Genomic DNA, 121,896 nt, shown 5'->3' with positions numbered 1-121,896 from the left:
TTTAAACTGAGTTTGACTGAATTTGGATGAAAGTTCTAAAAATTCTCCTAAATAACCATTAAAATGATTGTTAAAAAAAAAAAAAAAGAAAAGAAAAAAAAGCAGTATTATAAAGGCTAATTAAATCGAATAAAAAAAAATTGTATACCTTTATTATAATATAATAAAATTAAATAATCTCAGAAATTTACACATCAAATTTAAAAATAAATAAATAAATAAATAAATAGTTTTGGAGAATTTTCAATTCTCAATTCTGTGGGATTTAATTTTAATTTAATATTTTAATTTCATATTTTATTGCACCCTAAACTAATGTCTGTACTTTGCGCATTAAATAAGCACTAAATGATGCTGGGCTTATTTTCTATTTTATAGCTCAGTTCAAAGGGTGTATCCTGAGCTACACTCTAGATAAGACCGTGACTTTGCTGCAGCCCTGCCAGTGCCTGTGAAAGATGTCTGGTTTGTGCATCTTAATTTTGGTTGGGATCTCTGCTGCCTGGGCTCAAACAGTCGAGGATGGGGCCCGAGATTTCTTGCAGAAATTCGACGAGGAAGCGTCCCGTCTCATGTACCAGTACAGTCTCGCATCTTGGGAATACAACACGAACATCACGGCAGAGAACTCGGATAAACTGGTGAGTAAAAGAACGAAGTGTCAATGGTTTTCTTTGGAATGGGACCTCTTTGTGAGAATGTAATTTCCACAGTTTTTAAAGGGACCACAAATTAAGTGTTGATAAAGTGCAAGTTAAAAATCTGTGTACTGACAAAAATGAGCTACAGTACGGTCCTGAATTTCTGTATAAACTTTGTTTATTTCGAATGTATATTGTACATATTTGCTCTTCTTCTTGGCATGTTATGAATTATGACAGTAATGATACTGAATCTGATCCTGGCCCTCTTTCTATAGGCAGTACAAGGGGCAATCTGGAGCAAATACTACTCTAATGTATCCGAGCAGTCCAATGCTTTTCCTATCGATCAGATTTCTGATCCAGAGATTAAACTCCAACTCCGATCGCTCCAAGACAAAGGCTCGGGGGCTCTGTCACCTGATAAAGCCAGCCATGTAAGTACGGTGACACTACGATCCATAATTGGCGGTATTTCTTCTATATATCTGTTTATATGACTTATCCATATTTATGACTGAAATGTAACCTAATCCAATGCTTGTACATTGTAATAATAAGTCCTCTGCATTGTCTCTTACAAACTCTCTGTTGGTACTGCAGCTTGGTAAAGTCATGAATGAGATGAGCACTATTTACGGCACAGGAACGGTGTGTAAATTCGATGACCCCTTCGACTGCGAGACTTTGGAACCAGGTATTGTAGCCGGAGAGATAACAGGCTCTATTGAGACAGTCATAAACCATAAAGTCATATAATGTCATGTTTTTTTTATCAAGTGTGATTGCTTAGAGTAATGAATTCCTATGTAGACTTATGGATAAGGCTTGGATAAAGAGTTCAGAATAGAGGACATGCTGTTACAGGAAAATAATCATATTTGGCTTATTAGAATTAACTTTTCTTAAAAGTGAGCATATTCCAGATTTCCATCCCTAACATTGCCACACTTGACTTGGCCAGGCCATTTGATTTGTTCTAATAACTATACGAATTGCTATACTCTGAATTAGTGTTGTACTCAATTTAAATCCGTTTTATATGTAGAGCACATTTAGCAGTGAACATTGTCACACAGGAGATTTGCATAAATAAATAGAGAGTGGCCAACCAAAAATCTCAGTACAATGATATGAGGAAGAAACCTTAAAGGAACTCAAAATGCAACCCAATCTTATCTTGTTAGTGGCAACTGTAGTTCAGTGTAAGCCACTGTAGCAGGAACCGTTTATGTTCATTGCTGTCCAAACTCATTTTCATCGTGTATTAGGGGTTCCATATACAGCAAGTGTATCTTCAATCTTTAAACTGTCCATGTGAAGGCCCATGTGGCATCTGGATGAGGCAGGTCTGGAGAGCACAAGGGTGCAGGATCACTGGTATTTCACAATCATGTGTAGATTGAGAAAGAGAGCTCTTAAAGGGGTGGTGGGTGTGGCTTAAGTCTAGACTAACAGTAATATAGAGTCACTGAACAAGTGCACTCTTTTAAAGGTCCCTTATAATCCAAGAGTAGACAATAAGGAAATACAAAGACTTAAGGGTTTAATCTTATCTTCCTGCTTGTTTAACTGGAAAATAAAGGATAAATGTCCATGTACACAAAAACATTTTACTGTCATACACCAGCTTTAAACATCCAACAACTTCAGGCTTATTCTTATTTTTGGTTTTGTTTCATCACTAATGAGAATAAAACACGTTGGAAAAGTTTCTGTACATGTTTTTTCGTCTTTATGGCCCTTCATTTCCTGCCACGTCTTTCCTTTTCCAGGCCTGGAAGCAATCATGGCTGACAGCAGGGATTACTACGAGCGGCTACACGTGTGGGAAGGCTGGAGGGTTCAGGTTGGCAAGAAGATGAGAACGCTCTATGAAGACTACGTGGACTTGAAAAACGAAGTCGCCCAGCTGAACAGTATGACGCATCGTGACTAACTCGGGCTCGATTCCATTTCACAGCAGTCCTCTCATAAATAGCAAAAGCAATTACTCGACACATCAGTTTAGTAATAGCATTGGAGAGGACATTGCTTTCAAATGGAGTGTTAAAGGGCATGAATTTAGATGTTGAGATGTGCTTATTCGCTGCTTTTTTTTAATATTAAAGATTATACCGATTATGGCGACTACTGGAGGGCTAATTATGAAACAATCGATGACCCAAAATACAGCTACAATCGGGACGAACTGATGACAGATGTTAGACGCATATATAACGAGGTAGGTCTGAGGTTACATAACACGCATTGGTTAACGAGTACCTAAAAAGTGAAATTAATTATTGACAAGTAATTCCTTGATAAGATTATTATCTATACGTTTATTTCTGAGACAGTGCAATTCAAAATAAAGATTTGTACTAATAACTGGAAATTGTTTTTCTATGTAGATTCTGCCTTTGTACAAAGAGCTTCATGCATATGTGAGAGCCAAGTTACAGAACACATATCCTGGCCACATCGCCACTAAAGGGGGTCTTCCAGCCCATTTGCTTGGTAAAGCAATTTTCCCAATCATTGTCCCAAAGCAGCATTTAAAGTTGGACGTTTTTTTTTATTTAGTGCCTTAAGTTTGTTCCCCAAAAAATGTATCTGTAATGATTGAGCTAGTAGTGAGAGTGGCAAGGAAAAACTCCCTGAGAAGGTATAAGAAAGAAACCTTAGAAAAGGGAAACCGTCTTCATTCAATTGGCATCAAATGTCGATATAAATTACAGTCCAAATCAATCTTCTTGAGTTGCTCAGTAACTTCATGGATCTTTACGCTGTTCATGTGGAAACATCCTCATGGTGCACAGAGTGGTCTCCAATTAAAGAGAACGTCATCCAGAAGTAGGGCATCAAGATGAATCAGGGAAATATAAAGTAGATGAAACTGGCAGGAACACTGGCCACTGGTAGCCATAAATGATACTATATAGCTCAGAATTGGCCATATCTAAAGCATATAGACCAGTGCTGATCCTGAGCAGGAGCTCATTCAGTTATGTTTTTTATTTTGACCTGCCCAATAGATTTTTTTAAACAAAATATAATGTACTATTGTAATTGAATTTAAACTGATCCTGATCAGGCAGATACTAAGGATGAATAAATGAGTGTTTTCTTTGTTCTTTGCTGAAAGCTTCATATTTTATATATTCATATCTTGCTTGCTTAATCCCAGGCTGCAGGATCCCAGTCCTTGTTTCCACATTAAATCAGACCCAGATGAATGGAATTCCCAATTAAAGGGAAAATTTAACGCTTCCATAGCCATCCTATACAATCATGTGCCTCTAACTTGGTGGTAACAGTCTAGGGAGGAACCACAGTATGGTGTGTGTTAAACGGCAATTAGGATTGAATGAGTAATGAGGATTTCAAATGACTAGTAAGATATCCCTGTTTTTGTTCTCCATGTTTTCCAGGTGATATGTGGGGGAGGTTTTGGACCAACCTTTACCCCCTCTGTGTCCCTTATCAAGACAAACCTGATATCGACGTGACCTCAGCGATGATGGGGCAGGTCTGGCTTAAAAAAAAAATAAAATTTATTAGCGCATACGTATTTAAGCAGCAGCTGATTCTTATCTCAGCCCAAAGGTCCATTCCAAATCAGATTGCAGATTGTTATCCGATTTCTGGCGCATGACTTCTTATCGATTTTATTAACCGTAAAATTTTGAGGAAATATTTTATTGCTGATTTCAGGGCTGGAACGAACTGCGGCTGTTCCAGGAAGCCGAAAAGTTCTTTGTGTCCGTGAACATGTCAGCCATGTTTCCTAACTTCTGGACAAAGTCGATGTTCACAAAACCTGACGATGGCAGGAAAGTGGTGTGTCATGCCACAGCGTGGGACATGGGCAACCGAGAGGACTACAGGTACTGAGGCAGGGGTCTGTCTGTCTGTCTGTCTGTCTATCCATCCGTCCATCCATCCATCCATTTCTTTATCTTCTGACAGTAGTTTACATTGTGGCACGTTAACTTATGTAAATAATTGAAATAGTTGTCTAATTCTAAATAATACATTACAAATTTAAATTAAGCTGAAATAATTGAAATTTGGGTTAAATACTCCTGAGAATGTAAATTTATTTTTTAAATAGTATGTATTTGATTTGATTTAGTATTTAATTTATTTAATAATATTATTTATTATGCAAATCATTTCCAGGATTATTTTGATCCATCAAAACAAACTAACAAACAAACAAAAAGAAACTTGGGACATTAGCAAGTCTTCAGTATGAGACATAAAGTAGGTTCCTCTACTGATCTGCTATTCATATACTCCAGAATCAAAATGTGCACTACGGTGACCATGGACCATTTTCTAACCGCACATCATGAGATGGGACATAATCAGTACCAGATGGCGTATCGACACCTACCGTACCTGCTCAGAGATGGAGCCAATGAGGGCTTTCACGAAGCTGTGGGGGAGATCATGAGCCTGTCAGCCGCAACCCCGTCTCACCTGCAGTCTCTGGGGCTCCTGCCGTCTGACTTTAAAGAAGATGCAGGTATGGACACTTCCCGTTTCACCAAAGTGGGGTCCATTTGTTTTGTTTGTTGTTTATTCTAAAACAGACAAATGATTCAATGATTTTAATTCTAGTCAACTCACAGAGTAGATTCCTGAATCTTGGAAAGAACTGAGTAGGAGTGTACATGCAGAACCATAATGGTCATGTGACAGGGAAAAATATACAAAAAAACACTCAAATCACTGCCACTCAAATCAGACACTACTTGAACACACCCCCTATAGTAGGAATATCCTTTCAGGTAATGGTCTTAAAGCACACTATGGTTTTTTTTAAGTAATTACAGCCAGACTATGGATGGGTAGATAGATGTATGAATATGTATAGGACATCTTTGGAGGCATTAGCATCACATTTTCCCTTTACTTGAACTAGCATCCCAAACCTGTTCTAGCATAAAAATGCCCCTGTGCACAAAGCCAGCTCCAAGAAGTTTGAACATGGTTTGGAGTGGAAGATCTTGAGTAGCCTGCTTCAGTGGTCTTAACATTATCCCTAATGAACAGCGTACATAAATACCTGCCTTTAGTAACACTCCAGCAGCTGTATGAGCACAAATCTGTCCACAAACACACTCCAAAATCTAGTGGAACATCTTTCAAGAAGTGGGAATATTACATCAGCAAATAGAGAGTAATTGTCAAATAGGATGTTCAGAAAGCACGAATGTATGTTTAGGGTATTTGTTTATGGCCTAGTGGCAGTGGTGGACAGAAACTAAATAAATGTAATTCAATACTGTACTTCAGTAGCTTTTTTTGCGTATCTTTATTTTTCTCATGTAGTTCCAATAGGGGAAACGTTTACTTTAACTTGACTACATTTTTGAATACAAGTCAGATATCTTACTTTTTACTCAACTCAACAAATGTCTTTATCCATTCACCTCCTCGATATTTGGAATTGTCAGGATGTTCTCCAAATTTCTGAAGCTGGTATAAAACACTAAATAATCCATATGCTAGCGTTAACTGCTAGCCACTTCCTGATTAATGGCTAACGTTAGCGCTATGGATTCTTTAGCATTTTCCTGCATGCGCAAAACAAATCCTATTTCTGGTACAAAATGAGAAGCGACAGTGTTAATTATTTTTTAATACCCCTGGCATTGTTGTGTATGTTTTTAAGTTTATTGTTAATAAAATAATGTGCTTAAAGTGCAACGCAGAGACTAAACAAACGTGTGGTCCGCCACTTAATACGTTCCTGAGGGGAAACTTTAACTATGTTTCGCAAGTAAAAAGCATGCGTACCAAACTGAAAGCCCTGTGTTTTCTATATTAACCTATATATGTATATAAAGACATTATAGCCATAGAACTATGGATACTTAAGTACATTTGAAGGCAAATACGTTTATAATTTTTCTCAGGTAAAAGTTTAAAGGGGGCACTTTACATCGAGTAATATTTTACCTACTGTATCACTACTTTTACTCAAGTACATGGTTTGTATATTTCCTCCACCATTGCCCAGTGTCTGTAATTCATCTTACCACCAAAAACTTTCTCAAAAAAAGTGCCTGTAGTTTACTGTAAAGCCTTGTATATAGGGGCAGTTTGTATTTTATATGTTTGTGTATGAATTATTTAAATAACTACATGGAAAATATATTTCTTTCTGTCAATTTTGCCCTGTTTAGCATTCCATTATACAAAAAAAAAAAATAAAAAATCAGGGCCCTTGAGGGGAAGCATCGATTCCAATCCAAAATAATTTACATTCACTGTGACTTTTTTTTTTACAGAGACGGATATTAACTTCCTGCTGAAGCAAGCCCTTACCATTGTGGCAACGTTGCCGTTCACCTACATGCTGGAGGAATGGAGATGGCAGGTGTTTAAGGAGGAGATTCCCAAAGAAAAGTGGATGCTCCGCTGGTGGGAGATGAAGTACGTGAAAGAACGGATTCAGTCTTATGAAGTCAGGAGAAATTCCTTTTTGATGCAATTTCTTTGTTACTTGTTTTTTTTTCCAGTGAAGTTAGGAACGCTAAAAATGTGTACAAGTCTAAGTGTTATATAAGTAACAATTAAATAGACAAACCTACTGGGACACTTGTCCCAGAAATGCTGCCACACATATGCATAGGATGTAGTAGCACAAAACCAGTTCCAGAAAGATACGCTTAGCATAGGTTGGAATGGAAGGCCTTGAGTGACCTGGTATTTGGCTCGAGTCTCAAACCTACTCAACACCTTCGGGATGAATGTGAATGCCGACAGCACCCCAGGCCTCCTCACCTCACCTACATCAGTATCTCCACTAATGAGGCTAAAGCACAAAGTGCACTCTAAAATCTAGTGAAACATCCTCCCAGAAGAGTGGAAGTTATTTTACCAGCGAATGGGGACTAAATGGGGATTGGGTTCCTCAAAAAAAGGGGTACAAATCTTATGATCTGGTGTCCACAACCTTTTGTAAATATAGTATATTTAAAAAGTATTTCTGTCTACACTGTAAAGAACCCAAAAGTAGACTGAATAGGCAATACAGAAAAATGTGATGTTTATTATACTAGTGCACTCACCTAAGAATTTTTCTTATCGTCTTCAGACGAGAGTTGGTCGGTGTGGTGGAGCCTTTACCTAGAGATGAGACCTACTGTGACCCACCTGCACTTTTCCATGTGTCTGGAGACTATTCATTTATCCGGTAATCCCTCATCACATAAAAAACGTTTGATAAATTCATTAATAGTCACGACCCTTCTGATAATGCAGACAACTATTTTTTTCATTTGACACAGATACTTTACGAGAACCATATACCAGTTCCAGTTTCAGGCCGCGCTTTGCCAGGAAGCTGGCCACATCGGCCCCCTGTACAAATGCGACATCACAAACTCGACCAAAGCTGGCAACAAACTGAGGTATACAGAACTTTCACAACTTCGCTACCGAAAAGCCGATTGCTCAGAAGCTGTTGCGTCATTTCGCTCAACCGCAAATCTGATGGGTGCCAGGAAAAAAAAAAAAACACAGGTTATATGTTGCGTTTGTAGTAACAGTAATGCACATCCTTATTTGGAATCAAAACGATGAATCATTTGGGTTCTGAGACACGTGTATATTTCTGGCATTTTTGGAAGAAGTCTCTAGTGTCAGCACTTTGTAACGGTCAAAGGTGTGACTTCTGTTTCCAGTAGGGGAATGTATATTTATCAATTTTTTTACAATTAAGTCTTGCAGTTTCTTAGTAAACTCTTTGTGGCCCATCGCTCCTAGAAAAACTAATACAGCAACAACTGACTTATCTGCTTTTAAACAGAATCATCGTAATTGATGGTAGATTTCTGAATAGTCAGTTGTTGGAAGATGTTCAAGATTGTGGTTGATTATTACAGCAGGCTCAGTCATATAACTTTATTAAATACAGCTCTGGATTACACAAGCTGTAATAAAAATCACTACAAACCCTGCACCTTCTTCAAAAATGTTAAAGATTCAGAATAATTTAAAAACCAAACGTAAGGAATGACGCTGAATTGTATCGTGTGTCTCCTAAAAGGCAAATGCTTGAGTTAGGACGATCAAAATCTTGGACACGGGCTTTGGAGGAGATCTCGGGTGACACTAGGATGGACTCCAAACCTTTGTTGAACTACTTTAGTACATTGCATGAGTGGCTTAAGGAGGAGAACCAGAAAAACAACAGAGAACCAGGCTGGGATGCGGCTCTCGATCCATGTGAGTGCTGAATGCCCAGGGAATAAAATTTCTCAACATTGTCAATTTGCTAACCAAAAGTACATTTTTGACAATGTGATTTTTATTGCTATTAATATAACTTGCTTGCTTACAGATTCTGAAAATGCTATTAAAGTGAGAATAAGTCTGAAAGCTGCTCTGGGAGATAATGCAGTAGGTTTTCTCCTTATCTTTTATATATTCTTCATATTTACCACAATTTTACCACAAATACTAATGAAATTGCAATTTTTTTTTTTTTAGTACCAGTGGAATGACAATGAGATGTACCTCTTTAAGGCCTCTATGGCCTTTGCAATGCGACAGTACTATTTAGAGACCAAAGAGGAAGTGGTCAACTTTATGTCAGTAACAAACAAAATTATTATTATATTTATTTTTGTTTGCTCATAATTAATGATTTACATACATACATATACATATCTACACACATACCTACACACACACACACACACACACACACACACACACACACACACACACACACACACATCTACACACATACACATACATATCTACACACATATCTACACACATACATACATACATACATACATATCTACACACATATCTACACACATACATATCTACACACATCTACACACATATCTACACACATACACACACATATCTACACACATACACACACATCTACACACACACACACACATACATATCTACACACATACACATACATATACATATCTACACACATACATATCTACACATACAGTATATACACATTTTTACACACATACACATATACACACGTATACTGTATATATACACACACACACACACACACACACACACACACACACACACACACACACACACACATACATATACACACACATATGGGCTGTCAAAATGTACGTATTACTGCAAATTAGGTAGGAGACCCAAACCCGATATGGTTTAAATATATGGTTTACATGGGTTGGAATGGAAGATCTTGAGTGGCCTGCTGTACAGCTCAGACCTCAACCACTGACTGCAACCCCAAGCCTCCTTATCTCCTACAGTACCTGACTTTACCAACACCCTTGTGTCTGAATGAGCACAAATCTCCATAACACACTCCAAAATCTAGTGGAACAACTTCCCAGAAGATAGAACGCTATTATAACAGCAATTGGGAACGGGGAACAGAATGTTAAAAAGCACATAAATGTTATGGTCAGGTGTCCACAAACTTTTGTCAATATATTGTTTGTATGTTTGTTTGTATTCCTATATAAATCAATTTAATTGATTTTGTTTTCAATGTCTCCAGGGCAGAGAATATCCACACCTACAAAGAAACATTAAGGATCTCATTTTACTTTGTGGTGACCAATCCGAATAACGTATCTAGGATTGTTCCCAAAGCGGACGTGGAAGCGGCAATCTGGTGAGAACACTGCTAACACGTGATCGGAATAAAACAGAGCTGTACTGTGGCTCAAACTGCTGAAGAAGTTGCTTTTAACGCTCGATGGGTCAGGACTGTTTTGGCAGCAAAAAGGGGGACCAACACAATATTAGGCAGGTGGTCAAAAAATGATGCGTGATCCGTGTATCGTACGACGTTTTTCTTTTATACCTCAACAATTTGCAATGTTCACTTTTAAAAATGTTCCGTTGTTCGTTGCAGTTACAGCTATAACTCTGAATGTCACAAAGAGCCAACACTGGAGTCTCAGTTATGAAAAATGCTAAATCATTAAAGTCTGGGTACTGAATTTGTCACCATTTCGTTTCGTAAATGCTTCACAGTCAGAATAATAAAAGATTTTTTTATTCTAAAACACACACACGGAATTGGGGGTTGTGAGAACGAAACAAAGAACTGAAAATATCTAAACAATAACAAAACTGTTCTTATAGAAATCCTTCTGACTAATAATAGTAGAAATGATTTCATCAGACGCTTTTGAAGCGGTTTGGCATTCTCGAAAGATAGTGCATGTGACCCGTAGCTGGATGTTACGCAAAACGTAGGTACTCTCCAACGACTTACTGACAAGTGCATCACGTTCTAGAAGATGTATGGTTATAAATAGTTAGAGTTACAAAGTGTTTAGAGTGTGTAAAATCCCCCTAACCAATCCTCCCCTCTTCCTTTGCCCCTCACACAGGCTTTCCAGAGGTCGCATTAATGGGGTTTTTCAGCTGACTGATGACACGTTGGAGTTTGAAGGCCTGCGTGCTACCCCGGCTCCTCTCTCAGAGCCACCTGTTCAAGTGTGGCTGATTGCGTTCGGAGTGGTCATGGCGGTGGTGGTTTGCATAGGCATTTACGTCGTGGTCATGGGGGCTGTATATAGGAAGAGGTAAGCGCGGTAGGGAGAGAAGAAAAAACCCTTAAGCATCAGGAAACGTGATGCATTGCATCATCCTGCCCAGCTGATTTCATCGCCATTTTCCAGATTGAATATTTATTTACGATTCATTGACCGCAGGCTGTACAAGCCGAATCCTGTATATTTAAACAAATCTTTTTTTGATTCATAGGAAAGCCAAAGAAGTGAACGAGCCTGAGAACCCATACGAGGAAAGTATAATTAACGGGACAATGAACAAAGCATACGAGACCGACAGCGAACAAACAGGGTTTTGATGATCTGATCGGCATACATGAGAAATCTCGAAGGAAAACGCGAAAGTTAAAAACGAAGAAGAAGTGATTATTCGCAATTAAAATGATCATCTGTGTGTGAGATCTATTCAATTGTACATATGAAGTAGATGGATCACATGCTCAAATAGCTTATTTATGTGTCAGTGTTGTAATGAATTACTGTGTATTGTATTATTGCAATTTTATATATTATAAAAATATTCTAAATAAAAAAAATATATGTAATTAAAAAGAAATTCTGAAATCTGCTTACCTAATGGATTAGTTTTATTTTGAAGGTTTGAGTTCAGTGAGACATTGTACAATAAGGAGCTTAATCTAAATTCACTGTACAATAGTTCAATTGTACTTCTTTCTGTACAGAGATTCAATGCCTAAGACAACTATTCAGTGGACTCTAATGAGCGACAAAGCTGGTGGGCTTGGCCCCCCACAAATGGCATTCACATGTAAATTTCTATTGAATTGTGATTCAACAGAAGCATTAAAAAAAAAACTAATGAAACTGGTCTGAACAAAAATGGTATTTTGTTGCACAACCTTTCGAGGCAATCACTGCAATCAAGCGATTTCTGTAACTTACAATGAGACTTCTGCACATGCCGACATGTACTTTGTCCCACTCCTCGTGAGCGATCTGCTCCAGCTGTCTCAGGATGAAAGGGTGCCTTCTCCAGACTGCATGTTTCAGCTCTTTCCACAGAAGTTCCACAGGATTTAGATCAGGGCTCACAGAAGGCCACCTCAGAGTAGACCAAAGTTTTGTAAATCTTGGAGGTTTTGGGTCATTATTTTGCTGGAGGACCCATGACCTGTGACTGAGACCAAGCTTTCTGACACTGGGCAGCACACTTCGTTCAAATATGCCTTGATAGTGTTGAGATTTCATTGTACTCTGCACAGATTTGACACCCTGTGCCAGATGCAGCAAAGCAGCCTCGGAACACAACTGAGCCCCCTCCATGTTTCCCCAGTAGATACCCTGTTCTTTTGTATGCTTCATTTTTGAATCTGTGAACATAGAGCTGATGTGACTTGCCAAATAAAGCACCAGTTTTGTCTCATGTGTCTAAAGGACATTCTCCTAAAAGTTTTGTGGCTTGTCAATATGCATTTTGTCAAATTCCAGTCTTGCTGTTTTGTGATTTGCCTTCAACAGTGGAGTCTTTCTTCGATCTGACCTCTACTTTCTTTGGAAGTTGTTTTGTGCTTTTTGGTTAACATTCATTTTATCTGCTGCTAAGTTTTTCATCAGTTTCATCAGGTTGGCTGGCTACAGTCCCGTGGATCTTCAACATCTGAATAAAAAGTGTAGTCACAGGAGCATCAAGCTGCTTGGAGATGGTCTTATTGCCTTTATCTTTAACATGCTTGTCTACCATTTTCTTTCTAATCTCCTAAGACAACTCTCGCCTTAGCTTTCTGTGGTCCGTGTTCAGTGTGGTGCAAACCATGATCCCAAACAGCACAGTGACGACTTATCAACCCTGAAATAGCCAGACTGACTGATTACAAGTTTGAAGACACCTGTGGGTAATTAAAGGGCACACTTTAGTTTAACATGTCTCTATGGTCAAATTATTTTCAGTTTTTTGTAGGAGTACCATAAATTTTGTCCAGGCTAGTTTCATTAGTTAGTTTTTGTTATATGCTTTTGTTGAATTAATAAGTTAATTTTCAGTCATTTTTTTTTATTTATTATTCATTTTGTCAGTTTCAAGTTAATTCAGGGACCATTCTGTGTAAATATATATGATATATACAATCTTTTAAGTTTGGAAACACCTAGTCTTTCATGGTTTTGAGGCACATGCATGTTTTTTGTTTATATCTAACAAACTAGGTAAAATAATTGCTTAAAAAACTAAAAGAGAGTTCTATGGACGAAGAGTCCAAATTCATTCATTCATTCATTCATTTATTTATAAAAGCACATTTAAAAACAACCCAGGGTTGACCAAAGTGCTGTACAAATTAGAATGAACAGGTACAGGTATACATTACAAACATTACAAAGGAAGCAATAAATGAATAGATTAAGAGCTTAGAAGATGTGTTTTAAGATTTGATTTGAAAGAAGAGAGTGATGATGCCGACCGGATCGATGCTGGAAGGTTATTCCAAAGTTTAGGGCCGACTATTGCAAAAGCTCGGTCTCCACGATGCTTTAATCTCGTTCTACGAATAAAGAGCATTCCGAGAGTGCCTGATCTGAGGTTCCTAGAGGGGTTATGATGGTATAAAATCTCAGAAAGGTATATAGGTGCTAAACCATGTAGTGCTTTAAAAACAAAAAATAGAATTTTAAATTCTATACGCAATTTTACAGGTAGCCAATGCAAAGAAGTTAAAATCGATTTATATGATCAAACTTTCGTTTTCCTCTTAAAAGTCTGGCTGCAGCGTTCTGTACTGTTTGAAGACGTCCGATCAGAGATTGATTTGCTCCATAATAGAGCGAATTACAATAATCGAGACGTGAAGTAATAAAAGCATGGATAAGTAGTTCAAAGTTCTCAAAAGATAGAGCAGGTTTGACTTTTGACAAACGTCGTAGGTGAAAAAAACATGATTTGACGACAGCATTAATCTGTTTATTAAACTTGAGCCCTGAGTCAAACAGAACACCAAGATTTTTTGCATATGGAGTAACATAAGAGCTTAAGATGCCGAGGTCTAAGTTGCTAAAATCATAAAAATCACTTGGACTAAACAGTAAGACTTCATTTTTGTTTTCGTTTAAGGATAAAAAATTATCGGAAAGCCAAGTTTTCACTTCATGAAAGCAAGACAACAGAACCTCTAAGGAGCTTGGATCACTGTGTTTAAAGGGGAGATACAGTTGGGTGTCGTCAGCGTATAAATGAAATGATACTCCATGTCTGGAAAAAATGGAACCCAATGGCAGCAAATATAGGGAGAACAGTGTTGGGGACAGGATGGATCCCTGAGGAACACCACAGGAAAGACATGCAGTAGAGGAGGTATGTTGGCCGATTCGGACAGAAAACAACCTATTAGTTAAAAAAGACTGAAACCACTTCAAAACGATACCCTGAAAGCCTAAAAGACTTTCCAGTCGAGAGAGAAGAATAGAGTGATCAACTATGTCAAAAGCAGAGCTGAGGTCTAAAAGGACCAGAGCTACAGCGCTTCCGTTATCTGTAGCCAACAAAATGTCATTGGTAACTTTCAGTAGAGCAGATTCAGTACTGTGCAATTTTCTAAAACCTGATTGAAATGAATCATAAAATTAGTTAGACTCAAGAAAAGAGTTTAGTTGGGTGAATACAGCCTTTTCTAAAATTTTAGAAATGAAAGGGAGATTAGAAATTGGCCTAAAATTAGCAAGGTCAGACACGTTAAGATTTGGTTTCTTCAAAAGTGGAGTTACAGAAGCATGTTTTAGGCAGTCAGGGACCGTGCCAGTACTCAAACACATATTAATAAAAAACACGAGTTCAGGGCCTACAGTGTCAGCAACTTGTTTAACAAAATGTGAAGGAATACTATCATATGGGCAGAAGGTAGGTTTCAGATGAGCAATAATATCTTTACAAATCTGAAGAGATATAGGACAAAACCTGTTCCAAGTAGAGGAGCACCCAGTAATTTCAGATAAATAATGCAAAGCAGGTGATGGTTGTGGCCTGGACTTGGTTATTTTCTCAGTAAAAAATGTTAAGAAGTTTTCACATAAAAAATCAAACACATCTGGAAAAGCATCAACAACTGGATTTAAAACAGCATCAACAGTTGAATATAACACTTTAGGTCTATGATGATTTTTGGAAATAGTCTCTGACAGAAATTAAAATTTTGCATACTTAATAGCTTTCTGAAATGTAGATAGGGAGTCCTTTAAAATTTCATAAGACACCTGCAGCCTGTCCTTGCGCCATTTGCGTTCTGCTCGTCTACAGATTCGTCTAAGTGCACGAATAGAGTCATTAAACCAAGGTGGTGATTTTTTGACAGAACGCTTAATCTTCAGAGGAGCAATGTTATTGACAATATTCAAACAGATGCTGTTAAAGAGATTCAGATAAAGATTAGCATCAAAGCTTTCAATAGGCCAATGTATGGTTGGCAATTCATTGGCTGCCTTATAGGCGATAGCAAAGTCTTTACAAGCTGTGGGAGAAAAATATCGAGACCAGCGAATCTGTGCAGGTGTAGTGTTGGATCGACGAGGAAGGGCAGGTGTGAAAGTCAAAGATTTGTGATCAGAAAAAGCTACGTCTTCGATCTCCATGTCAGTAATGTTAAAACCGAGGGAAAATACCAAATCCAAGGTGTGGCCATGAGTGTGCGTGGGGCTTTGCACCCATTGAGAAAAACCAAATGAGTCCATAAGATTGCAAAAGCCCTTAGATAGCGGCTTACCGGGACAGCAAATGTGAATATTAAAATCACCAAGCAATAAAATATGATCAAATGTAGTTACTACATTACCCATAAAATCAGCAAATTCACTCAAAAACGCATTATTAAAATGGGGTGGTCGATAAATAGTGACATAAAGAACTGATTTTTCCAAGTCAATTAGAGACATTTGAGCCTCAAAGGTTTTTTGAAAGTCTGACGGAATAATACGACAGTGAAAAGAGTTTTTAAAAACAACAGCCAGACCTCCCCCACGACCCGAGGATCGCGGGGAATTAAAAAATGAACAATTTTGAGGAACAAGTTCAGAGAACGGACTTAGGTCCCCCTCTTTTGTCCATGTTTCAGTCATAAAAAGAAAGTCTAAGCTCCGCGAGATAAAAAAAAATCATTCAAGATAAATGTCTTATTTACCAGAGACCTTACATTAAGTAAAGCCATCCGGGGAGGCAGTGGAATGCTCTCCGTTAGAGATCCTCTTTTTAGCGGGCGAATCCGCGGGAGCGGACACAACACAGATGTCTTAATATCAAGCAGCATCTGCCGGTCGTAGACGAATGTTGAAGACCAGGACTCAATTGCAGAAAAGCAGAAAAAGCTTAAAAGAAGCCAGATTAAAAGGAGCGAGAGACGGCTGGCCAAACACAACGGCGCCATCTTGGATGCCAAAATCTATATGCAAAATCTGTCAAATGTGACATTTTTGTCTCTAACGGATGAATTTAGAGGAAAACATAGTGGAAGCTTAAATGGTTTGGGGTTGTTTTGGAAAAAGGAAAGTTGAAGACTTATTCCAGGTGAAAGAAATCAACATGGCAACCATTCTATACTTCAACACCATCAATTCCTTCTGTATTGTGGTTCATTGCAACCTACTTCACCATACACCAAGACGGTGATCCGAAGCAAAGAGTTATTTAAAGAACAGTCTGCTGAAGTGTTATTTATCATAGAATAATCAGTCACTGAGCTCTAGGATGAACTGGATCACAAGCTCAGAAAGAAATCTCCTGAAGAACACCATAGGCTGTTTTTTTTTTTTTCCAAGAGGCATAGCAAAGTATTTCATCTGAATGTTTGAAGAAACGAACTGTCCGGAGCTAATAATGTGTTATTCATGCTAATTTTTCTAGGAAGATCTTTACATTTATACATTTGTTTGATCGAAATAAAGCTTCATACGATGAGATTTCCGAGATTGTTCCATAGAAACAAATTGTATTAGCACATATTATTAATTGGAAAAAAGACACATTATATATATATATTTTTTTTTTATGTTAAATATGTATAACAAAAAACACAACAAGTATAAATTGAACTGGGGAAAAAAAAAAAAAAGAATTTTTTTCCTAAAAACTGGAAGGAGTCTCCTTCCAAAGAAATGCTTCATAAACATTATATATGTTATACAAAATAAAGCATCTTGTGTGATCTTCAGCACAACTGTTGTTAAATCTGACGAATCACTGAGCAGCGAAGTATTCCATGTGTAGTATATAGACATAGTAACTAAAATGATTAAAGGGACTGAGGGCTTTAAGGTTGACGTTAACAGCTTGGTGGCAATGAATTTAATGTATTATAAAAAAAAAACAAAAGATCAGCACACAAGTGTCTGATTAGCAGCATCCACTGTATACAAAAATCACTAAATAAAGCCAAAAACATAATTTTGACCATTTTTCCAAAATAGTCAATGGAATAGAGTCCAAACCGAATTGAAACGTTTTTCATTTTGAGTGGATTTTCTTTTTTTTTTACAGTAGAAAAGCTTGTCACTAATTTATAAAAATATTTTTATAAAGATTATTTGACAGGGAAAAGAAATGCAAAGAAAAAAACAACAACATGAAAATAAACACATGTTCAATATATATATATATATATATATATATATATATATATATATATATATATATATATATATATATATATATATATATATGACAATATTTACAGCTGTGGGGAATATTTGACATTTTGAGAATGGCACTAAAGTCTGCTGCTTTAGTGTATGTACAGCTTTTTTTTCCGATGTTACTACGGTATATTGAAGTTTAATTAGAAATATTTCCTAAGTGTCAAAGGATTTTATTGACGATTACATTGAGTTTTTGCAAAGAGTCAATATTTTCAGTGTTGCCCCTTTTTTTGTCTGTCGGCAATTTGCCCTGGCGATCAACTTCTGGGCCAAATCCTGACTGATAGCAGCTCATTCTTGCATAATCAATGCTTGTCAGAATTTATGTTTTTCTGTTTGTTCTCCCGCGTTTTGAGGATTGACCACAATGGGATTAAGGTCTGGGGAGTTTCCTGGCAATGGACTCTAAATTTCCATATTTTGTTTTCGAGACAATTCACTTTTTCATTATGACAAGGCATTGTTCATCACCAAACTGTTCTTGGATGGTTTGGAGAAGTTGCTCTCAGAGAATGTTTTTGTACCATTCTATTTTCATGGCTGTATTCTTAAGCAAAATTGTCAGCCCACTCCCTTGGCTGAGAAGCAACCCCACACATGTATGGTCTCAGGAAGCTTTAAAATTGGCCTGACACATGGCTGATGGTAGCCCTCCCTTTTTCTCCTCCGGACGAGTTTTTTTTTTTTCCCGGAAGCCCCAAACAATACAGAAACAATACGGGATTGAGCCAAGAAAATGACTTCATCCCAATCCTCAGCAGTCCAATCCTTTTTGCAGAATATCAGTCTGTCCCTGATGTTTTTCCTGGAGAGATATGGCTTCTTTGCTGCCCTACTTGACACCAGACCAACCTTCAAAAGTTTTGGCCTGCTTGTAATCAAGCTCAACTCTGGTGGTGGTCCCACAGCTGGACCTTCTTGGGCACCCTACAGCCTTCTTCTCACCAATTAAACCTCTTTCCTTGAAGTTCTTGATGATGCTGATGATAAATGTTTGATCTATCTTACTTTCTGCATAATCCTTGCCTTCATTTTTTGTACAAAGCAATGACGACTGCACGTGTTTCCTTGCAGGTAACCATGGTTAACAGAGGAGGACCAATGATTTCAAGCACCACCCTGCCAGTCTGTTCTTCTCACTCAATCAAGTTTTCTTTGGAGGGGGATAAAGTTCATCTTCATGGCAAAGAGGGACTTTGCAACTTAATAATTTAGTAACTCAATAATCTGATTTCTCTCCATAACCTTCTGGAGTATATGCAAATAGCCATCATAAAAACTGAGGCAGCAGACTTTGTGAAAATTCATATTTGTGTCATTCTCTAAAATTTAGGCCACACCTGTATAATGAACATTAAATAAATTACGATATGATGCATATTACTTAAAACTGCAATGGCAGTTAAATACACACTATAAAAACAATAATAATAAAATAAAAGAGATAAGAAAAGTTTGTTGCAAAACAAACTTTGATGATGCTATAAGATAGATACAAATACTGGCAGACAGACAGACAGCTTTCTATAGTTCAAACAGCACTTTGATGATGCTATTAGATAGATAGATAAATAGATTCAGTAGATAGAAAGAAAAAAATGTTCACTTGGGCTTCGGGTGAACGTTGGGCAAATGGAAAATGAGGAAGGAAAAATTTTCAGGATCTTTATCTTTGTGTTCATCCATGCACACGAGGTTAGCTTCTGCGTGGATGAACCAGCCCTTGCATTCCACCGATTCAAAGTGACGAAGGTCATCCTTAGTGTGCGTAAGGTAGAAGATGAAAGGCCATGTGGTCGGATCGTTGCGATAAATAGCATCCAGGCTTTTTTCGCAGCACTGAAAAAAAAAAAATGAGAGTAAATATTAAGTATAAACAGGTGAGTTTTGCTTTTTGGTCTGCAGGCAAATATATTGACCTTCACCTACTGAATTAGGTTATATTAGGAAGCCATGTTGACTTGATTTATGTTGTAATGCACTTTAGGAAATACGAAAAACCTGCACAGCCAATTATGTGTCAGCGATTTGCATAAACTATTTGCAAATACGGACCAGCAGGTTTGGGAAATGTTCATCAGCCAATCAAATGAATGAATTATATATTGTTGGTTCTTCATACTAGACAAAAACACATCCAACCAACATACACTCCGATTTCATGAACTTATCTACGGCTAGCGTGGAAAAAAAAATAAATGAGATGATGCGTGTTTTGTGTATCAGGACTGCTGTCTTACGTCAAAACTCAGAACTGCTTCGCCGTTTTGAAATTCGCATTTCAGGAACTGATTCGAATTGCTGATGTTTAGTGCCACAGGAACACCTTTTCCCATATCTGCAGGGATAGATGACTTATAGTAGTAGATAGTGATGTCACCTAAAAAGACAGGAAATATGAGGACTTCTGAGTTCATTTAAAAAAAAGGAACAGGCATTTATTCGATGGAAAAAAAAAAAAATTTATAGTTATAGTTCAAATACTGACCTGAGGTGGAAGGTTTCATGCAAGCCGGATTTCTTTTTTTTGATTTGATATTTTCCGGGCAGATGTTGATTTGGTATAGACTCTGAATCAGCACTTCGGATTCATTATATTTAAGAAAGCATGCTGTGGAAAGTGGAAAAATGTATAGGTTTATAGGTTTACAGGGGTGCATATTTTCACCCAAAAGACCACAATATATATATATATATATATATATATATATATATATATATATATATATATATATATATATAAAAAAAAAAACATGGATATTGCAGTATGATTATAGTAAATGCCTCAAAAAATCATTCGCCTACTAAACAAAAAATTTAGAACATTTGTTCATGAACACTATATGGTCAAAAGATTTGACATCTGACTTTTGCCCCCATATGTAATTCTACCCCAAAGTTGGAGGCACACAATTGTATATAATATCAGAACCTATTTTTATATATGTACCTCTTTAATTGCCTTCAGGAGGTCAATTTCATGTCAGTATCAAACAATCTGAATATTAATGTACAAATAAATAGTAACAATAATATAAAAAAAAAAAAGCCTTCTACCACAAGGTTAAAGCCACACAATTGTATTGTATTGGACGTCTTTAGAGCTCTGACCTCGACCCTATTGAACATGAAATGGAACGCTGAATGTTCCCCAGGCCTTCTGATGTCACCTACATCAGAACCTGACTTTACTCAGACCCTTGTGGTAGCACATTTAAATCTATTGGTCATGGCGTCCACAAACCTTAGATATTTCCGTAATAATAATTATAATAATTATTAAGGTGGTAGTTCAGTGGTTAAAGGTTGGACTTTGGATCGGAAGGTCACAAGTTCAAATCCCAGCACTGCCAAGCTGCCACTGCTGGGCCCTTAAACAAGGCCCTTAACCCTCACCTGCTCTGTTCTAAGTGGCCCTGGATAAGGGCGTCTGCCAATTAGCATAAATGTATCATTATCATTAAGCTTTAGAGAACGTATAGACTTTACCGTTCATATGTGGCGGACCATTTCCATCGACGGCACATTCGTCTTCTGTAGTGTTGCTCTCCTGGTCGGACTCGTCCGACTCGCTCAGATTCTTTTCATAATCCAAATGTGGCATTGGAACCATTTTCAGATGTAAGCACCAGCGCATGCTCTCCATATTGTCATCAGTGTAAAGGGTCAGCTGTAAAAACAAAAAACAAGAAATGTATATTCATAAGGCTGAAATCAGTTCTATGCAGTGTCCATGTTTTCAAAGCAGCTATTTATTCCACCAAGTCAAGTCACCCTGTTAAAAAAACGATCCTCATGCTCATGGGATGCTCTCATGCCATATGGTGGACAGAGTAAAATGTCATACTTATTGCCAACCCAATACATAAAACAGCGATAAGTTCCAGACAAAATGCCACCACGAAAATGAACAAGGTTGCAATTTCATTTTTGACACAGTTACATATGCTGACAATGAATTTCCCAAAAAAAGGATCCACGTGAACACATATAGAAACAAAGCGAGATGTTTGGTGGAAATCCAATCATCTATTCTTTTTTTTTAAAAGGTGTGGTTTTACAAATTTATCTCTAAAATAAACCCTGCTAGCTTATGAGTCATGAGCCACACAACATCCTGCACACTCCGCAGGGATACAAACGTTCGGAAAGATCTTTCCGGTCAGCTGAGTTATTGCAACAGATGTTGTGTCAGGAGACCTGCATGTGCAAGAGGAAGAATCTGGATACTTGTCAAGTACGGGAGCATTTGCATTGAGCCAAATAGAGAAACCTGTGTGCAATAAGTAATAACAGGTTGCCATTTGACTCTAGTTTGTATATTTAAACTTAATAGACAAAAGCACTGGGACACCTGACTTTTCCAGCCATATGTGGGTCTTTCTCAAACTGTTACCACAAAGTGGCAGGCACACAATTTTCTCTTTGTGAGCTGACTTGAACTGAATTGGAACGCTGACTGCACCCCACGCCTCCTCACCTCACCTCACCTTCATCAATATTTGACTAACACCTAACACCTTTGCGGTTGAATTAACACCAATCCCCACCAGAATTAACACCAATTCCCCACCAGCACGGTCAAAAATCTAGTGGAGCATTTTCTTCCCAAAAGTTTGGAAGTTATGTGGAATGGGAAATCTACAAACCTTCACAAACCCTTTGTCAAAATAGTATATGTACTATTTTTTATCTATTGAGGAAACAATGACAAAGAAAAGTCCATTGGGTGAATAAAGGAACTACAATATGTTACTGGTTTACAAGGATGCTACGTAATCCATTATTTGTTACATATACCAAACATGGTTTAGGAGTCTGTATGATTTAAAGACGCTGTGAGGAAGCTGAGCTTAAAACTAGTTTGCGAACCAAAACTACATTCTTTACTATAGGATGAGCTCATGCCTTTGGACGGAAGATACAAGTTTAACAGGTATCAATTTTCCTCAATGATCTATTATAAGTCAAATTAGCGAACCCAAAGCGGATGTGTGTTTGTGTTTACACACTTTCCAGTTTATGCGGGTCTGGATGTACTTGCATGTAGTTTGGATGTATATATAGATCTATAATGTAATCGAATTAAATCTAGATAAAAAAGGAAAAAGAGTAAATTCATTTTTTTCTTAAAGCAGGTCATTCATTCGTTCATTCATTCATGTAGTTGGTCGGTCAGTCAGTCAATCTATAGGAACTATGATTAATTAAAAAATAAACACAACACTTATTTTCCAATATGGTAAGTACCTATATTTTCCTACAGAAATGTGCATTAAATGCAAAAAAAAAACTAAACAAAAAAAGATTTCAGTACGCGGATTTGTCAGATTTGAGTATACACAGTGAGCGTGGAAACTACCAGCTGCAGAAATTACCCAGCATTTTCTCAGAAATGACTCAAAGCACTTCGATTTGACTCTGTATATCCTTTATGAAATACAAGTATAACTATATTTTAATGTATGACACTCAGAAATGAGTTCAACCAAAGCTTTTTTAAGAGCACAGTCGATAAACCGCAGAATGTGTGATTATGTGTATGTGTGTGTGTGTGTGTGTGTAACCACATGGCTGTCTGCGTTCAGTGCATGAGAACCAAAGCCTACTACTAACTTCCAACTCTTCTGAATAAGTGTGTAAAACAAATATATGAGCGTGATTGCAAACCCCACACTGGTACAGAGCACAAAAAAAAGTTCTCCCGTTACATGATGTGACTACAAGACGTTCTATGCTTCCTATAGCGTTTTCTCCTAAAAACCCGATTTTACAAGGTGCAATCAAAAACATGTGCTATAAAACTTCTCAAAAATCCGAGGAAATCACGACATGCTGACTATCAACGACCTCAGCAGTTGTAAATAGCACATCCACATGCATGCACAGAGCCTGATATTATAATGCTAACATCTGGGTAGAAAGTAGGACTGTACCATACTGTACCTTTGCCATGTTGCTCTTGCTTTCTGTAGTTAGTTGTGAGTGAAGAAAAAGCATAGAAACTATTGGTTTTAAGCCTGTTTGCAAAGAGGGCTGGGCTTTTATCTACCTTCTCTGACCTCATTGTGATGTGATGTCATCACCAGCCATGGAGATCATTACAGGGGAAAAGAAGAAGTGACAAAAAAAGGGAAACAGCAGCCACGGAAACAACGCGGCCCATTCTTTTTGGAAGGGAAATCCCCCGGGGCTGAAAACCTAATTGAAGCCTACACTTAATATTTTATATGGTACAAATGATGGATAATACGCTTGGGAGCCTTTGGATAATGTGTAATCATTGTCAATTTAAAATTAGTAAGTGGTAATTATGTGCTTATACAGGATGCTCTCTGATTGCCATGGAACAGGTTGAACTTTGATTTGACAGGTGTATTACCAATTTCCTCCCTCATGGGCAGCCAAATACCATCTCTAAGTTGATACTTGGGGCGTATAGGTGTGACACCGTGGGCTTTGTATGTGCAAAAGTCCAAAGTATCTCTGTTTCATTTATTCTGCCTGCCCATTTAATTGTCAGAGATTCAATTTTTTTTGTAACCACTTCACTTCTATATAAAGCTTGCCCATCATCGAGCATAATAGGGCACCCCTGGAACACAGAGTGTTAAGGGCCTTGCTCAAGGGCCCAAGAGTAAAAGCTTGGCTATACTGGGGCTTGAACCCCTGACCAAACTACAGAATAGTAGCAAATCAATGAGGATGTCGATTACAATATGCAAACCGGTGGGCTCTTATTAGGTAATAGTGTTGTGTTGTGTTGTGTTGTGTTTGGCTGATTGCATACCAGGTTTGCATTCAGTCGCACCCAGAGGGATGATGAATTCCTCTAGACTCTTAGGTTTGCAGCATGACCTCTAAAAGACCTCTTTATATGTAAAGTAAAATAAATATCAGTGTTTAGACCGCACTGGAACGGTGCTTTTACAGGACCTGAGTAAATAGTCGACTGCTCTGCAGTTGAGTTGTTTCGGTACGAGTCGCAGCACATCTCTTTCTCCTTCAGGCCTGTGAGAGAAATAGTCTGTGGCGTATTTGTGCCATGTTTGTAGTGTTTGAAGTGTTTACTGTAAAGTTGACGCAATTGAGATTCATTGTTTTTTCAACTTCGCAATACATCTTGGCTAGCAACGTTTCTTTTCTTTTGTTTGATAGGATAATAATAAATTCCCACATCAGCGCTCGGACACAGGTGGAACTAATTAAGCATTGTGGCTCTTTTGCAGAAATGATTTCACCTTTGTTTATTATAGAACTGTTATGCAATGCTATTATTTATTGTAGATCTGTATTTATTTAGTACAGATGGTCCCCAAATACAGATGGTTCGGCCTACGATTTTTCGATCTTACGGTGACGATAGCGATACGAGAAAATTGTAAAAATATTTGAAATTTCGTGCAACAGGCAGCAGTGTACGATGTACGACAGCGGCCCCCCAAACTTTTTTGCACCACGGACAATATTTTCACGGACTGGCCTTAAATTGGATGGGTGAGTGGGGGTTGAAATACAACAAATTAGAATGATACGACCGGTATAAAAACTATAAAAAAAAATTATATTAAATTTTTTATAAAAAAAAAAAATTCTTAATATAATAATAAATGTGAATCCACTGTGTTGTTTTTTGTTCCTTTTGCTCATTGGGGGTTTGAATTTAGCAGTAATGTAATATATATTAGCGGCCGGAGCCCCTTGACCAGAGTCATAGACAGATGTGGCGGAGAGAATCCGGGAATTTTCCCAAAAAAACAAAAAACAAACCATAGTTCAAAATCAGATAATAAATAAAATGAAATGGGGCCCGGTACCAATTGACCCAGGGGTTGGCCCAATTGGCCCGGGGGTTGGGGACCACTGATGTATGATGCATTGGAAGCATGTCTTCCATGCCCAAGTATGCCTCCTGCTTGTAGGGAAAGAATAAAGAGGAAAGACTTAAGAACTACCTGTATTTAATATATTAATATTCTAATATGAACTGGGAAGTGGGTGCGATTTTGAGGACACTAACAATGTTACAAAAAAGCTGTTCTTAATGCTCGTTTAAGATTTATTTTTATTTTTTTAGGTTTTTTGTCTGTGGCTGCTAGTCAAAATGAGGTCGTTTAAGCATTTCATCATAAGAAATAGAAATGATAGAAAGCACAAAAGAATGCATTGATGTTCAAGTAAATAAATAAATATTTGAATTATTTAGCTAATTATTTTTGAGGACCCCAGAGGATAGCGGATTACTGAGGACCTCAGCGACAACAGAGAGCATGTGGTCTGTGTGGGCTGTATGACTTAATGGTATATATAAATGATCAAGCAATGATTATGCTGGAGTACTGGACCAAAATAGTAACCGTAAACAAAAAATATATGAGATAGTGCACTTATAAATTCTGGTTACACAGTTGCTAAACTCACACAAAGGAGAAGTGGAAGTGCAGACACTGGTTTAAAACCATTGTATGAAACAATTTCCGATCTGGTTTTTCGTGACAATAAATTTGACATTTTGACTTCCTGAAATTATGCCTCGACAGTTATGGAACAACCTTTTAATCAGTGTTCGGGACTCAGACACAGTCTCAGTGTTCAAGCGGAGGTTTAAAACATATTTATTTAGTCAAGCATTTAATCAGTAGATTTTTTCTTAGGTAAAGGCTCAGATCTGGAGGGATCATGGATATCGAGTGTTTGGTGAACTGGGATATTTGTATGCTGTCGTCCCATCATTCTCACACGTTCACACAGGTTTGTTGACGGTGGTGTGGTGGGTCGTCTCTTATCCCAGAGATCCCTTATGTTGGTGTTACCTTCTGGTTCTCTCTTTTAGTTATGCAGCCAGAGCGAGTCTTGCCGGAGTCCAAACTGCACAGTGACATTAACTTTCATACAACAATAAGGACACTTAATAATCCATATCCTTCTCTTCTTTCTTTCTTGGATTGGACTGTAGTTTATGTCAACAGTCTGCTACATCGACTCGGGACTACTTTTCGCTTCTGATCATCATCACTGCACCCCCGCAACATCGTATATCTGCTATAAATAGACATTCGGTGCAACCCAGATGAGGATGGGTTCCCTCTTGAGTCTGGTTCCTCTCAAGGTTTCTTCCTTATGCCATCTCGGGGAGTTTTTCCTTGCCACAGTCGCCACCGGCTTCCTCATCATGGACAAACTTACTCATAAAGAACATATTCACTTTTAATCACCACATTATCTATGTAAAGCTGCTTTGAGACAATGTTCATTGTTAAAAGCGCTATACAAATAAAAATGAATTGAATTAAACTTACCAACCATGTGCTGTGAAAAAGTATTTGTCTCTTTCCTAATTTGTCACACTTCAATGAATCAGATCATCAAGCAAATATTTTATATTTTTATATTACATAAATATACTTGGAGTAAATGCAAAATGATTTTTGAGCACAAAATGCCTGTTTAAAGTCATGGCACAGCATCTCAATCTTCGGATTTATGTCTTGACTTTGTAATCTTCTGATTAAGTCTTGACAAGTCTTGATCATTGTCCTGCTGCATAACCCAAGTGTTTTTCAGCTTGGGGTCATGAACTGATGGCTGGATAATCTCCTTCAGGATTTTCTCGTAGACAAGTCATCCAGCAAAGCAGCCTCAGACCATCACACTACCACCACCATGTTTGACAGTTGATGTGATGTTCTTTTTATGGAATGCTGTTTTAGGTTTACACCAGATGTAACGGGATACACACCTTCCAAAAATGTGAGAAGAGCCTTTTTTTTCTTTTTGGTCAGTAGTAGCTTTCGCCTTAGAGCTCTCCCATGGATACAACTTTTGCTCAGTTTCTTTCTTATTGCTGTGATCCATGAACACTGACCTTAACTGAGGACAGTGAATAGTTCCTTTTTGTTATTGGTTCTTTTATGAGCTTCTGGATGAGTCATTGTTGTGGTCTTGAAATAATTATGTTTCAAGTTTTCTCTATTTGTGGATAATGGCTCTTACAATGATTTAATGGAGTTCCAGTGTCTAGCCTTAGAAATTGCTTTGTAACCCTTTCCAGATGGATACATGGCAATTGCTTTGTTTCTCATCTGTTCCTGAATTTATTAAAATCATGTGTTGCTTTTTTAGATTTTTTTAGCCTGCTTCAGTTTGCCATACAGGTTCTGTTTAAGTGATTTCTTGATTTAACAGATTTGGCACTAATCAGGCCTGGGTGTGGCGAGTGAAATTTAATTCAACTTTCCAAAAAATGTGGGTAATAACAGTTAATTCAAGATTTTGCAAGGGGGAAACAGTAGTTTTACATAGGCCCAGCTACCTTTGGGCATTTTTTTTTTCCTCAATAAATGAAAACATTATTTAGTATTTTGTATTTACTCCGGTTATCTTTGTGTAATAGTTTTGGTAGAGCAGTGAGAAGGTTGATTTCAATAAGCAAACAGAGGCATTGTGTAGCCTGTAGACATGATGGCATGGCTTACCAGGTGTGCACGAGCTGGGAATGTGGATGGGGTGTTTGCATAGTCAGGTTTGCATTCAGTCGCCCCCAGAACACATATAGGAGGGATGATGAATCCCTTCAGACTCATAGCGAGGTCTGCAGTATGACTTCCAGAGACATCTTCATCTCTACATCCCAGCTCTATCAAAATATCAGAGTTTAGACTGCACTGAAACGTGGCTTTTAATCTCACAGGAAGATAAATAGTAATAGAGTAAATAGTCGACTGCTCTGCGGTTGCATTGTTTTGCTACGAGTCACAGCTCATGTTTCTTCGCCGGAGAACGAAGGTGTGGTCTGTGGCATATTTGTGCCAGGTTTTAAGTGTTTGCTGTAAAGTTGCTGAGACCTGACACACTTTAGCCTGCTTGCTTTTTAACAAAAGTAATTTTTTTTTTTATCTTTAGTTTTATTAGCCTAGACATATGCTGTTAATAAACAGGCAGAACTAATTAGTCATTGTGGCTCTTTTGGGAAATGTGGCTGCTAGTCAAAGTGAGAATGTTTAGGCATTTCATCATGATTAGACAGACAGACAGACAGACAGACAGACAGACAGACAGACAGACAGACAGACAGACAGACAGACAGATAGATAGATAGATAGATAGATAGATAGATAGATAGATAGATAGATAGATAGATAATTTATTCGAGGGCCCTAGTGACCACAAAGAACATGTGGTTTGTGTGGGCTATATGAAGTGACATCTATATTTATATCTCTTTTTTTTTTTTTTTTTTAACAAAAGCAAGTCCACTTTTCGTAAGCTTTAACAAACAAAGGGGAAGTGGAAATGCGGACACTGGTGTGAAACCATTGCATAAAACTATTGCTTACCTTATTTTTAGTTGATAAATAGTGCCTACTAAACCCCAAACTTTTAAATGCTACTCTCAGATGTTTTTGTGCGATTTAAAAAAATTATGACTTGACCTGCCAACCATGACTATAAGCTTTACAGTGATTTTATGTATAAAAAAAGAAAATGCATTGATATAAAAACCATCCCATGTGATTCTAGGTTTTAATGAACACCAAGGTCGAATATAAAGCTTCAAAACAGGCGAAAACTATATAAAAATGAGGCTTAAACAAGGCAAAGTCAACTTTTGACAGAAACCTGTGAAGAATTAGGTCAAAAATAACGACAGCTGGCTGCATCTGCCAAAGATAAAGCAGGTCATCTAACGTCAGGTTCATTCCATTAATATTTGTTATTTTAGCTTTCCACCACAGAATATCGACCAATCAGGCATAAGATGATGACGCTATAACCAAAGTGAATAACACTGATTATCTCTTTATCATGGCATCTGTTCATGGATGGGATACATTATACAGCGAGTAAGCATTTTGTCCTCAAAGTTGATGTGTTAAAAGCAGAAAAAATGGGCGAACATAAAGAGCAAACGAGTTTGATAGGATCCAAATTGTGACGTCTAGACGACTGGGTCAGAGCATCTCCAAAACTGCAGCTCTTGTGAGTTCTTCCAATCCAAGGAAAGAACAGTGGTGAACTGGCAAAAGGGTCCCGGGCGGCCGAGCCTCATTGATGCACGTGGGGAGCGAAGGGTGGTCCGTGTGGTCCGATCCAACAGACAAGCTCCTGTAGCTCAAACTGCTGAAGAAGTTCATGCTGTTAATGCTCGACGGATGACAATTGTTTTAGCAGCAAAAGGGGAAAAGTTATGTCGGGTTTAAAAATAGAGGGAAGGGCAAATCTGGGGAAATACAGGGGGTTTACAAAAAAAAAAAAAAATTCCTCACAATTCTGACTTTAATTTTTGTAAACATCCTATATTTCTGGTGCATCCACCGCTAACCATGTTGACGGCCTGAAGTTTGGAGCTGTTGGTGTATGAACGAGGCTCCTCTGCTTCATCCGTCTTGTTCCGTCTACTCCAGAGCTGATTGTTAGACAGAGTTCTCTCTAGGGATCGGAGGCTTAGTCTGATACCATGCAATTCTATTGATTGTAGCTGATTTAATTTTCTATGTCTAAAGCTTTCTGGCACTACAGAGGGGGTGACGCTGGTGGGAAAAAAAGTGGGGATTGTAAAAATAACCCTAACTCTAACCCTAACCCTAACCCTAACCCAAGTCATGATTGTGAGAATTAAAATCAGAATTGCAGTTAAAAAGCTCGGAATTGCGAGAAATAAAGTCGGAATTGCAAGAAAACACAATTGCATGGGAAAAAACAACCAGAAATAAATTCGGAATTGCGTCAGAACTTTTTTTTAATGTAGCGAAAACGGGATTCCGTATGAATCCTCTCCTCGCCCCTCGCTGTTTTCTCCCCGTTCCTCTAACTTTTCGTTCTGCAGTATTTTTAGTGTCCAGAGCGCTCCAGAGTTTAGCAAGTGGTGTGTCAGTAAAAATGGCCTGTGGGGAAACTGTGTTAAGTCGACTAAACATCAAGGCAAATTATTTGCCCTTAGTGATATTTTTTATATTCGAATTACTCAAGTTGCTTGAGGAATCATTTCAGTCCTAAATATAATAATTACATTATACTCAATATACTGTTTCATATTAAGAACTTGAACACAAATCGTACTTAGCATTTGCACCCCCCTAAAGTTATCCAATGAAAAACATATATGGGCATCAAAATGGGGAACTTGTCCTGGTGGAGCCCATCCATGTGAAGCCATCAGTAAAAGCAGTGAGTAATATTTAGGTGATGTCAACTCCAAACTGATAAAGGGCATCAGGATTTGCCGGCACCCCTCCCCCCCTCATGTTTTCCCTCTGTTCAGCCATCAGATGGCACTATTGTGTCCCTGTGACCCTCATTATTTACCTATTATTACCACCTGTTTAATCAGTCCCTGGTGGTCTACTGGTTAGGATGCGGCGCTCTCACCGCTGCGGCCCGGGTTCGAGCCCCGGTCAGGGAACCGACCCCAGCCACTCTTAGTGCCGGTCCCAAGCCCGGATAAATGGGGAGGGTTGCGTTAGGAAGGGCATCCAGCGTAAAAACATGTGCCAAATCAAACATGCGGATTATCCGCTGTGGCGACCCCTAATGGGAGAAGCCGAAAGAAAGTTATTACCACCTGTTTAATCACAGACTGTGTATTTGAAATACCCTGTGTGTCAGTTCTTGGCTTGGATCTTGATGTTTTGTAGTACGTGTCTCCAGTCCATTCTTGAGTAGTCCCAGTGTAACTAATTCTATTCTAGATGCTTATATCTCCACAAAATGTCTATCTTTTTAAGCATGGTTGTCAACTTGCCATTTGCAATTATCATTCTAAACAAAACAAATGTTGATATACACAATTTACACCTACACCACCATACTCAAGTGCTTCAAAATGCCAAAAATTTAAGATAGTTTAACTCAAAACCTGGCTTTTCTTTCTTTCTTTTTTTTTTTTTTGGAAGTACTTTTAAACATTTAAACTTTTTTTTTTTTTTTTACTTTTAAACATAAGTACCCTGAAAAACAGTTGTCTAGTTATTTTAAGCAAAACAAATTGATTAATCAAAATAATAATCGTCCGATTAATCGATCATCAAAATAATCGTTAGTTGCAGCCCCAATTTAAACTCTACACATCTATGATTACTGCCAAAAGAAGCAAAAAAGAGAGAAAAGATTAGATTTATATCCCAAATCTGTGTTTATAATTGATGCAGCAGGCAAATTAGGGCATTGTCAACCCCAAACAGATCAGTTCACAGTGGCACAAATACCACTAAGTGTGAAAACAATACATGCAATTAAATTAACTGGGGTTTTGGAGGAAAATCTGGTTCATCCAACATTTTAAACACTCTGCTCTGCACTGTACAGCCACGTCTCTCCCTGCTGGAAGTAATGTGGATAAGATCACACTTTACAGCGACTCTAAACCTTTAGTAAACAATGAAAATGTTTAACAATCCTTATTTATTTCTCCCAGTCACCCCTCTACGGTACATGCGAATACTGAGCGTCAAATGGCGTAAAATCTAATTCTCATTATTAGCTTTAGGTCAAATTCAATATCCTGGATATTCAAAGCAATTCCTTTTGGATACGAGTAAATCTTATACATATTTGACTAATATTTTGTCAAATCTAAAAAATGTATACAATAAAGCAGATGCTTGTTTTATGGATTATGCCTTACCTTAACAGTGAGAACTGTGAAAATTTGAAAAAAGCTAGCTAATTGCCTAGTGTTGAAAAATTTGTATACATTCTTTTGTTAAATTGTGGAATCCGGCATCCAATAAACAGAGCCTGCGAAAGCCAAAAACGGACCGTTACCAATCTACTTCTAAGCATTTATCTCAGCTTGCACTGCACCATGTTTCCAGCAATCATCAACCACTACTCAACTGGTCCCACCATCTCTTAAAATACAAGGAAGATCCAGATTCTGCTCTGTTCTCGAATCGAGGTGGTGGAACAAACTTCCGCTTAACGTCCGAACAGCTAAATCTATAGCGATCTTCAAATGCCGTCTCAATCGCTTTCAAATCAGCACTTTCTGCCTATTTTCCTAGAGTCTTAGACTGGTAATGCTCTTAGTCTGTGTCCTAGTGAGCCAGCATTAGAATTGTTGGAGATTCCAAAGCATTTTGGATCTTAAAACTGCCTTTTTACATGTGAATTTGCCCCATTTTACATCATCGATCCTAAAATGTATATGAACAAACCATAAAAAGTTTGTGTCATGTGGCAAAATTTTCATTTAAACAAGTAGGTCTTTATATATGTATTTTTTTTAAACAAAAATATGATTTAATTGTGCTTAAAATCACATACAATGTAGTACATTGTAAGTATGTTACAGTGAAAATGGTAATTCACTGGTTAAGAAGTCTGCTTAATAGGTCGCAAGGTCAAATTCCAGCAGCACCACTGATGGTGCCTCTGCTCTGGAAAGGAGTTTCTGAAACGGTGTACTCACCAGATTTTGGAATTGTTCATGCAAGCCTTTACTCTTGAGAAGAAAAAAATCAAGATGGATGATTGTGCATCCCAAACTCTGGATCAGCACCTTAGATCTTTCAGCTTTTTTAACGATAGATCCATAAACTGGTGGTGGGATGAGGGAAAAAAATTTTATTCAATGAAAATTCACTATGCATATACAGTATTCTCCAAATATTGAATTAAATAGAAGACATTCACGTTTCTTTAATAAAAAATACAAAGTTTTGTATTGCATTGTAAAAACATACAATACAATTATACATCAAGTACAACATTGGTCCTACAAGACCTAACTGAAGGGTATATGTATTGAAAATATATGATTTTTACAATTATTTTTATTATACAGCATATTTACAGAGACTAATTGAATGTTCATGGCTGATTTAGAAAAAACTGAACTAATACTGATCTGTTTCAGTTCCTTACTTTATTTGATCGGCAGCATGGAAAATCTAGGGGGATTTCTCTGTGGTCTTTCTTTTCCACAAAAGTAGCAAATGTCACACTTTTTTTATGAACAAAAGGGAGCCTATAAGAGCCTATAAAAGAATTCTGCTTCGTCAAATCTGTGCTATTCCTCATTCTTGTTTGTTATCCACTTCCTTAACTGCCTTTTACAGCGCCACATTTTATCTGTCGCCAGATTTCCATTCGAAGTGGTTCGAAGTGGAATATCTCCTGCATTAGAGCTTTGATCTAAACCCTATTGAACGCCACTATCTAGTGGAACATCTACTAAGAGGAGTGAAGGGAATTTTAAGAGCAAATTGGGACTAAATATAGAATGTGATGCTTAAAAAGTACATGATATTATGACTAGGTGACCCAATACTTAATTGAACTTGAAGCACTGTCTGTACTGTATCACATACAAAACAAAGCTTTTTTTGGATGCAAGTCATTGCTCAAGGCATCACCCGATGCAATCGCACGCTGTCTGGTGATGGTGCACGAAGTTATGCCATAGCTCTCAGCCTTAGACAGCACTTCCTTTACTGAGCACTCTCCTTTACTACTACATTCTGACACTTCTTGTTTTTGTAGATATTCTCTTTTTTCCAATGGATGCATGTCTCTGACCCTCGTCAGGAGGTGCAAGATGTTCTTCTTTTTTGCAGTCAGTCGCCAGGCTTTCCATTTTTTTTCTCAGGCATCTGCATAATTTTTTTACATAAAGAGGATATTAACAGAGTGAAATTTTTATATTTTTTTATTATGGTGACCAGAAATGATACTACGGTCTCGAAATGCATTGAAAAGGGAAGTGTGGGAAGTGAAAGTCAAAGGCAACATTGAGGTAAAAACATTTAAAATACGATGCATTGAGCTTTTATGATTTATGATTACTTATGTTTCGCCATTTCCCTTTTGTTTTACGAGCATTTGTAGAGTCGAATGTTATAAATAGCCATATGGGAATTTAACTAAATGCTGGAAAACATCATCCAATGAAGGAGGTAAGAAACGATAATCGCAATCCGGCAGCAATAAATACGTACATGTAGGAACGGATAAAGGATGAATACCGCAATCCTAAAAAAAAATTTATTTCGGCTTCTCCCATTAGGGGTCGTCACAGCGGACTATCTGCATGTTTGATTTGGCACATGTTTTTATGCTGGATGCCCTGCCTAACGAAACCCTCCCCATTTTTTCGGGCTTGGGACCGGCACTAAGGCTTGTGCAACCCTAATGGCTGGGGTTGGTTCCCTGACTGGGGATCGAACCCGGGCCGCAGCGGTGAGAGCGCCGCATACTAACCACTAGACCACCAGGGGACCTATAAGTACCTATATGTTTTCAATTGTGTGAAAGAATTAGCAAAATAAAATGATGGACTTTTGCCATTGTCCATCATTTTATGGACATTGTCTCAAAGCAGCTTTCTAAAGTGGTGCTAAAGGAATGTGTATGTTTGTTCCTTATTCTAAGTTTTTCTCTATTGAGCAAGCCGGGGGCGACTGCGGCAAGGATAAACACCCTGACATAGCATGAGGAAGAAACCTTGAGAGGAACCAGACTCAAACCCTAAGAATGGGCCCAATGGGTTGTAGGGTTTTGTACCCATTGGGCCAGTTGAGTATTAGTTGAGATTAGGGAGCGTGGTACAGTATGGAAGTTTTTCTATTCCGCAGTCGCCCCTGGCTTGCTGTGGCTTTCCTTGTGGGAAAAACGCCAAGCTGCCACTCTCAAGCCCTTGAGCAAGGCCCTGAACAGTCTGTGCTCCAGGGGTGCTGTAACATGACTGACCCTGCGCTCAGACCACAGCTTCCAAACTTCCAAAACTCCCAAATATCAGGCCACAATAATCAAAAGGGTCCTAATTCAGCCCTGAGCATACGCCCATTTCCAAATGTTTCCAAGTTAGACATAAATGCGTATCTCTACCATACATAGTATTTGGCTAACGCAGAACACATCGCTGATTTAGGATAACGGCCAGAGATACCTCAAGAGATTTGTAACTCGTCCGTCTTCCAAAGGGGGTCTTTATGAGGGGGGCTCATTACCTTATTTTACAAACCACATTATCAGAATATTGTTGTCAAATCCATTAGTCAACAAATTTTTCCACACATTTCTGTTTATTAACTTGAGTTTCAGCGTTCCAGAAAATTTAGCATGTTAAGCTATTCGACTAGCAACCACAGTTAAAGGAACGTGGGTGAGGAGTCGTTTATGTTAACGTATAAGAATCTGTTGTAGATTAGTGATGATCGAATCTTGAATAGATAATTCAATGCTTTCAAGTGGTTCAGAAAGCCTTCAAGTTCTACTGAAAATAAAGCTATATAGAACATTGCGTCTGATATTATGACATTATGCACACATCCCCCATCGTAATGAAACGGGAAACCATGGAAGCGAAAGTTAGAAGTGGGAAATTAAGGCATGCTCATTAGCAATGTTCTACACAAATAATGTTTTTTAGAAATTGATTTATTTACTATTACATGCATGTATGTAAAGGCATTAGCAAAGGAAGTTTACGTAACATGACATAAATGCAAATTTTACAAATATACAGTAAGTAAGCTAAATACTGGCAAACACTGCAATTTATCCAAAAGATATATTAAATATTGTAATATATTATAAACGTATAAAAAAATACATTATTTTCAATTCTTTTTCTGTACTGTGAACATTCCATAGTATTATAGAGAACTATACTAGCATTATACTGTGATATCAGTACAAACTGTAATAAAACACACAAAATATACTATTAATATCATACATTCAATACAAAATAAGAGCACACATAATTAAAAAATACAAATAAAAATAGGAACAAAAAATAAAATCAGTATATTGTAATATTTGATGCACATTTACTCAATACTGCAGTTAAAAGTTGCTCATCAGCACCGGAATCAGAAATGCAACATATTAAAGGGGGAAATTCATATAATTTTTTAAAAATTAGTATTATTATTACTTATCTTTTTTTTTTTAAAGATATATAGGCATGTAGAATCTGGTTTGACCAACAATTGGAACATGCCTTCTGGGGTGAACTGTACCTGCTGTTCTTATATAGTGCAAATATTTTGTTGCAAAGGTCTTGTGAGAACTTGTTGCCTCTACCCATCATGAGACGTTTGTATACTTGGATTCAGAAATGGATAAGTGTGTTTTTTTTTCTAATCTTTCAACATGCACTAACTTAGCTGTTTGTAATTTGCGCTAGTATTAGGATTAAACAGCCCAATGAAAGTAGTTGGTGGACTGCTTTTTCTTTCGGGCTTCAATACGCTTTTTCACTTTGTTAAAAATTGTTTGTGGATTGTAAAATTTGGATTTTTTTTTAAACTGTGCAGATTTCTTCAATCGATTTGAATGTCAGGTCAAAATCTCATGTGAATTGCTGGACTGGAACGGTGTTGAATAAAAAATAAATAAAAGTGTTATTCCCCACTCTGTATATCCAATACTTTAATTAGAGAACTACAACTAGTTCTAGTGTAACTAATAACATTTAAAATCATATTCGGATGGATTATTTATGCTGATGATAAATTCATACCGTTAATAGATTCCAAATATCTTGTTGCTGTAACCCCAACAACCCAAGTATATGGGTTCAAATGTTTATGAAATGTTTTTATTTATTTTCTAAGTGGATAATGATGTAGAAGTTACTTTCGGTATTATTTGATCCTTGGTCCACGCACACCAAGCCAGAAGGTTTCGTGTGGATGAACCAACCGTTGCACGAGGCCGACTCGAAGCGGCGGTGGTTGTCCTTTGTACTCTTCAGGTAGAAGACAAAAGGCCATGTTTTTGGGTCATCCTTACAGATAACCTGCAGCTTGTTTTTCTCACAGCACTGGAACAGCAGACCAAAAAAAATCTTCAAAAAAACCTTAGTAGCATATTGGTTTTTTATGAGTATAACATCTCAGTGTATGTAAACAGTTGCTATAATCGGTTCTTCATTCAGAACCGATAAAGACCCTTAGATGAACTAGTACATGTATTCCAAACTACTTGACATTCAGCATGGCAAAAAAAATACACTATATACACTATTATAGAGCCTAGAGGTGTGTACATGACTGTTTTTTCAATTCCATTCCTGGTCAGTGTGGGAGCTCACCTGCCCGCTTCTGGCAACACTCATGACCATTCTGTCCTCTATCCCACCAGTAGAAACAAGTGACCTATCCTGTCCATTCTCATATACTCTTCATCAAGCCTACCCATTGCACAGACACCCATTTTGGACCTGCCCCCATTTGACTACACATGCTACCACATGAGGATACTCTGCCCCCTTAGTAGGAACTCCTTACAAATTCCCAGTCCCATCACCTACTGCAGACAAATCCTGACCCCTTTGTAGACACTCTTGACCAATTATAGCAATCTTCTAGGTGTGCACTTGCTCGTGACCAATGTTCATGCTCACACACTCCTTACTAATCCCATTTACTTACATGGACACTCTTGAGCAATCTCGCACATTCCCACATACACTCTGCCCCCTTCGCATTTTTAAACTAAGTAAAAAGTAGGAGTCTCCTAGGTATTATATGGCAAGTATATATGACCAGTCCCAACCACTTGTGCAGAGATTCATGACCAATCCCTCCACCTGAAATGCCCTTCAATGGACACACTTGGCCAATATCAACCATTCCAGCCAAATACCCCATACCAATCCCTGCAATTTGTTATTAATGACTAGTCCCTTGTTCCTTTTTTTTCAATGGCCTGTTTTCTTACCACCCACTGCTTGAGCGTAATAGCCTTATCCAATTAAAGTCTAAGGCATTTGGATGATGCCCTTATCAAAAGCCAGTTATAGAAGTAAAGGCCTTATGACCTTACACTTAACCAATGAACTAACAGTGTCCTCAATACCACTTTTTGTTGGGTCCATGGGCTCCCAGTCGTTATGCATACCTCTTAATTATTTAAACTTGTCCCCGACTTTTCCAAATCCCAACTTGCCTATGCATGATACCGGACATGTCTTACAAATGTCCATATTTCATGATATTTCCGGACGGATTCTTGAACGGATTCGTTCTTACCTCGACAGTCAAAACCGGGCGGTCATTCAAGCGCATACATTTGAGAAAGTTGGTGGAGCCGCTAAAGTTCAGAACAACAGGAACACCTTTGTCAAAATCGTCTAGCGCGTTTGACATGTAGTAGAAGATGGTTATGTTCGCTGTAAGACAGGCATTGGAAATGCTTTGAATTTTGATATATATAAGAACGATTGCAAAATATAAGAATACAATTGTTGTTCACTAGCATGGCATGATTAACACAAATATTATATTCAATTCGAATTCGATCGTGGACTAACCTGTGGTGGAATTAGTCAAACAAGGGATTTCTTTTGTCGGACGTGAGATGTTTTCCATGCAGATGCTTTTCTGCAGCAAACTCTGAATGAAAACATGACCTCGTTCAAAACGTTTTTTTATATATTCTCTGCAAACTGGAGGAAGAAAAACTGGATGAGCATTTGGTCTACTGGTTCTACTTTATATCCTGACTGTATTAGTATACAGCATTGGCACACAATTCTTTTTCAGTACATTTAAATTCGATCGATTTGAAAACGCTTTCAAAAATCACTGCTATTAAATCGTGTATATGAAAACGTATAACCAGGCCTGTGGTTTAACGAGCGAGTTGAAGAAAGTTTTAGAGAAGTGTGAAATGAATGTGGCTACAAAATGTGGTGCAGCTACAGAAGTGTAGTCTTGACGTGATTGGTTGCATTGGTACTAGTAGCGAGGATTAAGGGGTCAATGACGTAATAAACATCCCAAACCGAACTCAATCAATCACTAAGGCATACTCGACACGTTCTACTGCGACATGTTGCTCAAGAGTCTTCGTTTTCGTCCTCACCTGATGTGATCGCACTCTGCTGGGTGGCCATGATAACGTCGCTGAAGGTGCAATTTGTGTTGCCACATCTGCAGGGGGAAAGGGCATCGCATCCTCTCGCTTGCACAATCGCTATACTTGTGTTCGTCATCGACACGATCAGCATTTTCTCGTCATTGCATGAATCGAATGCCCTATCATTGTACTCCCATTCTCCCGGCATCTGCGGATTTTTTTCATCTTCATCCAGACATTTTTCTCGAACCATGTCTAGACTGAAGGATAACTTTGCATCTTCCTTGTGATAGGGTTTCATTCTTTCAGACTCCGGGCGTTTAATTTCGGTGTCGTCAACACACACCTGGTGCAAAGTCTGCAAACAGGTAACAACAATACCCTCGCTAAGCTTCATATACGCATCTGGTTACAATAGAGTGAGCAATTATACATATTTGGACCCTTTCATTTTTGGTTATGTAACACATTTTTAGCATACGTCATGTAATGCACAATAGTGGAGGCGGATGCAAGTGCAAAGTAAGAACGGGTATTTATATGAAACCATGAAACAGGTTTTATGTCATGTTGATGGCCCTCCTAAAGTTCAAGAGTCATAGCAAAGACCTTAAACATCCAGGGCAACGGATTTTTTTTCCCCCCATTCTCAATCATCTCCCTTCCAAACTCGTCTGCTAAATGAAATACATTTCGTGAATTGATTTCACGTCATCAAAGGAAAAAACATCAAAGGAGACAATGTGCATATTAACAAATCTGCCTGGTCTGTCCGACTTCCTGTTTTCCAAAATGGCCTGGAGGTCCACCTTTTGCTACTGTTAAACAAAATGCATTTTTCACTTCCTCTTTCCTTTTCCCAGCTGTTAGTATATAAAGGACTTTACGGCTATATAAAATCGAACCTATAGCCTTAATACATACAGGATGCTTTGTATTTAGATGAATACATGCAGTGGTTGAAAGTACCTAATGACTACCTTCATGACCGTATCGTTTTTGAAAATAATTAAAACGCTGTACTTTTGGTTGGTAAACAAAATTAAAATAAATCACCATGTAAGCTTTTGAAGGCATCTGATTATTCATGCAATGACTCAAAATAAGTACTTTGACTCAAATCATGTATCAGTGCAATAGACACTTTTATATACAATAGGAGCCATGAAGCTGGGTAAAAAAGATAGCCAGCATTTTTTATTATTATTATTGTTTCACATTGAATAATAGTTCATTCATTCATTTACTTCATACAGGACAGAAAGTTGTCTCACTTCTATTTTTACCTTCGATTCACATACATGTATTTATTGATGTGCGCAAAATAGAAATGACTCACCAGGAGAGGACACCCTGAGCTTAGCATCCTGATTAATTGCTTCGGAGGCAAATGCTCAGTTTGGATATCGTTTATCATCATCAGCTTGTCCCCTTTACTACCGGTGAAAAGGAATTGAAAACATTACGTCGTTTTATATGCCACATTGCTTATGTTGAAAGACACACTCTAGACGACACTGATGCATTAAAATGAGAAGACGATTCAACATTAATCGAAGTGTGGATTTCAAATGTCGTTATGATCTACCTGCCAAAAGCACTGGGCTTATTCGTCAACACTTTCTCCACTTCATAACAATGCTTGCCTTCGACCACAGTGTGAAACAAGGCGACACCCCCATTAAGAAAAGTCTCCTAGAAAAACAAATCAAGTCACCGCAAATGCCTGTTTTCTTCGTAAACAATTCTGAATAAACTTGATTAGTTCTAACAGAAAGACAGACGTACCTGTTCCATGTTGTTACCTAGGCAGACAGTAACGGCTCAAGGAAGCAACGAGGGGTTTCGTGGTATAAATAAAGCATTGGGAGTGGGCAGGGCTTAATGACACTCAGATCAACACATTTGATCGAACTGGACATAGCGCATGTTCAAAGCACATCAACAGCAAAAAAAAGGAAGCGGCACAAAACCGCAGAGGGAAGAGGCAGCCATAAAACAATATGCTGACTTACGGTAAAGGAAGTGCTTACAGGCTGAATAGGTATGAACACTTGAAAGAAAGGGAAGGTACATAAAATAGGGATGTAAGTATTGAGAATTCATATGAGCTCAAGGAGAATGTACTCTGGCTTTTATTATGCTTCATAATAATTTTCCTTAAAAAAAAAACAAACAAAACAACACCTGACAACAATGTGCCCTGGTGAACTAGAGCCGTTATTTTTGCTTTGAGCAAGAGGAAACCAAATGCCACAACACTCTAGAAATATTTTTAGTAGTTCAATCGGGTGCAGCGTTGCAGTATGCAGAGCTTCGGGTTCAATACTTTACTACTCATTGGATGGATTAAAAAAAAAACAAAAAAAAAAAAACCAATAAATCATTCAGGCTTTACAGTGCATAGAGATTTTATTTTTATTTTTATTGCTGCCTCATAACAATAAAGAAATACAAATTGATTCACCAGGTTGGCAATGTCAGTGTAGCAGAAGGACCTTTTATAAGATTACTTTAATGCTTGGGTATACAAATAAAGTTCGTGGCATGTATTGTTATTGTTTCCTGCCCTATACAAATGCACCAATATCAATCAAAAGCCGTTGGAAGGTGGGCCTCTCTTCTGGAAGCTGTAAAAACAATGATTCATATTTTAGCATTTAGGTTTGCGGGATTCTTTTGTTTTGTTTTAGTGAATCTGATTTGATGAGTGACTAATAGAGAGAGTGAAAGCGAGAGCGAGAGAGTGGCAGATGAGAGTGACAGAAGAGAGAGTTGCAGAAGAGACATGGCACTGAGTATAGTGAAGAAGGAAAAGGGGGAAATTAAAATTGTGAAATATAGGGGTCATGTCCTTATAGAGAGAGACAGAGAGAGAGAGGGAGAGAGAGAGAGAGTACTGAAAAAGAACATGGGAGATTCTAGATAGATAGATAGATAGATAGATAGATAGATAGATAGATAGATAGATAGATAGATAGATAGATAGATAGATAGATAGATAGCACTGAGAACAGAGAAAAGGGAAGGTAAACGGGGGAACAAGAGGTCGTCACATGTAGGGGTCACATGACTAAGTGTATTCAGAATATGCAATTAAATAATAGAGAGATATCGATTGATAAAGTGAAAGAGATTTGAGATGACTACCTCATGCCAGCATGACTTCATAAATTGGTAGATCTGGTCGGAGGCCAGTTGGGGTCTGTACAGACGATGACCTTGCATCACTTTCTCAGCTACTCGTGTATTATCATAGTGCTCATAGGGCTGTTTGCCCAGACTGTACACCTCCCACATCAGCACACCTACACAACAAAACCAGCTTCATTATTATCACTATCATTATCAGAATGGCAATGCTTAGCATTTATTGACTAGCATACTAGCTATTCAATATACGTTTTAGCAAGGCATGAACCTGGTGAAGCAAATGTGGCGAAAAAGACAGTATATTACAGATATTACTACAGAAATATACATACTTTCATAACTTTTAATACCTCCCTCACAGCTCACATTGAGTAAAGAGCAATCTCTGAGGTAAAGATTAAAAGAAATCTTGCTAGCAAAGCTTGGCACGATTTGTTTAAAAGAGCCTTAGGCTAGGTTATTCAAAATTCACCCAGATTAAGTCTTTAATGGTTAGGGGAGAGTCAAACTTCTGGCCACATCTGGAGCCTGTTCACTATTTTCCACAAAAAATATAGACACCAACCAGAGTTAGCATTAGATTAACTTTCACAAAGATTAGCATTATCATGAATTACTTCTGAGTAATAAGTTAGGTAAATCTATTTCATGTTTTGTTGTACTTATCATTTTAATAAGATAATGATATATTGCTCAATGGGAGACCTTAATATGAAAAATAAGTAATTAATAACATACATTTACAGTAATTTCTCCCTTTTTTTTACACAACATGCAGCATCTGTGAAGCCACCAGCATTGTGAAGGACCACACCACTCTGCACATAGGCTCTTCACCATCTTGTCATCTGGGAAAATATTTAGGCCCTTATAGTCGGACTGTGTAACAGTGTCCTGTGTAGGACCTTTTATACAACTATGCAGTTAATGTGCTGAGATATGTAATTTTTCCCATTGTGTCCGACATAAAAATCAGTGTGACACTTTGCAAAAGGCGTGGGTGTTGTCTACATTCCTTTGAGATAAGAAAAATTCTTTCACCCAGCTGTTGTTGAATTTACACTTTTTTTTGCCGAGGCACCACGTGACTCTTCTCGTTCCCTTTCTACCACTGATGTTCCATTTAACTTCCCAAGTTACCTACAAAGATCAACTGGGTTAAAGGTTGCCAGATTAAGGCCACGAATCTCTTCGAATTTGTATGTTGTGTCAATTGTGTGAATGCGTTTTATACAAGATCCGGCAACTGGACAACATTGAAATAAAGCATTGATGTGATTATTCATCTAATGAGGTTTGGGCCATAGAAAGAAGAAATAATAAAAAAAACTAATAAATAAATAAAAAAACTCCCTATTTCACTTACCCTCATCAACTTATCCAATTTGACAAGTGATCATTAGACACAAGGCTTCTTTTTGTTACACTCTCAAGTTAATGTGCTTCATGTCTACATTATTTTACTCTTTTTTTTTTCTCTCAAATAAGCTCTCAGATGAGATTTCATCTGAGAAAATGTCTTGTAAGTATAGCTGCTAAGGAGCATTGTTTTATGCAGCAAGTCAAATTAAGTAATAAAGATGAATTTTTGTTTTTCATCCATTTCAATGTCCATTGCTAATTTCATCTTAAAAAGAAAAAAAATAGTTTGAATAAATTTGTTGTAATTGTGTGTGTGTATACAAGTGTGTTTGATATCACAATAACTATCTGGCTAAGCTGGGGGCTTACTGCTCAAAAGAAGCTCATTAAGAAAAAAAATTTATCCACAGAACCAGTAATCAGTCATTTTAGCTCCAGCATAGATGATCCTGAGGCTCACGTTCAAATGCCATGACCTACATTGACCTTTAAGTGTAATACTTACTTCCATAGTTTGTCAGACTCGTGACTGCTAGAAGAACAAGCATGTGGTACACTCACTCTTTTTGATTCGTTCATGGATTTTTCTTTCCTTATTGTTTCTTCTGATTGTGGGTTGTAGTGTCTGTAAGCGTTTCAACCATAAATGGAAAATCTGCTTCATTACCATTAAACACTACAGTGATTAAAACACTGCCTACTGGTTCTTTAGTATTTTTTCCCCCAGTCTTCGGGGCATTCATGTCAATGTGATTCTGAATTGCTGCTGTGTTTTTGGCTCATTTGAATGTTTTAGGCTGATGGGACTGATTTGGATGATGATGATCATCAAAGTGAGAACTCATTTCCCACTGCTATCAGCTTATATTTCGTTTACAATTTGTCAGTAACTCATTTTATTCTTTCAATAAGTACTGGCAAGATGTTCAGTAGTGAAATCAGAATAGATTTTTTTTGCAAATGACATGCCAGTTTTTGGTGTAATCAGAATTGTGATATACAGCATAAAAGTAACCAGATAGCTACAAAATATCAAAATTGGTCCATGTGAACAGCCTACTGCATTATTATATCCAAAGTTAGATAACCATACCAATATTATTTACATCAGAGATGAACTTGTTCACTGCTTGTGGCTTACACTGATGAGCATTTTTTATTTATTTATTGCATTCCTTTCGTGGTTTGGAAAAAACATTTTCTTTAACACATTTAGTACAACTTAGTCCTATATGTCTGAACATATCATTCTGTGGTGAGAAATAAACATATTTAGAGCAGCACAGGAAGGTTTGCATAATGGAAAAGCAGTAAGTGAAAGCAGCCACACACCATAAGCCCATACGTCAGACTTGCTGCTAAACCTGGTGTAGTTCAAAACCTCAGGGGCTGACCACTTCACGGGAAACTTTGTTCCAGCCGAACTTGTATACTGATCATCCAGCACATATCTACATGGGGCCAGGGGTTGGGGAAAACACAGAAATACAAATACATTATAAAGAGAAAGAGAAAGAATGATCAGATGTAACCTTTTGATTTATTGCATTTGGTGTTGAATAATCCTTAAATTTCTCTTATCCTTATCAACTAATCATGGTACACAAGCATTGTTTTGTTAAACTAGCAAGCACAATTCATCTTGATTTCTTAGTGACAGTTGCTGCCCTGTTTCTCTTTGAAATGTGCTCTCAGGGAGTTTTCAGGTGAGCATAATACTTATAGCTACTTGGGAGTTATCTAACATACATATTGAGGTTACTGATCAGAAGATCAGGGGTTCAAGTCCTGGTGTCAGCAAGCTGCCACTCTTGGAGCCTTTGTACAATGCCCTTAACCCTCTGTGCTCCAGGGGGCACTGTAACATGACTGACACTGTGCTCTGACCCTAGTTTCATAACAGTGCTGGGATATGCATCGAAAGAATTTCTATGCATATTCACATGCTCTAATGTAAATCTGTAATATACATCAAAAGCAGCTTTTTTTATCTCTTCCTTCCAATTGCAGGTGCATAATTGCCTATTTAGAAAATCACAATCTGACCAATAATAAATTATTAGGCACTGCTATTGTGTATTCTACTATTACATTTGTTGTCTTTTTTCTATATACTGTATATTTACATGTGTGTTTGTTACCTTGCCATTCCAAAGTCAGACACTTTGACAGATAGGTCTTGATCTACCAAACAGTTCCTCGCTGCCTACAATAAACACGAAGGAAAACAAGTGTTGATTAAAGCCTTCACTGTGAGAAATCGAAATGATAGTAGAGACTCCAGATACCACATAAACCCCTGTATCACTTTTATTGCAAGCGTGTTCTTACTAGATCTCTGTGAATGAACTGCTTTTCCTCGAGGTAAGCCATCGCCTCACACACATCCAGGCACATGGTAAGGAGAAGCTGTGGCTGCAGTTCTTTCCCATGATGCCTCAGGTACTCTAGCAGGCAACCGTTACTCATGAACTCCGTCACAATGTAAATAGGGAAGCACTTGGTACACACACCATGCAGCCTCACGAGCTTTGGATGCCTGAGTTTCCTTTGAATGCAGAGTGACACAAACTGGTGGTCAGTTTATTGCATTTCTGTTATGCAAGAAGGAATGATGCTATAGTTTGCATTTCACCGGAATATGGACATATACACCGCTCAAAAAAAACACCATATAACATGTTTAAGTCACACGTTGGATGATGAAACATTCAAGTTGAATTTAGTTATTAGTGAACTCCTGGACAGTCCTGGCTGCTTCTACAGTACTTGGTGTCTTTGGATGCTCCAATACATGACATCTTGGAGTTTCCAAATTAGATTCAGGTTTTGGGCATGTGAGGCCCAGTCAATGGCATCAATGTCATACAGAAATCGTCAACACACTCCGGCCACATGACGCTGTGAAATGTCATGCACTAGGTGGAACCCAGGGCCCACTGCACTGGCGCAAGTTCTTACAATGGCTTTAAGGGTTTCATCCCGAAATCTACAGTACAGTCACAGCAGTAAGGATATGGAGATCTGTGTAACCCTACAAGTATATTTCTCCCCAAGGACCACCAATGGAAGACCTGCCAATTCTGGTGTTCTCTGCCAGTTGCCAATGGCGTTTTTTTAAGCACAGGGCCCACTAAGGAGTGTCAGGCCACCCTTTTAGAATCTGCGACAGATTGGTCCGAAACATGCTCTGACAGTGCTCCTCCTGTTTTCAAAATTCCCTTATTCTTATCTCTAGAGCAAATATTTGTCACTTTCATATGTACCAAAGCAGGTGAAACTGATTCATAAATCACTTATACTTGCTACCTGGACCGAACAGTCATACTTTCAATCTAAGCCTAATTATGCAAATCTAAAAAAAAAACCTGTTTGTGTGACTCGAGTGTATGCAAAAATAAACAGTACGTCATTATATCACGTACAAGCAAATATCCCGATAATAACCAAGTTGGGTTTTTAAGCTATATTGCAATATCGGAATATTGGCCGTGAGATGTTTACATGATGTCGCAAATCTCTTCGTGTTCACTCACACACAAGAGAAATCATCACTCTGTCTGCTATTTTGGTTCTTCTCACAAGATACCTGCTTAACCACTTAAGCCTCCTCTATAACCCCTTCCTTTCCACCTCTTGGGAATATTTTCAGGAATATTCCTGGAAATAGTCTGTAAACAACTGACTAACATCTGTACAAATGCTATTCATCAAGTATATGCTGTATTAGTTTTCTTTTTTTGCCAATTATGCCTGATTTATGAATATATGACACTGTTTATTGCTTCAAACTGTGAATACAACCATAATAAGTCACCTGAGAGAATAAAACCTGACTTGACATGAAAGATAAAAAGGCTCTTTTTGGAAACACCTACGTGGATATTATTCAGCCGTTACTGAAAGCAGGAAGCGCATTACACATAGTTACTGCCCACACTCGCATTACTCCGAAACTAATACGCTGTCTTGGATTTTACACTGTTATAAAAGGGAAGCAGAGAAGGTGGAAAAGCAGAGCACAACAGGAACCTACATCATGATCTGGGCTTCCTCTATGAATTCGTCTGAGGACATGCAGCCCTCTTTCACCATCTTAATGGCCACCTGATGTTTGCCCTTCCACACGCCGAGCTGGACCACTCCGAACTGGCCGCTGCCGAGCTCTTTTACCAGACGCATGTCTTCTCGTCTCAGCTCCCACACACCTGATTGCAATCACACACACACACACACACACACACACACACAAATGAAACTCATATTGAATAGATAATGCAAAACCCACATCACACACATACTCTTCACATCTAGCCATAGTTGAATACCTCAATATCACAATACAATGCAACAATATTGGCTATTTGACACGTAGATACACTACATTGACAAATGTTTGTGGACACCAACCAAAGCTTGTTGAACATCCATGTTCCACATTCAATCCCCATTTGTTGTTAAAAAATCTCCAATCTCCTAGTGTTTTAGTGTACTTGTGGAGAAAATCAGGTACTGATGTAGGATGATGTATCCTGGGGTGCAGTCAGCATTCATCCCAATTCATTCCCAATTCATTCTTCCACTCTTCCAGATCTTCCACTCCAACCCATGTAAACAATATGTTTCTGGAGTTTGCTTTATGCAGGGTAAACGTTTTTTCTTTTTAATCTTCATTGCTCGTCCATCAGTGCAACAAAAGAGAACATTGAGAACATCATAAACAACAATCATAAACCCTATTGAATCCTATTGAACATCTCTGAACAATTGAACATCTCTGGAGAGACCGGAAAGTGATGGTTCTCATCCGACCTGACCTAGCTTGAGAGGATTTGACATGAAAAAAATTGCGATTCGACAAAGAACTGAGTAAAGAGTCTAAATATTTATGTACATGTGATATCTATCATTCTATTTTCACTTTGTCATTGTGAGATACTGAGTGTAGATTCATGTGAAAAAAAAAATGTATCTGAACAATTGGAGTTTCAGTCTTCATCACTAAACTGGAAAAAATTGACTGGGGTCTAAATACTTTCCAAATTCATTGGAATAAAAGAACCCAGTGGTGGAAATTAAACAAATAATGTACTTGAGTAAAGTAGAGAAACAGTTGTAAAAATTACTCCTATAAATGTCCTATTATCATTTTTGTTGCAAGACACTTTGCATAATCAACTCAGTTTACGTATATAAAAAAAAAGACTCTTACTCTTAGCACAAGGATCTATGAATAGAATCATATTAATGAGTCAAACACACGTTTGAACAGTTACGTTTTTATCCGCTCATAAATAAAAAAGATTTCGCAAAATATACTCAAAAGTAACATATTTCCCTTAGAAATGTAGTGACGTTAAAGTGAAAATCTCCCCAAATGAAAATACTTCAGTAAAGTAGAAATTCACTAAAAAGAAGCTAGATACAGTAAGAACGATACCGAATTACGTTTACCACTATTAATCTGTGGCGTGACCAAACCTGGCCAGCTTTGGTTTCCTGCACTACCACAAATGTGTTGCAACAGGTAGACCATGACCTTGTCACATCTATCTAGTACATTCTGTTAGCTACATGAACTCAGAAACATTTCCAGACATGACATATTATTTATTACTTTATATTCCAAGAACGGTGTGTTTCAGGCCATGATGTAAGCGTTGTGTGTTTGCCTCACCCTGTGCTGTCTGAGGTGGGGGATTGATTTCTGTAACAGGAAGCCGTAATCTTGTCAGCAGGCCTACAGACGGCAAACACAGTAAACAGGATTTTATGATCAAACACAAACCTACTCACTTACACACACACACACAATGGCATTGATTTTTTTTTCAATGACGTCTCAACTATCGGTGGAAATTAATCATCCACCATGAGTCATTTTATTATTTACTTAAATACAATTAAAATCTTTGGATGTGTGTGAGTGTTTGTGTAATGACATTTCTAAACAGAATAATGCATGATGTCCGGATGTTTTGATTCCACACCTGCCCCATTATGTTGATGGTACTCGATCATCCAAGGGATGGACTCAAACAGGTGGTTCTCTGCCAAGTAGTACAGCCCATCGTCATTGACGTTAATGAGATAATGTCTTACAGTCCCGTTCAGCTCGCTGGGAACACAAACCACATGCTTTAAATCAGACATCCGGGTGCAGGTGTCACTTTGAGCTGTGCTCATAGCAGAAAGGATGTGGTCAAAGCGTTGTGTGTGAGCATGGGGATTTTTGTAGGGGCCTAGCGAGGTCACAGCAAAGTCCCTCGTCAGTACTCACTCTAGCGCTCGACTAAAGAGCGACACTGTGTAGACCCCTTTTTGACTGGAATCTCTGACCACAAATGATCCTTCTTTCCCCTGTTAGAAAAAAAAAAGTGAGACCCTTACTAGAGTAGTGACGTAAATGAGATCAAAATAAGCAGTGAAAATAGCGTGAAGTCAGTGTACACTCTTTAATATGAAAATGATAATACGCAATGGTGGACACAAAGCATGTACTTGTGTTAAAGTAGAGATACGGTCGGTAAAATATGACTCCAGCAAAATAATTTTTGTTTGAACAACTCAGTTTATGTGAAAAGACACTAATGTTACTCAACACTATATATATATATATATATATATACAGTGAGGAAAATAAGTATTTGAACACCCTGCTATTTTGAAAGTTCTCCCACTTAGAAATCATGGGGGGGTCTGAAATTGTTATCGTAGGTGCATGTCCACTGTGAGAGACATAATCTAAAAAAAATATCCAGAAATCACAATGTATGATTTTTAAACGATTTATTTGTATGATACAGCTGCAAATAAGTATTTAAACACCTGTCTATCAGCTAGAATTCTGACCCTCAAAGACCTGTTAGTCTGCCTTTAAAATGTCCACCTTCACTACATTTATTATCCTAAATTAGATGCACCTGTTTGAGGTCGTAAGCTGCATAAAGACACCTGTCCACCCCATACAATCAGTAAGAATCCAACTACTAACATGGCCAAGACCAAAAAGCTGTCAAAAGACACTAGAGACAAAATTGTATCCCTCCACAAGGCTGAAAAGGGCTACGGGGAAATTGCCAAGCAGCTTGGTGAAAAAAGGTACACTGTTGGAGCAATCATTAGAAAATGGAAAAAGCTAAACATGACTGTCAATCTCCCTCGGACTGGGGCTCTATGCAAGATCTCACCTCGTGGGGTCTCGATGATCCTATGGAAGGTGAGAAATCAGCCCAGAACTACATGGGAGGAGCTGGTCAATGACCTGAAAAGAGCTGGGACCACCGTTTCCAAGGTTACTGTTGGTAATACACTAAGACGTCATGGTTTGAAATCATGCATGGCACGGAAGGTTCCCCTACTTAAACCAGCACGTGTCCAGGCACGTCTTAAGTTTGCCAATGACCATTTGGATGATCCAGAGGAGTCATGGGAGAAAGTCATGTGGTCAGATGAGACCAAAATAGAACTTTTGGGTCATAATTTCACTAAACGTGTTTGGAGGAAGAAGAATGATGAGTACCATCCCAAGAACACCATCCCTACTGTGAAGCATGGGGGTGGTAGCATCATGCTTTGGGGGTGTATTTCTGCACATGGGACAGGGCGACTGCACTGTATTAAGGAGAGGATGATCGGGGCCATGTATTGCGAGATTTTGGGGATCAACCTCCTTCCCTCAGTTAGAGCATTGAAGATGGGTCTTCCAACATGACAATGAACCGAAGCACACAGCCAGGATAACCAAGGAGTGGCTCTGTAAGAAGCATATCAAGGTTCTGGCATAGCCTAGCCAGTCTCCAGACCTAAACCCAATAGAGAATCTTTGGAGGGAGCTCAAACTCCGTGTTTCTCAGCGACAGGCCAGAAACCTGACTGATCTAGAGAAGATCTGTGTGGAGGAGTGGGCCAAATTCCTCCTGCAGTGTGTGCAAACCAGGTGAAAAACTACAGGAAACGTTTGACCTCTGTAATTGCAAACAAAGGCTACTGTATCAAATATTAACATTGACTTTCTCAGGTGTTCAAATACTTATTTGCAGCTGTATCATACAAATAAATAGTTAAAAAATCATATATTGTGATTTCTGGATTTTTTTTTTTTAGATTACGTCTCTCACAGTGGACATGCTCCTACGATGACAATTTCAGACCCCTCCATGATTTCTAAGTGGGAGAACTTGCAAAATAGCAGGGTGTTCAAATACTTATTTTCCTCACTGTATATCGAACTACTTATATATATATATATATATATATATATATATATATATATATATATATATATATATATATATATATATATATATATATATATATATATATATATTTCAACTACTTAAAAACAAATCAAATAAGCCACAAATAAAGCCACAGGTGTTGAATGTCAGGAGTTTCTTTCGTTATTTATTCCTCTCAGAATTTTCTGCTTTCTGTTGAACTGACACTGAACTGTATGTTGGTGTTAAGTTGATACCACCGAGCCGCGATCAACCCAAGTTTAAAACTGCCCCAACTGGTTGCTTGCTACGTGTTTGACCAATTAAGTTTTTATTCACTCATCAATTGATTTTGCAAAATGTAGTTGAGATATTGGACTTCGAAATCTAATGAATTAAATGTCTTCCCAAATGGAAATACTTCAGTGAAGTACAGATACACGAAAAAGTCACTTAGGTACAGTAACCAATTACACCCGATTCCAAAAAAGTTGGGACACTGTACAAATTGTGAATAAAAAAAGGAATGCAATAATTTACAAATCTCATAAACTTATATTTTATTCACAATAGAATATCAACAAACATATCAAATATTGAAAGTGAGACATTTTGATATGTCATGCCAAATATTGGCTCATTTTGGATTTCATGAGAGCTACACATTCCAAAAAAGTTGGGACAGGTAGCAATAAGAGGTCGGAAAAGTTAAATGTACATATAAGAAACAGCTGAAGGACCAATTTGCAACTTATTAGGTCAATTGGCAACATGATTGGGTATTAAAAAAAAAAACTCTCAGAGTGGCAGTGTCTCTCAGAATTCAACATGGGCAGAGGATCACCAATTCCCCCAGTGCTTTGGCAAAAAATAGTGGAGCAATATCAAAAAGTAGTTTCTCAGAAAAAAATTGCAAAGACTTTCAAGCTATCATCATCTACAGTGCATAATATCATCCAAAGATTCAGAGAATCTGGAACAATCTCTGTGTGTAAGGGTTCAAGGTCGGAAAACCATACTGGATGCCTGTGATCTTCGGGCCGTTAGACGGCACTGCATCACATACAGGAATGCTACTGTAATGGAAATCACAACATGGGCTCAGGAATACTTCCAGAAAACATTGTCAGTGAACACAATCCACAGTGCCATTCGCTGTTGCTAAAACTCTATAGGTTAAAAAAGAAGCCTATCTAAACATGATCCAGAAGCGCAGGCGTTTTTTCTGGGCCAATGCTCATTTAAAATAGACTCTGGCAAAGTGGAAAACTGTTCTCAAAATTTGAAGTTCTTTTTAGAAAACTGGGACGCCATGTCATCCGGAATAAAGAGGATAAGAACAACCCAAGTTGTTATCAGCACTCAGTTCAGATGCCTGCATCTCTGATGGTATGGGGTTGCATGAGTGCGTGTGGCATGGGCTTATACATCTGGAAGGGCATTTTCCAACATGGCTGCGTAGAAGAAGGATCCGGGTACTGAATTGGCCAGGCTGCAGTCCAGATCTTTCACCCATAGAAAACATTTGGTGCATCATAAAGAGGAAGATGCGACAAAGAAGACTTAAGACAGCAACTAGAAGCCTGTATTAGACAAGAATGGGACATTCCTATTCCTAAACTTGAGCAACTTGTCTCCTCAGTCCCCAGACATTTGCAGACTGTTATTAAAAGAAGAGGGGATGCCACACAGTGGTAAACATGGCCTTGTCCCAACTTTTTTGAGATGTGTTGATGCCATGAAATTTACAAGCAACTTATTTATCCCTTTAAATTATAGATTTTCTCAGTTTAAACATTCGATTTGTCATCTATGTTGTATTCTGGATAAAATATTGAAATTTAAAACTTCCACATCATTGCATTTGAGTTAATGTTTCCAACAAATATCAGAATCTGGGAAACCAAATGGGATCACATGGACTTTAACCATTAAATGGTGTTTGGTTCATTCGCCATTCAATTAACTGTCTATTTTTAGTGTGTAGCTAAAGGAAGTGCTACCTGATGTGTTGTGCTAGTGCATTTGTTTACCACAAATGCAAAGAGGTGTTACCATGGTCTTCATACATGCTGAGACTGAGTACATCCTGTTTAGCCCAGACTCACCCAGCAGTTCTCTCAGTTTTGGTCATCTAACACCTCAGTTTGCACCTATCGTGTGTAACCTGGGTGTTATTTTTGAAAAATAACCTGGGTGTTATTTTTGCACTTCAATAAACAGATCAATGCAGTAGTGAAGGCAAGCTTTTACCAGCTAAGACTACTCAGTAAGGTCAAACCATTCTTGTCCCGAGCTGACCTTAAAAAAGCTATTCATGCCTTCATCAGTTCGAGGGTGGACTACTGTCATGCTCTCTACACTGGACTTAATCACTTCTTAATCGGCTTCAATTGGTACAAAATGCGGCACGTCTTCTCTCTAACACCTCCAATCGCTCACACATCACCCCTGTCCTCCGCTCGCTTCACTGGCTTCCGGTGCGGCTTAAGGTGGAGTATAAGGTCCTGCTGTTTGTGTTCAAGGCCATCAATGGTATGGCCCCGGCCTACCTCGCTGAACTTGTAACTGTCTACCAACCAGCCAGAACTCTCCGCTCTTCTGAACATACCTCTCTGGTCACTCCCAGGTACAAATATAAAAGGTTTGGAGGCCGGTCATTTGCCGTCCAGGGACCAAAGCTCTATATCCTCCTTTCTATCCTCCTATATATCCTCCTTTCGAAGTTCCCTGTCAAAGTCCAAGAGAGTCCATTGATAAAAGTATCAGAGGGAAGACGTAAAAACCGCCGCTTACCTTCTCTCGTAGTAGCTGCTCAGTCTTCACTCGAGACATGTTGCCCACATACCAGCTTGATGAATTCGAATCAACGAAAAAGGTTATGACAAAGTAGATGAAAGCACATTTACCTAATGTTTGTTTTGCCATGTAATAGAAGCAGCTGTTCAATTATTTGTACTAGGATTAGAATTAGATATGAACTCATCTGAATGAAAACAGTCAGTGAAACTCACGGATAGTTCTCTATGCTGTCATCAACAGAGCATCTCAAGATGGACATGGAAAAAATAAAGACTGTTACAGTTGGCACAAGCAGTCTTTTTCCTTATTTCTTTCTCATTTTTTCTTCATTTGAACTCTTGCTTTCAGGACCGGGTTTGACAAAAGCTCATGTCTCACTTAAACTCTATTTTGTCTCTGATCGCCTGTGTAGTGTGTATTAGCACCATGTCTCTTATCAACTGGGATTTCACATACTGTCTTTAATGAAGCCCAATAGATGAAATGCATTAATGACACCCAGTGGTGGTCAAGAGAACTACAACCTCAACCTCATAGTGTGGCAGTAAAGACAACAAAACTCACTGTGATTTTAATTTGCTGGTTATTTTCTTTTTGGTCCTCCTGGATATTGCATCCTTGGCACTGTAAATATATAAATATCTTAATACTACACTTTGCCTGAGGACCCTCAAACACATTTTGAAAAAATAAGAAATAATTCCTTTTAAATTTCATGGGCCTTTGGTGAATCCCCCAACTTCCATTATTGCATGATCACAGCCGATTGTGCAACAACAACAATAACAGGGTTTAGAAAATCGTCAATATTTTCCAAATTCAACTTTTCTAACGTTCACAGGACAAACAGTTAATACAAAATCGGTTATTACTATTTCAGAAGGGATTTTTAGCAGGTACAATAGCATGACACACCATATTTATTAAGCAGGAAAGGAAAACAGGAAAAGTAATAGAACGTAACCTGTCGTTGGCTTCTACTTCTTCTATGTAATTTGAAGGGACAAGTCCTTCAGCACTAGACAGACAAAACATAAATGCACAATCATGTAAAATATATTTTCAAACCCTTCTTTCTGTTTATTACAAAACAATCTGACAGCAATAATAATTCATTAATGTGGTGTGAGATTTCTCTCCACTGAGCTCCGCGTCCAGGAGATTGATGCTAGTGCATGTCGGTAGCTGGTTAATACTTTCAAGTTAAGTTAACTAGCTAACTTTGCTAACTAGACAAGCTCATATGGTTCCTCTATACCAATCCTTTCCCAGGTTTTACACCCGCTTGCTTGCTCTTAGCATTACTTAGCAACAAATACTATGCTATTTGGACTCTAGCTACCTAACTTTAGCTAGCTAAACTGGGTCAATTTGTGCTAAACTGTTTACGTATGCAATTTTTTAAGATGTACATGATTCCTCATTGTATAATGCCGTGATGGGCATGTTTTCACTTTGTTGCTGTACTTGCATACATTTTATTACTGTACTTTATTTAAACTTCGGTTTCATTTCAGGACATTTGAATGCGTCAGTCTTATTCTTTACTCTGCTACGGTTCAGAAAACTATGCCGTTCCTCGCTGCTTCGAAGCGAAGACGTAAGCTGTGTTAAATGAGAAGCTGTGGGGAGACCACAAGTAAACCTCATGGCTATGGTAAGAGTGTGTGTGTGTGTGTGTGTGTGTGTGTGTGTGTGTGTGTGTGTGTGTGTCTGTGAGAATGTAACTGTGTAAAACTGTAAAAAAAACAGGTCCACATATGTCCTGAAAACTAACACTTTTATCCATGTAGAGTATTCAAGCAGAATATCTTATTTCTACTTCAGTACAGGACTAGTGAACTTTATCATTCTTTTTTTTTTTTTTTTTATCAACTTGCTTAATTGGTTATATATCAAATTTTATGTCACATACACATTCATACAGAGCACGACATGTAGTGAAATGCTTTTTATGACTGTCCAACATGTAAATAGAAATAGAATATAAAAATAAAATAAATAAAAATATAAAGTATCAAAAGTAGATATTTATATATACATACATTACAGTATACATTTTTACAAACTTTATTATATAAAAATGAAGTTGCCATGGTTCCCCTGGTTTATGATTTTATTATATTTGATAATAAATAAATAGGAAACATTACGCTGTAATCTAATAAACTAAAGGCAGTTTTTTTTTTTAAGCAAAGAAAATCATTTATAGTACAAAAGAGTTCAAACCAGTACCTAATTCAGATATTCAAGCTAAAAGCAATACAGAACCTCAATCAAAAATCTTAAACCTTAAATCAATCAAAACCTCATGGTTATTGATTTTGCAGTTTTATTACACCAGAAATCTGATCACCTGATTTATTATACATTATTTAAATTATTATTAAATTCGAATCCCGTATTCTTTATCGGTACAGTATAAGCGAATACGAGTCATCTTTTACCTGGAGGCGTCCCTGATTTTCCACCATTCTCCTGGCATCTTCTCCAGAGAGATATACCTTTTCCCCCTCACTAGACTGATCTCTCCAGGCTTGCTGGCAGTGTAGTCATACAGGGCCACAACCTCCACACAAGTGCTGCCTTCATCTTCTGGGATGGGAGGAAGTTGAATTCTTCCTCTGAGCTGTAAAGATGAACTTGTTTCCTGATCCAAGGCCATTCTACTGTACCAATTATTACCATCACCACATCCTCATTATTAAAAGGTCAAAATTCCTCACCTTTACAGAAGGCACAGGAGGTAATGCAGTATTTCGAGAAGCTTTGAACTTCATTAATTCTGAAAAAAAAGAGTATCACCAGTGTCACTGATTCAGGTTCACAAAACTGCATGCTGTTAAAAGCCACACACCCAATAGCATAAAACACACCTCTGTCGGAGTCAAAACAGCCTGGGGCATTCTTTGTGGTCTGGCCGCAGCACTGGAACGTCCCGTCAACCCAGAATCCTTTGTGGTACTTAGCAAAAAGCTTGTCATTACCCCTTATTACTACAAACAAAAACAAGTATCAATGTGTATATACTGTATATACACACAGAGCAATCTGGACGCGTTCCTAATTGCGAGAACGTGTCATGCTAATCGATGCGTAAATATCTTGCCTTGCATTATCTCCTCTATCCAGTCCGTCCTAGTTGTTTCATCCTTCGCAAACATGTACAGGATGCACTCGTCGTATGCAATCTAATGAGAGAGGGGCAATTGGTGTTAACATTGTTAATGAAAGACTTTTCTTTTCTTCGATGTTTGTTGCAATATAGTGATAACACAGTAATATCTAACGTTTTCCTGCAGATTGACTCATGTAGCATGGTGTCAAGGAATGCGGCGAAAATAGAAAGTGAAAATTCTAGACTTCAAATTCTTACTATAGACAAAATAGACTTTCAGTCAAAAAACCTCTTGTAATTTCTTGGCCCTAAATAGTGTGTGTGTGTGTGTGTGTGTGTGTGTGTGTGTGTGTGTGTGTGTGTGTGTGTGTGTGTTTTATGGAACCTGAAAGGGGAACTTTCTTTCTACAGGCGCGTTCTTCTCAGGCTCAACTTTCCCCACGCAGCAGATTCTATCTGTCAGAATTGATCCCTTTTTTCTCTTCTTCTTCTGCAAGGAAAAAGAAATACACAAACAAACAAACAAAAAAGTTTGCTTAACTTCAACTGAAAATTAATTAGCAATTTCAAAAGCTAAATCTCAAATACAGTATATGTACAATAGTATTTAGGACACTTTTCCAGCCATATGTGGTACATCTCCAAACTGTGATCACAATGTTAGAGGCACACGATTGTATGGATGGCCTTTTGATGCTCTATCTTGAACAAAGAGACCTAAACCTGTTCCAGCATGATAATGCCCCTGTGCCCAAAGCCAGCTCCATGAAGATTACATGGGTTGGAGTGAAAATTCTTGTGTCGGCTGCTATACAGCTCTGACCTCAACCCTATTTAACATTTTTGGGAAAAAATTGGACTGCTGACTGCACCCCAGGCCCATCACTCTACATCAGAACTTAATCATCTTCTTCTTTCGGCTTCTCCCATTAGGGGTCGCCACAGCGGTTCATCTGTCTCCATACCCCCCTGTCCTCTACGCCTGCCTCTTTTAACCCAACTATGTGCATGTCTTCCTTCACCACATCCATAAACCTCCTCCTTGGCCTTCCTCTTTTCCTCCTTTCTGGTGGCTCCATCCTCAGCATTCTTCTACCAATATACCCCATGTCCCTCCTCTGCACATGTCCAAACCATCTCAATCTCGCCTCCCTCACCTTGTCTCCAAAACGTCCTACATGCGCTGTCCCTCTAATAAACTAATTTCTAATCTTGTCTATCGTCGTCACTCCCAACGAAAACCTCAACATCTTCAGGTCTGCCACCTCCAGCTCCACCTCCTGTCTTTATCAATGCCACTGTCTCTAAACCATACAACATCGCAGATCTCACCACAGTCCTATAAACTTTCTCTTTCACTCTCACAGATACTCTTCTATCACAAATCACTCCTGCTATCACTCTTCTCCACCCACTCCACCCTGCCTGCACTCTCTTCTTCACTTCTCTAACACACTCTCTATTACTTTGCACTGTTGACCCCAGGTACCTGAACTCCTCCACCTTCTCCACCTCTTCTCCCTGCAACCGCACCACTCCACTGCCCTTCCTCTCATTCACACACATGTACTCGGTCTTACTCCTACTGACTTTTATTCCCCTTCTCTCCAGCGCATACCTCCACCTCTCCAGGCTCTTCTCCACCTGCTCCCTACTCTCACCACAAATCACAATATCATCTGCAAACACCATAGCACTTGTAAGCAATAATCATCAAAATGAAAAGAAATAAACACTTTAAATATATCAGTGTGATAAATCTATATAATATACGTGTTTCACTTTTTGTACTGAATTACTTAAATCAACTTTTTTATGATATTCTAATTTATTGAGATGCACCTGTAAACTATAGTGTATTTACAATTAATCTAAAAACCACATGAGTACAAGACCTACCCCCTTTTCATGTTCATAATAAATCAGGGCTTGGCTGGACAGAACAAAGAGCCTCTCTTTATAGTTCTTGGGGGATATTTTCTTTTTCTGCTGGGACATCTTCAGCAGGACGCCTTCCTTAATGCTTTTGGCTTCGCTCATCTTCGGCACTTTCGCCGCTGTACAAACAAATAACAAAAAAAAATATATCTTCACTCTCAATTTTTTTATAAAATCGTCTAATTTTCATTAACATAACAAGAATCATGACTTGCATTTAAACGTTCTGAAAATACATAAATAACGCGTACATTATTTGCATTTTGGTTTGCATCACTACCAGACCCACCACAGTACATGTATGAGCTAGATATGATGCAAATCCGATTCCAAAAAGGTTGGGACACTAATAATTTTCAAATCTAATAAACTTTATTCCCAACAGAATATAGATAACATATCAAATGTTGAAAGTGAGACATTTTGAAATGTCATGCCAAATATTGGCTCATTTTGGATTTCATGAGCGCTACACATTCCAAAAAAGTTGGGACATGTAGTAATAAAAGGCCAGAAAAAAGTTAAATGTACATATAAGGAACAGCTGGAGGACCAATTTGCAACTTATTAGGTCAACTGACATGATTGGGTATAAAAAAAAAAAACTCTCAGAGTGGCAGTGTCTCTCAGAATTCAACATGGGCAGAGGATCACCAATTCCCCCTATGCTTCGGCGAAAAATAGTGGAGCAATATCAGAAAGTAGTTTCTCAGAAAAAAATTGCAAAGAGTTTCAAGCTATCATCATCTACAGTGCATAATATCATCCAAAGATTCAGAGAATCTGGAACAATCTCTGTGCATAAGGGTCAAAGCTGGAAAACCATACTGGATGCCCGTGATCTTCGGGCCCTTAGACAGCACTGCATTACATACAGGAATGCTACTGTAAAGGAAATCGTATATAGAGGTAATATTAGTAATCTAGGACATCTACATTAATTGGTTTGTCTATGACGGTATACAACTGTTGATACGATCTGGGAAACACTGCATACTTTACAATCTGTCCATTTAGTAACATTATAGCTTTTATCAATTAAAATAAATATATATAGAATTACCTTTAAAAGAAGAAAAATTATCCTCCGGCTTCACAGACCCAAATTTGGTTTAGGTGGTTTAGTATTTTTCTGATAACTGCTCACGGACGATGCAGGATCACAAAGGCTGCAGTGTGGCTTAAGGGCAGTGTTTGCCTAACCTATTTGCATGGCCCTGACACCGCTCAGTGGAAACACAGAGCTTTGTTGTATGATGCCATTACTCACTGGTTTCACCTGAGCATTTTCTAAAATCAACATCCTGTATTTGTGGCACGTCAGGTTTTTGTTAACCGAATAATAGGAAACTTTTACAAACAACAACAACAAAAAAAAGGTTGAACTTGTTTTAATTGGCGCTTGGTGTATCCATTAATCACCAACATACAGTTCAGCATTTAACAGCAAGCAGAAAATCTAGAGAGGAATAAATGATGGAAGAAACTCTTGACTCGAACTCGCCACAACACCAGTGGCCTTATTTGCTAAACATTTTTTAAGTAGTTTAAAATAAGGTTTTGTACTCATGATCATTTGAATAAATATCAGTCAGTGTTTGAGTCATTAATATCATTCTATTACTTTACTTTAACTGGAGTCATAATTTACCTACTGCATCTCTACTTTTACTCAAGTACTTAGTTTGTGTACTTCGTCCACCACTGGGGTAAAAACAAGAGCTTCGTTCTAGTACAGAATTCATTATAGCTCGCGAACCGCATCTGTAGCAAATTGCACAAGCTCAAATATATTAGATTTAATATCAGTTTTCTTTTTTTCACAATAGCCGACAGAGGAGAAGAAATTGATTGATAGGATTATGGTCCTAACCCTATGGCCTGGCACATATTTACAGTGTTCTTTAACATTAAATACAGTCAGGAAAGTCTTACATATTTCCTCTCCAGACCACCAGAGGGCTCTTTTAAATATCTTTTTTTTCTTAATTTCCTCAATTAATAAAAGACGTTTTATGTTACTCAACAGCCACTTAACTTGAGTTTTCTGTTTTTTTTCCCACTGGTTCTAGTTCCCTAGTCTTCTCTAGCCATCATCCCCAGCTATTTCAATTGTTTTTTTTGTTCTTCAAATAAAGTCCTGTATTTGCATTCACCTCTTGCTCTCTTGGATTTACACTAAGACCAATAACTATAAATAGATAAAATGGATTTTTCAGGCTTATACTTTTTGTGGTTTGGCAAACAGCTGTGCTATCAGGGGAATCATCTATGTAGCTACCTGACTTTACTGACTAATACACTTATTTCACAGTAGAATTATTTTAGTTGCTCTTGGTTGTGGCAGAAACCCATATACAGAGTGATTTAGAATTGTCTTATTTATACAACTGAGCAGGTGAGGGTTAAGTGCCTTGAACCAGGCACAAGAAGCAGTAACCTTTTGGTAGTGCTGAAAATGTAACTCCTGACTCATCCCCCTGTGAACATCATACATAGATTATTCAATCCATACTTTTTACATCTGTATTGCGAATAAAAAGTGTAAAGATCTTTGTCCTTTTGGTTAGTTAGAGTTGCTTGTGAATGTCAGGAGCCAAAATTTGCCTCTCTGTTGCATGGCATAGTTATTTTTATAACTGACACTCAACTCTTTGAGCCAATCAGAGTCCAGAGAATCTAAGAAAGCATTGGCTAGAGTTACAGGAATCTCTACCAGCCTGTCTGCAAACTTCACTTCAACAGGTCTTCCTACTTCTCTTTTTCCCTCTTCATCTGCTTCCGAAACTTGGTAATATCCTTTTTCTAAACAGTTTTACTCATAAATTAATGGTTCTCTAAACTGATTGGTCAGATGGTGTTTATGGTTTTTGCTGTAACAGACATGCCACTATGCAAATAACAGTTCAATCACAGGGACTTTAATTGGCAGCCATTGTCTTTACTTCCTAAATTTTGTGGTATTTATCTCTCTGTCTGTTTGTCTTCGTGAGATGCTGGATGTGTTGGTAGTCGGAGCAGGTCCTCATGCTCTCACTCTAGCTACCCTGCTCTTGAACCCACAGCAGCATGTCAACTCCTCAAATGTGGAAATCCTCAAGGGGGTACAACTCAGCAAGACAAACCCAAAGACTGGACGATCCAAGAGCAAGAGGAGATCTGCAGGTATGGTTTAACCTTATGCTATTATGTTAACCTGATCCTAACCATTTGTTTATACACCAATCAGGCATAACATTATGACATTAATATGACCGGTAGAGTAAATAACACTGATAATTTGTTCATCATGGCACCTGTTAGTGGGTGTGATATATTAGGCAGCAAGTAAACATTTTATTCTCAAAGTTGATGTGTTAGAAGCAAGAAAAATTGGAAAGCATAAGATTTGAGCGAGCTTGATATGAGCCAAATTGTGACGGCTAGACGACTGGAGTAGGGCATTTCCAAAACTGCAGCTGTTGTGGGACATTCCCAGTCTGCAGTGGTCAGAATCCATCAAAATTGCTCCAAGGAAAGAACGGTGGTGAACCGGCGACAGGGTCATGGGTGGCGGGGACTCATTGAAGCTCCTGGGGAGGGAAGGCTGTTTCGTGTGGTCCGATCCAACAGACGAACTAAAATTGCTGAAGAAGTTAATGCTGTTATTGGTCGATGGGTCAGAACTGTTTTTGCAGAAAAAGGGGGACCAACAATATTTGGCAGGTGGTCATAATGTAATGTCTGGTCAATGTATAAATACAAACGGATTCCAAATGTACTCATCCTTAAGGAACCGATGCATTGCATCTCTACAGATCTACCATCAGAGCTTCACAAAGACCCAGAAAGTACACCATGTCCTCCTTTGAACTTTAAAGTGGTAGATTCTTATGGAGAATGGGCTTCCTTGTGGGAGAGCCAGTTCACTGCTCTCAATATCCCTCACCTTCGCTCACACATGCTGGTGCACACTAATCCCCTCAATAAGGTAATAGCAAACTGACTTGTGTTACTAATGTAATTCATAACTAAATCAATTTCCTAATGGTATTATATTTATGTACAATTTGTCCAGAAAGCCCTGCAAGATTTTGTGCTTGCAGAGGATCGTGTAGCTGAGCTTCACTCTCTCCCTGAGAGGATCTACATTCAGGATAAGAATGCCTTCTTCAATGATGGACGCCTTGGCAAGCAAAACAGGAAGCTTCTCAGTTCTGTGCAAGGCTTGCAGAAAAACTTATATTTTAGCCTGCCAGGAACTCAGCTCAGTGTGGACTTCTTCAAGGAGCAGGTCTGGGATCAGTGTGGCATGGAACAAGTCCATGAATACTGAACAAATGTGTGTATGGCATGAAAGGAGAAAAACAATACTCACATATGATGTATGTAATGATATGTAAGATGCATTGGGGGGACATCAACTTGCTGAATGACTAATAAAGTTGTGCATTAAGCATGAAACTAAAGTATGTAATCAAGTATTGGTGCGAAATGCCATTTCATCTCAAAGTGGGGATCCCACTTTGCATGGTCAGATCTTGCACCTCTTTCAGTGTATTCTGTATAACATTGTACAGCACTGCGTCAAACAGGTGCGCAGTTACAACCTGGACCGTGTCCTCATCAAAGGCACTGTGGACCGAATTACTCCGGTTGTCTATGAAAAGCGAAAGAAAGTCAAATACTTTCAAGTGATTCTAGACACCGGGGAGACTCTTGAGGCGAAGAGGCTGGTGCTCGCCACAGGACCCACCAGAGAACAGATGGCAAATATCCCATCATGGGTAAAAACAATTGCAGAGAGTTACCCTGAACAGAGGCTACAGCATACAGTGGAACTGATGCACCTACTCTCTCAACATAAAGCTAAAGGCAATCATGGTAAAGGTAAGCCTGTTCCCAACATTCCCTTGTTTCCTTTAAGAGCCTATTTCATAAAATAATTGCAAAATAACAGATCAGAGAATCAATCCTGTACTATTGCAGGTCCACCTGTTGTATGCCTTAGGAATCAAAGAGTAATGGTGATCGGTGGGGGCTTGACCAGTGCCCACATCATCTCCATGGCTCTGCAACAAGGTGCAAGTCACGTGACCTGGGTCTTGCGCAAACACTTGCAGGTAATCTGTTAAGTATTAAAAAAGGGACACATTTCAATGACATAATCTAGTCATCATAATATACCTCAGAGAGTGAAACATGCAAATATCCACCGCTATCATTACTACTATCTACTGATGAAACAGGAAAAGTGTATTGAATATCAAGTATTGGGTCTTTACCACAGCAATGTTCCCTGCTGCACAGGCATACCACACCATAGAATATGACTAAGGCCACCACAAAGCCAAAAAAATATCTTCAGTAGCTTTCCCTGCACTCCAAAAGATCGTAGTCTCCTCAGCAAGAGTCTGCTCTGTCCTTTGCAGGGGAAGGTAGCTGATCAAATCTGTTAAAGAACAGATTCAGATCATTCACCCACTTCTGGTCACCCGCAGCCTGAAAGCTGGGCTGCTTATGAACAGTGATGGTTTTGGGCCCCTTCCACACACCTCTGATGTTGTTCTGCTGCAGCTGATCCTCGATCATTCTCCTGTAGCATGCTTTTCACTATAATGATACAATCATTCTTAGTATTGATGTGATATTTTGCCTTTTTTGTCTGTTGTGTTATCTATGTGTATGTTTTTCGATACAGTCTAGTCTACTGTTTATTGTGTTGTATATTTTTTACCTGTCTTGCATGCTAACTGTTATATATGTTACATCTGCACATTGGAGCCACTGAAGAAACCCAATTTCATTCTGCTTTGCACCTTGCTGCCTGGCTGAAGTTCACTTTCACTAAACTGCCCAAATCTGTAGACACATCTGCCTTGCTTTTTCCCGTTTTTGGGTTATCCTCTATCCCTAATTAGGGAACAAGGTTCTGACTTCAGGACTAAAATGCTTTTATCATGAGAAAATGGTAAAGGGGCTTTTAACTTGTCGTGTGTACTATACAGCACATTGAAATTATTTCTTCGCATACCCCTGTAAGGTTGAGAAGCCTCTGGAGCACAAAGGTTTAAGGGCCTTGCTCAGCTTGGCCATACTGGGGCTTGAGTATACAGGTCATGTAGAGGTGGAAAATTGCAGCCAATTACCTTCAGAGTGCATGAGATTCTGCAATCTGCCTTTGTCTTTAGAAGTGGCAGCAGATGATTGGGCAGGTGAGTACTGGAAAGGACACAAAGTTTAGTGGTGCACCATCATTGACTTTGGTAGGTTCACCTCTCTCAGCAGTTGCAGCAAGTACAATCTCTGGTGAACATATTTAAATCAGAGAGCTGATGTTTAGCTCCCACTTGAGGTTCTGGAGATGGCTCCCATAAAGCAGAAGGAACCTACACTGTTTGGATACGATTTGATATTAGCAGTAATGACCAGGGGGACCTATTGCAAAGGCCATATAAATATTTTTATTTGCTGCATATTCTGTACTTTACACAATTGTTTTTTGTCTCTGCAGCTCAAGCAGTTTGATGTTGGCGATGTGGAGAGTCTGATCGGACGCTACTCCCACGTTGAGCACGGCATCAAGCTAGACGGACTGGCCTACCTGCGGCAGTTCTATGGAGAGAGGAGTCTACACAGGAGACTTGCAGTGGTCAAACAGGCACGTAAAGGAGGAGCTGTGACTCCAGAGGCTTATGCACAGCTGCAGCCTTTTATTCAGTCAGGACATCTGCATGTCAAGGCATACTGTCAGGTATCCTCATTTACTCCCCCATTTAGAATACATATTGAGTCATTTTAGTTTGTTGACATATAGATTAAATGAAAGTCTGCCTTGCTTTTTTTATGCGTTTGCTACCCTAAATGGCCTTTATATCTGTATAGGTGACAGAGGCAGCATGGTGCTATGAAACTCAAAGCTGGAAGGTCTCCCTTTGTGATGGTCAAAAATGGACTGGTGACAGGATCTGGCTTGCAACCGGCTGCAAGCTCGATGTCAATCAGGACCCCTTACTCTCAGACATCAAAAAGCAATTCCCAATTCAGGTCAACTATAAATAAAGCCTAGGCTAGAAAAAAAAGAGAGAATTTTTCCATGATAAAAGACACAAAATCAAACCCAGTAGCATTATATTCATTAGCTTTGCACTGTGCTTTGAGGAAAACCACTGTATCCCCTTCATATATCTTTAGAAGCTTTTACAGTTGATACCATTAGTCTTCCAAAACAAATATTGGCCTTAATCATGCTTTCCAATTGCCTTATTATCAGTTAGATATTTTCAAACAGGTGTCATGACTAAGTAAGATCTGCATCTGTTCCTCTGCTTTCATCATTAAATTTTTTTATTTGACCTTTATTTGACATCGCTGGTTGGAATTGACCCTAAATCCACTTCCAAATTTTTGGTGAGACCAAAACCTTATTTTCAACTACTTCAAAAAAATCGTGCAAATAAAACCACGGGTGTTGACCAGTTTTTTATCCGCTGTAAATAAAAGGAACCTCTGATTCCGTAAAATGTAGTTAAGTAAAAAGTCCAATATTTGACTTCAAAATGTAGTGAAGTTAAAGTAAAAGTCTCCCCAAATGAAAATACGGCAGTAAAGTACACATATGCGAAAAAGATACTTAAGTACAGTAACAAATTACATCTACTTCTTAACTGTCCACCACTTAATAATTTTGCATAGTAACTTCCTGACTACATCCAAATCAAGGAATTGTATCCCTGTTGGTCTACAGGTGCTTGAAGGATGGCCGTGTATCTCGGAGACTCTCCGGTGGTCTCCCGAGTGTCCTGTTTACCTGATGGGACAATATTCAGCACTTCAGGTAATACAATGAACAGTATATTGTGGCTTTTTGAAAACTTGCCAACTGGTCCTAAGGAAATATGCATGTTTTAATGTGTTTTTTCCCGTGTGTGTGTGTGTACGCTATTTTATTGTTTGGCCAGGTTGGTCCCCATGCTGTGAACCTTGCAGGAGGTCAGGCGGCAGCTTTGCGCATCGCCAGGGACATCATGGATGAACATGGCAGTCAGGAACAGCACACCGAAACCGCCAAAATGGAAAAGGCACGATTTGAGGAGTACATTTCCCACATGCATGGCCTCATGTGGCTATGATTGTGTTTTGCCTTCCAAAACACACGGACATTTCATTTTGAGTGGACAATCTTGCACTGTAAGTGAAATGTGGATGCTTTGATGCTGTTTACATAAATTTGACAAGGGTTCTGCATCCTTGTCGGATAAGAACTTCCTGCCTTGACTTGCCTTCCAGGAAGTTTAGACTGCATATAGACCATCATAAGAGAGCAGCACAGTGTATAAACTCATACAGATAGACCTTCATCATCTGTTCACCTTAGTAAATTTTTGTTTTATGGCTTAGCCGAGCTCTTAGTATTTTTTCCGAGCTTCTGAATGCTCTGTTTTATTCTTGGTTACAAAGTGTCTCTGTATTCATAAAGTCAAATAACTTTCAGCAATGCACACAGCGTCTAAACTTCTTCTTCTGACTCTGTCTCTTGTTTGTGTCCTGAAATTCAACTTTAACATTACAACTTTGATCATGCGGTTTTGAATCAGGCACTGATGTAGTGTTTTGAAGCAAAAATTTTTACCCCAGAGCTTTAGTTTAACGTCGATCAGGAGGAGAATGTGATCTCAGTACTGCCATGTCTGTTTTGAATATATATATAACAAAATTATGAATCACCTCACAGGTGTGGCAGATCAAGATGCTGATTAGACAGCATGATTATTGCACAGGTATGCCTTAGGCAGACCACAATAAAAGGTACCTCTAAATGTGCAGTTTTACTGTATTGGGGGTCCGAAAACTAGTCAGTATCTGGTGTGACCACCATCTGCCTCATGCATTTTTCCCTGTACAGTGAAAACCGGGAATTATCCGTGAAGAGAGAACACCTCTCCAAAGTGCCAGACGCCATAGAATGTGAGCATTTGCCCACCACTCAAGTTGGTTACGATGATGAACTGCAGTCAGGTCGAGACCCCGATGAGGACGACGAGCATGCAGATGAGCTTCCCTGAGACAGTTTCTGACAGTTTCAGCAGAAATAATTTGGTCACAGACAATCTTGGCGGTGAAGATGCTGGAGGTTGAGGTCCTGGGCTTGTGTGGTTACACGTGGTCTGCGGTTGTGCGGCCGGTAGGATGTACTGACAAATTCTCTGAAACGCCTTTGGAGACGGCTTTGGAGCAACAGCTCTGGTGAACATTCCTAAAGTCAGCGGATCTGGAAACGGCAGAGTTGAAGATGCTGTGATTTTCTTTGGAAGTGATGAGGATGGACAGGATTAGAAATTAGTTTGTTAGAGGGGCCGTGCTGGTAGAACTTTTTGGTGAGAAAGGCAAATCGGTAGAAGAATTCAGAGGATGAAGCCACCAGGCAGGAGAGAAAGAGGAAGGCTAAGTTTTATGGAGACATGAGGGTGGTTGGTGTGGGTTTTTTTGGGTTTTTTTATTATTATTATTGATCAGCCTCCTAAATAAAAAAAATCCTGCTTTCTAAAACAAAACCACACTATTAGGATCTGGCCCTTTAAAAAATTTCCAACCCACGTGACTAGCTGGCCGCTCGCGCGCGCTCTTGCTCTCTTTCACACACGCACACGAGTGCGCCTGCGCATAACATGCCACCTGTCACACCCCTATAGAATGTAAAGAAAACAGATATTGAATCTGATTGCATTGTTTCCGGAAATAAAAAAGGAAAAATTCCACACATTTTCAACTCAAAAACGAAAAAAAAGCTATTTAAGACATTTTAATTATTTGAAAAGAAAGACAGTCAATTTTATATTCGTTCACAATATGGACAATAACTTTTTGCTCCTTTATGTTAAGTAAAATCCCAAACACTTTCTTAGGACTCGAAATCACGAGTCGATTCAGTATCACGGTAGGGAGTCGACTCTTGTTTTATAATACCTCGATTTGAAGATTCGGATCAACAGTTGGAGCATCAACTATAAAACTGCTGTCACGGTAGAAGATCAACGCGTTAGAGCAGAAGCTGAACACAGGTTCTGTACCAGGAAAGTGGATCAACCATGACAAAGCCTAGGAAAGTGAGTCAAATGGTTTTAAGTGTGGAGCAATCGGAGGGAGTCGGAGCGCGAGTTCGGAGGAGCATCGGGCGAAAAGAGGTCGGTTTATTACACTTCCACTGACCATGACACATGTCCTGTGTGACACTTAATACAAAATAATAAAGATCACACACATTTATCATTTTTTTTCCAAGCTGAGAAACCTAGATCCGTTCCTGATGCTGGATGAGTTCTGTGTCAGAAAACCTGCTGGATTTCCTGATCATCCTCACCGTGGATTTGAGACGGTAAAACCCAAACATCTGATCCATCAGAACATTGCATTTATTGTAATTCTAATAAGCAAATAGTTCTGGATCCTCCAGGTGCTTCCCTGCGTACAGGATAGATGCAGGCTGGTCAGAAGGTCACGTGATCATGCGTAAAATCAATATAAATAATGTTTATGTAGAATGTAGAACTTTTCCAATTCAAGAGACATCTAGGCAAAAACGCCGAATAGAAGATATCAGATGATGCAGTGCTATGCATTACAGAATACACGCATACTTAAACTCTTAATTCTATTATAATCTTTAATATTTCTTCCTTCTCACCGTGACTCAGCACCAAAATCAGTGTGTCGTTGTTTAGCCACCAGAGGTCGCGCTTGTACAGCTATTTAATTGCCAACACGCAAAGGTCCATGACTCAGCATTTCTAATAAGTTGAGTTTTTATTACATTTTTATCAGCACAACAAGAAAACCATGAACCATGTTAAAGGTATCCACAATCAAAAAAGTGACCCTATTTGTGTTTTGCCCGATTGTTGCATTGGTTGTGAAAAATCACCAAGTCTGCTGAAGCGATTGTAAGTTGCTGTGCATATGCGTAGGCTTTCTACCAAACAGCTCACAGAAAAATGAGGAATATCAGTATAAATGTACGTGACAAAAACAACACTTACCATACAATACTATTTGTGCAAAGTATGCGTACACTAATCAATGACCCTCTCCACCAGTTTAATGGCTGACCTTCATTCGCCTGCTTTTTAAAGGTCCAAACTGCTTCATCCTCAGATTCTCTGACCCTTTTGCCTAGCTATCACAACATGGCCATTGTGGAAGTAACTCGTGTATCTATACACTTGCCCATTTTTCCTACTTCTAACATGTCAAGTTTGTGAACTCGCTTTAATGCTATAGTCAGCAACGCTTTGACATGAAGCGCGAGTATTTCTGATACTCTTTCATTTCAAATTGTTTCTTTTTTATTATTAACTAAATTCAACACATTTTGAGGCAGAACACTATAATTTTATGCTTAATGTACGTATAGAATATTACATGTATTTTTTAATTATGCATCATTTATATTGAATTTTTTTTTTTTATCTTACAATTACACACAATAAAATCTTACTTAGCAACTTAAACCCTACATTTCTGGCTAAATTAATGGTGTAAAGAAGTGACCTGAGATCTCATGGATGCCAAAAAGTCGTTTCCAGGCCATTCGCAACTAAAACAAGAAGACTGAGTGTGATTCATTTAAAAAGCATGCTATGTGTAAACACCCTTGGGCGCTTTATCAGGTACACCCACAATAGAGCTATAAATTATGAACTGTCACTCATTCGGTTCCACTGGAACAACCAAATGCCACTGCGGACCGTCATTATCCACTCAACACCTTGACATGATATTGGCATGGACCTTGTTACAGGTATAACAGCATACCCATGACCAACCAAATTTATTGGCATACTGTTTGGATAAATGATTTCACATCCCTACCACTAGGGGCAGTGTATCACAGCTATAGTCACATGCATTGAACGTATGACTCGGTGTACACTGTAAATACTACTGTCATAGATTCATTATTCTTTGTTTTTGCTCTACAGGTGCCCACTTCCCCAAAGCTGTTTTGTAGACCCCAATTATTTCCATTCTATTTTGAAGAATCTGCTCTTTTATATACCAAAGTTCTCTGTAGTCTCTCATGCTAGTCATTGTCATGCTAGCACGAGGTCACAGAGTCACCTCATGTAGGTTACCAGCTAAAATCCCGTTGAGGGTTGGTTACAGGAAGTTTTTTTTTATTAGTATTTTTACATGGATTACTGGTCTAATAGTGCTTTGTGAAGTGGTGAAGACTTCAACCACACTCTGCCCAGCTGAGCTTGCATTCCCTCTGCTTAAGTGTTTTCCAAGCTCTAGTCTTATCTAGAATTCTTGCTAGAAAATAGGCATAACTTTAGATTTAGATGCAACCCTACTGTCCAAAGAGGTGTCAAAGAAAAAATGTCTTGAGAAGACGTGATAAAGAAGCTATTAGAAGAAACGGTGATTCTCTTGAAAATGTGTAGCAAAAAGAAGTTTAAAAGGTTTGCATTGAACCTCCGACACAGCAGTTTTCAAAGATGAAGTCAGAACGAAGTGATGTTACTCTGTTTCCAACTAATCACCACAGGATCTAGAGTTCCGGTGGCAAGCGTATCAGCTCGGAATGTAAAAAATTTAATGGAGAAATCAGAAAATTCGGGCTTCCAGCTGAGCTTTCGCGAGATATGAGGAGAGAAAGAGAAAGCGCAAAATAGCTCTTTGTATCGACTTTGCCAAATGCTTTAAATGTAAATAACCATCTAACACTCTCTACTATTCATGCCTTACTCAGGGGCCCAGGATTGGTAGCTTGGTGTGGCTGAAATTTGAACTCAAACTTTATAGCCAAAGTCCAATGCCTTAATTAGAGGTTGACCTCTACCAATAGTTGATTGCTGGAACTATCGGCTATCAGCAAAAATCCATACCGATAGTTTTTCCGGCTTCTGGTCCACAGTCATTACAAGAGCGGCCTCTAGAGGCGAATCACTGATGCCATGTGCTGTTTGCTTTTACTCGTTAGATGTTGTGCTGCATGGAGAGATACAATTATATTTATTAGTGAATGTATTAATATTTATTTCCTTTGAACACGTTTTCATGATTCAGTAGTGTGTTTTTTTTATTTTTTATCTTTGTAATAAAGTTCAGTACTATTTTACATGAAATATACGTTTGTTTTTTTTAAACAGTATCCATTTAAAAAAAAACATCGGTTGATTAATCAGTTATTGGCAACTGAAAGCCTTTTTATTGATAACAGAAAAATTGCTCTAGGCTTAACCACTAAGCTTTAAACAGATATATACAGAGAGAAAGTGAAATACTTTTTCAGTCATTTCTTATTAAGCCCAGATCTTCAGTCTTACTATGAGCGGCTTGGAGGGGTGTTGTTAGCCGGCCTCACATGATCCAAAAGCTTTTGGTTTGAAGCGGCGTGAAAATCAAAGTCTTGCCGCCCTGAAGCGGTTTTTGATCCGTGGAATGATACGTCTCGGTCGGATTCTTGTAAATACATTTAGTCGAAAAATCTAATTCGAGTTCCCTTGGTGCAACTATTTTGCCGCCGGGTTGGCTTCAAGTTTTGGTTGAGTGAAATTTATTCTTGTTGCACATGTCTTGGACATAAAAAAACATAAAGAAAGAAAAGAAAAATAAGCCCTTTATAAAAAGAGAGATTTCCTCAGCATACCACAGAGGTCGGTCGAAACTGATAGCTAGATTGGGTCGGGCTTGTTATTTTCTGTCCTTGAATGATGTCATCAAGTGGCAGTGATATATTAAAAACATTAATGAATATAACGAAACATTTACAAACAAAGCACGCTTCTACCTCAAGCAATGCGCTGTATTGAGATCTCTCGGTCATCTTCCGGCTCAAACTACATCTACCAGCCTCCAAATAAGTCTTTAGATAGTCATAGTAATCTTTGGGGACACATCGGTTTAATAACGTAAATTGAAATATGAATAAACCCACAGGAAGCGCTTAGCTAGAAAGCGTTTTATACCGCTTATGTAGCTTGTGTCGCGAGAGCGGCCTCTAGAGGCGAATTGCTGCCACCACGTGCTGTTTGTTTTTCCACGTATTATATTTACTATTTATAAATCTGTTTATTTATTATTATAACTATTGATTAATATGATAAATATATTCAAAATAATTTGTAATTAGCACATCATAAATCAGGACAATTTATTATTATTATGAAAAAAAAATTAAGATCAGTACTATTATTGCGTTACATTTATTTAATATTTTTAATTCAGTATCTATTTGTAAAAACTTTCGATTGATTAATCAGTTATTGACGAGCACGATCCGATCTAGCTATCAGTTTCGGTCGACCTCTGTTGTATGCTGAGGAAATCTCTTTTTTTTTTTTTAAGGGCTTTTTTCTTTTAAAAGTGTGCTTTATGTGCCTTTTTGTAAAATGCAGTACTAAAGTTCAGTAGTAATAAAATAAAAATGTCAATTTTTTTATTAACATAAGGTCTTTTTGCACCAAATTATAGAGAGTAGTATCAGTAACAGTATTGATAAGTACAGGTATTGATATCGATAAAATGTAAACCACCCCCATCCCTACTTACTAGTGTGTAGTGGTGTCCTACAATAATAAAGGGCGTTAAGACCCCTAAGCTGCTTGGTATAAATGTATTTAAACTTTTGTCCCTTTCCAAATCTGTAATTGCAATAAAGATTCAGTATAATGTTTGTTCCAAATTGTGTGTAAATTCTGCGCCCTCTTCTGGAATTTTCAGTCACCTGCTTTAATGCTTCTTTGTAAAGAGAAAGTTAAGGTTCTCCAAAGTTCTCATTCCTACCGCTAAAGGTTTCCTCATAAAACCTTCCAAAATTCTCCTAGGAGGACAAGCTTAAGGGTTTGAGACTGAATAAACCAGTGCTTTTGGCACCCTTTCCATGATGCCTCAGCGAAACAGGTGCGTTTCCTCACGAATAGACACATGACCGGTTACTCACGGCTGCGTTCAGAGATCGCAGGCTGCTCTCAGGCTTCAGGTCAGCGAGCGTCCAGGGGAGAAAAAAAAGATGTGGACTTTTGTCCTCGTCTCCCAGCGATCCTTCCTGTAATGCAAGCTGTTTGCTATTCAGTTATTTAACACGATCAAACAGTTTCCTGAGGTGATATTTATTTTCCAAATGTGTTCTTTGATTTCATGTCAAATCTGAGCTTTTTTTTTTTTTGGTCCTTTCTTTTGGTCTTTTTCCAACGAAACAGAATGAATTGGCTCATTCACCAAGGACCCAGTCAGCAAGAAATAAACGATTTTCCCCTCAGTATTTATTGCACAAGTCGTTCTCTTTACAAAGCAGAATTAATTTCTCGGAAAAAGGAAACGCGTTCTTTCTGAGGATACGAGATTTTGAATGTGTGTGCAGATTAATGATGTTACATCATATACATTTTATGGACAAAACTATTGGGACACCTGACTCTTCCAGCCAAATGTGGTTCTTCCCCAAGGTGTTACCGCAAAGTTAAAGACACACAACTGTATAGGATGTTGCTGGATTCAGTAGTATTACATTTTTCCTTCACTTGGGAGACACTTCCTATGTGCACAAAGCCAGCACTATAGGAGGTAAAAGATATGCTTTACATGGGCTGATCTCCACAAATCTCCAAAATCTAGTGGAACTAGAAATCTTCCTAGAATAGTGGAGGTTCTTGTAAAAGCAAACATGTACTACTAAATGTAGAGGGATGTTCTTCATATATTGTATAAAAAAAGAATGTCTTTCTTTTTCTGCATAGGTAACATACCTTCTAAGTGGCTCATCAGCTCACGAGGACTTTTGTGGACACTATGGGAAACTGGAGGCTGGGGATTTGCAGGTAGACCATACAATAAAACCTGCATATCAATGGAGTGATCATACTTGTGGAATAGTTTCCATCATTCAAATGTTGTAAAGCTGTCTTTTTCTGATTCGGGGGACAGTATAGATACGTGATATATATCTGTACCCCGCAGAGCATATTTCTAACGTCTGCTCTGATTTAGCAGCACTCGGTTAACCGCACTACCAGAGGTTACGAAAGCTGCTGACAGTGTTTCACTCCATAACTCACATCACAGTGTAGCGCGTTCAGGTCTGAGAGCACGGATGGAAATTTCCATCGCGAAACGGAGAAACGAGAGAGACGGACCCCCAAAGGGCGCATTAAGCCGCGGTAGTAAAAATGTCGCGGTTTATTTTTACAACTAATCAAATTAAAGTTTACTTGAGGTCACTTAAGCTTTTTTCTTTTTTTTTTGGGAGAAAACTTGAACATGTTGAATTTCTTAATTTTTGAACTGCATTTGATTTTCAGAAAAAAAACAAAAACAAACTCTCTTTGAAGTTTGCCTCATAGAGAATAGAAATGGGCGCAGTACAAAGCTTTGTGGTACTCCGTATAAAACAAGACAAATTGGGATTACTCAAGTTTGCTGAAATGTGTTTGTGTGCGTCTCGGCAGTGGATGACCGCAGGACGAGGTGTGGTTCATGCGGAGATGCCGCTATCCGACGAGCCGATGCGTGGCCTTCAGCTTTGGGTGAACCTGCGAAAAGCTGATAAAATGGTGGAACCCCAGTACCAGGAGTTGAAGAGCCAACAGGTTCCCAAGCCTAGCAAAGATGGCGTGACTGTGGCGGTCATTTCAGGAGAAGCCCTCGGGGTCAAGGTGAGCATCCGATAGTGGTTCACGACTGTATAAAGTTACAATGCCTAAAATGGGAAAACTTCACCCTGACATTCAGTTTCACTCGGAAAGCCTCGTGTTTCTCTGGAAATTGCAGGCGTAAGGATATCATCAGTCGGCTCCCCCTCTTTATCGGACAAAAGCAGGAAATTGGGAACAGATTTTAAGGGGGTGGAAGTAGGGATTTAATGTTGTAAATGAGAATTGTGGCTGAGTCTGGGTTACCCCGGGGTAGAAACGAGTGGAAGTGACCCAGGACTCGAACTAAATTAGGTCAGTCAAACAGCCAAGTGTTGCCTGAAACCAGACGCTCGCTGTTGTTCTTTTCAATAACATCTGTTACAAAATAGCACACTGTTTAAAATGTTTAGACTGGAAGAATCTCTGGAGCATTGGAGCAATATTACATATAACAGAATAGAAAAAATTTACATATTACATCAAAATGCAAATATAAATATAAAAATAAATAAAAAAAATATAAAAATGAATTTTAGATTACTTTGAAAAATAACTAAAACATTTAAACGCACTCTATGGTGTTTTCTTAATGTATTAGTTTGAATTGATCCCAAACTTTTTTTGGAAAAAAAAAACAAAAAACAAAATCTCGCAATTACGAGTTTATTTCCTGTAATTTTGCCTTTTTTTCTTGTAATTCTGACTTCGTTCCTTTTAAGTCTAAACAATTGTTGGGGGGGGGGAAACATTAATAATTGAACTGCCCCAAATACACAAATAGATGTGATGGATGAATGGATGGATAGCTATATAGATGGATGGACGTGTATAATTTATACACATTACACAAAATGTATTTTAAACAGTCTATTTATCGGTTTTTTTTTCTTTCTATTTTTCTTTTATTTTTAGTCAAAAATCTACACCAGAACTCCAACTTTATATCTTGACTTCCGTCTCAGCGAGGGTGCGAAACACGTGCAGTCAATCCCCTCGGGTAAGAATCGTCCGTCTGTACCGCTAGAACTCAATGAACAAGCTACAACAGCGTCTGTGGTGTTTGGGGCCTAATATCCCCATCAAGCACTGGCAATAAATACGGATCTGGAGAAAGTGGTGCCAGCTGTTCCCGATTCACAGATGTCTATTCAGGATGACTGTTGTAAAACTTTGGCTGAGCAACGGGATAAAAAATGTAGACATGAGGAAGCTCTCAACATGGTTACATTTCTGAAATCGCGCTCGCTCTCACGTAACGATTAGTGTGACCGCGAAAACACCGCCGGCCCCAACTTTCGCTTCGAATAGACAACACAAACATCTCCCTCGTGTCGCGAACCCAGTCAAAACAGCGTTTCCACAAAGACGTCAGATAGGTTTGTACTACAATTCATTATTGACCCAGCCACGAGCGTTTCCAGTATTTGGATCAGACGAGTCTGCAACCGATGATCAGATGCAATACCGCTGGATGGCCTTTTTCTTTTTCTTTTTATTTTTTTTAGTGAAAACGACTCTTCTGCACGACAGCGTCTACATTTAGACAAAAGCAGCGGTAAGGAAATTACTAGGTGTGTTGTGTGTTTTTTTGGTTTTCATTATCCTCTGGAATTTCCACAGTATTCACGCTAAAAGTGGACGATCCATCCTAAAGGTCATTCAAAGAGGAGCATTCACGAAAGTCTGGAAAATGATTCACATTCGGCTCCAGTAAATAAAACCTCTTGTATATTAAGGGGTCAGAATGAACAGAATTAACATTGGCTCCAAAAATGTAATGGCGCCATTCAGGTGTGTTTGCAAAAGGAAGGATTACAACTGTGGTGAGCTTGAATGGACACACAAAAAGCCTGAGGTGGTGAGAACTTCTCTGGGCTACATGATTGTAATCTATTGTTAAAAATCTGTAGATTTCCAATCAGGAGAATGTGTATGTTTCCATCCACTCAGCTTGTTATCTCAAGACTACACTACATCAACTTATTTGAGCTCTGCAGCTGATCCAGAATTGGATCTTCCTAAGTTCTCCCACACCAGACCTTTACTATGCTCCTTCCACTGACTTTCTATAGCTGCCCGTTTTGGAGACAAGGTGAGGGAGGTGAGATCGAAATGGTTTGGACATGTGCAGAGGAGGGACATGGGGTATATCGGTGGGAGAATGCTGAGGATGGAGCCACCAGGAAGGAGGAAAAGAGGAAGACTAAGGAGGTGGTTTATGGATGTGGTGAGGGAAGATAGGTTGAAAGAGGCAGATGTAAAGGACGGACGGAGGGGTATGGAGACGAATGATCCGCTGTGGCGACCCCTATGGGAGAAGCCGAAAGAAGAAGTAGTATCCCAATAAACCAGCATCAGAATGTATTTATTTTTATAGTCTATAAATGTAAGAGTCATTTACATTTAAAATAATATTACCTTTTTTTAATAATTCGAGAACAATATTCCATGGCCGTTTCTTTGTGGACAGGTGGTGACTTACTCTGACGCTGGCACTAGTTTTGGTAAGTCTGCGCTCAGATCCCTGATCTTGGCCGACAGGAATGGAACCCAGTGTCCTATTATAGTGTATATAGTGTGCAGATTCGCTGAAGAACAGTGCGTAAAGAGCTTCATGGAATGGGTTTCCATGGTCGAGCAGCTGCATTCAAGCCTTACATCAAGTGCAATGCAAAAACGTGTCGAATCACGCTTCACTGCCTGGCAATCCGAAGGACGAGTCTGGGTTTGGCGGTTTGGCTGACTGCATTGTGCCAAGTGTAAAGTTTGGTGGAGGGGGGATTATGATGTGAGGCTGTTTTTCAAGAGTTGGGCCTCTTAGTGACCAAGACATTTTAGACAATTTCATGCTTCCGACTGTGTGGGAACAGTTTGGGGACGACCCGTTCCTGTTCCAACATCACTGCTCAACAGTGCACAAAGCAAGATCCGTAAAGACATGGATGAGTGAGTTTGATGTGGAAAAACTTGACTGGCCTGCAAAGAGTCCTGACCCTCAACCCGATAGAACACGATGATTAATTAGAGCGGAGACTGCGATCCAGGCCTTCTCGTCCAACACCAGTGTCTGACCTCACAAATGCGCTTCTGAAAGAACGCTCAAAAATTCCCATTAACACACTCCTAAATCTTGTGGAAAGCCTTTCTGGGAAAGTTAAAGCTGCAAAGGGTGGGCTAACAGCATATTAAGTGCTGTTGCCACATGATGCCACATGCATGAATAAAGATCACTGGCATTTGTCTGATCCTCAGTAGGAGATGTGAAATAAGCTTTTAAAGCCCACTAGGAACTACAAGTGTTAAACAGAAGACCTTCTATTGCTTGACATGAGCAATTTACCCTCCCCCAACACCCCTATTGTTACCTTACAGGATAGTTCCAATTAAAGATCCATTTTAACGCTTCAAATACCTTGATTGTGTCAGAAACAGTGTTAAGGCCATGCTTTCATACTTATACCACAGAGAAGCAATAGATTTAATAGTACGAGTGCATTAATAAGATCGAGTGTATATTCTTGTAGAAGTTATGAGGCTGTTCGGGGAATGGCTCCCACACATGCACACGAATCCTCAGAGAATGGTCTGAATGAAAATGCATTATTATGCATTAAATGCATGAAAATACATTATGCACACTCAGCACTTTTATATATATAATATATGTAGGAAACCTATAATCATATTCTGTTGTGCTAAATAGGTTGGACGGCTTTTATCTACACGCTCTCGGGAATTGTGCACACCGGTAAGTACAAACTTCCTTTCACGTGCACACACAAGAAAGCTTTTGTATAAAAATCATAACATACAGTAGTGTTTTTTTTTTTAAAAAAAAAAACAACCTCACAATCCCGACTCTTTAGAATCGTCTCGTCTTCCCTGCAAACATTGAGTATATCTTGATTTCCACTTGGACCTACGAGGGTTTCCTCTGTGATCTCACTCCAACGGCAGCAGCGCACACCCCTGGCCTGAGGAGCAGTTACTATAGCACTGTTTGAAGTGTTGATTTATTGAGGCGCTTTTGATGAATTCCAGGTTGAGGGGGTGGATTTTCGACACGGTCATTAGTTGATGAATTTTTTCAAGCTGGAGAGTACGCGGAGACGGGGAAAAAACGCGAGCCTCTTGAGCCCAGGCCAGTTGCGTCACGTCTTTATATCGCACAATTAATGCACTTATCAGGTTTTCAGTTTCTGTGCAATGTTTTCCATTTGTCAGATTATAAACGTATATAGGAAATGTTTTTTTTTTCTTTAATCTCGTCGTCAGGGTCATATTCCAGCCAAACTTTATAATGAACAAGGAGGAAAAAGTGCAAAGCTCTGCTAAAACCTCCAAGGAACGTGTTGAGATGAATAGCACATTTATGTTTTTTGAGGTTTTTTTTTTTTTTTTTTTTGGGAGTGTATGTTCCTACTTTTTTTTTTTTTTTTTTTTTTTATCAGCTCCAAAATAAAATTGGGGAGAGAACGAAAACATTCAGTCTTGCACATGAAACATTCTGCTTGGATCACTGACGAACGCGGGAAATCTTCCAAATAAACGTTATCTGATCGCAAACATTGACTCGCTTCGAGTGTTTCAACTAATTCCGAGCAAATCTCCGAGGTTATCTCCGACCGACATAAAAGCGTTGTACGTTTGCTCCTTCGAGTATAAGTTGTTGACTGTATAATTAACATAATTGTTAGCAGATGATTTGGAATTGAGAAGGACGACAAGTTGTGTAATTCTGTGTTTTCGGTGTTGTTCTTGCGTTTGTTAGGGCCGGAAGGAGACCAAAAGAAAGTCGAACCTCACCACACTGTGGTTTTTGAGGATGGTGACTGTATTCAAGTGAAAAATAAGGTACAAAAAGCCTCTCTTTTTTGCGCCTTTAGTTTCATTTACACTGTATTTCAATTTGTTTAACAGATGGAATACTTTGTGTTGTTGCCAGGGAGCCGAGGAGGCACACTTTGCTCTGATCGCCGGAGAACCTATCAATGAACCAGTGGTGAAGCATGGTACACACGGCCTACGCAGTTACATTTCCACCAATCAGCAGTGACTTACAATTAGCTCATATATACAGCTAAGCAGTTAAGGGTTAAGGGCCCAGTGGTAGCAGCTTGGTGATGGTAGTATTTAAACTCATGACCTGATCAGAAATCCAACAGCTTAACCACTGAGCAACCCCTTCCCCAAATATAAACTACTAGTGTACTGTGGTCACAGAATCGGTTTGGAGAAATGTCTTTGAATTTAATTCGTTTTTATTTGTATAGCGCTTTTAAGAATGAACATTGTCTCAAAGCAGCTTTACGCAGACAACGTGGTGATAAAAAATTAATATGTTGTTTATAAGTGTAAGTTTGTCCCTGATGAGCGAGCCGGTGGCAACTGTGCCGAGGAAAAACTCCCCAAGATGGCATAAGTAAGAAACCTTGAGAAAACCCATCCTCATCTGGGTTGCATCGAATGTCCATTTATTACAGATAAACAATGGTGCGGTGATGGTGATCAGAAACAAACCGTAGTCATGAGTCAGTGTAGCAGACTGTTGACATTATCTACAGTCATTTTCCTATTGGCTCTACAGTCCACGATCTTTGGTTTGAAATAAGACGTACACCGATCAAGTAAACCGGGTGAAGTGAATAACACTGATTATCTCTTCATTGTGGCACCTGTTAACGGGTGGGAAATATTTATTTGGACGCAAATGAACAGTTTGTCCTCAAAGAAGGAAAAATGGCCGAAGGGAATTGAGCGAGTTTGACAAATTGTGAAGTCTAGACGACTGGGGCGGAGCATCTCCAAAACCGCAGTGGGATCTTTCCTGGTCTGCAGTGCTCAGAATCTATCAAAAGTGGTCCAAGAAAGGAACAGTGGCGAACGATCGAAAGGTCAGGACTGTTTTGGCAGCAAAAGGGAACCAAACACGATATTAGGCAGGTGTTTACAATAATGTGCCTAAACGGTGGCCATGAAATTATCACAAATTATCACCTGATCACACACATCAAAATGTTTTTTTAACACCAGAATAGTCATAGATAGGCTATAGAGTCATAGATGAGCACCTACAGGAGGGTCAAGAAATCATTTGGATTGACCTGTGAAACATAGTGATATAATACATTATACTGACAAAAGTATTGAGACACCTGGCTTTTCCAGCCACATGTGATTCACACAATTGTCTTTGGATCCCCTTCACATGAACTAGGAGACTCCAAACCTGTTCCAGCATGACAATGTGCACAAACCCTGCTGCATGAAGATATGGTGTACATGATTTAGACTTAAAGTGGTCCGCTATATATAGGAGGCCAACCCTACTAAGACTCTTGGGGCTGGATGAGCACAAATCTTCATTTACATTTGCGACATTTAGCAGACGCCCTTATCCAGAGCGACGTACAAAAGTGCCTCAAGCAATAAATAAATCTACACTGGTACACAAGATTACAAACATAATATAAATATAACTCTTGAATTCTACAACGCAAACTTGTAAAGTGCTAATTTAAGTGTTTCAGGAAAAGGTAGGTCTTCAACCGTCGCTTGAAGATAGTTGGGGACTTTGCTGTAAGGACATCTAGGGGAAGTTCATTCCACCACCTTGGTGCCAGAACAGAGAAGACCCTTAAAGTATACTTACCTCTCATTCTGAGAGAAGGTGGTACCAGTCGAGCGGTGCTGGAGGATCTCAGACAGCGTGGTGCAGTGCGAGATGAGGTCTCTGAGGTAAGATGGCCCATTTTTGGCCTTGTAGGCAAGCATCAGTGTTTTGAATCTGCTACGTGCAGCTACTGGAAGCCAGTGAAGGGAGCGCAGCAGTGGGGTGGTGTGGGAGAACTTGGGCAGATTGAACACAAGTCGTGCCCAAGTTCTGGACCAGCGCCATCTTACCTCAGAGACCTCATCACATCTCGCACTGCTCGACTGGTACCACCTTCTCTTCACATACGCACTCAAAAAATCCAGTGGAACATCTTTCCAGAAGAGTGGAGATCATTATAACAGCTAGAAATTGGGGACTAAATATTGAAAAAAGGGATGTCCTTGGGATAGCTTGGGATTCTGTTCATGACTGAACCCTGATAGAATTTTGATCGGATATTTAAAAATGGAATCACCCTGGCAGAATCTCTACAAATAATCTGGTGTCCGTGGAGAAAGAATCAATAGCTAAGGCGTTCAACAATTCCAAATGCTTACTGTTCTTTTAAAAATCCAGTGTGCTGAGCAAACCGTGGCTCGATGTTTAATCTTTTGCATCTGTGTCCTTCGATTATAGGCCCATTTGTCATGAACTCTGACGAGGAGATCGAGCACACCATTGCGGACTACCGAACGTGCACAAATGGATTCGAGAGAGCGAAACACTGGCAGTCGAAAATAGGGGGAACAATGTAAATGTTTGAACGAATGAATTCCATTTTCATATTATATATATACACACACACACACACACATTCTACTGAAATATTTAAATATTATCCACTCTATAAGCTGCACTTACTGACTTTTTCCAATGAAGGCTGATTGGATTTAATTGTTCATTGTATGTTTTAAGAGTGACCTTTTCTGCCACTAAAAGCACCTTATACAACCCATTAAAAAAGTACTGAAAGCACGTCCTGTCGTCGTGTCGTATTTCAAACTCGTTTACTGAAACTCGGATGACGTGACGAACACACACATGCATATACATGTGAAGCAGTGACTCAGCTTTTGCCCTGCCTCTTATTGCGTAGCCTTGCTGTGTTAGGGATGGGATTCCAGCCTTCTTTTTTTTCCCCGTCTCTCTTTCACCCCCCCATCCCCTCCCTCTCTCTTTTGCGTGCTGGTCTGGTTCACATTTAAAACCACATGTTGCTTGTGTGTATGCATGAGGAGCGAATTAGGAGCTTTGCGCAGCAGCAGCTCGAATGGGATACGGATATGCCAGCCTGCCTGTCTGCCACCAGCGTGCACGTGGCTGCAGACGGGAAGATCTGAGCTCCGTACCGGATCGTTCGTCTGGTCTCCTGCGCACGGACATACGCCGAGCACACATGCATGAACGTTCGCTCACGGTGCAGCAGTGGGGTGGGTGTACCATCTCTGAACACCCATGCCAAATCCAGGATGGATTCCATTTGAATCATTAAAGCAAAAGAGCAAAGGAAGGGATTTCTCCTCCGACCGAGGAAGATTTAAAGCACTCCCAGATGTGTGTGGCTTGTTTTGTTTTTTGTTTTTTTTACTTCAGCTTGTTTAAAACAGGAAACTCCATTTGGCTCCTGAGGTGTCTGCTCTGTCTGTACAGAGGAACCATCCGATTTGTCTTTGCCTATGTGTAAACCAAAGTGACCTTGAATGTGTGTGTGTGTGGGGGGGAGTCTTGGAAAACTCTGAGTACTGCGTATTTCCTGTGTGTGTAAAAGGGACTGCTAGTTTGTAGTTCGTAGTAATCCGTCGATAGATTGGACCCCAGAGGCCAGGAGACGTACAACATGCGGACTCTGCTTTCCATTTGGCTTCACGTGCTGCTGCTTGCATATGTCAGACTACTGCTGCTTGCGACGGATGTCCTGGCTTCCATCAGAGTGAGTAATGTTTATAAATCTTACTCTTCCTTGCCGCCATCTAATCCCATAGCCTCTAATTCATTCATGGGTGCACCAATATCCGCCCAGAACCTTGCAAATTTATATTAGTGGGTACAAACTGGTAGCAATTCCAAAATATGTATAATTAATACATTAGTGATTTCATAGGTACATACGTTTTCAGCTCAAATTGAGAAGTGGTATATAAATAAACACGGCATGGTAAAGAAAAAGGCAATTCCTGAACAACGTCACTAGAGATTTCATTTCAAATTTGTAAGAATTTCCCTATATGCTTGTATATCTTGTCTGGAGAATAGTATAACCAATGGATTAGCCAGCTGTGCAACAGCTGTGATCCATCCTTCATTAGCCATACTCATTAAAATTTTATTAAAAACACTATTTATTTCCCAATTACTAGTGTATCTAGTGTACACTATATGGACGGACCACATGCTTTTTGAAAATCCAATTTCCAAATTCAGTCCAGTTCTGATAACCTCCACTCTTCTGAAAAGATATTCCACTAGATTTTGGAATGGGAGTGTGGAGATTTGTGCTCAATCAGCCACAAGGGCTTTAGTAAAGTCAGGTTCTGATGTAGAATGAGGAGGCCTGGGCTGCTGTCAGCTTAAGAGTTTACCCTTCCAAGCTATTTAATAGGGTTGGGGTCAGAAATCTGTAGCAGGCCACTCAAGATCTTCCACTACAATTCATGTACAACATATTTTCATTGAGCTGGCATTGTCATGCTGGAACAGGTTTGGGTCTTGTACTTCAAGTGAAAGACAAAAGAAATTTTTTTACAATTGTGTGCCGAGCATGATTTTGTCGTAGCAGTTTGGGGAAGAACCAAATTTGGCTGGAAAAGTCAGGTGTCCCAATTTTGGTCTGTGGGTGTGCATGTGTTTCAGTCTTAAACATCTGTCACTATAATTCACTGCTATTTCAACAGAGGAGAAACAGAATCCATTCATTTTAGACTCATGTGGTCTGATAGGGCTCCGAGTGTAGAGATAAAGAAGTCCTCATGGTTGTATTTCAATTCTCTTATTTATCCAGGCTATACATTCTAATAACATGAAGAATAATGCTAATAAAGTGTTTAATGGTTATATGGTGAGTCACTATATATATATATATATATATATATATATATATATATATATATATATATATATATATATATATATATATATATATATATTTGATCCTGTAACAGAACCTTATATCCACTAGATTTGGTGGTGGGGAAGTGTTCAGATATTAACAAAATAGGAACAATATAAATGTTTCCCATAGTAAATAAAATAAATAAAATGCGGGTTCATGGGTACAGGTGGTAGTTCAAAACGGCCATGAAATTCAACCACATATACTTGGGCCTCTTACTCATACCCAACTTTATTCATCCACACTTGCATCAGATTAAAATTTCCCATGATCAAGATTAATACACTTTCAGTATTCTGACCTCTTACTTATACCCAACTTTACTCATTCACACCTGCATCAGATTAGAATTTCCCATGTTAAAGATTAATCCACTTTAAGTATTCTGACCTCTTACTTATACCCAACTTTACTCATTCACACCTGCATCAGATTAGAATTTCCCATGATCAAGATTATTCCACTTTCAGTATTTTGAGTAACCTAAGTCCATTTGTGTTAAATGTTGAAATTTCATCAAGGGTAGCACCTTAAAACAGATTTCTGATAAACAAAAACAACCTAAAACTAAATCTGCAGGCTACCAGTTGTGACTCATCATCAAATGTATTTTGCAGGACCCCAAACATACCACTGAGCCAAATTCCACATGATCTGGACTTTCTAAATGTTTCACATTCAAGGGAAGTGAACACATTTGTCCAATTTAACTCTACTGTTTTTTTTTTTATTGCAACAAGTGCTAATAGAATTCCATTAGGCCAGGATTCATCCTGCCCCATGCGTGATTTGGGGAATTTTCTTATGTGGAGGCAAGCCTGCAGACATCAAGATCTTGATTTACAACAAATAACCATAAATAAATTTAATACATTTTCCATTGACGTACATTCTATGAAGTGCCACATCAAGTTAGCCTATTTTGTGCAGATGGTGTACAAAATACAGTAACCACACACTAAACAAATGTGAAGCATAAACAAGAAAACCATAACCTGATCATAAGCCTAGCAATAAGCATGAAGGACAAGATAGAGCCTGAGGAGGGATCAAATTGCTTTGCAAAGCAAGAGTGGGAGCAGCGTTCTCTGCGAAGCTAGATGGGGCAGAAGTGGTAGACATAATGACCTCGGCAGAGTAGGTAGGCTGAACGACGTCCACAGCCAAAGTGCAAGTGACATCCAAAGAGAAGCCAAGAGACAGAGTGATGCCAATGGCAATGCTAGAATCTGTAATTGTGCCTTTTCTGGGATCCGATCAAAGGTCCACTGAGAGGAAAAATGACTCCCTCAGCAAAACAGGGAGGAAGGTAGATGCCCTCAGCTGAAGGTAAGGAAGAGCAATGTCCTCAGTGGGACAGGGAAACAAAATGGCATCCTTAATGGGGCAGAGAGGTATAGCACCATCCTCAGCAAAGGAAACAGGGTGGTCGGTGGTGATCGCTAGGGGTGGCTAGCCACTTGGGTGGTAAAAAATACTAACCACTCTCTGGTGCCTTTTTTTCAATTCGTTCAAGAATGTTTTAAGCAACATGACATGTTTATAATAGTCAAGTGGGCTTAATGTTATGGCTAAAGTGTATATTTATCCTTACATTTGCACCTTGTCCTTAATTGAAACCTAATTTCAGGACTTTTTTAAATTTTAATTTTGTTTAATTCTGTAACCATCATCAAGGAGGACGAAAACCATAAAGTGGGTAGGGGTTCGCCACCAACGTAGCTTGCAATAGCAAAGTTGCTAGCGCAGTCTCAGAGCAGTGGGTGTTCTTTTACTTCAAGTCAAGTCAAGAGGTTTTTATTGTCATTTCAACCATATATAGCTGATGCAATACACAGTGAAATGAAACAACGTTCCTCCAGAACCCTGATGCTACATAAAAGTTATACAGTTATGGCATTTGGCAGACGCCTAAACCAAAACAATCAAAGAAGTGCTTTCACAATACTATCAATAAATGCATATTGACACTGGTTCATTCTACCAACTTGATGCTTAAACTTAAACTGAAGTCTTCATGCATACCTTCCTCATACCCTGAGAGATAGTCTCCTCCTCCTCCTTTCGGCTTCTCCCATTAGGGGTCGCCACAGCGGGTCATCCGTCTCCATACCCCCCTGTCCTCTACATCTGTCTCTTTCAAACCAACTACCTGCATGTCTTCCCTCACCACACCCATAGTGGGACCCGTCTATGAGTGCTAAAAGATTGTAGGTCCATTTTTGACTTTGCAGGTAAACAGTGGTTAAAATCAGCAATAGTGCGGGGAAACAAATTGTGCGGATGCATTTTAGATTGTAGACGTCAAATAGTGCTTGAAAGTACAGGACCAAGTTACAGTAGCCTAAAAAAAATAAAAAATACTGAACAAGCATCTGATTGTCCTGTGTTGACAGAAATGGCTGACAACTTTTGATGTTATAAAGGAGACCTTGGTCACCCCAAGGTTGCTGGCAGTGACTTTCTCTTATATCAAATTAAACCACCATCCTTCCACAGCAATGGACTTTCTGCCTGTTGACCACAACGTTTATACTGTAAATGGGTCTTCCACAAAATCAATTTAAATGAAGGGGGTCTTGAGTCTTTATTTGAAACAGTTAATCTGAGAAATAATGATTGTAGATCGCATCTATGGTTATTTCCAGCCTTGAGCCGATGTCCTTATTCATTGCTAAGAGTATTTGGTGGTATTTAGTTCACCCTGTTTACAGAGTAGCATCTGTTTAAAACCCCTGCTGGGGAGGATACAGGTTTTTCTTTTCTATGTTTTAAAACAAATGGTTTATTTAGGTGGTGAAGCGGTAGTTCTTTAGTCTTTGTTAAGCACAACCTGTGACCAGTGAGCCAGGGGGATTTGGTTCTACCACCTGGCCACCAGTACAGAGAGGATTCTTGATGGTAGTACAAGATGCTCTATTGGAGTCAAAATTACAAGTGACTGAACAAGCACCCGAGTGGTTTTTGTGAGTAGAAATGATTGGTTAATCCTCATGTTGCTCCTGAGTTTGCCCTTTAATGGTATGAGGAACTGTTGGTTGTCCAGATATACTCCTAAACTGTGTGCAGTTCTCACAAATGGTGAGTGCCAAGAGTTTCCCGGAGAGATCACAAGATCTTGGCAAGGGGATGCATCTCCAGGGATGTAAACCTGCTCAGTCTGGTGAGCAGAGGTGGAAAAAGTATTCAAATATTATACTCGAGTTAACGTACTGTTACTTCAATGAAATTTGAAAGTACAGTACAGGTTATTGGTCTAAAAATCTAAAGTAAAAGTAGCTCATTTTAAATTTACTCAATATATTAAATTTACTTTGTAACAGCAGGGGGGGGGGGGGGGGGGGGTGGATTCAAGTGTAGTTCAAACTAGTTGAAAAGTGCAATACAAAAATAAAAACAGTCCATGACTTGAGTCTAATGTGAGTTACGCACACACAAAAAAATCTGTTATAATGTAATTAATTGTAATGAGAGAATTGAAAGTTGTGTTAACAACCGGCGGTTTTATCAGTGACGAATCAAACCGCTTCGATTGGACGCCGCATTCTTAACAAAAGTGTGTTTATACAGTAACGCTCAAATCTGATGCCGCATCAACAGATCTACTCTGCAATAGTACACTTTACTTATTTCATGACAAAAAAAAAATAAAAGTGTATTCATATTTTTGCCCCAAGTCTAGTGTTAAGTTCCAATCCTGGTACAAACCAGAAATATACAACAGTACAACAATTACGGTAACTAAAAATACAGCAATGCCTCGGGACTCGTCACTTTATGACAACTAAAAGAGCATGAGCACTGTGTAAAACGGATGCATGAGGAGTCTAAAACACTGCCATAGCGCCCTCTCTTTTGTGCTTTCTGTACATTTTAATCCCAAATCATGGGTCCTGACGGGGTTAAAAAAAAAAGAAAGACCGTAAAAGTATTATTAACTTACCTCAACATGCTTGTGCAGGTTTGACATCGAGTTTTAATAAGCTGCCAGTTCAGTCGTCTCGAGCAAACACAGCTCACACTGCATAATAAAACTGTTGCTTATCTTGCACTTGAAGTCAATTTGGTTACTTAAATATGGCCAGGGGGTAGTTTCATATGAATTCGATCAACTGGAATAATAAGATTAGTGTAGGAATATGGGTATTTATTAATGGTTTGCCTGGAGGAGGCAAGTGGTAAAGAAGTGATGAAAAGATGTTGAGTTTGCAAGGATTATGTGCTTGAGGTCTCCCCTTGGTCTTTGTCTTGGATGAGAAGTTGAACTGGAGAGCGAGTGGTATAAAGGAGGAGATTGGTATCAATTAGCAATTCCTTTTACCTTCTCCCAGCTGCTCTTCATTCTCTCTGATGGCTGCACTCTAGCCAAGGAGACTTCCAGGATTTGCAATACACAGGGCAGAGGAGGTCCAGGAATGAAAACAGTTAATAGAGGAAAGTTTCTACCTCATTGTGTCCCACTGAGCCTCATGTCCTCAGGATGTCTTTAATCATGTCTTCCCTTTCTATAGTCCCAGTGGGGCATTTCTCTAAGAAAAAAGAGATAAATACTATAAAACCTAATTGATTTACTCTACAGTGTGTATGATGGTGGGTTGAGCTTCACAACCACATAGGAAAAATGACACATTATATATCACCCAATCAGAAAACTGGGGCTTTACACCAAGTGTTCCAGCAAACAGTTTAGCTTCACAGTTGCCATAGTAACTGAACTAGATAAACTGACCTGGTAACCGAGCTGTTTCAAACTTAAGCATTTGTATAAACTCCACTAAAGTCCATAGTGATATTAATGTCCTTCAATGGTCATACTGCATAGTTCTTCTTAACTCATGAAGTCTCGAAAAGGAGACTGTGGTACACGGTACAACAGATTGTTTGCATGCTTGCAATTGTAGTAAACAAGTGTGTATTTACCTAAAGGCTGGGTAATGTGTAACAGAGAGGCAGGCGTCCAATATACTTAGGGTCTATGCTCAGTGTGTTGTGTGTGTGTGTGTGTATGTGTGTGTGTGTGTGCGCTCGACGTGACTTTGGAGTACTAGTGGAAATGTTTTAAGCGTTATAAAATAATGTGATAATGTAATAAAGGTCTCCACCTCAATTTCATTATGGGAATACCGCCATTTTCATTTTTTTACTTTTAGCTATTTTGCTATCTCTTTCTCAGCCACCCCCTTCTTTCTGCCTTTCCTGAAGCCCCTCAAAAGCTCTGCATCACCTGCGACTTTCCCATCTCACAAATCCATGACAGGGTTCTCGTCCAAGTCAGATCCACCCAGTGTGTAGTAAACACACTGAACGCCAAGCCGTTATTGCAATCTGCTTTGAAGCCGTTTCATTCGTAGGACACGGTGCCGAGTGCTAATGGTACAAGGGTTTGGCTGTGCTTTTTTTCATTGAGGTTGTGGTTTAGGGATTTTGGATGGACCTGATGGCCAGAGCTTTGGTTTTTGTATTGTTTTTCCCCTCATGCCACTGGAGTGCATTTTAAGACTTATTTGGAAGACTTATGGCTTCGGGCTGAGGTTCTGTCTTCTCTGTGAACTTAATTTTTTATTCCAACCTCGCGATTTACTTTCTGTAACATTCTGTAGAGTTTCTGTAACATTTTGCGTTGTAGTTTTCCGGATCCCGTAATCTGCAGTCGGACCACCCACATTTCCTCCCTTATCCTTTAACTATACTGTATACTGCGCTTCCTGGACTAAACATGAGTCTGGGACCATCCACATGTTTCATTCAGTTTCCAAAAGGCTTGCCTGTTAAAAATCCTCCAGCTTTCGCTAATCATTTGGCAAAGCTGAGCAATCGTGATGTCTGCAATCCAAAAGCTAAAAAATTTGTTGCTACTTGCTGCTTCCAGGCCCCTCGATGATCTCAGCAGGTGATGCCGTTTGTGATTGGATTTTAAAAGATCTCTGCTCATGCTGATATCCTAACTTTTGGTCAGTGAGCTTTTTTTCTGCGCATCCGAGCAGGTCCGAGGGGAAATGCGCTCCACACTCTGAGCTAATGGATTCATGTTCCAGCATGGATTGCGTATCCCAGCTGTTTCGGGTGGGCTTGCTCTCAAAGGATGATCTGTGTGCCGGTGTCTCGTTCCAGATGCTGCTTTGTATAGGAAAGAGAAAGAGACGACAGTTCTGAGCCAATCAACCTCATTAATGATGACAAAGTAAACGCAGGAACATCTGCCGCTCGTTCCTGGTGCGTTGTGGATCGACTCTCGGAAACGCTTTAATCCCTGACCGAGAAAAACTATGAATTATACCGCGTGATGCATTGTTTTGTTTTTTTCTTTCAATGAAGGCTCAGCCACTGACTTAATCTATGACACTCGTATTTGTTAAATGAGCTACATTTGCTTTCCCCCCCCCCCCCCGCTCCTCCGTTTGGGTCTTATGTGGCTGTTAACAAGTGTAGCTTGTCTCGGATCTGAATAATGACTCACTCGCTTATCCTGGACAGGCTTGTAGTAGATCCAGAGCCACTCCCAGAAACAGTGGGGCGAGATATGAAAGCTGCTGAAAGAAAAGAACGATAGTTGTACACACTTTGCATTTGTATGTGAAGAGAAAATCGTGTGCTTGAAATCAAATTCTAAGCATTTTATACAGTATTGTTCCAAAATCTTGGCAAAAGTTTATATATATATATATATATATATATATATATATATATATATATATATATATATATATAGACACACATAATTTTTTGCCAAGAATTTGGGATAATATCTGATATATGAAGAGTGAAGGACCTAATAAGTGACATCATGGATCATTCCTGCAGTGAGATTATTAAACTATATGTGTTTCATTGCAACTTATTTGCATGCATCACAATAAATTCTAATTTATATATCTATGAATAAACCTACATTGCTAGGTCAGATGGTCCGATTATCTTTTTTGAGGAAAAAAAAAATAAATCTGTGTGTTAGCATTTAATCGTGCTTATGCTTCCCTCTTGTGGTGAAACTCAGCACATTCTTCTTGTATTTGTTACTAAGAAAAAATCTTTGAAAACATTATTGGCCTTTTTCTTAGTCTGAGTCTTCCAGTCATTAGTCATTATCTTCATGCAGGACATAAACCAGGAGAAGTGGGAGAAGGACATCAGGTCAGCTGCTAGCCTGGATGAGCTGCTCATGTTGACCGACTTTCCAGACTGGAAGCTGTGGAGGTGTCGTCTAAAGCTGAAGCACATCGACTCGGCCGCTTTCCCAGAATTCCGTTCGGCCTCGGTTGGATCACACAGATTCACACGCTTTGCTGCCAACTCTTACAGTCTGGAGGTACTCAAAGGTAGCAGTACAGATATATAAACACACACACACACACACACACACACACACACACACACACACACACACACACACACACACATAAACACAGGTTAAACAATGAAACATTTGTCCGGAATTACATGTTTTACATTACAATTTCTGGACCCTTTATAAAGCTGGACTCGAAGGATGGCATATGATGTAAAGCAATATTTATTAAAAGTCTGTCTGTCTGTCTGTCTGTCTGTCTGTCTGTCTGTCTGTCTGTCTGTCTGTCTAAACCCTTTTGAAATTGTCTGTTTAATGACTCTATATATGCTTTTCTTTCTTTCTCCCTAGCCATTGATGAAGAGTGGCAGAAAACGCAGTGCATGCCCCGGGAGACTTGCGTGGATGCGGCTCAGGAGCTCGGCGCCAACAACGACATGTTCTTCAAGCCGCCGTGTGTCTCCGTGTACAGATGTAGCGGCTGCTGCAACAAAGAAGGCGTCACGTGCCGCAACACGAGCACCACCTACGTCGACAAAATAGTACTGATCTCTCATTTTCGATAACACTTCTGCTTTTACAGCGCTTTCATTTAAAATACAGTTTATTACCTCTAAATCAGAGATGCCCAGACTATGGCAACTTCTGGCAATAGGAACTAATTGAAATATGATGTTTGATATAAGGCGACGTTACTTTTCCAACCACACGACTCTCAAGCGATTTTTATTGTAGTATTTTACAGGATACAGGATTATTCCTGTGTACCGTCAGGTATTACTGATCATGTCAAGGGTATATGTTTAACACCCAGACAAAAAATCTAATAAAATCGTGATTTATGTGCAAAAAATAGAAAAAAAAGCACCCTGAGCACAACACTGTCTACTTGGTCCCGTTTTTAATAGGATTTAAATCTGGTTTCTGATTACGGCTTCCCAAAATGTTGATCTCGGTTCAACATTCTTGAATGGCTTGAATGGCTTTAAGCCATTTCTTAAATGACCTGGATTCGTGCTTTGAATAGGATTTGGACTGCAAGGCGAACGCGTGAACACATCGGTATCTAGAGCTACTGATGATATTTTGACTACAGCGAAACATGGTGAGAGCCGGGGTCAACAGGGGTCAACCGTCACGGGAGTTGTGGGACTACCAGAATTACTCCAAGACCACAACAATGAGCTCATAAAAGAACCCAGAAAATCTACAGAACTACAGGCCTCATTTGCCTCAGTTAAGGTCAGGGTTCAGCAACAAGAAAGAGATTAATAAGCAAAAATGGCATCTATGGGAGAGTTCTGAAGTGAAAGCTACAGCAAGTAGAAAACAAAGACTCGACTTACATTTCCCCACAAAAACATCTTGATTATCCCCAAGACTTTTGGGCGAATATTTCGCATACAAACGAGACAAAAGGTATACTTTTTGAAAGGTGTGCTCCCGTTAAATAAAACTAACACAGAATTTCATAAGAAGGGTTCATTCATTCTAACAATAAATCAAATCAATCAAAAATGGTGGTGGTAGTGTGATGGTCTGGGGATGCTTTGCAGCTTCCGGACCTGGACTATTTGCATTATTGTTGAAACTATTAATACTGTGCTCTAACAGGGAATCCTGAAAGTCCGAAAAAAAAAAAGTACTGTACAATATGAATGCTGCTTGCAATCATTTCTCATCTCACATTCCTACCATGTAACTTACTTTATACCTCATTCTCTAGCTTGCGTCTTTGCACATTTCTCTAGTGCTCTCTGTATAGTCACCTGAATATTTGACCCTATATGGATTTTTGCATATAGATATAATAGAAAAGAGGACAAATAGATTATTAATTTAATTATAAAGGTGTTTTTCATCATTCTCAGTAATCGTATTGTTGGCGTTGGCTATTAAATCTTTTGTTGTTGTTGTTGTTGGCTCTGTCTCTTTCAGCTTTTGAGCGTGGTGCCGTTTAAATACGGGCCTGAGCCGATGCTGATCAGGGTTGCCAACCACACAGAGTGTAGATGCCAGGAACCGCAGATGATTCGCAGACATGCTCTGCCCCACAGGAAGAATGGGTCAGTATCGACTTCATTATCTCAAATTAGCACACTGCCTTTACTTCACTGGCGTCATACAAGATCTAGTCATACCATTTATTTTTTTTTTGGTCATTATTGTTATAAATGTTCACAGACAGATGTTTTGTGGTCTGGACACAATATGGGCTAATAATCATTTCGGCTACATTTCGTAATCTGACGGATCCACACTGCCAAAGTAATAGTAGATGGAGATAGTGATTTCATTAAGACAGTCTGTTTCTGGAAGAGATCTTTGGAAAGTCTCCTAGACTGATTAAGGCTGTGAACATCCACAACCCAGCCCATCGTCAGCACAGTGTCACATGTGTGGATCAGCTTCATCACCGAACTAATTTCTGTGTGTGTGTGTGTGTGTGTTTTGGTGCAAATCCAACTACAGGTGTTTTCCCATTCGCCAGTCGGAAGAATCCAGACGACTATGTGAGCGAGGGCTCATATGGGATTGCATGGAGGATCGGTGTGTGCCTTATCCTGCTAGCAAACAAGGTCAGAAAATTCACTATTCACTTTCATTAGCATTCGCATTTGCAGGGAATTGACTGGAGGTTTGTGTGCTGGGTGTATGAGCGTTGCCACCCCCACGGCTCCACAATCCCCAGTTTTATCCTGAACTCGAGCTACCGTCTGTTCTCTTCGAACTTCTTCTGGGTACTCTTGTTTTTCTCCCAACTTATAAAAACATACACATAGGCAGACTTAATTGTTCTTATGTGTAAATGAGTTTGTATGGTGCCTGCAATTGGAAAATTTGATGTAAAAAAAACACAAATGTTTGTTGGAATATTTCCTACCATCTACCAAATGCTCATTTTAACTTTGTTTTGCCTGAACAAGTCAATGCTGAGAAGTTTCAGCTTGTTTAACGGCACCAAAACTGCCAAATAGACGATCGGGTCAAATGGTGTGAAAATAAGCCAATCCAGCTCAGGAATCCATGGATAAAAAGTGAAGCGTAGGTCGTATAAATCTGCTAAATGGACTTCCTAACAAAAACAACTCCCTCTTTTAGTTGCACTGGATTCAAATCTGTGTCTGCATAGAGCAATACATGTGTAGAGACAAGGTCTTCAACCTATATAGCATCATGGACCAGTTTAATGCAAGACGGACCTGGACCAGGGGTGTGGGAGGGGTTTGTGTCCGTGGGGTTGGGGGTGGTATTGTCATGAGCAATAACGTCTATATTGTATTGAAACAAATGTGGGAAATTGGCACAGGTGGAAGTGGTCTTGAAAAAAAAAATAAAAAAAAAAGAGTAAACCACCCAACAGACTGGGGGAAAATTTTTTTTATATTTTTCTTTTTTCTGTGCGGTCCAATACCAAAATGATCTACAGCCGGTTTGTGGCCTGGTGGCCTGGGGACCCCTGCTGTAAACAATCCATTTAAACAAGAAGGTAACTCCATTGATTATAGCTAATACTTCACTACTTTCTGGTCATTGATCAACTGACTGGCGAGGGGTGAAGAAAAAAAGTTCTCTAACACCACCCATGGCTCCACTTACCAAGTCAATCTCTTTTCTATGCCATAATAACTGTCCCAATGTGCACAGCATAACCTTGCTGAGGTGTTTAATAAAGCCGAAGCTACAGAATTACAATCTCATTGGGAGTAAGACTGTGCCCAGTGCCGCTCTGTAACACTTTCCTGTTCCTTTCCCAGGAACATCTTGCAATGAAGGAATATAGAAATGAAGTGAAATGCATGCCTCCTGGTTTAATATGCTATTTAAAAGACAGTATGGAAGACCGTGATCCATAGCTCTTGAACTTATTGATTGGGAAATATTATCCATTGGGGAAAATTTAGAAATGAAAAAACACTACTCAGCTGTAAAAGCTGCTCGAAAGTCAGACACCAATTTTTATACTTTTTAATCCAAGATATATTGTACGATGGACGGCTACATAAGCTCCTTTCATATATTCTGCCCTTATAGGCTTTTTTTTCTATACAAAAGGAAAAGGCTTGAATATGACCAACGTTTTAAAATGACCTCAAACCACCAGAAAATCATATTGGTCTGGAACAGTACATGGTTCACAATGCCCAAGGCTTGAGATGATTAGTGATGCTATCAAAAAATCAGGTAGCAGAGTTCATCGATTGTGATGGCTATCAAGGTGGACCATTTGAAATATGTGTCAGGGAAAAAAAAAAAAACGATAATAGCTTCGGAGTAAGACTACAATGAGGTATATCGAACGTATGATCATCTCACAAGCCTACATTTCCTCAATAACTATCTTCAGTACCACAATAAACTGGATATAGACAGACTTCACTTTCACAGTCTTGACGTGTAACAAATAAGCAAAAAATAACCTTTTTCAGTATGGGGAATAGGCCATTTTATCCCCCGTTCCCTCATTACAATTCATAACTCAAAGTACTGCTTCAGAAAATTGCATCGGAGCCATGTGGTCATAGTGGAGTCTTGCTTTTTAAAAATCCCAAGTCTTCTGAAAAGAAATGAGAATTTACGACAGGACGAGTTTCTGATGAAAATAGCCGTATAACTCATCATGTCTATTTATCAGCCTCACTGGCCATAGAAACTGTCTCAAGGGTGGCAAAGGGCCGTATTTTTTCTAGTTCACCCTTCATTTTCACCTACAGACACAGTTCACTAAAAGAACGCCAATAGAGCAATTGTTTTGCCAAGACAGCCCTCAGAAAATACAATTTGGGGAATTGATTTTTTGTCAAGGTCAAACAGCCTCTTCACTAACAGACTTTCTTTGAATGGATAGAAGTGTACAAACCACACTCAACTCGAAAGTACCCCTGGCTTTCAAATAATCAATGCTGTAGAACGAAGTAACTAAGTAAGTAAGGTACTTCATCACTGTATACTATACAACAACTCTTAGACAGCAACAAGGGTATTTAAGTATAAAACTGTGAAAAAATTCAAAAAATACAAAATAAATAAATACAGTTAAAAAACGTACGCAATCTTGTATACTCTGGCTTTCCAAAGTTTAGAAACACCATGTCTTTTCTGGTTTTTGAGACACATGCAGGTTTATTTTTTGTTCCAAAAACACACAAGAAATGGACAGTTCTGTGGAGTACAACTTTGACATTTTTGGCTTTAACAGAAGAACTTATTTAAGACAGAGAACAGGAGAAATAATGTTAGCAAACTGCCTCACTGCCTCAAACATGGAGGTGGGGGGTGTAATAGTTTGAGTCTGTTTAGAAGCAGGAAAAGTTGGAGAATTATTCCAGGAAGTGAAAGGAATACTAAATCAACATAGCTATCGTTCCATACATCAATGCCATGCGCTTCCACCTTGACTGTGGCTCATTGGATCCAACTTCACCATACAACAAGACAATGGCTTGATGCATATGCCCAAACTGTTTTAGCATAATTGAGTAAGCGAAAGTTCGGTTTCTCTATCATGGAATGCTCTGCCCAGTCCCCACCCCTAAATCCGATTAAACCGCTTTAGTGAAGAAGTTTTACAAGAGGCATGGCATTTCAGCTGAATGCTTGGAGAAACGAACTTTCAAGATGTCGAGAGGGTGTAAAGCTGTTATACAAGTTTAGGGAGTATTTTCTGGTAAAAAAAAAACAAAAAAAACAAACAAACATTTGATATCTGTACATTTACGTATTCGTTTTGGCCAAAGTAAAGCGAGTCGTAGTAATCCTACATATAAGCATGCATTTTACAGATTATATTGCATATAGGCATATAGATGGACTGATTTGTTCCAAAACCGCCTGTGATAAACGGACGCCACCTCAAACATGCTAGTTGTATGTTTACGGTACTCTACTGTATTCATTTTACTTCATTTTATAATGAACAATAATTTTTTTTATTGTTAAACGTCATTATTTGATCATAAAACTCCATAAAAACAATTTCCTATAAGTTTTTTAGTCTGTCGTGTTCTCCGCGAGAGACCGGGAAAATCAGCCAAACTAATTAGTTATGTGGCAAAAGCAATTACGCGATAAACCAGGGGGGCGCCAGATTCCAACCGCAGTAAAGTGGAGGATTACCGTATATTGCACGTTGTGTAAAGTGACAAGCGATAAAGTGCACTGTAGTGCATGTAGCAACAAAGGATTAGCAAAAGCTTAGTATAGAATGGTCCTGACTAGCCATAAAGGAAGGGGGGGATTTCTAGGGGAGATGGTAGTGATGTGGGGAAGTGTGTGATGACAGCTACAGCTTTGGCAATAAAGCTGCATTTCAGTATATTTGTGTGTGTTTTGATGGCCCTGTACATCTCTACAGATGGAGAGATGGTTTGTTTGCAGTCGCCTTCCCTACCAGCTAGCTAGCATACCAGACGGTGATAGGGTATGTGCATACACACTTTATGGTGATTCAATAGAAATTTACAAGGAGAGATAAATTATAAAACAATTATAGTGGAAACCCATTGATTTATTTATCCAGTATAATGAAGGTGAAACCTAGAGCTGAGACTTTGGAAGGAGCCTTCAGCTTGGCTTACTTGATATGGATTATGACCGACTCCAAATTCTGTCTGCAAGTCAAGTCAAGTTTATTTGTATAGCGCTTTTCCCAACAGACATTGTCTCAAGGCAGCTTTACAGAAATCAACAGTCAAGGTGAATGGTGTGTATTTATCCCTGATGAGCAGCCATGGTGACTGTGGCAAGGAAAAAGTCCCTTAGATGTTATGAAAAAGAAACCTTGAGAGGAACCAGACTCAAAAGGGGAACCCATCCTCATTTGGGTGACATCAAGAGTGTGATTATAAATCTTTAAACAATACAGAACACTGAAGAGTGAGAACTAACATGAGCACTGGAATGTAATTATAAGTAATGTTCTTTCTACAGTCATGTGTTGTTATAAAACTAGGAGCTACTAAGCAACTCAAAAAACATCTGCGATCATCATAGAAAAAGTTCAACAAAGAACATTTGCACCAAAACATCTTCCGCTCTCGCATGTGTTCATTTCAACGTTTTGTGTCGTTTTTACGGAGCGTTCCTTTTGTGATGATGTGAACACTTAGGGACTTCTTTTCGAAACCAGTTTTTGCTTTTGGTTTACTATTGATTTTTTGCCATCGTTTTTTTTCTTGCAAAAACATTTGAAAGCCTTATCACTTGGAACTCGTTTATTCAGTAATAGTTCAGAAAATCGCAGAACCTGGATTCTTGTATGTATTATTGTATATTTTCTTTGTATGTCGTACGAAAGTGTTTATTTAAAAAAAAATTTATATAATCATTTTGCTAACTATTGAAATTGTTCAAATGAAATAAATCTATCTATCTATCTATCTATCTATCTATCTATCTATCTATCTATCTATCTATCTATCTATCTATCTATCTATCTATCTATCTATCTATCTATCTATCTATCTATCTATCTATCTATCCATCCATCCATCCATCCATCCATCCATCCATCCATCCATCCATCCATCCATCCATCTTTATTATTTTAATCTAAAAACAAAACTATTTCTGGTAATATTTGGCAGGATTCAAAAGAAATTTACTGCTGTGCTGTTGAAGGTATTATATTTCTTCAATAAAAGGCAAACAAAAGACGCTCCAGGCGTTTTTCCCTCAAAAACAAGGTCAGACCGCTCCATGGAGGTTTCTTAATTTACAGCAAAAAAACACCGCCTTTTTATATTCTTTTTCTTATAGTTCAGATCAGTGGTCCCCGATCTTTTTTGCGCCATGAACCAGATTAATGTCAGACAATATTTTCACGGACCGGCCTTTAAGGTGTGGCGGGTAAATACAACAAAATAAAATGATACGACCATAAAAACTAGTATTTTCTAAATATAATAATAAAAACGGGAATCAACTGTGTTGTTTTTTGTTTATTTTGCTTGCTTGGTTGTTTCAATTGAGCGGTAATGTATTATGTGTTATCATCTGCCACCATTATCTCCAAAATTTATGATACTTTCTCATTGTAATGATTGAATTGTGCCAGATGGCTCTTTATTTATTTATTTATTTTTATAATCGGCACGTGCCACAATGAATAAGCACGTGCACTGGCCGAAAACGAAACTTATAAAGCTAAAAACAGAGCTTACTTAAAAGGCTAGCAACGAAATGACTGACCTTAAATAGGACTTCTGCTTTCGCCCACTCGCACACATTAAGCACTTATTATTATTATTATCTTAAATGGTGCAAATATCAAAAAGTAATCGATAAACCAAAGGAAATAAAGTGACATGTGATAAAATAATTAAAAGATTGAATAAAAAGAAACAAAATTAAAATTAACAAAAGAGCAAATACTGAAATATGCTATAAAAAAAAATTCCATAGCATCAGAAACACCCGAGCATAAGGTTTAACAATCAGTTTGCTCTTCTGTTCCTGCAGAAATTCCCACCAAAGCAAATTCAGAGGATTGTGAAATTGACGTGGAAAAATGCGAATGTATTCCCAAAGAGGCGACATCGACCCGGAAAAACCCTTCATGCCCGTGCGCAGCCAGGAGGAAGCAATTCAACCATACGTCGTGCAGGTAGCGATCATTTGTCCCTTTTCAATTCAATGGTATGAATGGTATTTAATATGTATCCCCCTGCATTCTTTCATTCACAGCTGCAAAAGAACGTGAGAGCATGCTTGCTTCGTGAAAACCTCGGACAATCCGCTTCTCCTGGAGCTGCGATCGAAGACACATTCTAATTTATTTACATTTCTTATTTATAACACCGCCTTACGCGCACGAGTCTAACATTTAACCCCCACTTTTTGACATGTTTGAAATATTATGTGATGCGACAGTAAATATACAGGTTTCTGTGCACTGAAGATGGTAAAATATCTTAAAAAATTCCTTATGATAAAGAACGGTATGCTTGAAGTAATTTTATTCGATGCATGAGAACCATATTGTGGACATGCAGTATATGGTATTTAATAATTGTGTACAAATTCATAACTCGACCATACTGTAACCAAAGAGCATTTTCCATATGATTTCCTGTTTATTTCACATATTTTTAAATGTACTGACTGTGATTCAGGAAATGTTGACTAAAGCCTTTGTGGATTTCTTTATATATATATATATATATATATATATATATATATATATATATATATATATATATATATATATATATATATATATATATATAAAACATTTTATTTGATAATAATTGGACATGAATAGGCACAGAATACAAAGGATTATGTACCGGGCCAATGAATTGAAAGGATAAAATGATGCCATATTTATGACCGATGGACTCGTACTGACCGGCGTTTGTCGGTGACAGATTCCAAAAAAATATATAATTGGAACACTGTGTATAATGTCAATAAAAACTGAATGCAATGATTTTGAAATCTCCTAAACCCATTTTTTTTTTTTTATTATTCACAACATGTCAAATGTTTAAACTAAGGAAATGTACCATTTTACGCAAAACAAATACGTTCGTTTTGGATTTGATTGCTGTAACACGTCTCGATTAAGTTTGGCAGGGGGCAATATTTTACATTTACATTTACATTTGCGGCATTTAGCAGACGCCCTTATCCAGAGCAACGTACAATAGTGCTTCGAGTCTCTAGCAATGAATAAATCTACACGGGTATGCTAGATTACAAACTTAATATAAATATAACTCTTGAATTCTACAAAGCCAACTTGAAAAGTGCTAATTTAAGTGTTTCAGGAAGAGGTAGGTCTTCAACCGTCGCTTGAAGATAGTCAGGGACTTCACCACCTCGGTGCCAGAACAGAGAAGAGTATAAATTATACTTACCTTTCATTCTGAGAGAAGGTGGTACCAGTCAAACAGTGCTGGAGGATCTCAGACAGCGTGGTGCAGTGTGAGATGTGATAAGGTCTCTGAGGTAAGATAGTGCTGGTCCATTTTTGGTCTTGTGGGCAAGCATCAGTGTTTTGAATCTGATACGTGCAGCTACTGGAAGCCAGTGAAGGGAGTGCAGCAGTGGGGTGGTGTGGGAGAACTTGGGCCGATTGAACACAAGTCGTGCAGCTGTGTTTTGGATCATTTGCAGTGGATGGATAACGTTCAGAGGAAGACCTGCTAGCAGAGTAGTACGCAGTAGTCCAGTCTCGAAATGACAAGAGACTGAACAAGCACCTGGGCAGGCTGTGTGGACAGAAATCCTGACCTGGAGATGAATCACCTGGGATGACCAGCAGTTCTGTTTTGCTGGGGTTGAGTTTTAGTTGATGAGCACTCATCCATGAAGATATGTATTTCAAGCATGAAGAGATCCGACCGGAAGCTATGGTATCTGATGGAGGGAAAGAAAAGATGAGTTAAGTGTCATCTGCATAGCAGTGGTAAAAAAACCCATTTGAGGATATGACTTCACCAATGGAGTGCCTATAGAGGGAGAAAAAGAGGGGACCAAGTACCGAGCCTTATGGGACACGTGTTTTAAAAAATGGTCCATATATTTCTAAAAAATAAAGAGACCAATTGATGGTGTTTTGGAAAAGGAATGTTGTCTCATTTGTTGCTGATACAGGATCCATTTCATGATGCAGCAAAATGTTTTCATTTGGGGACATGGTAGTTTAGCAGTTATGGCATTGGATCTTGGATCGGAAGGTCATGAGTTGAAATCCCAGCACCACCAAACAACCACTGATTGTTCCTTGTGCAACTGTTCAGTTGTAAGACGCTCTGAATAAAGGGTCTGCCAAATGACATAAAAAAATCCTCAGTGCAAAGAAAAAATCGGATCGAATGCTATATTTATTTGTTTCAAATATGTCCCAAAAAAATTCCCATGTTCCCTAAAGAAAAGCTAATGTTCCAGTGCGCTTGAGACCTGAGACCCAGCGGCTAAAAGCCTATAATTGCACCTACTGTAGTATTGCCTTTTATTTTGAACCCAAAGTGCTTTAGGTTTATGTACTGTAACTAAGCATCTGTTCCAGCTGAACTTTGTGGCACATTTTTGTTCCTGATGTAACTTTTTAATTTTTTGTTTATTTCTGTAGGTATTTATTTATTTTTTTAACTCTATTGAAGTTCAAAAACAGCTGAAGTATTTTACAAACTTTTTTGCTTCCTGAACATAATTATATACAGGGCCCTCATTTCTGTTTCCATATTATGGTGCGGTCTTAAGTGGGTCTGACAGCCATCGGGGGAAATGGAATGAATAATTTTCAGAAAATGACAGTCCTGCTTTAGATCCAGGGTGACACTCGACAGATTATTGGATGCAGGAAGCGCTGTATTATACCATCACTTACCTCACACCATCTAAGACTTGACTAATTGTCAGATGGAGATGAAGACTGAGAAGATATGATTTTCAACTACCTTTTTTTATTTTTTGGGAAACGCTGGCTGCATGGTTTCACTTTCATCCACGGTTGCATAGAAATTTTAAAAGATACAAGACGTGTATGAATTGGATATATGGAGGTTATAACATTTGGCAAGTTTCTACACAAACCCAATAGCTTTTTTTATCACACCAACGTACGACTTTTAAAGATGAAAAGCAGACCACTGTTTTTTTTTTTTTTTTTTCAATGGACAAAATTTTGTGGACAAAGGTTTCATCTCAAAGGTCTTCAATACCATAAAAATTAAATTTTTATCTCTGTAAAGCTCCTTCAGGGCAATGTCCATCGTTAAAAGCGATATAAAATCAATTAATCTGAAGTCAATAGGGTTTGGGGTCAGAGCTCTAGAGCAGGCCACTCAAGATCATGGCGTATAAACTGCTGTCCACCAAGACTTTAGTTTTTTCCATCCAAACTATATAGATAATGATTCATATGTGCTTTGTGGACATCCTATTACACATTTAGTTATAATACCCTCCACTCTTCTGGGGAGATGTTCCAATAGATTTTGAGATGGGCTTATGAAGATAACTACAAGGGTGTTAGCAAAGTCAGTTACTGATGTAGGGTGAGGTGAGGAGGCCTGGGGGTGCAGTCAGCATTCCAGTGCATCTTAAAAGTGTTCAATAGGGTTGAGCTTTAGAGCAGGTCACTCGAGATCTTCCAGCCCATCTAAACCATATCTTTAAACCATTCTTGTTCAAGTGAAGGGAAAATTTCAGGTTACCAAATCCAAAGACAATTGTGTGCCTCCTTTTCTGTGGTAAAAGTTTGATGGAGGAACAAACAAACAGGTGTCCTTCTAGTGCATACCAGCATTAATGCACATCTGCAGCACTAATGGCTACAAATACGTGACAGTTTTCCAACAATGGGATTGTATTTAAAATGCAAATTTCAGTTTTGCACATACACACCCCCCCATAAATGAAGCATAATGTATGCGGTGCATTTAATGAAACACTCGCTTTTTCATTCACAAAACAATTGGCTGATTTTCCCCCCACACAGCACTCAGGCCAATCAAGAGCTTTGTGTTTTCCTTGGAGACTGAATTGATTCTGATTGTTGTGTGTCATGTGCAGGTGAGCTCGTTCCCTGTCAGTGAATTTTATTCGCCTGATTGGAAATCAGCTATCACGCAGGGACTGACCTTTTTCTGACGAGACCCGGTCGCTCATCATTGCTTTCAATAAACGTGCCGAAAAGGATTGGCGTGTTGTCGGCGATTGATTTAAAGCATAAGGAGATACCATGACATGCACGACTTTCGCTTGTCGCTGTGGCTACCATTGGGATTGACCACATTCCAAAAACATTGTGTGGGGGTATAAAGACAATGATGCAAAAAAAAAGGATAGATTTTGTCTTCACTTTTACTTCTTTGCTTTTAAACTTCTTCTAAATTGAATTATAGAAAGACAATGGCTTTTTATTAGAAAGTCCTATCTGGGTGAAAATGTGACATTTTACTTTGACTGTTAAAACGAACTATTACAGCTTAACAAGATCTACAAGGTTACTTACATACACCTGGGATGGTCTGAATACTCGATCGTGATTGGCTGGCAGGTGTGCATTCAAACTGTCTAACACACACGTAGTTTAGTCACTTGTGTTGTGTATTAATGCCCTGCAATTGTAACCATAGTAACATAAAGTCAAGGTCATATACAAAGTAAGACACCTATTGTAAACATTTTCTAATGACCTTACTGAGCTGAATAGACATTTTTTCTTCACATCATGTCCCAACATTTTCCTTTCCGGATTTTTGCCAGATTCATTCTCTCATTCTTCGGGTAGAGGTCTTTATAATTCAAGACCACTCCCTGATACTGGGAATGGTTCCACATAATCCATGAGGGTTACTGTGGCAGGTTAAACTCGAGAATCATAAAGATGGAGATGGACTATAATTAATATAAACAGTTGAAGCATTTAAGTGTCCATCACTCAATTCTTCTGTTCTTAGTCCTTATTAGGGATAATAGGACCAATTAATTAATGTATCATTTGTGTTTGTGATCTATTTCTTTCTTATAGCTGCTTTGGGACAATGTCCATTGTTAAATGCGCTACACAAATAAAAAATTTAATATGTACAAGAAACTGCTTCATACAATAACATTTTTACTTTGTGAATCTTCCCACCAGTTTATGACATTAATCATAAGGACATTAAGAGGAAAAATGACAAAAGAGACAATCATTACATTTGTATGGCGAAAGCGGGAAAAAGGAATTTGACGAACACTGAAAAGAAAACATTAAAATTAGAAATCGAATAAAGCATGGCACAATGAATTTATATCCTCAGCTTCTTTTGTAGGGAGATGGAAATCATTTAGACACACTCATATCTCCTTTTTCTTTCCTTTGCTAGCTTGATTTCTCTTGCTCACACTCTTATAAATATTTAATACACTTAGCTCAATGTAAACTTATGTTAGAACTGATAAAAGACTGTGATTTCATACTTTTAAAAGGCCTGTAAATGTACTCTATCTATCTATCTATCTATCTATCTATCTATCTATCTATCTATCTATCTATCTATCTATCTATCTATCTATCTATCTATCTATCTATCTACAGTACATAATCTATCTATTCTTCTTCTTTTGGCTTCTCCCATTAGGGGGCGCCACAGCGGATCATCTGTCTCCATACCCTCTGTCCTCTACATCTGCCTCTTTTACACCAACTACCCGCATGTCTTCCCTCACCACATACATAAACCTCCTTCTCGGCCTTCCTCTTCTCCTCCTTCCTGGTGGCTCCATCCTCAGCATTCTTCTACCAATATAACTCATGTCCCTCCTCTGCACATGTCCAAACCATCTCAATCTCGCCTCCCTCACCTTGTCTCCAAAACGTCCTACATGCACAGTCCCTCTAATAAACTCATTTCTAATCCTGTCCTTCGTCATCACTCCCAATGAAAACCTCAACATCTTCAGCTCTGCTACCTCCAGCTCCACCTCCTGTCTTTTACTCAATGCCAATGTCTCTAAACCATACAACATCGCAAGTCTCACCACAGTCCTACTTTCCCTTTTACTCTCGCAGATACTCTTCTATCACAAATCACTCCTGCTATCACTCTTTTCTTCACTTCTCTGAAAACCTCTCTCATTACTTAGCATAAGGCATTGTTTAGTTGATAGATATTACACATGCTAAATTATACTATCTAATGAATAGTGGCACAAGAATTTGTCAAACATTGACTGTTAATATTTAAATATACATGAATATTAGATATAAATGAATGCAAAACGTCCTGATCTGGTCGACGTAGTTTCATGAGGAATTATATTCCACAGAAATTGTGTCTTGAGTGTAAAACTGTTTAAGAAAATTATAATCCTAACCCATTATAGCACAACTGTTTATATTAATTGCAGTCCAGAAGCGGCTTCATGGTTACCAAGCGACCAGAATGTTCATGTGGAGCCGGCCTCATTCAAATAAATGCGATATTATCTGACTACTTGAGATCTGTGGATGATCTCATACAGGCAAAATTGTAAATCTGTATAATCATCCTTTAAACAAAATGATTAATTATTTATTTCCATTCAGTTCGTTTTCTTTAGCGTGTCAGCAAAATGGTCATGGTATGAACTGGGATATTCCGTGTGTGTTACATGATTTTAATGCACTTTAAAATGGCTTAATGCACAATCCTGATATTATCTGGTGTTACACAACATTAGCTTTCTGCTGTACTGAACGTTTTCTTATTATCCCAGTAAGGTTGCTTGGCCTGGATAAAAACGCTGCACATTTTCTGCATTGCAAAAAAATGCGAGTACAATAATGTACATTTTTACACTTCCCGAGCGGCTCAATAGGATTTTGGTGTGGTGACTGGGCAGGCCATAACATGATAGATAACACTCCAGCTGATCGTTTGCTCTCTAAATGTTTGAGTCATTACGCCTGTTGTATGGTGAATTTGGTTCCAATAAGCCGCAGTCTAAAACTAATTTCATGGTGTTGAAGTATGGAATGGTTGCCATGTTGGTTCTTTTTACCTGCCATAATTCCAAACCTTCCCTGCCCCAAAACTGTCACATTTGGGCTAATCTGTCCACAGAACTTTCTTCCTGTCATTCACTGTCCAATACAAAAAATCTGTTGTACACGCCTCACATTCCAGCAACCTTTGTAATATATCTTCTCAATACTATAGAAATGAAACTTAGACACATTTTAGAGTAGTCAATGTGCAGCTTGTATAGCAGTACAGATTTACTGTCCTCTAAAAATAACTCAACAACAAACTGTACAACAATAACTGGCAACAAAAGTGAGTACACTCTAAGTGATAACAGCTGTATAGCATGTAACCCTGCAAAGCCACATGTCCTTTTCATCATGTTCATGTTTTTGTCTGCTTGAAAGGACCATACAAATTTGTGTATCTTGTATCAAAACAGTTCAAATAAAAAAAAAAAAACTGTAAATAAGTACAATTCTCTCATTCTGACCACTGAATGTTCAACATGGCACCTCATGGTAAAGACTCTCTGAGGATTTAAGAATCAGAATTGTTGCTCTCCACAAAGATGGCCAAGGTTGTAAGAAGATCAGTAACACAATGAAACTGAGTTACAGTACAGTGGTCAGGGTCATACAGAGGTTTTCCAAGACGGGTTCCACTCGGAACAGACCTCGCAAGGGTCCATTAAAGTCGTCGAGTCCTCATGATGTGTGTCAGGTGCAGAAGCTGCTTCAAAAAACAGACTCATGAGTGCTGCAGCTTTGGTTTAGATGTTGCAGAAGCGAAAGGTCCGATTGTCAGTGTTTAGAATGTACGTCACACACTGCAACAAGTCGGTTTGCATGCCCTCATCCCAGAAGGAAACCTTTTCTGAAGCTGTCTCACAGGAAAGCAGCCCGCAAAAAAAAGATTGCTGAAAATAACCTGTCTAAAGCATGAATTACTGGAACCATGTCCTGTGGTCTGATAAGACAAAGATAAACTTGTTTGACTCAGATGGTGTCCAGCATGTGTGGCGACTCCCTGGTGAGAAGAACCAAGAAAATTGTGTCTTGCCTACAGTCAAACATGGTGGTGGTAACATTATGGTCTGGGGCTGCATGAGTGCTGCTGGTACTGCCATTTTTTTTAACATGACAACCTAAACACCATCATGCGAAGGTGATGATGTAACCAAGTATCTATCCAAAACCTGCACCTTATTGAGCACCTGTGGGGCATCCTCAAGCGGAAGGTGGAGAAGAACATCCAGCAACATCTACAGCATATGACTGATTGATGGGTTAATAGATATTACATGTTACACGTGCTTTATCAAATATGTACCTATTTTCCCGCTTTTCATTTTCAAATCTTTACAATCCTGTGGAAAATAAATATCAAATAATGCAAAATTCCCTGAATCTGTTCTGGTTTCAAACAACACAACGATCAGGTTAACACTACTGGTATCGCTGGGGAATTTGTGGCTTCACAGATCGAGAAAAACTGCTGAATAGGTATGATAATTTTCATGTAATAGTTAACATTGGGACCAGAGTTCAATCTGGAACTCCGGCAAAACGATCTATGAGGGCATATAAGGTAACACTGACATGACGGCACTCTGGGACATCAAGCGACCACCCACTCCACCGTCAACAAGTCTGAGTGAATGCATGAGAATGGAGAAGGGCAACTGTTCGAAAAAGTACAAGGATAAGAATCTATATTCACCCTGGGTGGTGACTGACTAAAAGATAGAACTGTATAAAGGCGCACTGCCATCTTGTTTCTTCTCACACACATTTTTTTTCTCCCTTAGAGGGTTTTATTTAAATCAGTGTTACTTGAACAGTGCACAGGGGCTGAGCAAAGTAACACACAGTATGTGTGTATATGTGGGCGTCTTGCAGAAACTCAATTCCAATTGTTCAACCAAAAGAGAAAAGGTCAGACCTTCTGCTCTGTGGTCCTTTTCTTCCCCCACATTCTGATTCACTGTGGTAAAAAAATCCCCTAAAGTGCCTTCTTTTCTAGGATTTCACTAAAATCACATGTGCTGGTCTGCAGGAATTCATACAAGCACATAAAAGATGGTGGTAAATGGTTATTATTAGTGTCACAGGTGGGCTCTGGGGTTATGCGGCTTCTCTAATGAATTTACCTGATCAGAAATATGATGCTCCGCAATCCAATAGGGTGCAGATAGTTTGCTTTTATTTCTTTTTTATTTGCCTTCTGACTTCTTTCACAAACAGGTCTTTGTAGTGCCAAAAAATAAATAAAACCAGACTTATCCTTTTCTGTCTCCAGGAAGATGCAGCTCTACCTCTGCCAAGTTAATCTGTATTCTAGAGGGTCTCCAAAGTGCGATGAAAGGACGAGCGTGGGAAAAAGTTCCACAAGGAGAAATCAATCTACATATAAAATATTGGTCACAAATTATTGCTCAATTTCTAAATGACAACAGTATAGCGCATCTACTAACAAATATATATAATTAAATTGTTTTTTATCGATGCAAATATGTTCAAAACGATGCTTTGCGATACAAATAACTTGTAGCTGACGAATTCATTTTACGGCACTCATTTTATCAATGCAGCATAAAATTTAAACCTTCAACCCAACATACATTTATTCACTTACATTTATACAAACTTACTTTACTCAGATAGATAAAAAATTGTTTAAAAAATATACACTTCACCAAAAAATTATTTCTGAATCACTTAACATTTGTTTTACTGATATGCCAAGTCTCAAATCGAGCACCACAATCCGCCATGTTGCACATATCCGGCAATTTAAACCGTCCGTGTAGAAACATAGCAAAAGTTAATTTTGGTGTCCTGATGATTTATGTAATTTAAAATGGCACAATTACTTTAAAACATTTACAAGAATATTTTTTTTGCTCTATGTTGAGTTTGGTTTCACTAATAATGAACATACGTTTGCCTAAAGCATCTGTATTTGTCCATGCCCATGTTTATTAGAGTATTAAAACCTTCTAACCAGAAGGTTGTGAGTTCAAATCCCAGCCCTGAAGGCCTTTAACTCCCATCTGCTCAGTTTTAAGACCCTCTGTAGAAGGGTTTCCTGTACTGATTTGTCATGTCCCCTATTGTGACTCAACCGTCAGCCTGAAAAGGATGAAGTGCACTAGAAGATAATATCATCAACAATAGCGTGCTTTTTGTTCTTCCTTCATGTCAAATGTTAAGTGGATCAGAAAGGCCCTTCTTTTACAAGCTGTTATTCGGATCCCAAATGGGATTCATGTAGGGACAAAAGAGTCTTTGTGTTGTATTTTTCTCTATAACTAGAAATAAACGCGATTATATGCAATAGAACAACAGATGTGTCAAACCCCTGTAAACCGCTGTGATTTTTTCATCGAGAGTGAGCCTCATACGCTTTGCTCTGGTTGTTCTGGAACCATGAAACATATTAAACAAGTTGAGTGTTCTAATGTTTGCTTAAAGGTGTAATACTTGAATATTAGGCCTGTAAATGTGTGTGTAAATGTTTATGGCAAATAAAATCATTCCGATCATTGCTTTATATAGAAGTTTTACTATTGTTATAGAATTTTTTGGATTTGTTTGGGACTTTTTTAAATTATCATTATTTCCATATCCCTCAACAAGCCTTTCCAGCCATATGTTACGACAAGTTCGGAGGTGCTAGCATGAAAATTTCTCTTTACTTGGAGCTAATAGACCCAAATCTGTGGTAGATTTTGAGTGGCCTGCTAAAAAATCTCTGACCTCAACCCTGTTCAGCACCTTTGGGTTGAATTGAACGCTAACTGCACCCCAGACCTCCTCAATACACCTTTACTTGACTTTACCAACTCCATTGTGGCTGAATGAGCACTAATCTCCATTAACACAATCCAAAATCTAGTGAAACATCTTCCCAGAAGAGTGGAGGTAATCGTCACCAAATGTGGAATGGGATGTCCAAAAAGAATCTTATGATCAGGTGTCCACAAATCTTTTGTCCGTATAGTGTTAATGGGAAATGTTGATGGGCACCAGGTTATAAAGCCATAATTAACTACATACGGAACATTGTGTGTCCCCACGGACCATTATTACTGACGCACCACCCGCTAAACTCTAGGGCGCTCTGGACAGGTAACACTGAAGATGCTGCAGAATAAAAAAAAATGGAGGAGCGGAGACAAAACAGCGAGGGCCGAGGAGAAGATTTAAGCTAAAGAAAACAAGTTTACTTCTTTGTACTACATTAATAACAGACTAATGGCTAAGGAGTGAAATTTGCATAGACAGTCTTGCAATTAAGTGCCAATCACTGAACAGCACTCCTGAAAAATTATGAAAATTTTATAAATGGACATTCGGTGCCACCCAGATGAGGATGGGTTTCCCCTTTAGAGTCTGGTTCCTCTCAAGGTTTCTTCATACAGCAAAAAAGAGAGTAAGTAAGAAGTGAAATATACAGTAAATACACTATATGGACAAAGGTTTGGGACACTTGACATTTCCTGCTATATGAGGTTCTTCTCCAAACTGTTACCATAAAGCTGGAGGCTTTGTCTTTGGTGCCGAATATTGAAACTTTGTGTTCACTTGAACTTGGAAACCCAAACCTGTTCCAGCATGGCAATGCCCCTGTGCACAAAGTGAGCTCCATGAAAATCTGTTTTACATGCGTTGGAGAGGAAGATTTTGAGTGGCCTGCTATAGAAATCTGATCTTATCCCTACTGAACACCTTTGAAATGCCCTCTAATGGGAGAAGCCAAAAGAAAGTTTAATGGACTCCTTGATATATCGAGAGCAAAAGTCACCAGATGAGTGGCAAAAATGATAATTTGCATTGCACTATATACGCTTTTAGAACCCGCATCGACCTGTTGTCACTCTGACGAAGGAATTTTGTATTTATTTATGGTTATGTGTAATGCGGTGTCACATCTCTTAATTCTGGTATCTTTACCTTTAAGCAATAAGCAGCTGTTTTCTTATTCTTCTTTCTTTTGGTTTCTTTCTCTTGACATTAATCATGATCCTTTTCATTTTAATCACCAAGACACTGAAAAAATGTATTGTCCTGAATACCAAATGGGCAAAAGTGTGTCTAGTCTAAAACATCCTCAGGTTTCTGACAGAAGATGAAGTGGTAGCTGAGGGCAAAAGTGATCACAGAATCCCACTAAGGCATTGACAGTCTCGGCTTGGAAGAGTCACACATGCAAAACGAAGACATTCCTGGAGACATGCATGGAGATTTCTCATTTCTACTTCACAATGAGCAGCAGAATGTGGTGATTCATACAGAATACTGTGCTTTCCAGGGTTTCGTTTTTGTTTGCACCATCTTTAAAAGACAATATATCTTTGGTTCCGAATAAATCGTCCACATTTGAATCCGGCACTCAAGAATCACAGCAATCAAATCTGAAATTTGTCAAGAACCACAAGTACATGAATACTCCTGCATATATTTACTTAAACTATTGTAGATTGCCTCAGCTTGAATAGCTTCTTGAGGAGTTATTTTCTATTAAAAATACACTTTATAGAGAAAACTTTATGGACACCTGAGCATAAGATTCGTGTTTTTTGGAAATCCCATATCACATTTAATCCATGTTTGCTGTTATATTAACCTCTTGCTTATTTAAGATGTTCCACTAGATTTTGGAGATGGAGATTTGTGTTCATTCAGCCAACAAGGGTGTTAAATAAAGCAGGTTGACGTTCCAGAGCACCATAACAAGCTCTTCCACTCTTATGAAAACCATATGCTCATATTTTGGCTCTATTAGTTAAAATGAAGGGAAAATGCAACGCTACCGCATCCAAAAGACATCCTACACATGTTTTCACACTTCTGCTGAACCAAAGGTTTACATCCAGCCAAATGTTTACAGGTACAGTATTTATTTTTCTAGATTTGTATAAGGACGATCCCTTTTGCACAACCTTTGTACTGTATTTTTGCACACAACCTCATCCTCCTGTATATGGACAATCCTTCTCCCACAACCAAGTTTACTGGTCGGCCATGTTACTGATTTTCCTGTCTTATGTTGTCTTCTGGTTTTTTTGTTTGCTTTGTGTTGTTAGTTTAAATTTATGTATATTTCTGTGTTCCTTGTGGTCCTATTGCTAATGCATGTTGTTGCTGTAGCACCTTGGGCCTACTTGACTTGACTAATTCGATATTCTACTCAACTACTGCTCGCTAACTCCAGTTGCAACAGAAATCTTATAAGCACAGACAGGTTTCCAAAACTCGTGCTTTTTTATTTTTCTTGGCAATAGCGTTAGTAAAAGAAACTTAGAAATGAGCATCAGAAAATAATAAGGACATATTCCTCGGTCTTGCACACATGCAGTAATACCGAAAAATGCGGCGGCAGGCTATTCCCAAAATGCCGCTCTGCGCTTAAAGGAGCCACAACATATTTTACTCATTACACCGTGTAACAAACACTGTCTTTCGTTAAAGCCTGTGTAAAGTTCATTAGTTTCAGTGTAGGCTTATAGACAGGTGCGGCTTATTTATGTTAAAAATAAAAATCTTTGTCAAATTCACGGCTTATATATGGGTGCGCTTTATAGTCCGGAAATTACGGTAGTTGTTTTTAAATAAAACAACACCTTCACAAAGGAAAGATACAGTAATACTCTGGTAATCGTCATATTCTGTACAACTACAAAAAACGTTGGAAACTCGACGCCGACTCTCGCAATGAAACTCGCGAGCACTTGCGGTAAAACAGGTAAAACAGTCTCATAGCGTTCTCTTTCGTGCTTTCTGTGCATTTTAGGGACAAATCATGGGTCCTGAAGTGATAAAAATTATTTAAAAAAATTTGAATACAAGATTTTAAAATGTAGATGTGCATAATAAATACTACTCAATTGCAGTGAAGCGAGCAATTGCAATTTACTTTCCAGACTTTGGGGAAGAACTTACACATATGGCTGAAAAAGTCAGGTGTTCCAAAACTTTTGTCTGTATAGTGTATCTATAAAAACAATGGACAGTACATATGTTCCAGTCTTTTGCATGTCACTATGCTTCGTCTAAGAAGTAGTCAATTACAGACAGAATCTATTTATTTTAGACACCTGTGGTCTGCTGGGGCTTTGAGTCCGGAGATAGTGAATGCTAAGGGCTGTATTTTGAATTCCTTACTTATCAAGGCTTTACATTCTAATAATGTGGTGTTGTGTGTAGCAAAAAATTTACCTGAATAAATGTATTAAAAGCATTGGGTCTCCTTGTTCAAGATTATAAAAAAACAAACGCCAATTTCTTTATAGCAGTGGATTCAGGAGTTTGTAGAGCCAGAAGTAAAGTAGACTCCAATAGCATTACTAAATAAATTTTTTTTTAAAACATACTGTATATTCTGCATATTCTATAAAAGCAACTGGTACTTTGACTCGAGATCAACTTTTATAATGTTGCATGCTTTCGCAACTCGGTGTCTGATTTGAATGCAAAAGAAAACCAACAAAGATTTAGACATCCAAATTTAGACAAATCCATCTACCTTAGAAACCAAAACAATGTGGCTTGAACTCCTTGATTATATCCATACTGAGCAATTTTTTAGTTTGGACAATCAGTAGAGTTGGTTATTCAAACCCACCCTTAAGAAGATCCCAGTGTGGTTTTTGTGTAAGATTGATGCAACCAGATCACAACAATGGCATCTTTGTTTTCTTGTTTTTAGTCTCCACAGATGTCAATGGAGCTGCATGTTTTAGAGTCACCAACTGTGAATCCCACCTTATTCCTTTCAGAAACCACAATCTCCAAAAACCACAGGGTTTACTTATTGTGGTAGATTTTCAGTGTCCTTTCCTTAGCACGCCACCTTATCCCTTCACTGTGTCCACAATTGGCATTGAATTTCAATATGGAATATTATATATTACACATACAAGTGGCCCTCTCATATGGCTAGGATTAGCTGGGAATACTTCTATGTTATATTAAATACAATATAAATAGCATTTCAAGATCTACATCAAAATGATGCCCGCTGTGAACTCGCTTTTTAAATTCTTGATGAGATCTTTACCAGGGGCCCTCGATCAATAAGTTCGACACTAAGGTATTTTTGAGGTTGCTGACATTTGCCTTTCCAGCAAATATCCTACATCCTATATCCTACAAATATCCTACATCACGTCTCACTGATCAGAAACCAATATGCATATTAATACTGCTGAAAAGATCTGGCCAAATGCTAGAATTAGTGGAGAAGTAATTACAGGACAAACCATCACTATTCTATGTCCATTCAATTAAAAACCACCAGCGTCAACAAGCACTAGTGGATATTTCATAAACAACCACTTGGTGGACCAGTGGTGGACAAAGTACACAAACCATGTACTTGAGATAAAATAGAGATACAGTAGGTAAAATATTGCTCCTCAGTAAAAGTGCTCCTTTTAAAGTAAACAAGTATTTGCCTTCAAATGTACTTAAGTATCCAAAGGACTATGATTTATTATATCTATAATGTTCCTAAAATCATTTTTGTTACAAGACTCTTTGCTTAATCAATTCAGTTCACAAACTGTGAATTGTTGCGGCAAGTTAGCTTCAGGAATTTCTTCCATCATTTATTACTCTCAAAATGGTCTACTTGCTGTTGCTAAGTAGAAACCAACAAGCGTCAATCGAATCAATCTCAATCTCGCTGCGTGCTTGACCATTCAAGTTTTCATCCACTCAAAACTAAAAAGAAACGACTGATTTCACAAAATGTAGCTGATTAAAAATGATATTTTACGTAGTGAAGGAAAAGTCTCCCCAAATGATAAAACTTCCATAACGTACAGCAAAAAGCTATTTAGGTGCAGTAACGAATTACATTTACTTTGTTACTGTCCACCACTGAGTTGCCACACTCTGGTGTGTTCTACCAAATACCCCACCTTGAATTAGATTTAGGGAATGTGGGTAAGGTGGGAAAGAAAGCAGATACATTGAAATGCTTGTGGTGAGCAGGCTCCCCATTTCCATCGAACAAAAAGGAGAGAACAATAGGGAGAAAAAAAAAAGAAAGAAATCATGAGAAAGAAATACTGCTTTGAATACACTACCGAGTCCAGTTGGGCCACCTGCTCCACCAACCTGAAGGAACTAAACCCTTAGAAACCATCTCTGGTGGCAAACAGGACCAAAAACTACAAAGTCCACCAACTCTGCCATTTGTACAGCCAAGCCATTGTAAGAAGGCTGTCATTAGGTCTGGAAACTAGAATAAGTTTGTGATTGGCTGTTGCGATGCAAGCTTTCGAAAGGGTGTAGCAGACTAAAAGAGAGTTCCCAGAGAATTCTGTAAGTTTCAAGGTTGACTCGATGTTGGCGCTTATAGATGCTGATGGTGGCCATGGTGATGTTGGAGAAAGGTGAGGTTTTTGGGGTGGCAGCAGCAATGTAGCACTCGAGTTTTCAAAGAAAAACGTGTACACAGAAGGCAAATTCGGGCCAGTACAACTTGTCTCGGTCTTTATTATTCCATTTTTTATTTCGAACCTGCTGTTACTTTCAAGGTTTCTGTTTCAAACAAAGACACAAACAGCTCAGCTCATCTCAACCTACTGTGATCTTTTGTTTGGCAGCAGCTTTGTGAAACACAAAACACGTTTCTATGATTCACTATAATTCCTTAACACGCATTACCCTCTTTTCTTCACTCACTAACATGTACTTGACCATTCCCTTACCACCAATTGTGCCAAAATTAAAAACATCCACTATTTTGCAAGCAGAGAATGGCCAGAATGATCCAAGTTGACCAGATGCCTATGGTTGAATACAAACTTAATGCTACCACGGAGAGCAGAAAAATGAATCCAAGTACATAGATACATTAAGCTTTACAGCAGTATGGGATAACATTGTGCTCTCCTACTGTCAACCATCCAAGAACAAGATTGTAAACAGTAAATGCTGCTAGTGGTGTAATTATGTTTTGAGACACCAAAAACTACACAATAGCAATCATCTGAATGGCAAAAGTGTTGTTGTTAATTATGTCCTTTCCTTTATTACTACAATTTTATACTTATGTCTACTTGCAGCATAATAATGGCCCATATTACAAAGAACTAGAAGCACTGAATAGGTTCCATTTACATAAGAATGACCTCTTGAACGAGTCCTTATTGTGACTCAGGAGAACGAGTCGTCTTAAAGATTGATTCGTTCATTGTCTACTGGACGCGCATGAGCAAAGCATCGCAAAATCCGGTGAGGGTTTGGGGGGTAGAGTATGGGATTTAAAAAAGAACTGGAAGGGGTGGGGCAGGGAATTTTTCAGAGTTTAAAACTTAGAATTTTCAAGTTGTAAGTCGAAATGTTTAAGTTTAAAACTCAGAATATTGGAAGAAAACAACACAAATTTACATGAAGAAAATATAAATCTTCAACTGAATCTCGGAAATTTCCAGTAGGATGATCTAGTGATTCTGGGCTACAATAAAAATTTATGGCACTAATACGCCATTGTATGATAATGATAAACAGGCAGTTTAGGGAAGTTTGTGAGCTCGAATCTCCAAATTGCTGAGTCATAACAGTTGATCCATAACTGCCCTATAATAAAAGAATAGCTATAGTTGAATCTAAGTGTTTGATTAAAAAACCATCAGGTGATCTTATGCCTCTGTTCTGTACTTAACTGACCACATAACAGTGACTGAACTAATAATTAATGGATTTAATATAAATATATATACACACACGATGGATTGTCTACAAATTGCAAAGCTTATGCATTTACATAAAAAAAGGGGTGGAGAATTTGTACACTATTTATGCTCCATGCTTGAAACTGAGAAAGCAAATGTTTTTATTCATTTATTTTAAACTACTATGTAATTATTGTAAAGATAACATCAAGCAACAACGTGAAATGTGTGGATAAAAGCCTGAGCAGGAATCTCTATTTAATAAAGAAAATAGTGTACTTTCATCTATATACTATACAGCTTTTAGGCAGATCATACAATCTCATTCCCAACTATTACGGTCAATTTATAGTACTTGTCATTCCTTCGTCGATTTGATCAAGTTACAAGCACACATCGTTTGTCCGTGGACTAGAGAATACCTTTTCGACAGTTTCATGTCTTCAAAATGTCCAGGTACAACAGAAAGCATTTTGCCGAATGGAAAAACATCCAATTTTGAATATGTGCATATTTTTGTGCTCTGTTTGCCCAGCTGCTTTGATAATGGTCCCATGATACTCTGATATTGTCAGAGTGCTATTTCACAGGAAGTGCGCAGCCCATTTCCCATGCCCAGTGAAGTGTGGGTTTTGGGGGGGTTGTTGCTCATTTCAGAACAAAATAAGACTCAAGGAGAAAAAAATGAAAATGTGGTTGCTTCTACGTTGGTACATAAATAGTAATATTCTTTCTTTGCTAACGTTTCATCTGGGACATTTTGTGTTCGTGTCTTAAATGAAATTCGGTAAACAAATCGCCATAAGGTATGTATAGTACAGCTTACACTCTCTATAATAGTGTGACTTTAACAGAGTTTTAAGAAAAAATATAACCTGATTATCATATTTAACTTTGAGTTGCACTGATGGTTTTGGACATGGACATTAACATGGAGTTGGCCCTAAAAACATGCTAAGTTTGGGAAAACACAGATGTATGTGCTCATTTAGACAAAAAAAAGAAAACCATTTGTAAGTTCAGGCCCTGATGTTGGTTGAAAATGATTGACTCAAACCAGGCTCATAAAAAAACCACGTCCTTATAGACCTTGTACAGGGGCATAGTCATTCAAGGTTAGAAAAAAAGATATCTTTTTCCAATCTTTAGTTGGAATCATAAAATGCATCCATATGCTGTAACTTACTTTTTACTGGAAAATTAGGGGAAACTCTGAAAAACAGCTTCAATACCCATCTCTACATACTGGAATGAATAGTTTGGTAGAGTGCCCTTGGCATTCCTTTGGTGTATGTAATTATGTATAATGTGTGCAATTAATCCGTCTAGAGGACATCTTTTCATTGCTGAAGATATTAGTGGCAACATGTTTTACACTACTTGTGCAATGCTTTTTTGTATGCATTGGCTTGGCATTGCATGAACACCTGAACTTAATTATTTGAACTGGTATCCCATAGAGGACGCTTGCCAATACAGTGTGTATCAAGGAAAAGTTATTATCGCAAAAAAACAAAAACAAAAAACTCAGGCATAAGGGCAAAAAAAATGGGCATGCTTTTTTTTTTTATTCCGGCTTCTCCCGTTAGGGGGCGCCAGAGCAAATCATCTGTCTCCACACCCCCCTGTCCTCTACATCTGCCTCTTTTAACCAAACCACCTGCATGTCTTTCCTCACCACATCCATAAACCTCCTCGTTGGTCCTTCTCTTTTCCTCATTCCTGGTGGCTTCATCCTCAGCATTCTCCTAGTGATATACCCCATGTCCAAACCATCTCAATCTCACCTCCCTCACCTTGTCCAACCCAAAACATCCTACATGCGCCGTCCCTCTAATAAATTAGTTTCTAATCCTGTCCATCGTCGTCACTTCCAAC

The 121,896-nt window shown here is 38.7% G+C and overlaps 7 protein-coding genes and 4 long non-coding RNA genes across 18 annotated transcripts; 6 read left to right on the top strand and 5 right to left on the bottom strand.

Annotated features, from left to right (window-relative positions):
• The first annotated feature begins 403 nt into the window (after positions 1-403).
• On the top strand, positions 404-12,572 carry ace2 (angiotensin I converting enzyme 2). The gene is made up of 18 exons (XM_083550673.1): positions 404-641; positions 920-1,078; positions 1,245-1,338; positions 2,417-2,560; positions 2,753-2,865; positions 3,035-3,140; positions 4,055-4,152; positions 4,338-4,510; positions 4,928-5,154; positions 6,926-7,070; positions 7,735-7,833; positions 7,928-8,050; positions 8,689-8,867; positions 8,983-9,041; positions 9,132-9,232; positions 10,165-10,281; positions 11,009-11,203; positions 11,385-12,572. Exons 1-18 carry the CDS (start codon positions 459-461, stop codon positions 11,488-11,490), a joined length of 2,421 nt encoding a protein of 806 aa, XP_083406799.1. The 5' UTR covers positions 404-458; the 3' UTR covers positions 11,491-12,572.
• LOC310731250 lies at positions 3,224-4,084 on the bottom strand. Its single transcript, XR_014535126.1, has 2 exons — positions 3,954-4,084; positions 3,224-3,538 (listed from the first exon to the last, which is right to left on the bottom strand). It is a non-coding gene; the product is annotated as an uncharacterized lncRNA (long non-coding RNA).
• LOC310731252 lies at positions 9,283-9,602 on the bottom strand. Its single transcript, XR_014535128.1, has 2 exons — positions 9,516-9,602; positions 9,283-9,447 (listed from the first exon to the last, which is right to left on the bottom strand). It is a non-coding gene; the product is annotated as an uncharacterized lncRNA (long non-coding RNA).
• Positions 12,573-18,992: 6,420 nt separating the features above from the next.
• Positions 18,993-23,818, bottom strand: LOC310730718 (uncharacterized protein). Its single transcript, XM_083549784.1, has 5 exons — positions 23,768-23,818; positions 21,311-21,491; positions 20,310-20,432; positions 20,062-20,201; positions 18,993-19,660 (listed from the first exon to the last, which is right to left on the bottom strand). The coding sequence occupies exons 1-5, from the start codon at positions 23,774-23,776 to the stop codon at positions 19,424-19,426; spliced, it is 690 nt and encodes a 229-aa protein (XP_083405910.1). The 5' UTR covers positions 23,777-23,818; the 3' UTR covers positions 18,993-19,423.
• A 12,366-nt stretch (positions 23,819-36,184) lies between these two features.
• On the bottom strand, positions 36,185-41,874 carry LOC310731219 (uncharacterized protein). Of its 4 annotated transcripts, none has more exons than XM_083550714.1 (7): positions 41,420-41,874; positions 41,220-41,326; positions 40,971-41,067; positions 39,638-39,989; positions 39,084-39,218; positions 38,803-38,942; positions 36,185-37,592 (listed from the first exon to the last, which is right to left on the bottom strand). In XM_083550714.1, the coding sequence occupies exons 1-7, from the start codon at positions 41,426-41,428 to the stop codon at positions 37,368-37,370; spliced, it is 1,065 nt and encodes a 354-aa protein (XP_083406840.1). In that variant the 5' UTR covers positions 41,429-41,874; the 3' UTR covers positions 36,185-37,367. The 4 variants fall into 4 exon arrangements, with proteins under 4 accessions (XP_083406840.1, XP_083406841.1, XP_083406842.1 ...); XM_083550716.1 differs by lacking the exon at positions 36,185-37,592 and adding an exon at positions 37,932-38,698 and having other exon boundaries at positions 38,747-38,942; positions 41,420-41,689; XM_083550715.1 differs by lacking the exon at positions 39,084-39,218 and having other exon boundaries at positions 41,420-41,675.
• Positions 41,875-42,036: 162 nt separating this feature from the next.
• LOC310731205 (cytoplasmic tyrosine-protein kinase BMX-like) lies at positions 42,037-90,895 on the bottom strand. Of its 2 annotated transcripts, none has more exons than XM_083550697.1 (20): positions 90,544-90,895; positions 60,185-60,333; positions 58,671-58,775; positions 58,277-58,358; positions 58,044-58,163; positions 57,894-57,952; positions 57,615-57,796; positions 56,132-56,185; positions 55,732-55,791; positions 55,380-55,412; positions 55,162-55,216; positions 50,427-50,506; positions 50,137-50,264; positions 49,824-49,886; positions 48,183-48,354; positions 46,478-46,694; positions 46,288-46,352; positions 45,479-45,597; positions 42,782-42,939; positions 42,037-42,261 (listed from the first exon to the last, which is right to left on the bottom strand). In XM_083550697.1, the coding sequence occupies exons 2-20, from the start codon at positions 60,323-60,325 to the stop codon at positions 42,202-42,204; spliced, it is 1,953 nt and encodes a 650-aa protein (XP_083406823.1). In that variant the 5' UTR covers positions 60,326-60,333; positions 90,544-90,895; the 3' UTR covers positions 42,037-42,201. The 2 variants fall into 2 exon arrangements, with proteins under 2 accessions (XP_083406823.1, XP_083406822.1); XM_083550696.1 differs by lacking the exon at positions 90,544-90,895 and adding an exon at positions 61,287-61,479.
• On the top strand, positions 63,052-68,781 carry LOC310731209 (uncharacterized protein). The gene is made up of 9 exons (XM_083550701.1): positions 63,052-63,388; positions 64,021-64,193; positions 64,281-64,496; positions 64,798-65,092; positions 65,192-65,325; positions 66,717-66,956; positions 67,088-67,249; positions 67,950-68,039; positions 68,164-68,781. The coding sequence occupies exons 1-9, from the start codon at positions 63,217-63,219 to the stop codon at positions 68,332-68,334; spliced, it is 1,653 nt and encodes a 550-aa protein (XP_083406827.1). The 5' UTR covers positions 63,052-63,216; the 3' UTR covers positions 68,335-68,781.
• On the top strand, positions 69,885-84,466 carry pir (pirin). 4 transcript variants are annotated; one of them, XR_014535100.1, is made up of 10 exons: positions 69,889-70,386; positions 70,485-70,577; positions 75,943-76,023; positions 76,651-76,857; positions 77,749-77,833; positions 80,540-80,584; positions 81,608-81,690; positions 81,782-82,651; positions 83,222-83,509; positions 83,745-84,466. XR_014535100.1 is itself a non-coding variant. In XM_083550724.1 (9 exons), the coding sequence occupies exons 1-9, from the start codon at positions 70,291-70,293 to the stop codon at positions 84,244-84,246; spliced, it is 876 nt and encodes a 291-aa protein (XP_083406850.1). In that variant the 5' UTR covers positions 69,885-70,290; the 3' UTR covers positions 84,247-84,466. The 4 variants fall into 4 exon arrangements, 1 of the variants encoding a protein (XP_083406850.1); XR_014535101.1 differs by having other exon boundaries at positions 83,729-84,466; XM_083550724.1 differs by lacking the exon at positions 83,222-83,509 and having other exon boundaries at positions 69,885-70,386; positions 81,782-81,848; positions 84,128-84,466.
• LOC310731258 lies at positions 70,584-72,944 on the top strand. The gene is made up of 2 exons (XR_014535134.1): positions 70,584-71,999; positions 72,181-72,944. It is a non-coding gene; the product is annotated as an uncharacterized lncRNA (long non-coding RNA).
• Positions 84,646-103,075, top strand: vegfd (vascular endothelial growth factor D). The gene is made up of 7 exons (XM_083550723.1): positions 84,646-85,421; positions 93,697-93,916; positions 94,237-94,427; positions 95,824-95,951; positions 96,358-96,464; positions 102,346-102,490; positions 102,571-103,075. Exons 1-7 carry the CDS (start codon positions 85,329-85,331, stop codon positions 102,584-102,586), a joined length of 900 nt encoding a protein of 299 aa, XP_083406849.1. The 5' UTR covers positions 84,646-85,328; the 3' UTR covers positions 102,587-103,075.
• A 1,041-nt stretch (positions 103,076-104,116) lies between these two features.
• LOC310731259 lies at positions 104,117-107,237 on the top strand. Its single transcript, XR_014535135.1, has 3 exons — positions 104,117-105,786; positions 105,918-106,127; positions 106,224-107,237. It is a non-coding gene; the product is annotated as an uncharacterized lncRNA (long non-coding RNA).
• Positions 107,238-121,896: the final 14,659 nt, after the last annotated feature.

This window comes from Silurus aristotelis (genome assembly GCF_946808225.1).
Source record: "Silurus aristotelis genome assembly, chromosome: 9".
NCBI lineage: Eukaryota > Metazoa > Chordata > Actinopteri > Siluriformes > Siluridae > Silurus > Silurus aristotelis.
Note: the sequence above shows the minus strand (reverse complement) of the source record. Positions and strands in the feature narration are given on the sequence as shown.

What these genes read in the sequence shown, in the direction of transcription:
- ace2 (XM_083550673.1), top strand. Translation starts at nt 459, where the DNA reads ATGTCTGGTTTGTGCATCTTAATTTTGGTTGGGATCTCTGCTGCCTGG. An exon ending in CAGAGAACTCGGATAAACTG is followed by an intron (nt 642 to 919) that starts GTGAGTAAAAGA and finishes CTCTTTCTATAG; the next exon opens with GCAGTACAAGGGGCAATCTG. An exon ending in TTAGACGCATATATAACGAG is followed by an intron (nt 2,866 to 3,034) that starts GTAGGTCTGAGG and finishes TTTTCTATGTAG; the next exon opens with ATTCTGCCTTTGTACAAAGA.
- LOC310730718 (XM_083549784.1), bottom strand. An exon ending in CATGAAACCTTCCACCTCAG is followed by an intron (nt 20,202 to 20,309) that starts GTCAGTATTTGA and finishes CTGTCTTTTTAG; the next exon opens with GTGACATCACTATCTACTAC. An exon ending in AAGCAGTTCTGAGTTTTGAC is followed by an intron (nt 19,661 to 20,061) that starts GTAAGACAGCAG and finishes TTTTTTTTTCAG; the next exon opens with TGCTGCGAAAAAAGCCTGGA.
- LOC310731219 (XM_083550714.1), bottom strand. An exon ending in GCAGAGTGCGATCACATCAG is followed by an intron (nt 39,219 to 39,637) that starts GTGAGGACGAAA and finishes TTCTTCCTCCAG; the next exon opens with TTTGCAGAGAATATATAAAA. An exon ending in TTTGACTAATTCCACCACAG is followed by an intron (nt 38,943 to 39,083) that starts GTTAGTCCACGA and finishes CCTGTCTTACAG; the next exon opens with CGAACATAACCATCTTCTAC.
- LOC310731205 (XM_083550697.1), bottom strand. Translation starts at nt 60,325, where the DNA reads ATGAGCGAAGCCAAAAGCATTAAGGAAGGCGTCCTGCTGAAGATGTCC. An exon ending in AGCAGCTACTACGAGAGAAG is followed by an intron (nt 50,507 to 55,161) that starts GTAAGCGGCGGT and finishes TTTTTCTAACAG; the next exon opens with GGGAAAGAAGGATCATTTGT. An exon ending in TCTGACTTTGGAATGGCAAG is followed by an intron (nt 45,598 to 46,287) that starts GTAACAAACACA and finishes GGCCCCATGTAG; the next exon opens with ATATGTGCTGGATGATCAGT.
- LOC310731209 (XM_083550701.1), top strand. Translation starts at nt 63,217, where the DNA reads ATGCTGGATGTGTTGGTAGTCGGAGCAGGTCCTCATGCTCTCACTCTA. An exon ending in TAAAGGCAATCATGGTAAAG is followed by an intron (nt 65,093 to 65,191) that starts GTAAGCCTGTTC and finishes GTACTATTGCAG; the next exon opens with GTCCACCTGTTGTATGCCTT. An exon ending in ATGTCAAGGCATACTGTCAG is followed by an intron (nt 66,957 to 67,087) that starts GTATCCTCATTT and finishes ATATCTGTATAG; the next exon opens with GTGACAGAGGCAGCATGGTG.
- pir (XM_083550724.1), top strand. Translation starts at nt 70,291, where the DNA reads ATGACAAAGCCTAGGAAAGTGAGTCAAATGGTTTTAAGTGTGGAGCAA. An exon ending in CTCACCGTGGATTTGAGACG is followed by an intron (nt 70,578 to 75,942) that starts GTAAAACCCAAA and finishes TTTTCTGCATAG; the next exon opens with GTAACATACCTTCTAAGTGG. An exon ending in CTCGGGAATTGTGCACACCG is followed by an intron (nt 80,585 to 81,607) that starts GTAAGTACAAAC and finishes TGCGTTTGTTAG; the next exon opens with GGCCGGAAGGAGACCAAAAG.
- vegfd (XM_083550723.1), top strand. Translation starts at nt 85,329, where the DNA reads ATGCGGACTCTGCTTTCCATTTGGCTTCACGTGCTGCTGCTTGCATAT. An exon ending in ATGTCCTGGCTTCCATCAGA is followed by an intron (nt 85,422 to 93,696) that starts GTGAGTAATGTT and finishes ATCTTCATGCAG; the next exon opens with GACATAAACCAGGAGAAGTG. An exon ending in CTGCCCCACAGGAAGAATGG is followed by an intron (nt 95,952 to 96,357) that starts GTCAGTATCGAC and finishes ATCCAACTACAG; the next exon opens with GTGTTTTCCCATTCGCCAGT.